Here is a 144,179-nt window from a genome sequence, read left to right on the forward strand (position 1 = left end):
ACTGATAATATATTAGATTTAGGTTTGTATGCCCATGGAGCAACTTTGCGCTTGTTTAATTCTCTCTTCTCTTTGATTCCCCTAGAGGCTTTCTATTTGGTTTTCCATAAATTGAAAATAACTCACGGCAGTGCATTCTTTGCAGAGAAACCAGCACCATAAAGCTCTAATGCTGGCTGGAAGTTCTGGTTGCTTCTGGGGCAGGAATAATACAAAGCATCAAACCTAGTTATTAAAGGAGCCATTTCTTTTGTCATGTGGTGGCACAAGGCATCACAGTGAGGCGTGAGGCCAAGCTTTGTTTGCAGCCTGAGGTCAGAGGCTGCGAGTTGGCCACGGCACTGGAGGATATTTTAGCACAAGGCTTTTGCTTGGCGGGCACTAAGGAACTTGTCGCTTACTTTGGCTGTCCCATGCTGCCAGATAACAGGATTTTTTCCTAGCCTGTTGTTTGCTGCTGCTCTGCTGTGTGCATCTCTGTCCTGCCTGGTAACAGCTTCTTCTATTCTGGTCCATTTTTTTCTGCCAGCAACCACTTCTGGGTGGTTTTCTGTAAATGGAGAAACCCTTACAGTATTCGCTAGTTAAAGAATGCAAGTTTTTTGTCATTAGTAACTTAAACCCCCCATTTGGAGTCTTGGCTTCAGCAACAAAAATGTTGTGGATTAACCACTTTCACCAGCAAGAGGCTTTCTGATGTGCTGTGGGAAGAAGTGTATGCTTGGTGGTAGGTCTACAGTAAACAGCTGGAATTTGCATGTGGTGAATTAGCACCAAATAAAACCCCCATTTTTTTTCCTTAATTATCTTTGCATACTCAAATGGACCTATTAAACATTTGTGCAATAGGAATTGGTAAAACCACACATTTACAGTAAGTGGATCTTGGTTGGGCTCAGGCTGACATTTCTGTGCTCTGTTGGTGGCAGGACCTGTGTAAGTAACGTATAATCCAAGGAAGGGACCGCTCTGATCCCTGACTCCTTGGCATGCAGTGGTGCCCTGACTTGGATTGGAACACTGCAGTCATTGGAAGAAAGCCCTTGCTTCAACTCAGAATTTTCACCTACTTTACATTAACTTTGTTTGAGACCTGCTGCTTTGACTCCCACACAGCCACAAGCATAAGCAGGTGTAAGATACACTGCATCTGTATTTCACAGGCTTTTCAGTTGTTAGTTTTCTCTAAAGGGGTTGTAAAAGGTAAACTGTTTCTGACAACTGCTTTATTTCTCTGAATATGTCAAGAGGGCTAATGGGTTCCTTACAGCTGATGTTGCAATTCTTTTTTCATTGCAGTTTAGGGTGAAATTTCTAAAAGCCTTTTATTTCAGTTGGAAGTCTAGTGATGTTTTCCAGAATGCCTAAACAGATGAGGCATCTAGCTTCCTATGATTTCTTCTCAGCACTGAAATCCCTCTCAGAACTTTAAGAAAGTATTTATTGAAGAGCCTAATTTTGGGGGCCCTAGTTTACTTTTAAATCTTGAACCTAATTTCCAAAATAATGGGGAATATTAGAAAAGAGCTGGCATGGACTTTGATGGCAAGTTCTCCCACCTCCTTTCAGTTCTTGAGACAATGTGAAAGAAAACAGCAACTTTCATACTTTTCTTCCTCTGTTTCCTCTTTGTCTACTTTCTCAAACACAATTCCTTGCAGGAACAAAATTCTGCTCTTGCTAACTAGTAACTTCAGACAGTAGCAATCAGACTGTGCTTCTGAGGGTTGGAAAAAAGTACTGCCTCCTGATTTCTTCACCCTGCTTTTTCTTCCTTTTGAGTCAGAGGGTTATCCCATCTGCTTATGTATGGATTTCTGAGTGCTTCTGTGACATCAGTGTCAGACAGTGAGCAGGGGACACCCCAATAATGTTTTAAGTGCCTAAAGAGACGTCTGTGAGTCCTTTGAGGAGGAGCATGGGTGAAATAGAGTGCAGGGAAGTAGTTTATTGAGAGGGAGCTGATTTGAATGAGGCTGTGGGTTCTCAAACCAGTCAGGGTGCTTTTAGGAACACGGCAGTGTGTGTGAAGTGTGAGATTGAGAATGGCCATTTAAATAGCGTACTTTAAAGTAAGAGACAGAAGAGATACTTGCACAATTTAATTAATTTAGTACTAGAGATATGAGGGTTTTAAAATGTTTTTTTTTTCTTTTAATAGGAGAGAATATGGAGGGACAGGGAGAAGATGCTATGAATTTCACATAAATGGTTTTCCTGATACCATTTTTTAATTGCTTTAAATAAAAACATTACTTAAAACTGAGGAAGAAGTCTTTCTCTTTCTTAGGGACTTTTATTTTTGGCAAAGACTGAAAGCTATTGTTGCCTAAGCTGACGCTTAACTGGCAAATCTATGAACTGAAGCCAGTATTGTTACTTGGATCTAAATTTGTAAGGACATTTGGTTGTCATAGATCAAAAGATGAACATATAGTTACCTCAAAGACAGAGTCATATTCAAAATACTATTTGCACATGTTTACAGCTGAAATCATTGCTTAGCCTATTGACATGTGATATTTGAAGCAGAGGTGGAAGGGGAGAATAATGGCAAACAGTGATGAGTATGTCAAATGATTGTACAATTGGCACTATCTTTACCCACAGACTCATTGCTTTCTAGCAAAGACCAGAGCTTTTCCACAGTGGTGGACATTTCTGACATTACAAGGAGGAAAGTTGCTAGTGAAAACTATTACTTTGAAAAATTGCTTTTATTGTGTTTTTAGGGAATGAACTGTTTCAGTGACAGATAAGACTACTCTTAGCTATTGCTGATATCAGTTTGACTCAGAATTTTGTGTCATTCATATTATGAGAGTAGTGCTAATCCACAGGCACATAGCTCAACTTGCAACAGATTTATATATAAATTGGGAAATCAAACTAAAATGAGTGCCATATTCTCTACCCTCTGCAGGCAAGGAAGTGGCTTTGGAGAACTTGCTGAATCTGCTGGGGAATGGAGAGAGAAGTAACAAAGTTTGATATTTGGCAGCTGGAAATCCAGCATGTGTTTTGAGGATTTTAGATACCCTTGACTAGAAGTGATTTCAAGATTTGAGTTAGCAAGGACATCCTTCAACCCCAACTCCTGTATGCTGTGAAGAATGTGGCAGACTTTTCTGTCCTGGTTAGGAGTTGTCTTCTGCTTTATTTAATTAAGTATTGGCCACAATGTCTAAAATAAACGGTATGAAATCTGGTAAAGGGACAGGTGAGAAAGTCTTACCTAGTCTTCATTGTTCAGTTGAGAGTGATGTGTTGGCAGTGGTTGGAAGTGGTGTTTGCACTTTTCCATCTTTTCTGTGAGATGCTGCTTCTATTTTGTTACACCCTCAGCCTAAGCATGGGTCTCCACACTTCCCTGGGGCCATGGCAGTGTAAATGCTACAGTAGCAGTAGTGCCCAATAGAAAGTAGTTCAGGTGAAACTCTTAAATCCTGGCCCATCAGCTTTCTCTGTGCTTTGTTTTTTTCTGTTCTTGTCTAGGTTTCCTTGCCATTGCCTCTGAGCTAACTCCCACCCAAAAATGGCAAAGGGTTAAGATAGTGAGACAACTGCTGGAGTAAGGTGATCTGAAGAATTCTTTGAATTGTGGTTGATAAATACAGTATATTTCATATTTATATAATTGTGTGGTAGCTGTTATGACAACTGTACCTGTAGTGTAGCTATATGCATCTCATTTAATATATCTCTTAATTCTTCTCTCTGTGGTTTACATGAGTTACATATAATTGTATCTGATCCTGACAACATACCTGGGAGCTAAGGAGGTACCTACCATCCTTCAAATGTGCTTGGGGAACACATATGCAGGGAAATTCTTCCTTTACTTGCCTAGAAAATAGTCTTTCTCCCCTTTCTTCCTTCAAATTGTATTTATTTCCAAACTGGACAGAATGAAAATACAGTGTAAGTGTTAGACCTGTGCTAGATTTAAGTCAAATTTTTTTAGGTTCATAGGAAATCCAGCATTAGGTCATTGGAAAGGGGGGACTGCTTCTGAGTGGGCAAGAGCAGTTAGCAGAGCTGTTCAATCAGCAGGGAACTCCTGCCAATGAGGGCAGGGCAAGAGCAGAGGAGTCAGTCAAACACTGGAGAGAAGGGGGAGAAGGGAAGAGACCTAGAGTAGAAGTAAAATCATAAGGACTAGAGGAAGAAGGGAATAAACCACTTGAATATTGAGAAATGGCTTGCAATTTGCTTCAGTATGTAATTTCAGTAAATTCACATTTACTAAACAATTAAATATTAGTACCAGTATAGGCAGAATTAGACTGCTCAGTGATTAACTCAGTGCTGTGAGTGGTTTGATTTCTGGGTCATGCAGTTATACCAGTCCCACTCAAAGGGAAAATTTGACTATACATGAAATCTGCCTTATAAAATTTGAATTTTCAAACAGTGGCTAAAACCATTCATGGTTAAATTTGTTGAGGGTTATTAGATGAGGATGTTTTGATTGTGAATTCTTTCAGGTTATTGTCATAAAAAGTTGAGTACAGTTTGAAGCTATCAGGTCTTTACAGGAAAAAAGCAGTAGCTGTTCTGTCATGATTTTTTGCAAATATGATTACAACATATTAATTTGGCATTAATAGACTGTAGAATGAAAGAAATTGTTGCTGCTGCTGTTAATCATGACACAATTAAACATTTCACAGAGAAGAGTAATTAGGAAACATATTTCAGGGTAGCAAAAGCAATGACTAGAATGTGAGAGTCTTGTCCATCTTGGGCTTTTTTCAGTCAAGGGATGTAGTCACTGCCATGTTGTGCTGTGTGCTGTTTCCTCTTCTGTTACCCAGCACTTTGCTTTCACAAGCAGGTGCCCAGAAGAACTAATCCTTGTATAGAATTCTGCTTTGTCAAGATCTGAGTCCTTGTTTCTGTGCCTTTTTCTCTGTCTTAAAAGACAGCTGTCCTAACTCAGCCAAACAGATATCCCGTTGGACTTTTTTAGCCACTTTTCTTAGCTGTAGGAAATTTATACAAATTCAAAGAATGGCCTGTCCAAATAACTCTTCTGACTATCATTAAGTTTTGGAGTATGTTATTTTTCTTATTCTGCTGAAGATTTTATTATGTCAGTTACCTTTTCTCAGCACAGTGAACAGACCACTTCTTGGGTGAGTTGCTCTTCTAGTATGAAGCAGAAATTCTTCTCCTAGCTCTGTTGGTTTATGCTGATTTTCCGTAGCTGGCAAGTTAATGAACCTGTTGCTTATTTGCATTTGTTGGGTTTCTGGAAGGTGGGATGGGTGAGTTTATCAAAATGTGGTTTGTAGAACAGTGTTCACAGGAAGAAAACCTTGGTTTTTTAAGGTTCCCAGACCAGGTATGCAGTGACTGTTATCTCAGCCAAGCAGACATCTGTGATTCAGGGAGGGCATGGTTGTTGCAGGAGGAGTGTCCAAAGAGAAGCCATCATTTAAAATCCAGGCCTGAAGGCATGACTGTTTATCTAGGAGGATGGGGAGTCCTTATTTTGACCTGGCCAAAACCTGGTGATTAAGAGGTTCATTTCCCCTATTTCTGGCACATATGTTCCTTTTCCTCGGCAGATACCCATTTGCTTGCTTGGCTTTCTAAACTTGAGCTTCATATCTATGAGGAGACTCAAAGGGTAAATTCATACACTAATCCAGAGTTTCTCTTCCTGATGTGTCATGGAGAAGTGAATGTGTTTGGGCATACTTTCTAGGTTTTTGGTTTCATCTTGGAATGTGTTTATAGCCAACCATTTTCCTGTTACAGCTTCTCCTTTTGCCTTCCTTTTTAGCCCAGTAGTTTTTCACTGACCTGACTTAGGAGAAAGGTATTCATAGCGGACAGACTTCTGGCTATTTATGGACTTACTTATTTCCCCTCTACTGTTCTACTTTGTGTTAGGTCCTTGTTCTGAAGGAGAGGCTTCCCTTGCATGTTAGTCCCCTTGCAAATGAAGGGAAAAACCTGCAGCTGCCTTATGGGAGAGGTTACAGGGCATTTCTTAAGTCTCAGTAGTGTCCTTCATTTTCTGCCAGTCTTGCTTTAGCCTGATTAGCTGCCACATAGATGAGAGCAGGAGGCCACCAGGAAACAGAATGGTTGCTTCAAAACCTTGTGCACTGCAGTGGTTTCAAAGGAGTGCAGACAAATGCTGTGGATTCTGCTGTCCTAGAGCCTGGAGCAAGCATTGGGTCCTTAAGGTCCTACATTTTGCAAAATTGACCCAGCCATCAAACTGACTGCCTTTTCTGTTGCCTAATCCAAAGTGGAAACTACAACAGAAGATAATTCAGTAGAGCTGGTGAGTCCCTATAAGCACAACTAGTGAATCTGTCATCACTTGCTACATAAGAAGCCAAAGTTAGCTGAAGCATTGTTCTTTTATGTAACACAGGGAAAATGGCTCTGGTCCAGGCGATGCAGAAGCCCGAGGAGCCAGACCATCCTGTGAGGTTGGCCTGGTTAGCTGTAAATAATCCTGGCTCAACTCCCCTCTTCTGTATCTGCTGGTTTTGGTGAGAGGAGGGGGAAGGCTGTGCGCTTCCTAGGCTCTGTGTTTATGAACTAGACTACCCATGCTGTGATCCATGCAAGAACTGCTTTTAGTGCATGCACAGAACCAAGTGTGGGGGCAGAGAGTGGTTTGTGAGTGCTTGTACAGAAGTGTCTGGATAATTAACTCAGCCTTTAGGTAGGAACATTTAAATCCTTGAAGATGTTTTCTGTGGGAAATACATGATAATCATCTCCTCAGGCACCCAAAAGAGACAAGGTTAGATTCTGATGTCTGCCTAAATTGCACATCAGGAATTTAGGTGCTGGTTTTGATTCTCACCTGGAATAATTTGTTCCATGTCACAAGGATTTAAACCTAGTCTTACTGCCAGGGTAGCACCATCATCCTTGGCCATCTTTACTAGCTCATGTGTCTCCACTGACAGCTGGCACAGTGCAATGAGGGCTCTCTCAGTCCCACAGGAACAAATGCCAATTAGCAGGGAGTGGACACAGACCCAAGTCACAGGGGTATTCCAGGATAGCAGTGTTACTCTGTTTCAGGTGCTCTCATGGCAGAATCCTAAGCCTTGCATATAAGTTAACATTTCCCATAGCTGCTGTGTGTGAAAGGTCTTTGATCTATGAATGAGCCCAACACATGGTGCTTGTTCACTGTATGTTAACAGCAGAGGTATTATTTTTAGCTCCCAAATTCTTTTTCTTCACTATTAGAGCTGAAAAACCTTTCGTCCTTAAGGCAGGCAACTGTTCACAACAGTGTACTGGGGACAATGTGCCACATGAAGCTGACACTTCCATTTGGAACAATTTTTTTCAGAATGGATAAATGGCTCTTTAAATAGCCATTACAAAATCTAAACAGTAGTCATGTTTTATAAAGTTCTAAAGAGAACTGTTGTCTTTGGAACATGTAATTTGCAGATCTCACTGCAGTAATCTTTGATTTAGAACAATTACAGCACTAAGTACTTGCCTTTTTCCCCTTTAAAAAACAAAACCAAACCCCAAACCAAAAGCCAGACAGGTTTCCAGCAAAGGCTGGGATAATTGAATGGAAACATAGCCAAGTCTTGCAAAACTCCAGTATACAGTTGCTATTCTCTCATGAGATATTTTCTCCTGCCATCTGAGAGCCTGGTCACTTGTTTTTCTTTTTTTTTTTTTTTTTTAACGTAATCACCAGTTGCTAGAAATAAATATTGCAAGAACTAATATGCTAGTTACAGCCTTAAAACTGGGCATGTGTGCAGTGCACACTGGTTGAAGAGGAAGTTGTTTTATAACATTTTTAATTATGAAATTTCTTATGCAACTGAGTTAAAGGGTCATTTATAAACAATTCAATTCCAAAGCTTCCTTAGGCAGTAACTGACCTATGTCATTTCTTGTAGCTTAAGCTTGACTCAGTCCAGTCTCATGCCAAACAAGATTTGGGAACTGGAATATAAAGAATGCTGATTCAACGTACAGTTCATAATATTTCTTTCCCACTCAAAAACAGGTGGAGTAGTTCCACCTGTGGCTCCAGTGTCTGGTTTTTTTACATCCCTTAGTAGAGGTGAGGCAGCTGTGCTGCTTGCTATGGCAGGAACATCTCCCAGGCACCACTGGCAGTAGGCAGGCCATGCTGACTCTGGATCTCAGACCATGAAACCAGGCCTTGAACAGCTGATTGTGCAGCCAGCTTCAGTCCCTGACTGAGGAATTATTTATACAGCTACAACAAATTTAACTGCAAGCCTCTACCTCTTGTGTGGGCATGGAGCGCATCCAGAAAGAAGCAAATCCTTATTTGTAATCATCAGCTTAAAACCACTTCCCTTCCCTAAGATTTTGCTAGGAAAATGATGATGGAGGGATCCTTAATACTTCCGCTTAGGCCAAAGCTAACTGAGAGCACAAGGGACCATCCCCATTCCTTATTCTTGCTATGGATCTGAGACTTCTCACTTTTCAAAGAAAAAGTCATTTTCCAAAATCACTTCAGGTGAGCAAACAGCCAGACACACTGTATTTCCTACAACAGAAGACTGAGCCAAAAGTCTTCAGCCTTACAAGTGACTGTGCCTTCCTGAGCTTGCTTCTACCAAAACCCATTTTTGGTTGTTTTTTTAATCCAATTTTAAAGACAGTTAAATTCCATTTTATTACAAAGCTTTTATTAAAAAACAAATGCTCAGCACATTAACTCAAACTGGAATGACAAAAAAAAATTGGTTGACAGTATTTTTGGCAAAGGCTGTGCCTTACTATTTTAAAAAATGGGTACATCAATGCTCATTTCAACAACTGGCATAAAATCCCACTAACAGGCTAACAAAAACAGATACAAATACAGAACAATTGAAGTAATAATTCAAGTGCTGGGCTTTTTACAAGGAGAAGGGGAATGGGTGAGAAGGAGAACTCACTGCAGTCAGATTTGCTGAATGTATTGCTTATGTTTACAGAGTAGATGATGCAAGACTAACATGTCTACTGACCAGCTGACTGTTGTTACATTTATTTAGTTCTATAGGACACTGTATTATATAGACTGAGAGGCCACTATTTGTTACAAATAGTTTAACAAAACAGCCACCTTTTTTCCATACAGATTTTTCCTCTGGAAGAAAAAAAAAAAAAAAAGAAAACCTCCTTTTACTTAAAAAGTATTTCAGATTTTTGACACTTGTTTAAGCTCATACCTAGTAAAATATACACCAAAGAAATTACAAACTAAAAGTTAAAATATAAAAGCATTCAAGTTTCTTAAAAAAAGCTAAAACCAAAATTGATCCTGTCGCACCATTAAATAAAAAGGTTGAGCGCGTCATCCTGGTCCAGGCAAATTCCATCCCTTGATGTGCTGTGTGGGGCAGCTGTGGTGTACGGAATTCTGCTGGCTGAAGCAGGCACAGACAGCCATGCTACTGTGTTTGCTGACTCAATATGGACACAGATGAGATGGGGGCTTAAGAGTGCAAGGCAGAGGTGAAGACAAAAGCTGCTCTGCTGACCCAGGAGCTCATTTGCTCTATTTATATCAGGGCTGGACCTCGTGATAGTGAAGGATTTTGGCAGTGATTGTCTTTATGATTCAGTGTCTCTAGCAGTGACATCAGGGTGGATGACATCCTAGACAGACTCCTTGGGGTGGTCTGTGTGGATGAAGGACACACCTAGGGTTTAACAAGCTTCCATCTCCAGAAGGGGTCCTGGTGTCGCCGCCTTTGCTTTGCAAGTTGAGAAAGCATTTCTTTTCCCACCTACAGCAAAGGGGAGGAAAGAGAGAGAGAGTGTGTGATAAAGACTATCTGGAGCCTTTAAAAAAAAATAAATTCTTCAAACAAGCTGGTGATGGGTCACTGTAACTCTTACAGCTCTATTAGTGGAATGTGCATTACAATGTCAAAGTTAAATGCAGAATTTATTACTACTTGCTTTTGCTTGAAGTTTGCAACTATATTTATGGAAAGTACTTTGCATTGTAAAGAGATACCAACTAGAAAGGTGGGGTTTCAAACATCCAGCATATTACAGAATTTCTTCCCTTTAGTAGTGGATTTCATTTATCTACAACATTTGACCCAGATACCATTACAAAATTAGACATCCTCAGGCTTTAGTACTGCAGTGCAGTGGTTGAGGTCAATTAAACCTCTATTTCAGAGCCTCAGGCTCTACTCCCTGCACACATGAAAAAATGCTGTCTTCTGCAAGCAGTTTGGTAGAGGAATGTGGTGGATGAGGCTTGTGTGAACACTGATTCTACCATCCATCCTCATGACTGGGGAGGATTTATTCTGCTCTTCAGTGGAGTAGGGAACATCTTCCAGCTGTGTAAGATCCATGGGCCTCCTCCCTAGCAGTAAAGTTCACTAGATCTTGGAAGAGATTTATATTCTTCAAGCATGTGAAATGGCCCACAGTACAGGCCTAATAGGAATTGCTGATCCAGAGGAGCACAGTCTAGGTTACATCAGCTGATTTATGAAATTGCCAACTCAACCGTCACCCTTGCCATTCTGATCCAGACAAGTGAGTTATAAGAGGGTCTCCACCCAAAATCTTTCTAACAAGTCAGACATTATTCCACACATGGACACATGCTCTCCAGTTACTGTTTGGGGATTATTGGTATTTCAGAAAAATCAACATTAACCTCTAGGTCTCCATGTACTGCTCAATTGCCTAACAAATAGAAGGTTTGGTGAGCAAAGCTTTTGAGAGTGATCAAAATTAGCACAAGAATGCAGTTCAGTGGAGAAGGTAAACGAATTTTCACCAGAAGAAAGACAAAATGCTTAGTCACATAAAGATACACTGCCAGCACCTTGAGTCAGACAAGGCAAGACAGAACAAGTTTATGAAGAAATGGTTTAAACCACAAGTTAAGCTTCTCTTAGACTAATCATGATAGATAGACTGCTTAAGCCTGCAAGAGCTACAAGCTGAGTTAATCAGCAAAATTTACATTACATTACATTTCAGCAGTATTTAACCAGGGCCATTTATAACTAAGCACCCACCTCCCATCTGCTGCAGCTTCCCTGTAAACCATTGCCACACAAAGTGTTTCACTCATAGTGGCTGACGAGTGTGGCAGCTCCTGAGTAAGGAGCTACACTGCCTCATGTAGTCCAGGCTAGAAAGCCTCTAAAACTGATTTTGTACCCTTTGAATTTAATCAGCATAAGCTGAGGTCCCAAAATCTTATTAAACAAGTTGACTCCTTATCAGAGGTCACCCATGTGGCTATTATTACAGCAGAAAGGAAAGTTGAGGACACTTAACTTTAGCTGCAGACTAAGGTAGAAAAGACCAGCATGTATTGATAGCAAACTGCTCTGTATAGCTTAGATTTAATGCAGACTCCCTTGTTGCCTACGTAGTGCCATCCCCGATACACAAGAAATAGCTCACACCTGCTGCTGGTAGCCACAAAAGGACATTTAAAGCCACTGAGGCCTCTTGAACAGCTAAAAGTCCACTGGCAAACCAGCAGTTTTAACAGAGGTGGTCTGTATTGACTAATTCAATTCCTATTTCCTCATAAAACCAGCCCATGTCCCAACTAAAAAAAGCCTCCTGAGCTTCCTGCCTTTTTTTACTTTTTTATAAAGTAGCACAGTGCTCCGTAACACGTGCGGATCAAAGAGCTACGAAGGGCTCTACCTTTCCAAGGAGCACGAAAGAGGCCAAGCAAACAGCAGAGCAACACTGGGGAGAGCACCCTGCAGCTTTATATTTATTTTGTGCCTTTTCATCCCAGATTTTCAAAGGTTTGGTCCAGGTTGCTCTTCCTGGGAAGGTTTTCCTCTCAGTCTTACATGAAAACATTCAGCTTCCTGTTGAGGAATGGCCTTGAGGCGCCAGGCCAGTAGTTCACAGCAGTCTGATACAAGCGCTGTGATTCAGAGCAACTCCCCATTAGCAGCCAGGAATGTCTACTTCACTGAAGGAAATGAAATGCTCTTCTGTTGAGATGGTTCCCTGCCTCCTCCCCCCTTCCCTTACCAGCAAGCTGTCTTTGAAGTCAGGAGGTTAAAATAGCGACCGTGGCCTTGCTCTGGCCCTCAGCTTTTTCCAAGAGCAGCCATTGCTTCTTTCTCAATCCAGAGGCAGCACTGCAGCGCCTGCCTCCTTTCCATAGCTCCTAACTATGCCCAGCTCCTCCAGAGAGGCTGCAGACACCACGGTGATTCTGGAAGGGGACAGGCACAGGGAAGCCCCACGTATTTTTATTTCCAAGCAGTTCAGCAAATTATAGAGTAGCTATCCTGAAAACAGCATCTAGAACCCAGCCTTTCCCTGGCTGCACATTAAGGCTACACGCTGGAAATTGCTTCTACTGCTGATAAACCAAATAATACCTAAAAAATACGAGTGATGATGGTGTTGCCTTACAGATATAAAACAGGTCAAATCAGGATTCTTTTCAAGAAACCACAGGCATGTGCTAAGGAGACTGAAGACTTCCCACATCTAAGGCTTCACTGGGGGGCTGCAGCTGAAGTCTCGCCAGGCGAGGCATGCCCTAGCAAAGCCCAATCCACAAGCGAAGTCGGCACAAATCAAAGACTGCAATTACAGCTCCCTGGCTGTGGTTAGGCTTCAAAGAAAGTGCTGCAAGTCACATTTTACATATGTGAAGTCTTGAGCCTGAGCCACAATAGGAGGCACTGTCTGTGCCATTTGCAGTGTACATCTGACTGCAGGAGGAAAGGGGAAAAAGAAAAAGAAAACAACACCTCGAGTAAGAAACAGACATAAGATTCAAGAATAATGAAGTGCAAAAAGAAAAGCCTTACTATTGAAGTGATAAAACTAATTCAGGAATTGCTACAGTAAAACTAAATTCTCCTAGCAAGCCTGGGCTCAGTGGCTAAGGGGATCACAAGGGGATCTGAAGTCCTCCCCATGCTTCAGAATGAGATGGATGAAGGCTGGGTCTGTAAAAGTTTTGTTCTCCTCCTCTGATCTTTTAACTTTTCTAGAACAAGGGAGAGAATTATGCAGCTTCATCCAGGTCATGCTAATCAGAAAAGGTTATTGAAGAAAGTCAGGAACGTCCGGATCAATACAGGAATAAGTACCGAGTAAAAGAGATACCTAACTCTTCACAGAGGGCAAGGGATATTAAACATTTTAAACGAAGTACTTTTTTCCCTACACCTTTTCCTATCACATTGTTTGGATACAGTTCTAAGGAGAGACAAGACTACATACAACAGGAAGTTCCATGTATTTTTTTTTTAAAGAAAAAAGTTCATATCCAAACCTGTCTTTTAATACAGTGCTTCAAACAACATGGCACATTCAGGGACCCAAAAGCTGAAACTGTCATTTTCTTTGTAAGTCCAAAACAGATATGTTCGACTTACTGCCAGCCATGGTTTATTCAATACTCCAGAAAGCCAGCTATGCAAAACCAGGTCATTATTTATCAGGGCAGTTCGTGGTGTTTGTGAAGTCCCTCTGTATTTTCTTTAACAGCAGAGTTGGAGAGGGTTTCAGGCACAAGCAGATAGAAGCCGGCGCTGCCGTCTGCTCCTCTTCCTGCCCAGCTGTGCCATGGTTTGTGGGTTTAGCCCAAACTAGATCCTTGAGATGTTCAGGGCAAACACAAACAAACACTCCACAACCCTTGTTGTTTCTAAACAAAAAAAGCACCTCCCAACAAAACCCCAGTCATTTAAGTAATCCAATTTGCTGCAGGGTCCCACAAGCTGTTACAAAACATGGATGGAGAGACCTACAGGAGATAGGAAAAAGCCCTCTCTGTAAGAGCTGGATACCAGCAGGCAGCAGAGAAAACTTTTTAAGCTGCCTTTGTATCCAAAGAAATGACACAAAATTGTACCATAAAACTGTAACAGATGCTGCCATGTTGAGACTATGTTAGTTAGTATCAAGTTCTTCTTGGTCTGTCTAACCCCTCTATCCTCCTTGCTACTTTTAACCTCAGTCCATTGCTGCTAACTGAACGGAAACTCCAACAGCAAATTATTCACTGTTGTTTTAAATGCCCTGAATTAGCTGCCCCTAAAATACCTCCTCATTGACTACAGGTGGAGCCTGGAGTCCTAACTTCTGTCCTCACAGTTTGACCTCAGCTAGATGCATTAAGTGAGCAGCAGGAATATTCCTCCCCCACCTTCCCAAGCCAGAGGCCTCTTCCAGAGCAGATTAGTTTCAACACAGAAAACGCCCAGGTATTTTAGGGTTCCCGTTTTGTGCAGCTGACGGCAATGGTGCCAAGCAGGTGTGGCTCTTATCAAAGGCCCCCAGTGTAGGCAGCACAAAACTACCAGCTTTATCACTTAGCTAGAATCTTTTAAATTATCTTACTGGAAGACCCAAGACATGCTTTTCCTGTTGGGTGTGGGAGGGGAGAGAGGCACCATGTTTATAATAAAAACCAGATTGCCTCTAGACAGCTGTCTCTAGCAGCTTCTTAAAGAGGAACAGTATCCTAAAGGCGAGGAAGAGGGAGGAAGAAACAGGCTTGTCTCCTTTCTGTATATTTATGGCATATAATAAATATTCAGGAGACTATTTTTAAAATTATTTGTTTTCTAGACTGAGAGCTAGGAGCACTGAAATTGCTACTTCAGTTTTCACCTGCTGTAACAAAGAACATGAGGTATTGGTAAAGAAATAAGTGAAGATTCTTTCAGAAGAAAGAAATAACGCGGGTACAGTTTCCTCTTTAGATCTCTTTTGTCTGCCACAATTAAACATAGGTTAGAATTTACAGTACTTGGAAAGACTATCTCAACAGTTAAATCTTCTGATATATGGAATAATTTAAGTAGTTGCTTTCATGAAACCAAAGGCAAGTCAGATGTAACCTGAATAACTTCTTGAGCTTCCATCAACTCTTCTACGCACAGGCACCCACAGAGCAACACTAAAAGCATAAGACAGCAGTACACAGAAACCACCACAGAATTCAAACATACCACCTTCACTTGGATGCACTTATCATAAAATCTCTTCTGGTCCAAAACACACAACAGGAAGTTTGGGTACCTCAAAAGACCCACATATGTGAAGAAAACCAACTATTCACCAAAATGCAGTCCCATCTAGTGTGTGCATTTGCCTTTACACCATAGAAACCAATTCTGTGTAGTTATTTTGGGAATAATATTTTACCACGTGCAATTTCAGGTATCCCTGAGATGAAGGATAGATACAAGGCTCTCATAACTCCTGAGTTTAACTCTGATACAACTTAATATTAATGAGGGAACACATATCCTGTGACTTTCGCAAGGAGGAAGCAACTCCAGAAATTATGTCTCTCTGCTCACTTAAGCCTACTTAACTCTCTTTAAGGCCTGATCCCACTGTACTGATGCCTGTGGCAAGAACAGCAATTCAGAGATGGTTGCTGGTACCATTTTCCTCAGTTGCCTCTAACCCTTCTCACACATTACACCCCAGTGCCAGTGACACCTTCACTGCACAAATGCTTCCAACATTTGCTCCTACCCTTGGAAGGAGGAGCTGAAAGCTCTTGTTCTGAAAGCTCTCACTAAAGCCCATAACATCTCACTGACTCACCAGGCTCATGTTTTAACTGGCCAGACAATGGTGCTTCAGCTGGCCATGCTATGAGCTTCCTTCCTTGTACACAGCTTTCCAATCTGCAAGCTTTCAAAACTGTCTGCATGGTGCAATCTTAACACGCAGGTAAAGGGTCAGAGATTTAAAAGATGACTTGCATAAAAAAATTCATAAAATAGGGGATTAAGGAACTGACTGGTATGAGAAGGTTTGATCTGTTAGCAGTGACTTTTGCAATATCACGGTTAATACTCTTTGGTTTTGTTCTGTTCTTTTAGTTAGTTTTGTCTTCAGGATGGCTAGGTTTGCATTCACGTATATCAGAAGAACTCTTTAATCATAATCTCTAAAATCAGAGGCAAATGGAAGCAAAACTCAGTGTTAGGGTATGTTAGGGTATGCTAAGCTTTGATAGAACTACATTTTAATACAATTCTGTTGAAATTACAAGACAGATTTCACCCAAGCTTAGTCTCTAGAAACAAAGGGGAAAGACTTTGACAGTGCCATAAAAACTTGCTTTCTAGCTCATCAGGAACACAGTATCAAAAACTCATTTTGAAATTTTTCATGTAAATACACTAAAAAAAGTGAAACTGCAATGCAGACTTGAGAAAACCACTAAAATTCTATAGTTTGCTTCCAATTGGAAATGAAACAACATTTCAAAACCTTACATCTTATTTATGAAACAGTTTGTTTCTACAGAGTTTTTCTCATGACCTTAGACTTCTCAGTCTGGTGGTCAGTTTACTAAATCCACCAAAATATACCGTTGTTATCCAGAGAAGAATGGTGCACCAGCAGTCAACTCCCTGTCCCCACCCTATCCCACAGGAAGAGTTAGAACAATAGTTGTTCCACTGCTCTCCTTCATTCTAGCCCAAGCCACCTACTGCTAACACCTCAGAAGTGAAACAATAAGGGGTTTTTTAATCACTTGTAAAAGTGGTTAAGTTCAAACTTCATTCAGCATCTCTAATTTCACAGTAGGTTCTGCAACTTGAGTATCTCCAACAAAACAAACATATACATCGACCTCCTGAATTACCTATTTTTTCCATTTGTCAGTGTCAATTTAAAGTATGAAAAGCTTCATAACTGACTGCACTGTGCTTATTTTGCAAAAATCCTTAACATTTTTTCTTATTTCTCTAATCCCATATCTATGCTCATTATCTAGTCGAAAGTGTTCTGTGTTCTTTAATTTGTAAAACCTATGCTTTGCTACTACCCTCACTTATGCCTCCCACAGCGTGATTGCACTGAAAATAGCTCTTCCTTCCTTCCTGCCTTCCTTCCTTCCTTCCCTTCACAAGGGCCCTCCACCAGGATGATAATGGGAAGCAGGGACCTGGGTCTGCTCTGATGACCTCTCCCAGCAGGTGTCAGTGCCCCTCTGTACCTGCCACCTGCATGGTCAGAAGAGTAAAGCCATGGCTTCTCTTCAGGTTTGCTCTTCTGACCTTTTCCTTGATGTCAGACAGTCTGAAAGAGAGGAGGGCTTCTGTCTTTCACCCCAGCAAGATCGATGTCAGATCAGAATTAAGTTGCTGGAGGGACACACAGAAGGGACAGAATGCCATCCAGAGGGACATGGGCAGGCTTGAGAGGTGAGCTGTGCAAACCTCATAAGGTTTGACAAGTGCCAGGTCCAGCAACTGGGTCAAAGCAATCCCAAGCACAAATACAGGCTGGGTGGAGGATGGACTGAGAGCAGGTGGAGGTGTTGGTGGAAGAAACCCAGCCATGTGCACTCACAGCCCAGAAACTCAGTTGTATCCTGGGCTGTATCCAGAGCACCTTGGCCATCAGGGCAAGGGAGGGGATTCTGCCCCTCTGCTCTGCTCTGGTGAGACCCCACCTGCAGTGCTACATCCAGCTCTGGGGTCCCCAACAGTAAAAGCACATGGACTCGTTGGACTGATCCCAAAGAAGGGCACAAAGATGCTCAGAGGGCTGGAGCAGCTCTCCTCTGCAGACAGGCTAAGAGAGTTGCGCTTCTTCAGCCTGGAGAAAGTTCCAGTGAAACCTTACAACAGTCTTCCAGTTCCTAAAGGGGGCCTACAGAAAAGCTGGAGAGGGACTTCTTTCAGTGCCATGTGGTGATAGGACAAGGGAGAGTGGCTTTAAACTGACAGAGGATAGGTTTAGATTGGATATTAGGAAGAAAATTCTTTAATGTGAGGGTGGTGAGGCCCAGGGAAGTTGCCCCATCTCTGGAAGTGTTCAAGGCCAGATTTGATGAGGCTTTGAATAACCTGGTCTAGTGGAAGGTGTACCTGGCCATGGTCGGGAGGCATTGGAACTAGATGATCTTTAAGATCCCTTTCAATCCTAGCCAGGATCTGTCTGAGGGCTATACTCATTTTCTATGGAAATTTTATACCTATCTGAAATAATACAAATATCTTGATGCAGAAATTTTTTTTTCTGCTCATTCTGTCCCTCCTGCCTGTGCTGAAGGCCACTATTCATAGACAACTGGGGAATAGGGAAATATGGGTCACACAGGAAGCAATTTTTAAAGCAAATCAGGACAAATCTCTGCACCACCATCACCACACACATTCTCACAGAGACTAACTTTTGTGCAAGTTCTCCAAGCTCTGTTTAAAGCTTCTGAGCAGTCAAGAGCTATGGGAAGGGGGAAGGGGTGGAGCATTTGTTTCAATTTTAACTACTCCAGCAGCAATTTCAAGAGCACCGGACAACCCAGGTTTGCAAACATGCCTCAGAAAGGAAGGTACCACATCCTCTTTGCATCTCCTTTCTCAGATGCTGGCCAGAAACCCATGGTCAACCACAACCACAGTCATCAGACATTTCTTTTCCACACTATTCTGGCTGTGGACTGGTCCACTTTATAGTCTGCTTTCACAGCCTCACTCCAGTTTATTTTTACGTAATAGGGAAAACATAATCCAGTCATAAACTACTGCTCAAGAATCACTTCTGTGCTGAAATTTGGCTCAAATTTCCACATAGGAAGTTTGAAATGTTAAGATAATTCATTCTTCAAAGTTAAATGGTCTTAATCTGATCCTTTTAAGTACTTCTGATTGCAAATCAGTATTAGTCAAGTTTTCTTGGTTTTGAAAGCTTTGCTAATGTAGATGCTAATTGTCATGGAATTTTGCAAGCCACAAATAAACTTCTCACGGGTTTTCAGATGTCTATTAAGCTTCTCTATCACTCTTTTTAGCCCTTGAAGATATGCCAAAACACAATGTTAAATTATGTAGTTTCCCAATTGCATCCTGCCATATGTTGAATGATGAGCCTTTTAGAGTTCTGTACAGAGCAAGTCATAAGAAGTTAAGTATTTCCATGCTGCAGAACAATGAGGAATTTTTCTTAGTACCCTTCTATTTCCTTGCTGATTTCAAAATACTCATGAAATGCTAAAAATCACTGGGTTTTTTCTTCCAAAAGTCAGACTGGATAGGAAACTAGAAATCTCCACTTCCAAGACAGAATTGGTTCTATTTACAAATCCCCTAGAAAGCTGTGCTTAAAGTAAAAAAAACACCACTCATCTTTCAGAAAGGTGCTCAACAGGTGATCTCTATATTGTCCTTTATCTTAGCTTTCCTCATTTCCCCTTCCCTCCCTGGCCTCACCTCAATTTATTTTTTAGCATTATCAGGTTTAATTCCACTCTTGGTTGATTTCAAAAGAAGAGAATAAATAACACTTATTTCTTCAATAAATCAAAGTTATTTCAAACAGTTTGTTGGGCCACATCAACTGCAAAAAAAATCCTTCCTGGGACAGTTCCACAACTCTTGAAGGACACACTTTAGAGTAACCCAGGATAATATAGCAAAAACCGGTACAGAATGTCACAGTATTTCTAGTGCATTCTGAAGTGTTTTACAAACTGGCCATTCAGTAGGCTGGAGTTCACAGAACTTAGTTCAATCCTAAGCAGTGAAGCCATAAGATGCCTCCCCTTGGAAAGGGGGCAACTTAATGCTACCACCTTGACTTTACCACTCTAATCATGTTCAAGTCATAAAGCAAGATTAGAGGTCCACCTTAAAAATCAGTTACTTGCGGAATGTTCATGGACAAAAAAAAAAAAAAAAAAAAAACAACAAAAACCCCACACCCAAAACTTTCACAGTATCTTAAATCACGTCTGTTTGCATGTCTCTTCCGTTACTTTCCTCTGAACATCCCACCACACAACCCTCCCACCATTTCATCCTTCTCACTTACATCACTGTAATTACAGCCCTGGCTGATCTCCTTTGTGCTGATCTTGAGATTCTTTCTTTGGTCTTGCCACCTACTCATTTCTGATTCTTCTCAGATAACAGAACGCTTGTCTCCTTCCCAGACCTCCCACCCTCCTTCTCCCTCTTCCTTACACCATCCATACGAGTAAGAAAGCTATTCTCAAACTTATTATCTCCATCCAGTAAAGACTACAACAGCTCTGCTGTGGGCCTGGTAAGATATTATGCTTGTGGGCAAAACATTCTTTGGATTAGGCTTGCAGAGGGCAAGAGCCTTAACCTTCAGAAGTTTACTTTGAAGTCTGGTTGATTCAGGTTCCCTAAATCATTCTGTGCATCTACTTCCAGCAAGAGCACATCTGCACATCTCCAGTGCAGATCATTCACTCAGCATGAAACACTTAGAGAGGCTGTCTTCACATGCACATATGGAGTCAACAGCACACTTCCCCTTCCCTGAAGAACATACTACTGTTCTCAGACTCTGTGTTACAAATTGCCTGAAGACAGAGAGACAGATATTGTCAACAGTTTTGACACTGTTACAAAGTCAAAGAGGACTCAGGAAGGCAGCAATGTAAAGGTCAAAGGGAGAGAAAAAGCCTCCACATTCAGAACATTCAACCTGTAATACAGAAAATGCAGAGAAACTCCAACAAAAGTAGGTCAGCATAGGCAAGACTGTAAGGCATCCAAGAAACCAAATATTTCCTGTTTTTACTCTGTCACTTGAACCTTAGTTGTATTCCAATCCCAATCAAATACTCTGCATGAGTTCAGATAAAATTATGGGTATTTTGCCTACTGGTACTGTGTTAAGATCAAAGTGAAAAATGTTCACAAGAGTCATGGATGTGGGCAACTAAGCTGAAATATCAATTATAAAACTCAAGGTTAAAGCACTTTATTTTTCAGTAGGTATAATGCTCTAAGTAACAATATTTCACAGCTACATTTGTTGTATAGGCTACAGAACCCCAACACTGCAATCCACATCATCTCAAAGCAGCATGACTCAGGCACATTGCAAAGGGTAAGGCTGCCTTGCCTGAAAAACTTCAGCTTATTAGGAAGAAAAAAAGAGCACACATTTTGTCTTTTCACTTCAGCTTAAAAAAACCCAAGAAACAAACCACCAAAGTCTGAAGTTTAGACTAACCAACATAATGGCATAACTTCAGAAGAGGCTTGAATCATGCTGACTGACACACTGCACACAGCAAAGTGAAGTTGGCTTTCTCAGGCCTAGAAAGTCAGAGCAGAGCAGAAGGCCAACAGGAGCCTGCTTTGCTGACTGCTCTGGAGCACCACAGGGAACCCGTGGCCAAACAAGGCAGAGGAAGAGGACAGAGCCCATTTCTCATACAGCACGTAGGTGATTTGGAAAAGTCGGGGTTTTGTTGGTTTTTTTGCATGATTCCTGGAATTCCTGGGGATCTCCCAGGTGCAATATAGGTTAGTAGCTTAGAAGCTACTATTACTTCAAATTAATGCCATTCCTACTAGAAAACACATCATGCTGAGAGGAAGAGAAGGACCAGCCTTCCAACAAAGACACTGAGAAATTAGAATCTCACTGTGGTACTGTGTGCACTCACAAGCTGACTAGATGGTGTTATTGCACATGTGTAATCACTACGCATTCCACCCTTAGTGCAGGTAATATGATATAAAGAAAGAAAACACATGCTGGAAATACAACGACCACAAAAAACCCCAACCTGCACCACAAATGAAATACCACTGTTACAGCTGTGGGAAAATTTCTTGAAACAACTGAAATACAGTCCCATTTTCTTAGCAGGTGTTTTGTTAGTATACAGGTGAATAAATTGTTTTTAAAAGGTGTACCCAGCCAGCCAGAATCTTGTTGATGTCAGGACATAAAATGTGCTTCAAAGCCAGTGTCTACCCTGCTCTTATATGAGCTGTGACAGTCTGGGAGGGCTTGCACCACTTAATAAACCCATCCCTGGTTCACAGGCAGACTTGCATTGAGTCAGTGAGGTGTGATCAATTTGAAAATGTTATGGTTAAGCAGTGAAATGGTGAACACCTAATAGATAGCCGGTATAAAAACCATCAGTAATCAAAGTAACATTAGCTTTGGGATATGGTAGTTCTGCAATTTTTGCTAAATCCATATTATTGCATAAAATTTATAAGAAGCCATATTTTACAATTCAGTTTTATCAGCAGGAAAGCTTTAGAGATGTTCTTACCATGCTTCAGATGTAGGCAGCTGTCATTCTGGGGCCTGTACCTGTAGAAGATTGTTTTCCTTTAACAAATTTCTGTTACAGAGTTTTTGCACATTCCAAGTAAGTTTGTTTGCTACAGTGTTACATGGAATTTTTTTGTGTGTAATTTTTGGTTTTGTTGTTTGGGGTTTTTTTTATGGTTCTTATACCAGCCATTTTTTGTTGGGGAAAACAGGGTGTTTCTTAATACATATTTTAAAGACAAAGAGGAGACCTCACTGATGCTTTTAGCCAACCTACTAGGCAGCTGTTAGTGTACAAAGAAATGTAAAATACAGTGAGATAAAATACAGCTACTACAGAAGGTCTGTGTAAAGCTTCCAGTGTCCAAAAATACCACACAGTATTTGAGCCACAGTTAAGTCTAAAGATGATACAACACGGATTGAGGAGAAAAGCAAAGGTAAAACAGGACAGGGTTTGCAGCAATGCGTAAGTTCAGCCAAAAATGTTGATGCCATCAGGACTGCTGCTCAGAAAGGTGTAAGGGAAAGCAGGCATGGGTTGTGTGCATGTTCACAAGCTTACATTCCAAGTGAAATATCTTAAAACATCCATCAGAAGCAAGTGTTAGACAAAAGCTCGTAAAAATTAAATAGCGCAAGCCCTGGTTTCTAAAATATACCTGAGGTAAATGGCAAGTAAGAGGTGGTCATGGCCTACCTGATGCTGATTCCTGTAACTTTTCTCTCTTCCTCTTCTTTTTCTTCCCCTGAAAAATAGGAAATTTTATCGTGCCATTACATTCATAGAACTATTTTGTCACTTACCTCACAGCAAAAGTCATCTGGACACTGAAAATGTTAGGGAAAAGCCCAATTATTTTCAGGGTAGCTTTTCTATCCCAATTTTAATGAGTTCAATGGTAACAAAGTTTGCTCTGAGCATCTAAGGAGAAATATGCACATCAGCAATACATATATTTACATCCACATGGAATTACAATTTCTGGCAGTTTTTCAACTACCACTGGCAGCCGCAAGCACCAAAAAGCCTTCTCACGCTCAATAGTCTGATGACACGTATGTTGATACCATAATTTATGGCTCTTACAAGAACTCTTCACACATTCAGATACTTACACTGTCACACATGGTAGGAGCAGACAGGGTGTTGAAAGTACCTAGGACGACCATCACTTGTCCCCAGGGCGCAAACCAGCCCACAAAAGCTGTTCTGATAATGCTGGTACCTGAACAAAAGCCAAGTCTGGTGTGGCTGTGCCCGGAGAGCACGCTCTGCAATAACCAAACAGCAGAGACTGTACAGCAGAGCACCCTTAGCATGGCTGAAGTGCAGAACACAAATAAATGCCTGGCAGCTGTCTTTCTGAGAGACCACACTGGCCACAGCCTGCCAACCTACACACTCAGCCTTCTCATGCACCCCTTCTATGGAAATGGTCACAGCTCCTGCTTCACACAGTCTCTGTCAATTGAAACAAAAGGTCAGCTTAGACCCACAATTTTAAACCTCAGTCATCTTGCATCACCCTAACCACCACTGATATTCCTCCATATGTCTTGTCTTTACTGCCCTCTATAATCAGTGAAAGCTTTTTGTGTGTGTTTTAAGAAAAAAATCATATCCATTTATGTTTTAAAGAAGCCTCCAGACAGGCTGCAACAGATGAGCTCTGGCAAAGGCTGATGCAGTTGCTGTGAGCAGGGCTGCAGCCTGCTGCCCATCCTCTGGCCCCCACTCTCATGGCTGGCAGCTGCATGTCCCAGCACAGAGCATGCCACACACACAGTGGCCTCAGAGGGGAAGGGCTGAGGAGCTGGGACACATCTTTCCACACACTGGCTCTGCAAAGTACTGGGATGGACAGCAGGTGATGTGAGAAACCACCTCAAACCCCTGCAATGCTCACTGATTGATAGGACAGCAAGGAGGACTCCAAATACAGGCTGTGGTGAAGCTCCAGCACATGAACTTAAGTAGCCTCCACTCTGCTCTGACAGTCTGGGCCTGCCTGACTTTCAAGCTCCTGTCCTTATTTATCCCAAGGCTGGCAATTGGGCTGGCCAATGCCTTGTGAGCAAGATCCCAAAGTCAGGACCAAGACTATAAGTTGGAAAACACATTTCAAGGGCTCTGGGGAGCTCCCAGCAATATGCTTTATCACTTAGGCACCAAGGCAATGCTTTTTTGAGAGGAAAGTGCATTACTGCAGATGTTAACATGGAAAAGTCTTGGGAGGAAGGTTTGTTTTGCTCTCTATATGTCAGGCTGACTTCAAGTGCTAAAACATAAACTGAAAGCTGATCTGAGATCTACCTATGAGATAGCACAAGTGAACAAATAGAAGGCTGGGCTGAAAACTAGTTGTCAGCATTCCCAAGTAAGATAGTTTCTGACAACTGCAGCACACATCGACCCTCACATTGTGGAAACATTGTGCTTCTCATGTCTATCACACAATTTTGCATGACTGCTTTGGGTATCAGTAATAAAAAGATATGGAAAAGATAGTTTCAACTGTTGAATAACAATGTTTAACATTTTCTTCGAATTCCTAAAATCAGGCAAAATTCCTAAAACCGGGCAAACCAAAATAAAAGAACTAAAACCAAGCAGTACACTTTTTTCACTTGTACTGTTTTGTGAAACAGAAGAACCATCCCTAAGTAACTTCCAACCCTCAAAACACTACAGTAATACCTGTGATAAGTAATTAAAATTTCACTTTTTGACTGCCTAAGTTAGGAAAACCAAAGAGAAAAAAAAAAAGATACTATATATCTGAAAAGGTTTCAGTGATACAGTGTGCTCTCCTATGATCACTGTCTGACCACCACTGCAGAGCGTGTGCATTCCCTGAGAGGCAGAGGGGAGGGCAGCAGGAGGAAGCCAGCAGAGTTCTTCATTGTAACATACAGGACTGGAGTATGTCAGAGCTATACTTCCACACAGGATGTAGGCTGGAAGCACATCAAAGAGATAACTCATACGTGCCACCTCACACTCTGCAAATGTCTGTCAAGGCGTTTCAGAAAGCGCAGGTCTGCTGCTCGTGCTGTGTGGCACAGGCTGGGGCAGAGCACAGCTTCTCAAGGCCACATGGTCAAACAGCACAGGACCATGCTGAAGCCTGATGGCCAGTAAGCACGAGCTGACAAGACTCCAAAGTGATGTGATTTTCCAGCAAGTCAATCTGAGACAAGCTAAACTCCCTTGTTTCCAGGGAATCTTCCCTAAGACCCTGTTTGTTCCCAGCTGTATTTCAAGGCAGTTCTGTTGACATGGTCTGGCTACTGGAAATAAACCCTACCTGTGTAGTGGCAGGACAGTTTATTGGCTGTATAGAAAGGACAGAAAGAAGCTGCTAGGGCTTTCAGTTGTGGCTGTGCTTACAAAACTGGGCATGCATGTCAGCAAGACCAGGGCATTTCCTTCGGAGATAATCACATAGTTTCTGTGTCAATGCATTCTCTGCTAGTTTCTACAGTTTCTGTTAACACTGTGTTTAGGTACCTCAATCCTCAATGTCCAAAGACATCAGAAGTAGAGAAAAACTGCTGTCCCCCTAATGCAGAAGGAAAATTGAGCCAGATATATCATGTACATTTCCTATCCCAGTAGATGGTGTCACATCTAATGGAGGGACAGAAAGCAGCTCAGAGCTCAGGTTAGGATCAGTCTCTCAGGACTGCAGCATCTGAGTTTGATATCATCACATTTGGCTACACTGACAGCTCACTGTAGGCACCAGAGTGCAACCATGCAGCACAGCCTATTGGATATTTAATTATAAAACAAGAATAATTGTAAGAAAACTTCTTAACGTATACATATATATATGTATATGAGCCTATAGACATATATACATATATATATATATATATATGTATAGAGCCTATAACAGTAGGCGCTATCATGAAGGTTACTTATACAAGATTTCCATATGGACCATTCTGAATTAATTTCATCTGAAGTTTAGTCTGCCTTGAGACCCCTGGGCTTGCAGTTCTCCTGAAAATAAAACATCCCTTTTTTTCTCAGGCCTAAGAAAGATTTCTGGGTAATAACTTATCAGATAGAAAATGAGGGAAAATTCAGAGCTCTGCAGTACAACATGAGCTTCCAGACAGTACTGGCCATTGTCTTAGGAAAAAAAAAAACTTTCCATGCTATTTTTTCCCCTCAAAAACTGTGAATTTTGTAAGAAGCATCTCAACAACAAAATACCAAGGTTTCTGGGTGCTTGAAGTGAAAACAAATTTTTGTTTTCACTTTTGTTTTGGTTTATGTTATATGTATGTTCACCATCTCTTCATCCAGAACTTTCCACAAGTTATAGAGGAAAATAAGAAACAATAATAATTTTAGAAATTACAAAAAGAAAGTGAATTTTAAAAAAAAACCTTCAAGTGAGTGACTTACATAGTTGTCTCTTGCAGACCAGCCTGGATAAAGCTGCATGTGTAGCTGCCTTTCTTTACGAGCTAGTTCATAATATTTTGCTTGTTCTTCACGGGAGAGAGCATGCCACTGCAAACAAAATAAACACACCTTTAGACTAGGAACTCACTTATACCTAGGCAACAGATGACTTGAGCAAGTGTTTTAGTGACTTTGATTCAGTCCTTCCCCACTGCAAAAATGAAATTCATTAGCAATTACAAGCACCTGTGTTTATTAACGACTTTCAGGCATTTGTCAGCTCTGCAACTGCCAAGTGCCTTGAGCAAGACAAAATTATTTATGGAAACAGGGCTCACCAAATAATCTGCTCACAGAACCGTTCTCTCCCAACACTACTTAAAAAAACCAACAACAAACAAACAAAAGCAAACCCCAACAAGAAAACAGCAACAAAAAACAGCCTTTAGCTCCTGACAGAACTGAGGAGGTTTGTGCTGCTTTTCAAGGGCAGCAATCTCCCCTTGACAGAAGGGTCTGCTGTCTTGGTTTCAAGCAGCCCCCCCTGGATACAAGTTTTCAATGCCAACACAGAAGGCTTTCCGTGCACCAGCAACCCTATTCCAAAATCAACTTCTAAGTATTGAAATTTAAGGTACCTGCTTTCTGATTGAAAAAGGAAATGACAACTGCAAAAGTTTCAAAGATAAAGAAATTACAAATTATATGAGTTGACCTTTGTAACCAAGCAGGAATAAATCTCCTGGTTTCATGTACTTAAAAGTAACCCCCCCCCCCCAAAAAAAAGGCAAACAAAAATAACTCACAACCTGCACATTTGGAAAGGTACCAGCTACATTAGTATCTAATAATTCTGTTCTTGTTGAAACACCTATCAGAGACCTGAACGAGAAGGAGTAAAGGAGTAAGGGCCTTTTATTTAGAATTAAGTTCCACTGCTGCAGCATTAGATGCATCTTCTTGTTTGACAACATCCATGGGGAAGTAAGGGGAGAAAAAGTTATTCAAAAATCTAAAAACCAGACAATCATTAAGAAATCATTAAGACTTTCATACAAGACTGACATACAGAACTAAGATTTCAGATCACATCACTTTTGTATGATTTAATATGTTGTTTGGTTACACAGCAGAGGATGGCTCTTGTCTGCCTTGACTTGGCAAGTTGGATGTGTTGTTGAGAGCCCAGGAGCTCAGCCTGTCTGCAACTCTCAAACTCTGCGGGCACATTCAAAAACTGGAAGGTGGTAAACACAATGCTGGAGCCCAGCAGCATGCAAAGTGTCAGCTCAAGAGAACAGAGGTGGCTCCTCCTCTGGGACAGCAGGGTAAAAAATGACCAGGATGATTGAACACAAAATATTTGACAATAATTAATGCCCAAGCAATTGGATAACTCATGCCCCGTTTGCACCACAGGAGAAGTGGAATTTGAGGTACTTTCATGGAGAACAGTAACTTGAAAAGAGGAGTCCAAGCTGCAGAAAAAGCACACAAGACTGAGGCTGATTCCTTACCAAAACAGAGATAAATAAGCCACTGCCCTGGTTCAGGCCAAGAAAACAAGGCTGACACACTAAGCAACTAAGATCAGTCCTCTGGGACTGCCATCACCTGTAAGGGTAATTCACAGATCACAGAATACTCTGAGTTGAAAGGGACTCTCAAGGATCATCAAGTCCAACTCTTAGCAAATGGCTAATACATGATCCTAGAGACTTGCATGAAAGCATGGAAAAGGCAAGCGCCAAGATGTCCTTTAAGGGGAGTAACAACAACAGAAAGCAGAAGACTGCATGAACTGGGACAAGTACCATTAGATTTCAGCTCTGTTTGGAGGGGGAAGTCTTCCAACTGTAATATAAAAGGAGCACTTTAAGGTCATGTAGAGATTTCCCACTTAAAAGTACAGGGTTTTCAGAGAGTCACAGTGCCTCTCAATACTGCCTTGATCAGTGATCAAAAGGAGGTATTCATGGGGAATTTGAATAATCCCTACTCAAACTCAGATCAATACAGAAAGTCATCCCTTTCCTCATTTCTGGGAGTCAATTGCAAAATGGGCATTTACCTCTGCTGCCTTCCCTTGGATGAACAACACTGGCAGAGAGCACAAAGGCTGTCTGTGAGTTGGCCTGCATAGGGTTTTCTGTGAGCCTGGAATGTACAAAACACACCTACCATGCCACAGAAGCATCCAGCACTCAGCATGGCTCTGCTACATGAACTGGCACATCAGTACACAGCTGATGGCTTCAGAGACATTCAAAACTTGGCTGGGAAGGTTCCTGAGCAACCTGATGTAACTGGACCTGCTTTGTGCAGATGTTGGACTACATGACCAACCTGCATGGCTACTACTGGACCATGTTATATTCACTTTTGAGTTTCATCTCCAGTGGCATCCAGTGTTCATCTCTGAACGATCCCTTCCTGCCCTGATGGACACTATCCTAAGGAGGGACCAGAATGTGATTAGAATGCTCCTTCTATGTGTGACTGAGGGTATTTAATGTCTGGGATTCTGACACCATAACGTGAGTGGAACAAACACAAATTTGATGATGTTGCTAATGCTGAAAAAAGAAAGTCAAGATACTGTTTTTATTTTTGTTTCATGGTTTATCTTCTGTAGCTAACTTGATAGTTGCACATCAGTTATCACCTCAAGCAGAAAGCCAGCCTTCACACCCAGCTAAGGGAAACGCAAATTAGCAGCACACGTGAGCGCTCACAAACCCTGCTGTACATACCCTTCTGCCAAGGATCTGGTTGATAGCTGCACTTTCTTTCAGAGTACACTCTGCTACAACGTTTGCTCTCATTTCTTTCATGTACAACATGAAAGCATTCAGAGGTTTCTTAATATGAGGTCTTTTTGGCTCTTGTTCTTTTCTCTGTTCATGCTGAGGCTTCCTAAAACGTGGTTGGGAAAGGGAAAGGAAAGGAAAAAAAGCATTAATTTGCCTTCAACCTAAAAAGATCCAATGGAAAATTACTAACTTATGGTTACAGTAGCACTTAAGTACTAGGAATGAGAATTGCAGTGGTCATGTCCCATCCACTTTCCTATCTTTTAGTTTAATACTCAGAAAGGACATCAGGTTGACATTCTCTAGCAAGTAACATTTAATCTGTGAATCTGCTCCAAAGTTGTCTCAATTCTCTTTTTGAAAGACTATCCATGGTACCCTAAAAGACCACTGCCACAGGCAGGAGAATAGCTTCTCATCCCCTTCTTTCCTGGGTCTTTTGCCTTGAGTACTAAGCAATGACACTGCTTTTTACTAGTGAATTTTGCAGGTAAGAACTTTTCCAGCAGAAGTTCATGAGTTCCCACTCAAGCACCAGTCACAACTGGACAGGTTCATGATTATGGTTGAATGGAGATGGCTGTTGCCAACAGCTTGAAAGTGCTGGACTGGAATGAAAAATGGCTTCGCATTACCCTTATCAAACACCAGCCCTCAGTCCCTGTTTTAGTTATAGGAGAAGAGTTAAAATTCAAAGAGATCATGAAAGGCACTTTTTTAAAGCATCCTTGACTCTTCTTCAGATGGAGTTAGTTCTCAAACATTTATTCATCAAGGGCTAGAGCAGAAAGGCAGACTCACACATGCATTAGCTCACTGTCGTTGTGCAGATGTTCTTGTTTTACTTGAGGTGTTACAATAGCTGGGTGAGGGATTCCAGTTGTGTGAGGGCCTGGAGGACCAGGAATCATGTGATGTGAAAACCTAAAAGAGAAAACAAGGCAAGGTCTGTAACCCCACTGAAGACAGCATCAAACATGTATGACAGCAGCAGGACACTCCAAGAATGCAAATGCTGTGGAGCTTGCAATTAAGACAACTCTTAAAAAGCACACCAAAGATATTTGGCTAAGATTTGTGCATTGTAGCCCAATTATTCAAGAAAAACAAACAAAAAAGTGAGTCAACATTTTGGTTGTAAAGAAGTTGTTTTATTACCTTTCGGACAGAAATATTTAATATTTGTACTGTTGCACTGTCTAGCAATAAAAATACACATTTCTTAACCAAAAAAATGTATTTCCACACCAAGATATAAACATCCTTGAAATATCCACCACCAGCCAATGCAAAGGAGGAAACTGCCATGCAGAAAAAAATAAAATGAAAGAAGAGTCTTTTCAAGAAGTCCCTGATGGCTTTCTTTACTTTTCCAGGTACTTAAGGTAAAAGATTTTAACATAATTTCATCTGAACCTACTATTCTTACCTCGAATGCTTAAAATAAACTTTGAAAATCCTGCATCCTGGATGACGGATGGGAGCAGGGAGAGATTTTTTTGTCCTAATTAAAGCTTCCTTTCATTTGTACAAGAAGGAAAATGAAAAATAAAACCAAAATACTGCTAACTGAATAATCCCACCTTACTAACTCAGGTAGTTCTCAAGGACAGCTGAGAAAGATCTTGAAGGTGCTAAGCATTGCAAACTCAGGTGCAGCAGAAAACTTGCATGCTGCATTTTAAACTAGTGGAAAAGCTCATGCTCTCAAGTTTTGCTGAAGGAGTGATGGCTAAGGAATGCCATCCAGCCTTCCACCATTCCCTAGTCTCCTTGCTGCCCTTTTCCTTCATGTGATCAAAATAAAGGAAACACAAAGCCCTGTAACCAAATCAAGTGATTTTATCATGGAGAAAGAATGTGTTTTCTTCCCAATCACCCTGACAGGCACATGCTTATCATTCCCCTGTAAAGAAGTGAAGGGACAGTGATAATCCAAAGGAGCCCACACACGAAGAGGTAAGAGGACCTACCACTTATCAAGTGGCCTGCCTTAAATCCCTGTGCAGGAGGATGTCTCTCTACAGATGACAGGAAAAAACCCCAAGAATTGTATTTTGCAACCTCTTGTACACCAAGCACAGGATGCAGAAGCTGTCTTTAGAATGCAAAAGCAGAGCATAGGAGGTCTGGAGTGTGTCATGGCCAAGTCTCAATTAGCATTGCTTGCTTGCACTTAGACATAAAGACACAGTGCCTGAGTCACACACCAGTACAGTTACTGTGCTGGCATCCCCTGCCATTAGTGGCTTTGGGCTATGAAACACCTACTTGTGAGCAAGATTCCACACAGCATTACCTATGTGATTCAAGACTAATTACCAACAACTTTGAAATTGGGACTAGAGAATGCAGACTAGAGTGACAATCCACCTGGCTGCATACTGACATGAGCAAAACCCAAGGATGCTATGCACAACACCATGTGTTGCATCTAGAAATGAACTAATGACTCATTTCAGATGAAACAGCTCAATTAATTGTTGACAATTCACTGGGTGCTCCTCATTGCAACACTTCAGAGACTGACAATAAAATGCTGAATGAGACCAGTGTGGGATCCAGGCAAACTGCATATACACACAAAAGTTAAATAAAAATGTATGCATAAGGGTTTAGCTGACTGAAAAGCAAGCAAAGGCAGACCAAGATGCAAGCAGAAGAGCAACTTGCCCTCTAATGCCAGCAGTTACTCCCCAGTCAGTCATTCACCTCCTACACCTACCTGGACATGGAAGGGTCGACTGAGAGTGAGGATGGATAGGGCTGCCTGAATCCACTCGAGATGGGATATACAGGCTGACCTTGCCTGAGGTCACAGAAGAAAGGAACCCATCAATCATATGATATGGTATTCAATCGTTATTCTAGAGTTACAAGCTCTTGATGGGAACTCAGTACTAGTCACAAATAAATAGTAAGAGCTAACACTTTCAAGAGTTCTGCTAATGAAACTAATGAATGCTTAAATGCTTTGAACTTTCTCCCTTGCTATTGAAAGGTTCCCAATCTAAGTTTCCACTGGGAAGGAAAACAAAACAACCAGCCTTCCTCCCCCCCAAGGCACACATACTCATGCACACTTCTCTATCTCCATCCCTCTCTCACCCAGTTTTAGAAGCACTGGAATCAGATTTGTCAAACAAGCTCTTAGGAAAAAAGCATCTTATTCCAAATAGTTCTACTGTAGATCAGCGTGAGAACACCAGATGGTGAATTATTAAGCTAAAAAGCCTTTTGAACAGTTTTATTAAGTCTTTGAAAACTTATGACTCTCTCCATTAGCATATGCTATAGTGAAGTACAAGTGGACAGCTTTTCTAAGTAGAAACTGATTCCATAAAAAAAACCCAACCACATAAAAGCCCACAGTGACACAAGCCTATCTTACTACTTAAAGATCAAACTTTGCAGTCCAGTAAGAGAAGCTTGCGTGAAGTTTTTGTCTCCTTTGCACTTTAACCTATACAGAATATTTTGCCACCAGTCCATCACTTGAGGTCTTTAATTTTTATCATCATCACTATGTTTTGATTACTTGATGACTACAATGAACCCCCTGAAGTAGCACGCGATGGCTGCATGAGCAAATACCAGCCCAAACACCTCTACCAGCCAGAGGGACACCACACACATCAATCCTTTTTGAACAATTGCTTATCGACTGGTCAATCAGCTCTCAGATGAGAAAAAATGGAACCTGGCCTCTGTAAGGTTCCAAGAGTGAAATCTGTAAGGACACAGATTTCAGTCTTGGAGCATATTACTGGAAATGAACAGTGCTTAAAGGAAAGAGGAAATGAAAAAAAAAAAAAAAAAGTTGAAGGAAGTGTCAACAGTGCTGCCACACAGCAGGGAGCCATAGCATAAGGGACAGCTGAGTATGTCCCACTGTTGGTGAGTGCTGCTGAACACATCCCTGAGCCTTGTAAGGTTGCATCTTGTCTCTCCTCTTCTTTCTCTTTTCCCTCTTCCCTCCCCCCAGTTTCTGCACTGAGAAACCATTCAGAAGAAATGACTGACCACATCTGGAAAATGCATGCTAGCAACTGCCTGGCGGCAGTGGAAGTGAGGAGTCAGCTAAGCAGCAGAATGGGGAAAGGAGGGCTGAAAGATTTAAAAAATAGATGGTCAGATACTTCCATATTTTAGTTTGATATCTACTAATTATTTGTTCCAAAAAGGCATGTGGCCTTTCCTGAAAGATATGCCAGCAATACAACATTTCACCATCTTCTGCTCTCTACTTTCTCTGCCTGTTGTCATCTGGATCATGCTTCCCTCCCATGGAGACATCAAAAAATAAAAAAGTCTGTATCCCTCATTGAATGGGCACAGACTAGTCACAACATAGATTCTAAAGCACTGAAATTGTGGCTGAGTTGCCTTATTCCTTGCTCCAAGAGAACTGAAGGCAAGTACATATCTAACCCAAGCAGACATGAAGCACCCTGCCAAATCTATCTCTCTGAAAATACCACATTTCCTCCAAAAGGAAAATGACACCCTGAGTGGCAGCAAGAGATCATGAGAGCATTAGCAAGAGCGGCAAGATCTCCCAGTGACAGAGGCTTCTCTCTGTACAGAAACTGTAAAAAGCAGCAGGTTACAAAAGTTTGTTCTCCATCTGGGGCAGTTTCAAGATTTAACCCCCCCCCCTCCACTTCAAAGTTCTTTCTTACCTCCCATCTCCTCAGTAATTGAAATTTTGTTTATTAAAAATTACATTTAATTACTTGAGAACTGTTTGCTGCTATCTTTCTGAAAACTAAGAGCCACAAATCTGAGCCATAAGAAACATACAGACTTCAAAGTGAAGTCTACACACTTCAATTCCTGTATGTGTTCAAAAAACAGATTAATTTCATTTCAAAGATCAACTTTTTTTCATCTTTTCAACTAAAATAAAGTAGCAATTTCTTACTGGAATGACATTATTATTATTTTGCTGCAATTGTGATTGCTGCAATTGATTCAACAGCAAATGGTGTGAACATGCACCTGTCTGAAAAGAAGCTAAAAAATCTTACCAGCCAAGAGGTGGTGTTATCTGTCCAACCCCCCCTGGAGACAAGGGATAGAAGGTAGGGAGATCAGGAGCTGGAGGATGCCTGGACATGCCTGTTGAAAAGCACAGAAGAACAAGTGAGCTTCCTCTCAAAATACTGCATATATGACCTACAGTTCCCAGCTGATACTACAGTGGAACTAGTGCTGTGGATAAGGAATAACGACCTTCTTGGTTAGTGTTAAAAGCAAAAGGCTCCACGGGCCACCTTTAAAACAGTTTGCACACAATACTGCAATTCAAAGGGAGATGTCATAAAAAATAACATGGAAGGAGGAAATAAATGTATGGGGAAGGACCTGTGCAAGTTTAGATCTCCTGTGAAGTGTATTAGGTGCTACTGTCCTCTCAATGGTCTCACCAAACCCAACAGGATCCTGAGGACCTCTTCTAACACATCATGAAACAAGGGGAAAATAAAGCATTGTCAAAGAGGCAGAACAGCAGAGCTATTAGATTAGGTAAATTGCTACTTTTATATTTTCACGGGTTCCCTTATGGATTCACAGATTTTGGAAACTTGCTACGACAGAGGATCAGCGGTTAATTAAGAATCATTTTCAGGCCTGTAATGGTCACACTTGATATGATTCATTTGGCTTCCAATTGTCACTCCAGTTCCAACTAAGCTCTTCATCAAGTTGACTCCTGTGGGCTCCAAGGTCAATCTGTTTTGCAATGGTAGTATTTCATGGAAAAATAAGAGTCCCATCAGGAATGATCCATCAGCTCACATTCCCCAGAACACAGAGTCCTACAACTGCAAGAATCACCTCAAGATTAAAGCTAATCCTTATCCCAAAAGGGTCTGTGGTCTCCATTCTTCACCTAAACCTTGTGCCCCCAGGAGACATGGAATTACAGTTGCAGAGGCCACAAAGACATTGGTTTATTTAAATGTGTTTGGGGAAGAGGGGGTGAAGCAGAAGGAATTGTTAAGTCTACTTCACATGTTAAATCAGCTGCTTTAAAAGGGTATTAAATATTTATATGGTGACACTCCGAAGGTCCAAGACTGAGCATGTGCTACCTTGAGACTTAGTTTATAGATTGATATTACTGATTTATTCCCCTGCTCAGTTTGTACTTAAATCTTCTGAATTTAATTACAAGATTTGAAGAATATCTGTTAGGACCGTGTACAGGAAAGCATAGAAAATAATACCAGCGGTGTCATTGTCTCAAAAAAACTGGATTTTCAGACTTGGAACCACAACATACGTGAGAATCGAATTTCTGGCCAGCTGTCTTTTCAAAGGTGTAAAACAGCTGGTAGCTGACAGGAAAGGAAACACTTTACATATCCCAGGGCTTTTACATGAGAGGGAGCACTCTTTCCGAGTGGTTGAAAGAAAAGAAAACCAAACAAGGTGTAAAAGAAGCCCAGTCTCATCTCTCACATCTCTGATGATGACTGATGCTCCTGGAAGTGATGACATGACCTTGCCCCAGCCAGACCAGGTTCTGCACACGAAGCTGGGCCACTCCTTCCCCAGGATCTGCAGTTCTGACCCATGGAGACAACACTGCTCCCTCTGAACTAATGCACATTTGCTATGGCTGTTCCAAAACTTCTGGCCCATTATGGAGGGCTACCAGCACCTAGCACCCTCAGAAGCACACAGAGCTACCACATGGCCAGTGCCCTCCAAAGCAAGTTCTCTTGAGAGGGTTAAGAAAAAACTTAAAATTAAATAAAAATTAAAATAAAAAAATAAAGAAGTGACTGCCTTTAGGAAGGCGGTGCTGTGTGTCCATCCCAAAGTGCCTTGGGTACAAGAGGCAGTCCTGAGGGCAAGCTGCTGTGGACCCCCTTGTTGGAGGATTTTGGTGGGAGGAGGGCACCAGAGCTAGGGCGCCAGGGCAGTGCCTTGTTCCAGACCCACAGTGGGAGGCGAGGACAGAAACAATGGTTGGAGGCGTTTGGCAGAGGACCTGAGGAAAAAAAAAATCCTCTCTTTGCAGCAACTGCATGGGCTACTTCACTGCGGCTGCTCCCACACGCCGGTGGCGCCGAAAGCGGGAGTATGGACGGAAGGACCACACACATCAAGGAGACCATCCCAGACAAAACCAGTAGTCTCCAGCCTGCATTATCCACATCATCCATCTCCAACTTTGCCAGACACTGAGCAAAGGGATCAAGAGCTTGTTCAGGAACTCCAGAGGGCAATGAGCTTTGTGCCTCCTGGCAGAGGCCCTCAGCAGGCTTGCACTCGTGACTGGTGGGATGCTGGACAGGGGAGAGGGTAGAGAAGAAGCAGAAGAGAGGATGTGCAGCAAAAACAAAAAACCAACAAACCAGATGTTGTTCAGATGGGGTCTGCTGTACAGGAATATAAAAATAAATTGGGGTAAAGGCAAAAAGATGGGGCACAGAAGGGCAAACTCAGCATGCAGTACGCAGAAACATCTTAAGCTCACAAACTGCAGCAGCGGGTTGTGCCCCAGCTGTCACAGCCAGCTTCTGCAAGAGGTGGAAATCCCATTCTCTTATCGCATGGCACCCCTGGGATTTCAAGGAATGAGTGTGAATATCCTTCTCCTGGGCACTGATGCAAAGGAGGAAGACAAATGAGGACAGGAGGTCTCCATTTGCTTCTTCCAAGTCTGAAACAGATATTGTATACGTATTTACAGGCCAGGCTTTCCAGGCAGAGGGCTTTTTGTATTCCCCCTCTCTAGAAAAAAACAGAAACCTAACTAACAAACAGCAAAAACCACACAGAGCCACCAGGCCATAGCATTTTCTGGATGTAGCCCATGTTATTATCTCCATAGCACAGCCAAAATAAAACCTAGGCATTCAGGGAAAGACAGAACAAAAAAAAGTCTCTCTCCCTGAGCAATGACTAAAAGCCTCTTCAGATAAATGGGACAACTGTGCATATGGATGTGAGCCCAGGTAAAGCAGAGCTTCAGGACTTTGTCAAATGGGTGCCATAACACATGGTGGGACGTGCAAGCGCAGAGAGAAGCAGGGAGAGGCACCCTCCTGGACCAGTTGTGGCACTGACAGGCTTCCTGCCCATGCAGAGATGCACAGACTACAGTGAATGCCTTTGTAAAGCCTCTGCTCTCTCTCCTTCCCTCCTCACCACCAGCTCTCCCATGTAGGCTTTTTGTGCTCAGGTTCTTATCAAACCCTGGGTCAGACCCATGATGGCCATGGCCATCCCCTTCCACCTCCCCAGCTTCCATCACATCCCTCCCCAGCTCCTGCAACCCATTGCAAGCAAGCAGACCCTTCCCAGGAATCCCTTGTGTTCTCCTGGGTATAGGGCATCAACTCTTGGCACAGGCTGGGACTGACACCTTGGAGACTGTCCCCTCTTCCCTGGGGGCCTGCAGACTGAGCCTGAGCAGGGCTGGTCTGACATTCCCACATGTGCATCTAGGAGGCTTTTGTGTTTGCCTTAAGGGGTCCTAGAAATGCAGAGAAAACTGACATCCATGACTCAGACATCTAAAAAGATGCTTTCTGTAGAAGGCACCTCCCAGAAGAAGGTTAAAAAATGTTGGATTTGTAAAGCTTTTACTTGCACAGGTTCAAAACTAGTTTTATGGGCCATGCTTTGATTATGCTAACTGACATATGGACAGCCAGAATACAAGGACATAAAGTGAAAGAAAAGCTTTCAGTAACACCACTACTTAAGCACTTGTCCCCTGTTTTCGAGATGGTTGTCCTTTCTGTATTTGCATGCTGCAAGCCTTGGGCACCACAGGAGATGGTGAAGACTGGCTGCTATTTACTGAGATTTTGAAAGACTTTGATGAGAAAAGCAAGCCCAAATTATCACATTAGATGGAACATAAAAATTTTAGCAGCCACGTTAAGCATCAGCATCACGACAGAATGACCATGTCTGAAAGTGGGCATATGCACATGGAAGCCTCCCTCTAAAATATTACCAATTGGTAATATTGGTTCTGTCAGCAGCACAAAGGGCACCAGGGCTACTCTGCATCCCCACTGTGCTGGAAAGGATGGGCTCACCTTGTTTGGAGCTGACATCAGAGGGGACGTGAGACGGGTGTGACCCCGGGGAAAAGTGCTCATCGCTGTAGGTGATAAGAGGGGTGAGGGGGTGAACCGCATGAGAAGGCTGTACCACGGGCACCTTGTTGGACTGCAAGAGAAGAACAAAAATTAAATTGTGTTAGTGAGAGGAGGCTTCTGCTTTGAAAAAAAACCCAACCACCCAACATTTCCAAAATGCTATTTTTAAATATTTGCATGACTAAAGCGGGGGAAACAGATGGACAGACATGACATTGGGGCTAGTGGATGGAAAGCAGGTTTGCTGCCAGAATCGGCATCCTCAAACCACTGGCACCCAAAGAGGGATGCAGATATTGAGGAAATGCAGGGAAATGGGTGGGGGCCGGGAGCAGGAAGAAAGGCATTTGGGAGCCATTGAGACGGGCTGCGGAAATGGCAAACGGAGAGCTGCAGGGCAGAAGGAGCAACGTGCTGGGCAGGCAGGCACTGTGCACCAAGGACAGCAGAGTCAGCAGCAGGGCTGGAGAAACCCTTTGGTTACAGGAACAGCATTAAAAAAGAAGGCTTAAAGTGCAGGTTTGCCATATCTCCAGCCTTAAAAGCTTCATCAGCTTTTCTCTTCCTTCCCACTGCTCTTCCTGCATAGCCATGGCGTGGCACAGCTGGGACAAACCGCTGCCATCACCAGAGGAATGGCAAGTTTGTCCCTTACAGTTTTACAAAGTCTGGTTGAAAACTCTTGTCTGTCTAGTGGGTAACTAAAGGGTCACCCTTAGAAGGCTGATTTCATATAGGAGCAGTTGGCAGTGACCTCTCAAGAGGGTCAGTTAGAGGGGAGGCACAGGAGCGCAAGGAACAGCTGGGAGGCTGCTGACTCTATCAAGGAGAACTCAAAGCGCTACAAACGCCCACAAGGGTCCTGAAAGGGGTGCCATAAGGTGATGTCCTTGCAGGGCAAGATGCACACTTCCCACCAGCACTTCCCAGAGCTCAGAGGCACATGGGAGGAGGCAGGCAACATGACAGAAGGATGCTGTCCAAAATTACTCCCTAAGGTCAAGGTTGCAAGACAACAGAACTCCTCAATCCCAATGAAATCCTGCATTATTAATGCTGCTTAAAACTCAAGTTGCTTTTTCCACGGTGAGACGAGCCACAGTGATGATGCCAGCATGTAACAGGAGCTCCTCATTTGTGCCCTGCCACTCTACCTTGCCCCTTAGCACAAAAAAATTATAGAACAAACAGGCTTTTAATAAAATCCCCCCCAAAAAATAAAGCTATCCTTCAGACAGACACACTGACAGCAAGGACAGCCTGTCAAACATAAGGAATTAAAAAAGAAAAAGAATTTAAGAGGCGAATGAAATTAATTTTCATTGAGTTCACTATTGAAATTCTGGCACAAAGCAGACATTAAGACATAGCTCCATGCACAAGTCCATGATTTTTCTGGACTTCTGGAAGCAGATGGGTTATTAAATGGACAACTCAATTTATTGTTAAGGCTGGTAGGAGTAGAGGAAAGGAAGCAAACGGGAACCAGTGCAGCATTTTCTCTTTTCCTTGTTTCCAGAGCACCACCTTAAGGAACTTGCATTAGCAGGCAGTATCTTCTTAATGTCTGACCTATCCCTCCAGTCATATAGCTCAGAATCTGGTGCCATGAATTTTTGCTAAATTATGCTATCCTTGCTCTCCTCTTAATTTTACGGTTTTCAACACAGATTTGCTTTCCTGTGGGAAAGAGATAAGAACCTGAGGATTTTAATTTAAGCTTCGGCCTTGTCTTATATTTTGCAAGATGGAGAGAGAAAGCAGCGCTAGTAGGTGTTTTAAAGCCAACAAGCATTAGGTCCATTTTTGTGACCAAATAATAAAAGCAATATGAATTCTCAATAATATCTATGAGTTAAGTTGTAAAGGGGATAGCTCAGACTGCTATTCATCTTCCCCATCCGTATAAATTCCACAAAAAACAGATGCCAACAAATTTCAGACGATTTACAAATCGGGCCTCAGTCTTTAGCTATGAGAGTCATGGGCCAGCCCACCATTCAGCCATTACTTTATCAACAATAAACTGTATATTATGAATAAAGATAAGCAATAGATGTATTTAGGTCACACACACACACAGCTGCTAATCAGCATTAATTTCTCAAAATTTAGTAATTAACATTTTGTATTGTACTGGATGTAATTGTCATGCATGCCCCTGGTATCAGGGTTCCTTGCTTTCAGAAATCACCCATTTATACTTGGAGCATGCCAATCCCTGTACCCCCTCGCTCTCCAGCATCCTGCAGATTTTATTTTATTTTCTAATTCTCGGCACCTTATCCCCTAAGCCCATGGCAGCGGCTTTCAACGGGCGAAGGAACCGTGAGAAGTCAGGAGAAAAGCAAACCGCTTGTCAGCGGGCTTAAAATTAACATATAAACGGGCCATATCTCCATTAAGAGCATTTGGGGGTCTGCAGAGCCAGAAATTGGGAGGGAAAAAAAAGAACAATAAAAATAGCAATAATGCAAAGCTTCCAGCCTGCCTGCCCCACACTGCTTTGGGAAGACCCAGGGATCTCTGGCAGCTAAATCCTGCTGGTCACCCCAGCAAGACAATAGACGGGGGCTCACTGGGCACAGGCTGAGCCTCTCTGAGATGGCCACAGTGACCAACAGCAGGAGGACACACAGGGTGACACATGCACGATGAAACCAGGAGGAGAAAGGCCTGATGACGTATTTTCCAAAAGCTCTATGGACTTGAAATGGTTCTGCCATGGCACCTGCCCTACAAGGCAACCCAGACAGGTTATGTGGGCCTTCCTCACAGAGAGGGTTCAGGGCAGGAGACCAAGACCTCATATGCAGACCCCTGAATGCCCCTCTTGCCACCCTCTCAACCCTCCTATCCCCTGCAGTAAGGGATTGGCCCCAGGCACCCCATCCAGGCCATGGACACTGCCCTGCACCCTTTCCCCTGGGGACACCTGGACTGGGGATGTTGCCAAAGCCCCTTCCACCATCTACTGCTCCCAGTGGGCACTACTGCTTTCCAGGGCTGTGAATCACGGCCAAATCCTACCTCACACTGAGGTACAAAATTGTGCTGATGAGGCTGCTTCTACTGCTTCCCAGTCTTTACCCAGGCTGCCTCTTCCCACAAACATGGCATCCCTACTACATATGTCTCCCCAAGTCCTCCAAAGACAATGCACACAGCTGCAGAAACACTTGAGAGACTGACAGAGATTCAGTCTTGGGCAACAGACCTCCATGCAGGGGGAACTCCATTCCCCATGGCTTGCTGAGCACCTGCTGACCAAGCCCACAACCAGCTCTCCCTGGCACACTGGTGACATTTATATCTAATTCGGTCATGGTCCATAGAGTATCTTTTCTTTTCTCCTCAGCACAGCCTGAAAATCTGCAAAACCCAATCAGTCCACATGCCTTCAACGAGACAATTACATAATTATGCACTGTCCTACATGAGGTTCTTCGGTATTTCAGTACAGAAATTATACTTCATCCACCCATCAAAACATAGCATTTTGGTGCAAATAGGTACTCAAGCAGCTTCTAAAACCACAATAAAGGGAATGAGGATTAAATTTCCATTTCTATTCTCATTTCCAAGACAATCTGGAGAAGCTGAACGTTTGTTGAAGCTGCCCCTAGCACAGCTCTAATGCCACATAAATGGTGCATTACCACACCAGTGAAGTTCCATTCTCTTTGCCTAAGGCTCTTCACACGACCTGAAAGTAAGGGAAATGGGACATACAGCACAGCACAAGATATGCTGTTTGGAAAAAGTAAATTCCAAAAAATGAGCACCTGTTTTTTACAGCCTGAAGACCTCCTGTTCTGGTTTAGGACACCTTATCATGCATGTGTTACCTGTTACAAACACTAAAGGCTAATGGCAAAGGGACAGCCTATTTCTGTTAGCCTAGGGACACACAGCACTCAGCTCAAAGGAACACTCCTGAGTGACTCAGCCTCAGTGGTCTCCTTCTCAAAGACCACATGGCTACCAGGGATCCAGTCCCAGAGCACAGTCTTGCAGCACAGACCACACCAGCATCTTTTGGGAGCTGGCCTCTGTGCAGCCCTCCATGGGGCACTTTTCCTCATCAGCTTGGCCTTCCCAGTCAGTATCTTTTATTTCTCCTAAGCATGTGCTCTCAGGCTGAACTGAGGCAGTGCAGGCAGGGGACAGTCCCCTGAAGGACACAACTGTACTGGAAACAGCAGGAACCAAATTATTTGGCCAGTTAGGGCTAAGATGAAACTGCTATTCAGTTTTATGACTGACCCGAAATAAAACCCCAAAATCCCCAGTACAATGTTGGTGGGCAAAGGGAAGAGGGCTTGCAGGGAAGAGGGCCCTGACCCAGCAGTCAGCACTATCCCAGCAGGAGCTTTGCTATGCACCAGACACCTGTTTAAAGCTATTGCTGAGTTAAAGTAACTCAGGAACAGGTCAGCACAACAGCAAGCACTTTCCTTGCAAACAGCAATCACAGTCTGCAAGTGGTAAAGCTTGAACTTAACTCAGGAATTTTGGCCAGGGCAAGGAGCAGAGTGAGAAATCCCCTGGCTGCGACACTGGCACAGCTGCTGCCACATGGTTGGGTGACCCCTGTGAGTGCCCCGCACTGGCAGTGCTGCACCTGCACTCACAGAGCCACTCACCATTTCAGACATGTGCCTGCCCTCTCATCCAAGGAGCACACTGTGAGACAGTTTAGTGAGATCTCTGGTGAGTTCACGGTGAAATGCTGTGGCACAAATTCAGTCTGAACCCAGTGAGTTTTCCCTCATTTTTGAAATGCTTCTGAAGAAAAGCAAGAGTCCAGAAAAAAACAAACCTCAAGCCCTGCCCAAACAGCCAGATAATGTTTCACTGAAGGCCCACACCTGTAAGGTATCTTATATGCAACAAGTGTGCAAAAACTATAAAAAGCCTGAGACAGCTACGGCAAAAATGCCTGTAGGTCAGCGCTGGGCGAGGCGGGCAGCTGAGAGCTCCTGCTGGAGCTGGGGCCACCATTTGTTCCAGCTGCTGCACAGAGAAAGATATTAAATTAATGACCCTTCAAAGGACACACATCTACAAAGGAGGTCGCAGGCAGGCAGGGAGCTTGCAGAGAACCATGAGGCAAGCAAGGCTCTGCACACAAGACCCGAGCGTCCCTTGTCAACATCCAAAGAGGTGCTGGGTTGGTTTTTATTTTTCCTCTTTTCTTTAAACATGAAGTTGCTCCTAAAAAGCCAAAAAAAAGGCCCCAGCCTGTCTACTCTTCCTATTCTGTCAGTAAGTTATGCACTAGTTACAGATACTAGCAGATGGTCTTCTCAATTAAGACTAAAATAAGTCAACAAAAAACACCACAAAAAACAAACCAACTTAAGGATGAATAAATGCATGCATTCCCTTTCACTTCTGAAAGAGAGGGTCATTTGAAGAAACAGCTTCAACTTTTTGACAACAAGCATTAAGTTTAGGGGAAAAACACAACAGATAGCTCCTTAAAAAAGAAACCCACCACCAAAACCTTCCACTACTGCTACTGCAGTACCTCAAAACAAAAGGACTAAATGGTCCTGTTATTGTGAGAGAATTTGAGGCTACCTTGATCTAAAGAGACAGGAAAAAAAATCATCCCTTTTTTACCCTATTCTCATTTCTGGAGCCCTAAAATCCTTTGGCTGAAGGTTTCAGCAAACCCAGAAGACAGCAGTTTCAGCTGTCTGGTCAAAATACCAACAGCATTTTAATGGCTAAACTAACTCTGTATTTATGCCTTTGCCCACCAGCTGTTGCAATAAAAATGCAAGAGCAAGAAGAATGTTATTTTGGAGCAATGTCAAAACCAGGCCCACGTCTGGGTTCATCATGGACAGGCTGCAGCAAACTACCAGTGGTGGAAAAGGAGGAGGTAACTAGTTACTGGCCAAAACTAGTTACCAGTAGAGGAAACAAGCTCATCAGCACCAGAAGTAATAGCGATCACAATCTGCCACCTCCCTGGGAGCAATTGTACAATCCCTTTTCATTGACAACTTCTCAGAGATGCAGCAAGGTCAATATATAGAGAGCTCAGGTTACTCCCCTGTCCCTAAACCATTGTTCAGAGAAAAGAGTTTTATGTCCAAAGCCAGCTTCTTTCTAGGCTCTTGACAGCAGAGATAATTTTATGCTTAATTTTCAAAACCTTCTCCAATCCTTGGACAGTGCAGTTGGGAAAATGCCAGAATAGCTATGGTGGGGGGTGGCTTGCAGCATTGCTTTTAGTCTCACCTGGAGCTAAAAGGAACAGGGATAGGAAAGCATGCCTGCAGGAACACACTGCTCACAGGAAACAGGGGCTTAGGAATACTGTGATTTATGAAAGACAAATAAAAAAGGTGCAGTCTTTTAACCCTGCTTCACAACTGGGCAGCAGGAGGCCATTTATCTCGCTGACCTTTCATGCTTACCAACAGCAGGGGGAACACCCCAGGGACTCGCCATTTTAAGGAGGTGCAGTGAAAAGCTGCCATCGATGCTGATGTGAAACTTTCAGCTTCACAACTGCTAACACTTACTCAGAACAAAACTAAAATCAAAACCACACATTTCAGGGGGCAGACTGATGGCTTGACGAGGTCAGAAAAAAAGACCTCCTTTTCCTCATGTACTCTATTCAACTCTTCACCATGGAACTAAGTTGCACTTAGTGCCGGGAGTCAGGAAAGGGGTGAACAAAAAAGTTACCTAAATCAGTTATTGAAAGTTTCCCCATCTCCCAAGGACACACTTCATCATGAACCCAGAGCCAGAGCGTGCCAGGAGCCCTCAGAAGTTGGAGAGAAGTTGCGAGTACATCAGCAGCAGGTAAAGGAGGTGCCCAGGATGCTTGCTAGAGCTTCCCATGGTTATCTGGGAGCAGGAAAAGTTTGTGACCTTCTTCCAGTTGCTCACACCACTTTCCTTTTTGGGAAGCCCAGGAGCTGTGTCTGCAATGCACAGGAAAGGCAGCTTCATGGCCAACAGGACCATGGCACAGTCCACAGGCACAAGGATCAGCACCTGAAGCAAAGGGGCGTCATGGCTGAAAGTGCAGGAAGCACTCAAGGATGGGCAAGAGGAACTGGAGAAAACTGCTCTGCCTGAAGGCCAAAGGGTTGATGTGCAAGAAAAAATTCAGTGCAATAGCCAGGGGAGCATTGCACAAGAAAGTGTAAATGTGATTTGACAAAGCCTAGAATAAGGATCTAGATGGATAGATGGATTATAATCAGTCACTAAATTCAGGTTAATTGCAACACTACTGGCTTGTCTACATTTTTGTCTTTTTCCAACTTTTTCATCCCTCCCTCCCCTTCAGTCTTGGAAATTAATATAGCACAACTGTGATTTTTTTTTTTTCTGAAAAGTTGTAATAAGCATTTGAGTTCCCTCAAGACAGCTTTAAAAACACGGGTGTTGAATATCTGACAGAAACGTGCTTTATTTCAAGTGTTCATTAAGCACTGCCATTAAGTAAGTGATTAAAGCACACCCAGTATTAAAATAGCTTGATTAGAAATCCCCTGCTATCTCCATTTGCTTCTCTCCCATGACTTCTTAATTTGTTTGTTCTTGCCTGCTCAGGAAGGCTGTCAGGAGACCTGGAGTGCTGGTGAACCGTGTGGGGAGCCAGGCAGGTCTTGTAAGGCTCTGATCAGGGGAGGACAAGCCAGCTCAATTTCTGCACTGTGAGTTCACATATAGAGAGATTACACCCAGCTTTACACAGCCCATTGGTTTGGGAAATATCACTGATAGGGCATTTAATTAGCAGAAAAGCCACAGGCTCACAGAAAAGACTTTTCCTGTTACAATATTTTGCAATGTCTTATTTCGCTCTCTAAACTCAGCAATGAGTTCTCTTAGATGGAGATCAGCTGCCAGCAAACACTCCACAATTTGACAGCCAATGCTTGTTTTAAGCTCTGATTACTTTTAAGCAAGAAGGTCCTTTAACTTTGGCCATCCTGAACAGCCCATCTTTTTCCTAATGTAAAGACAAGCCCCACACCCAACAAGCAGGAACCTGTATCATCAAATCACACACTCAACCCCAGGAGTCTCTCAGCACCCCAAAAACCTGGTAAATGGGACTGCTGCCATGGCAAATGCTCTGGATGGTGACGCAGCCATGGGCCTTTACCCCACACAGTATCCCTTCTTTAGCCTAGTGCATCTTTGTCACATACAAGCAATTCCATCAGCTGGAAGGATGTTTTCCCCATTGTTTCCAGACCTGTCCAGAACACTAGAACACTTTCAGTTCATTAGTGGCTAAAGAGAACAGAGGCCCAGCAATGTTTTAACAAACCCAAGCTTGAGCCCCTGGGTTGCAGAGTTCTGACTTATTACTTGCTTGGACAATAAGGACAATTGTCCTAAGCCACCAGAGAAAGCCCACTGGACATCAGAGGAGCCAGTGCCCAGAGCCCAGCAGCTTGCCAGGGGGGAACAGTGGAATGTGACCAGGGACCCCCAGGGGTTCTGAGTGGGGGGAAGGGGGCTGGAGTCTATCCTGGTGTCACCTCTTGTGCCATCTTCAGCTGTTTCCTGGGGACAAAGCTGCTCTGGTTTCTGTCACCAGAGCTGTCTGCTGAGTTAAGACAAAGACATTAGTTTGTTTTGCTTGCCTCGAGGTTATCAGGATCCCTGCTCACAACAACTTTGGCATTTTCTCCGGCGTACCCAGGCCCACAAGATCATGTGCTTCTCTCACAGGCAGAGGGATGTGCTTCAAACCTTCTTCAATGTGTTCAAACCTTGGAAATGGCTCAGTAAAACTCCATCTGCCACATAAGCACACGAGTGCTGTGTGAAAGCAGGTTGTCCCACAACAACCTCTGAAGCCCAGCATTTCTGTTGTGGCAGACAATGTGCGTCACAGGATGGGATGACTTTTCCTCATCAGCCTCCTCAAGTCCCACAGGATACAGACCCAGGCTCCTGGGGGGAACCAAGAAAAAAATCCATCCTGCACCCTGGTGACAGGAAGATGCCTTTCGGCACTGCACACACAGTGGATCAAAAGTGCTTGAAATAGGACCTCTCTTAAATGTATTTACATTAAGTCTATGTTACAGCCTATCCAACAACATGTGTCATAACAAAGACTATCAGAGGCCCAGAAAACTGAGAAATGGGTCAACTTCTCTCTGAGCTGCAGCTTTCAAGGTGCACTGAATAGAGATGTTCTCGATTGAGAAAATGCAAGAGTATGACATGTATTGGGAAAACATCTTAGCTCTGTCACATAGGAGGTAAGGACGAGGGCTCGACACCTATCCAAGCACCTGGCACACCTTTACATTTTCAAAACCTCTGTCTACCGTGGCTAAGTCTGCAACTTAGAGGTTGACCAGGCAGCATCTTCTTACTTCTAGCAAAACAGAGATCACACTGGGCTGGTCAAGCTGACTGATGTTTTTGGAAGTGCCTTTGCCTCATCCACCCTCTAAAAAACTGGGGACAAAAAGAAAAAAATATAGGAATGGATATGATGGTAGAGGAGTGACAAACTTGATGACATCAGTGACTCCTCTCAGCTGGACTTTGCTCCTGGCAAGCCCTGTTCCCCACCACACTGATGCTGCTTGAAGACTCCTGCAGGGAAACCAGTGCCGAGGCCAAACCCCCTCTGGCTCCAAGGTGGCTGCACCAATTAGCCATGAGGTGAGGAGATCCTGCTGCTGGGATTTTAGCTCCTTCAGGGGGCTTTTCTGGCAGCACTGGAGCAGACGTGAGCCCAACATGAAGCGCAGTGCTGACAGCTGAGGCTGCATGCACAGCACTACAGGTGGTGGGGGCAGGCAATGCTGGTGGGATGGATGCAGGGGCTGCTGCATCCCTGCCCTCAGAAGGGGCATCTTCTCCAAATTCGAGGCTCTCAGGCATCACTGACCCTGAGTATGTACTGTAAAAAGTTTTCAAGTAACTTCCTTGAGTCCGGCTAAACCGTATTAACAGATTTATCCAATAACATGCAAATTCAGATTTTAATGAAAAGTCTTAAGTCCCAGCTCTAAGTGATTTGGACTTTTCTGCTAATGGCATCGGCTAATGACCAAAGATTTAATGCATCAAGTCTTAGCATACATCAGTGCAAACAATATAACCATTTAGTGGAGGCAAAAAGTCATCTCATTAGACATCCATCACTGGATGCGGGCAAGATGGTCCAAAGGCTTAAAATAAAATATTCATTTTTAACTAAAAAAAAAAAATCCCTAAAAATGTACAAATGATTAGGCCAAAAGAAGCAGTCTGCTAAAGCTTCACTGGGATTGAAAATGCAAACTGCAACGTTTATCTGGAGGTAAAAAGCATTTGCAAGTACTTAATTTCGGCAGCACTGTTCCACAGAAGACAAAACCAATTTTAACAGGAATTAAAGCAATAGGGCCCTCCAGAAACAGGATGTCTCTTAGACAGGTTATTTGAACCATCAGTAGAAGGTCACAACAGGAATTATTTCTCTACCACATTGTGCAAGATGATTTCAGTACAAACAAAAGTGTTGAAAAGCTACTAACTTAATTTTATAGATCATTCCCACGAGGGTTTGTCACATCAATGAGACACAAAAACATGCCCTAAAATTACATTTTTATGTCGCTAAAAATACAAAAATCACAGCAGACAGCTAAGGACGAGCAACAAATGACCCAAACAAGGCATGGGCTCAAAGAAGCAGGGCTGGAAACACTTTTTTTGGCCCAAACCATTGATGCTGAATGTTTCATTTGGACTCTTGAAATAAGGAGGAGCAATAAACCTACCACATAACACAGCTGGATACTGAGCCACTGACATAAATACTAAATGCTCATTATTTTTAGTCTTGTTTGCCAAATGGCATCTTAAAAGACATAAAAAAATCCAGACTGATGCCTCCCAGCTATGGGCTGATGGTGGGAGATGACTGAGATAAGGGGAGGACTGTAATTACAATAGACCTGTACAAGCTGCCTGTTTGCAGGCGGAGTGAAAAAAGGATATCCAGATAAGATAGAGCACCCCACTTCTGTGCCCATGCGCATCTCTCCCAGGGCAGCTTAGGAAATGCTTTTCTTCCACTCCCCAAAAAGCAGATGGCAACCTCACAGCAGGCCCTGCCTCCAGACACAGAGGGAAACCAACAAAGGAGCCCCGGAGAGATGCTCCTACATCAGCTTTGGAATTAGATCATCCCCTAACAGCTGCCTATCCCCACTGAAACACACACTTGTGACCCAGGGAGTCCTCAGGACCCTAAGCAAAGCTGTGTCAGGGGAAGTTTAGGTTGGGTTTCAGGAAAAGGTTTTCCACCCAGAGGGTGACTGGGCACTGGGACAGGCTCCCCAGAGAAGTGGTCACAGCAGCAGCCTGACAAGAGTTCAAGAAGTGTTTGGACACAAACTCAGGCGTGGTGTGACTCTTGGGGTGTCCTGTGCAGGGCCAGGACTTGGGCTTCGATGATCCTTGTGGGTCCCTTCCAGCTGAGGATATTTTATCATTCTAAGAAAATGCATCTTTCCCTGTGTTGGTGGCATTGGCTATCCTCCAACTCTTCACCAGCCCTGTGCACCACCCATCCCTGCCTCTGCTCCACTGTCCTGTACTCACCCCTGGGAAGCTTCCTGGGCCTCCTGGCCGTGCTTGGCTCATTTAACTGCACAGCACCCTCAGGCTTCCCAAAACCAGGCATTTCCTTCAGCTTTCAGGCCTTACCCATGCAGGTGCATGGCTGTCCTGGGCACTGACCTGCAGACACTCTGGTGGCTGGGCTGGCAGCCCATGAGATGGGGGAGACAGGAAGAAACCTGGGGCTCACCTACTCCCTCTTCGCACCCCACTCAACCTGGTCTGTTACAACTAAGCTTCTTCACCCACTTGGCCAGAGGGCTTAAAAAGGGTTGCTGGTATGCACAAGACACGTGATGCCTTTTAAATCCTGCACAGGATATTTCTGCCTGCTGCTAGACTTGATTTTTTTTTTTTTTTAATTCAAGAGCTGCCTTTAAAATTTAAAAATTACTCTTAAAAACAAAAATAATACACCCAGCCCACAACCGAAGTTCTGTGCAGCAGGCATGTATGTATGTCCTCATAAAAGCCCTGGGCTGTGCTTTATAACATGGGTAGAAGTCTAAACATCGTAAAAAAGAGCCTAAATTGCCAGATTGCCCAAGCCTCCAGTAAATCACCCTTCCAGATGGGCTTAGAGCTGCACATAGAGCCCCACTAGTAATAATGGGTCACCCTGCAATTATATTTCAATCCTACTAAACTCAAACAACATTATATGAGAGTTATGCTCGACTGCCTTAAAGAGACACTTCCAAAGTTTACCATCACCCTGTCATTACCAACAGTTTGATTTTTCATTCAATTAGTCTTCCCCCGTGCAATTAACTCCCCCCTCAAAGCATGGCAGGGGCCGGGATGGACAATTTCATATCATAACTACATCCCTCCTTGCTAGTTTTCACTGCGATAAAGGCTGTGCTTGGGAGAAACACAGTGTGTTAAGAGTCTGCAAAACACCACTAAACAATTTATCAGGCAAAAAAATAGCTCATGCCAGGAGAGCTTGGGGAAGCACTCAGGCCCTCACCCCCCTCCACTGCTGACAGGGCAAATGGTCAAGAGTGCCACAGATGCCCCAATGCAACTTTAATCCTTTTCTTTTTGGTGTGGACATACAAGGGATCTGCATGAGACCTGCCCATCCTACAGCGGCTGCCGTGGGGCAGCAAACCCTGGAGCTGCTGCAGTGCCCAGTCTGGCTTGGCACTGGGGCTGGGCAAGCTCTGCCAGCAATGCTCCCAGCCAGCAACCCCTCCAGCTGCCACCCAGCAGCAACGTGGGCAAGGCTGGCAAACACATACTGGAGACAATTTTTTATTTGGGTTTCTCTTCCCCCTGCTCCTACCAGACCAGGCAGACTCCTTCCCCATTGTCATCGTTTCAGAGTCAAGGACCAGACCCTCACCTCTCCCCTGCAGAGGGAGCAGAGTTTTTAGCTGGATGATCTGAGGGTCATCTGGCAGTCAGGCAGGAGACACAGGCACTCATGCTGCAGGCCCCATAGATGCTGCACACAGACATTTTGAGTTTGCTCCAGAGGCCACATGTCCACAGCCGGCCACACAGTTTACCACGTTTATCTGCAGATGAGGCAAATTTTTACTGCCCCCTTTTTCAAGAAACAGGCTGGGAGACAGATTAAGGGACATTCATTTAAGCCTTTTAATTAAGGAATCAAGTGCTCTGCTCTAAAAAATTAAATTTTTTTCCTATTTATGGCAAAAGTACCTTTTCTGATGGAGAAAAATTATGGTCCCTCTTACTTCTACCCTCTTACCCTACCCTACTAGAATAAGGACACCTTATCCTCATCTGAAACTGAAAATTACCCCCAATTTCAGGCAGTTAACATAATTCCACCATCTCACTACTCACACTATGAAACAGGCAGAGTCCCCCTTGCCTTTCTCAGAGTTTCAGCATCCATGCCTGAAGACAAAGATGCCAAATACCCTCTGCCAACCAACAAGGACAAGGACAGTCAGCCTCCAGACAGCCAGAGACAGGACCATGAGCCATGGGGTGAATCCCTGTCACCCTTACTCAGGGGATGTACTTCTCCCATGCCACTGAACTAGGACAGATGCAACACTACAGCATTTCGTGTGCAGAAGCAGAGACAGACAGGATTTGCCCATCTCAAACACCTCTTCCTTCCCTTCGCCCTCCCAAACCTCCCTGTCCACGCACAAGCAGCTTGTGGGGGAACAACAGCTCAAAGTGAGAAACTGAACGCCCGCCTATCAAACAGAGTCCATCAAAAGTCTATGAAATCAGTGAGAAAACAATATCCTCTCACTGGAAGACACTAGATGATTTCTCATCTGCCCAGGATTTTGGCACTCACCGTTGCTACCAACTGCACAGAACTGGGAGCTGAGAACATGAGGAGAGCAGCCCCTCGGTGCAGCACAGACAGAGCACAGCTTTTATCGGCATTAACTCTCTCGCACTAAGTCAGAGGAAGGAAATGCCGCCTCCCCCACAATATTATTTTTTTTAAAAACAACCACCTTTCCTCTTCAGAAGGCCCAGGCCAGGTGTTACATGCTCTCCACATCAAGCTAAGGCTGGGCTGGCTAATCTGTAGGTTCACTCGTTAACAAGATAAAGGACTTCAGTTCGGTGCCACGGCCGGGCTGTGGGAGCTGTGGGCTGGAGCAGCGCTGCCGGCAGGCAGCTGAGTGTCACTCCTGGAGGAATGCCTGACCTTTCCCGGGGCTTTGATCATGCTGGCTCGCAGCGTGAGATAACCAGCCCTTTGCAGAATCCGGAGGTAATAAAAAAAGCAGCTTTGAGGCCTCGTGTTTTTGCAGGGAAATACTTACCTGTGTTCCCAGCACAATGCCCAGTCCCCACCACCGTCCTCCCCAGATTTCAGCCACTTTACAGCCAAACCCCACTGCTGTCAACTAAGGGAATCATGTAAAGCCCTCAGATGAGAGTTTTTAGCCTTGTTTAATTTCTCTTAATTGAAGAGGGTACTTGTGCACTGTTCTTAGGGAAGATACAGAGACTCAAAAAAGAGCAGAGCAATGGAAGTAAGGTCCCCAATTAGTATGTGATTAAGTTGTAAGTAGGATAATAGGAGGAGAAATTCTGTATCTTATACAAACAAGATAGCAAAAGAGATAGATAAAAGCATGGAAGGGGAATAAAGCTTTATCCCCAGTTCCCCTCTCAACACTCAAGCCATACAGAAAGGAGTGGATTTGCTGAGGGTTTTTTGTTCGCTTGTAATTCTTTTAAAGGTGGCTGTCTTTCTCAGGATAGTTCATGGTGGGCAATTTAAACAAGCCAGTGTAGCACCAGGTTAGTAAGGCATGAAATACTTGGAACCCTGGGCTGAATGTGCTGAATCTGTAAGCAATAATTAGATCAGTCTTGAATACTTCCCTTAATGAGTCTACACAAGCACCTCACCCACCCAGTCTGCTTTTGGTTACCAACCTAGAGAAGCTGAATGAGAATGATTTTCTCAGGCTGGGGTGGTTTTTTGTTTTGCTCTGTTTGGGACAGGGCAGCACAGTCTCTGAAGTGGGAGCTACAATTCCTTGATGCTCTCTGCAGGCTGTAGATGAGGCACAGGGCTTGCGCTGCAGCACTCCTCAGCTGCAAGCAGGCTGATGCCAAACCGAGCAGACCTGGATAAGTTACCCCTCTGGGGGGGAAAAAAGTTGTACTCAGCTACACTGTCTTCCTCACGGGGTTAACTATGTAGATTTCTGATGCAAATTTTACTTTAGGGCAGGCTTTATGGTATTAAGAGTCTCTTTTTCAGCCTTCTGAAATTTCATATGTATACATGCTAGAGCTCTCTCATCTCTCTTAATTGGGTTTTGTGGAATTTCAAGGCCTGGGGGCCAAGAGGGGAGGGCTGCTGATTAAAGCACGCCATGCAAAAGTGGATGCAGAAGTGTTGCACAGTAACAGGAGGAAAACAATTCCTCTGAGCTACCTGCCTCCACGTGCAAACCCCATCTGCCACTCAGGAGGAATCCCATCTTTTGTCCTGGTCTTCCTGAAGGTGCAAGGATGGCTCCTGCCCTCTGCAATGGGCACTGGAGGAAGGATGTTCAGCCCTGCTTCGCTGGATGTGCAAATCAATTTCAGAGGTTTAGAGGCAGCTACATTTGTTTATTTCACTGGAAATAAACCTGTGTGCCTGTGTTCCTCACTGCAGACCCAAATGGGCCTTCTTCCCACAGCCCTAACCATGACTTACACACTTCAGGACCATTAAGGAGGAATTAAAGGGTATTTAATCTCCCTTTATCCCTTTTCATAACCCAGCATATACATGTATGTCAGAATTTGTTAGGTTGTGAGGTCTGAACTGATGAGATGACATGTGTCTGTGTGTCCCCACAATGAGGGCACAGAAAACACCCGTTCCTGCATTTGGCCAAACTGTATTTCTCCACATACAGGGATTCAGTCCAGGAGCCTGCTTGCAGCAGCTAAATACAGATATTCACACACCCATTATAAATGCAGTCTAGTTTCATTTTTAACCCACAGGAGGGTGTGGAGGGAGAAGACATCAAAGCATGGACACAGGCTACCCTGGCATTCTGGATGTGCAATTTTATCTTCCCCTCATTTCCCTCCTCTCCAAACCAGCTGCTACAACTATCATGATGCTTGCCCTCCGGCCAGTAGGCTGGAAAACTGGCTTCCAAGGCAGTCATTAATCTCTCCCCGTTGCCCAGCTGGCACAGGATTTAGCTTAGATGGGAGAAGAGTCAGCCCCGTGCCCTGTGGAGCACCAGTGGCAGCTCCTGCAGCCGTGCGTGCCAGGCACCCGCTGCCCACCCCGGCACAGCCTGGCACCGCTCCCCTGCCGTGGCACAGGGGTCACCACGCACCGAGTGAGAAGGGTAAAACTCAAGCACAGGCTCTGCAGAGCACTGAAAGAGGAACTCTGCATTATATAACCCCCTCCTGTCAGCAGTGACGGCGAGAAGAAGCGCTGTGCATCTTTGGGGGAAGATGTCTTGGCTCAGAGCTAAGTTTAGAGGCTGACTTGTGGCATAGCAATAGCAGCAGAGAGTAGCCCCTACATATGCAAGTTATGCAAGTGAAATGAAGATGCACATAAACCTTCAGCAGGAGAGCACAGCTCAGCAATGCTATGCCTTTCATTCGGCCAGCAGGGTTCAGCCCGTCTGAGGTAACGGGGCTGGAAATACACAGAGGTGTTTGCTGAGCACCAGCAAGGGCTGCTCCAGCGCAGCCAAGCCGAAACGAGAGTAAAACAGGCTCACAAAGTACCCCGTGCACCACTGCAAGTTTGTCAGGGAGATAAAGTAACAAGAAGTGCGTTTCATGTGGTTATAGTCTGAAACATAGCCATTTTACTGTCCCCCACCATGCACTGCACTGCCCCAGCAACTTCTGAGGCCACATTTGACCATCTACATGAGTCAAAAAACATCTTTTCAGATAATACTTCTTTCCTGTGTTGATGGGGTGATTCATAAACTTGTCATATCCTCTCAGTAATGTCATTAATTTGCCATTTTCAGAGAGGGAAAATGGGGCCCACCAAGGCCCCATGAATACACACCTAAAGCTGCATTTGATCTGTCTGTAGTACTGTAGGCTTCCCAAAGAAGAAGAAACATGCAGGCAACTTTTTGATCTTCCTTAAAGCACCGCTTATCTCAGCTTTTGTTTGTTTTCTGTTTTTCAGGTGTGGGGTAGTGTCTGATGTGAATGCCACCCACTGTAAGCTATCTAGGCAATGAAACAACCATCATAAACCACCATTGGAACAAAAATAGCAGCACCTTTCTCTCCCCTGCCTCCCCCAGGCACAGGCCACATGCAGGACAGTGCTGACAGCATGTGCAGCTACAAGCACACTTTGCAGAGCACAAACTCAGAGGTGCTAAGCATGGGTCTCCCCTCGTGTATCTTCCAGTCACTTGTTAGGGAACCACCGAGTCCTTCTGGATGGCTACCAGAAAAGGCAGCTGTTCATAACAGCTGTGGAGCAGAGAGGGGTAGTCCCTCAAGGCTGCTTGTGGGTTCAAACCCCTGCTCGGCCTAAGGAAAGCCAGCACCTGCAGTACAACCAGATGAGTGAGCACTTACAGCAGCACAGTTCACACACAAGAAGCCTACACCACAGTGAGCTGAGCCCTCTCCCACTGCCCAGGCTTTCCTTTTCTCACCCCCTCCTCTGCTGTGCCAGTCCACAGCTAGATGTAGGACAGGGTGCAACAGCAATGGTACTAACTAAAAATCCTAACTTTGAATGGGGAGACACATCTGAAAGGGATTTACATGAGGCTGTAGATAAACCAATATTCATCCACACTTATGGCTCAGTCCCTTTTACCTCTAGAGCAGGCTGGCCAACCGCAGCCACACCTGAGCTTGGAGGTTTCCAAGTGGCTACTATGCTCCTACCAGCTTTGGGAGAGAAGAGAAAGGACAGAACAACCCAGCAGCCAGGTAGAGGAAGCGGCTCTTCCTGAGCAGGAGGCAGCAATCAGCCGCTGCACCGCCTGCTCTGCAGCAGCCGGCCGGGTGAGCATGCGGCACACGGGGCCACTGATGCGCACCACATGAGCTCTCCATCCCCAGCACATCCTTCCTCACTGGGAAAGGACAGAAACCCCCGGGACATCCAGATGTGGGGTCGGCTGCTGAAATCCTGCAGGGCTTCTGCTGAAAAAGGCACTTCAAACTCAACTAAAAATAGAGCCTGCACTGATGCTATATTTAGCAGGAGGGTGCATGCTTTCAGAAAAAGGCTGTCGCCCCCTCCAGCAGCAGAGGGAAGGCAGCCAGGCATGCCCCTGGGATGGTCCTGCATTCCAGCCCTGCTGCTGCAGCAGCACGTGCTGGCACCCCAGCATGAGTGCCTCAGGAGAGCTGCCTTTTCCTTTGGAAAGGTGAAGACGGGGTGCACAAAACCATTTGCGAGTTCACTGGATAGAGGCTCCTGTTCCACAGAGGCCAAGTGGGATGCAGGACCTTGGACCTCCCTGGGAGCTGTGCTGCTGGCCAGTCCCAAAACTGGATTCCTGCCCTGTGCTGGGGTTTTTCTAAGTGCAATAATGAGCATTAGGTTTTTCATAAAGCACTTACAGATACCTTGTTTCATCCAGGAGAGCCAGGCATGGCCACTGAAAACTTGTCAGCTAGTGAAAACACAAAACCTCGCGCTTTGCCTGTCAAGCCAAGTATCTGGCAAAACCTTTGACTAACTGTCTTTCAAGTAAAGGGCAAAATGCTCATTCCCTGGCTGGACTACTTAGGCTGTGGGGACAGATCCAGAGCTGATGCAACACAGGTACCAGTGTCTGCGCTGGCAAGACCAAAGGGGCAGGTTTGTACTTTCAACAGTTTGTGCTTGCTTCCTCTCCCACAGAGCAAAGCTGTGGGGAGGTGCAGCACAAGAGCATGCCCCTTGGTCCACGCAGATGCTGCATGGGAAAAAGTGGCACCTTCTCCCCTTGACTCGCTGAGACCTGTGGGGTGGCAAGATGTGGCAGGGGGCATCCCACCTCCAGGGCCCAGGAGGAGCCACTGAAAGCCAAGCTTCTAATTAAGACCACAGCTTTGGTTAATTGAGTCCAATTCACCTGTGACATGAAGAGTCCCAATCCCATCAACAATAATGGAACTGCATCGGCTTACACCAGTAATGACTTCAAATCAGTGGCATAATAAAGCTAATTCAATACTTGTCCAGGTCCGGCTGAGGAGGCTGCCAAGAGAGAGCAGGAGACAGCCTTCCTCCCTTAGCACCAACACCTGCTCGAGGGCAATGTGATCAGCCCAAGGCTTGGAAAGACAGGAAATGTAAAAAATAAACTATGTTTCCAACAAGACCAAGGCTTAGTTTCAACACTGAATTACTCCTGCAGGTGACCCTGTGCAAGTGCTGATGACAGAGCAGCATTCCCCACACCTACATTCCAGGAGGAGGAACTCTGAAAGGCAGCCACAGGTCCCCAACCTGCTGTGTGCTGCTGAGCCACCCCACCAAGCTGAACCCACCAGCTTGGGGCACCGGCAACAGGACTTGTGTCACAAGCTGGTAGCACCTGCCAGGGCATGGGAAGGAGCTCCTGAGAGACAGCCACGTGCTGTCAGGCCCGGGGAGGAATGTGGATGAACATGGAAGTTGCCCGATGTAGGCAGACATGCAAATCAGCAGCTGCAGGGCCACACCGACAGCCTCCTAATTGCCTCGGCAACCTCCTAATTGCCACGGCACCCCCAGCGCTCTCGGGGCAGGGACCGGCAATAGCCAGGAGGAGCGGGAAGGAGCGAAACCCTCCCACGGCAGCAGGGGCTGTGCTGCCAGGTCGGTGCCGCCCTGGGACGGCCCCAGTGCCCCGAGGGATGGGAATGGCCCGGCTTGGCCCCCGGCCGCCCCACACAGGCCACTGCCTTGCGCACACAAATTTGTCTCTGCCTCGAGCCAAAAAAAACTAAGCCGACGCTCTTTAGAAGAGACGTGCATTATTTTAGAGCAGTCAAGTTATGACTGGTCTGATTTCCATAATACACGCTCTGCAAACATCTGCCTGTTATTTAAGGCTTGTCTCCACTGGGACAGAACTTAACAGGGCAGACCTCTGAGCCGGTGTCTGTGGAGGGCTCCTTGGTGCCAGAGATATCCCGGAGCAGCAGTGTGCCCGGCCGGTCACTCCCCACTCCCACAGCCACAACCAGCTTCTCATTTCTGAGCCTCTCCCCATGCACCCACTGCTGGTCCCGTCCCCTCCTCTACCAGAAGTGTCTGCTCGTGCCAGTGAGCCGGTGTCACCCCTCTGAGGGCCCAGTGACGTCTCTCATCGTGGGTACCTGGCACCTTCAGGCTGCCTGCCATTTTTGCAGGCCGACTGCTGAAAGCTGAGTGTCCCAATTAGATGAAGTTAAATGCTGCCCTGAACAACAAGAGTTGCTGGCAAGAAAGTTATCCCAGCGTTATTAGACTGCTCCCTTCCTATGAAGAGACCGCAAATTGGTGTTTACTTCAGAGGCCAAGTAGGCCAGCTTTGAGAAAGCATGCCTGCCCCGCCATCCCACAGGTTTCCCATGGGCTCCTGGTTCCTCAGCACACACCTCCACGCCATGGCCATGCTCTGCCTTTAGCCCGGGCTCCAACCTGGCCTGACACAGCATTCAGCCACCGGGTTTATCCCCTGCGTGCTGTACTGGGAGAGCTGAAACAACCCAGTCTCTGTGCTGCAGTCAGTTGACACAGGCTAAGTCAATTAGCTGCTATTGCTGCGATGCTCAGCTAGGCCAGATCAAAAGACAAAGAAAGAAAAGCCTCACACTGAGAGGAACCAGGTCCAATCAACACATTTGTCTTCGATACTTCAATCAAAATATTTGAAATGGGAAAGGGAGATGGCAAATGCTTCCCAAAGCAACTAGGTACAAGCTTGCTTTCCTAGGGCAGGAGGGGCAGAGGGGCCAGGCAGAGCATTGCAGTTCCCATGCACCTCTGCTCCAACCTTTGCTTCCATTCAACAAATCCTTCAAATAAACACACAAAAACCAAAATATATTCGGTAAGTTCCAGCTAAGGCACTTTCCCTTTCAGAGTGGGCTACTCAAGCCCTGTAAATCTCATCCTGACTCAAACCAACACTCTTTACAGCTTGTGCATAGCATTCTTCAGGAGGGACACAAAAGATCAAAATGCACCACAGGCCTCGCATGTGGGCAGGATTATTATTTTGCAGGTCTCTGCTCTGTATCAGCCATCCCAAGGACCACTGGTCTTCTCACTGGCTTTTGCAAAACTACATTAGTCAGCAGGCATTATATCCAATACCAAGCATTGTGAGTACCAAGCCCATTTTTGCCTCCAAAAACATTAATTTTTCTTTTGAGAGGTTGACAGTTACTGATGACAAGGCTTCACCTACAGCTGAACTGAAGGAAATCAGAACTGGTAAATGACAAAAGCAGGTCCACAACACCGAGCTGCAGCTGGGCAGCCTTCAGCTTCAGCTCAGCTCCTTGTGCAGCCGCTGCTGTTGTATCATGCCACGCTGCTCCTCACTTCAAAGAGGACAACCATAAGGAGAACTATTAAAGCAATTAAAAAAATATTATCTTTAGGATGTAATCTACCCAGAGATGAATGGGAATAATTATCTAGCTGCAGATTTTTATGTGGTTTTTTTGAGGCAATAACTGGCTGAACATTCATTCTAAGTAGTTACCTACACTAACTTCCACCTTATTGAAACAAGAGACTAAAGATACCATTTTTTTTCACAGCGTGGGCCACGTATTCCATACCATATTTCACAGTAACATCTATACTCACTAACCCTTTTTCCATTCAGTTCACAATCCCATAAACACCTCTGTAGCAGCTCATGCAACTGTTCACGTAGAAAAGGGTGCCTTCTGTTTTTCTCAAAGCAGCAAAGGCAGCAGTTCAACAGCCTGAAGTGAGAAGATCCAGCTCCAGTTTACCAGGCAGCAGTCTGAAATCGCCCCCTCAAATTCTCACTGAAGAGCAAGACCTAACATCAATAGCCTTGGCTTAGCATTCTTTAATCTGCATACCTTGAACCCTTTATTCTTTCTCTTCTGCTCTGTTGCCCCACCTCTGAAATGGATATTATGCCATACTGTAGACAGGGAAACAGGCCCTGAGACACCAGCTACTGAGCTGAAGTTGTGCATCAACAAGACTTCCCAAAATCCTTTGACTATCTGTTCACTCCAGGTATTTTTTGAAGGCAATGTACAACCTGGGTCTGTTATTCACTTTTGCTTGGATAGGTATGTTTTCTCTAGCTATTGCTTGAAGCATTACCATCTCCTCTCTGCCTCTTATGTGTCCATGGCCAGGCACCAGCACCAGCTGTTCTGATGCCAAGGGACACTTGAGCTCCTCCCAACAGTACACAAACACGTGCTCACCCCTATTATAAACACGCCAAAATATACAAGAAAGCAGAAAAAGGTCAAAGCCAACAGATTTCTTTTCAAAAAAAAAAAAGCTTTTTTTGGCTTGATTAGACCCCTAAGATGTCAGCCCTGAAGAGACAAACAGAGGGATTTGGGTCGCATATCACAACACTGAGGTGCAATGCTTTCCTCTTTATAGGTTAAGGCTTAAGCCACACACTTGATTCAATAAAGGCAGTTAACTGACATAGAAATTTTCATGAAAGAGCTATGAAAAAATGTTAAAGAACTCCAATTTTAAAAAATCTATTTTAAAAATTCCTTTGTAATTTAAATTTACTGGGAGGCGGGGTGGGGGGGAATAACCCCAGAAGGAAACAGTTTTACTTCTTTTTAGATTATGCATCTTTCACCAAATACTGAAAAAGAAATCTCAGCTCACATTTGTAATAACAAGAGATTATTAGAGTCCTCGATTTACTGTTGAAGTCTGCAGTAAAGTTTCATACCTTGAGTGAGGTGCAGCCTAATCCCTGCATGTGATTACATTTAGGAGTGAGAGGGAGGTATGCGGGGGGTAGGGAGAAGCAATTTTTATTGAAGACAACGCTTCAGGCAGCCCTGGAGCAGAGTGGATCCAGTTTGAAAAGAATTGGCAACCCTAAAACTTTTTGATAAGATAAAAATTCATTGATGTTGGCTCACACTAGGCCCACTTCAACTCTGCACTTGTCCTCTGTGTTTCCTTGGCATATCTGTTCCTTTCCTCTATCTGCTTTAGCATAACTTTATTTTTCTCTTTTATCTTTAGCTAACTGCACCCAGGGACTGGAGGGATTGATTTTTTGTTTTGACTTATTGTTTGAAGATCTGTAACTCAAAGCAGCTTCTTGCGCCTCTGATGTCTAAGCCCAAGCAGTATAAAAGGTAAAGCTCATCCTGTGTACCAAAGTGAGCAGGGATACCATTTTATAATCAGTCATCTGTGTTTTATTTTGCCTTTTGGGGAGGAAAACTATTTTGAGACTTTATAAGCAATAATATTTTAAATAAACATTCTCATGGCAGATACTGCACATGCCAGTTCCCTTTTTAAAGACAGACAGCTAGTGCTTACCACTGAGTGCTTACCACTCAGGGGAAGAAAAAAAAAAGTTCTTAATTAAAGGAGGCCATCATACATCAGAAGATATTTTGAGCATCACGTCACACTACCAACAGCCTATTGCAGCCAAAATGTTACCATGCAAATGTAGAAATGCTCTCGCTCAGAGATGCGCTGCCATGAGGCCAGTGAAAATCCCCGCTGGGAGGGGAGGGCAGGAGACAGAGCCGCCATAAACAGCCATCGCTCATTGCCACGTTAATGCCACCCCATCCCGAGACACCAAGCAATGGAGATGGAGTTCTGCTTGCTTCCTCTGCCTTCTGAGGGCCAAACTCTGGAGATTTCTCCTTTTCCCAGGCAATCCTTCCCTCCCCCCACCCCCCCCGGACAAAAATGCCTCCGGGCTCTTTTAAACAAGCAGCTCCTTGGGACGTGGCACAGGGGTTTCTCACTGCACATGCACATTTCTGTATCGTGGAAAGCCAATAGTCATGGCACACACGGACTTTGTTTACGATCGCCACTCTCTGCTATTCCCTGAAGTTGCCCAGCTTGCTGAAATATGGTTACATATGCAAACATTATCTCCCAATTGTAACCTCATTTTCTGCTCTGCTGGACAGCGTGACCAGCATTTGTCATCTTGCCGCCCCCGCCCGCCACATCATTCATGTGTCTATAATTGTCATCAAGATGTGGCATGTCAGCAGGACTCCCGCGTCCGCTGCTCCCCATCTCCACGCAGTCACTCAGGTAACAAACCCATAATCTCACCCTGTTTTCATGATGGTTGAATTACACATAATTGTTTCTGCACAGTGATTGATTTCTGCCTGAATAGAGACCTCTGCCTTTTTTCAATGCGAGCGAGTGGCAGCCAAGTCTCTCCATCTAGGAGGAGGCAGCAGCCTTTGAAGAGATCAAAGCCAAGGCCGCGAGCAGTTGTGCGCCCTGGGAATATGGAAAGCCTTTATGCTCTCAACCCCATTTCCAACATCATGTTGGATTGCAGCTGCATTACATTCTGCCAGCATTCTTAATGCTTTTAGTATTGACTCTGACATCACCGATAGCTGTTTTAAAGTAACAAAAGCTGAAGGATGACTTATTTTCACAACTCCATAATTGGAACATGCAAAGTTAGGGGAAGGGAGCATTTGTTTTTAATCTGAGATACAAAAGAAAGCACAGAAAATTATATAAGTTCCCCAAAATTAAAAACACGTTTTTCATATGGAAAGAACAGAGGGGGCATTTTTATAGCCTAGACCACACAAAATGAACTGATTATGCACATGCTTTTTCAAGCCTAAAGGCTGAAGTAAAAATACGATTGGGCAAGCGAGTCAAATCGGGAAAAAATATTGTGACTCACAGTACATTTAGTGACTTTTAGCACCTGATGCAGGGAAAATAATGCAGATGCCCAGTCTATTGTCTCCCCTCTGCAGCTCCTTGTAGCAAACTGACAGTAGTTCACCTACCTTAAACCAGACACACAGCACATGGCAAACACTAAATCTCCATTAACTAGCCTAAATAACGACCTAAAACGATAAAATACTGCAAAGCTTCATTCAAGCATTTCTCTCCTCCAGTTATGCAGACAATTCTTGGGCTGCCTTAAAACTACTCTTGCCACAATATGGTTTTCAGGGGCATCAAATGCTCCCACGCTCCTTCTCTCTCTTCAACTGGCTTTGCTGGTGAAAATAAAAGTAAATTTCTATCAAGAAAAGACTGTCCTGAATTTTAATTAAATGTACATCCACATTACCCTGAAAAAATATTTCCAGGAAACTTTAAAAAGCTATCAGCAGAAAGGAGGGAGGATAAGGAGGATGTGAAAAGCAAGAGCCCAGGAGTGCACAGGAGCTGAACCATTCTGTGTGCATGTGCTGCCCAGTCTGAGCACCAGGGCAACTTTGACAAATATTTTTATTCATGGTAAAACCACTGAACAGGAGCCTTTAAGAGCAGTAATTTTGAACTACGGTCCTGCCGCTACTGTGCGGAGTGCTCAGGAAGGAAGAATGTGCAAATAAAGCATAAGCTGTAAAGAATTAAACATTACGAGCACTCATGTATTAGCAATAAAAATAATTTCCTCTTAGCTGTATCGTTTTTGTTCTGCTGTACTAACACCCCTTTCCTCCCTGTAGTCATTAAAACCCCGACTCAAAGACAACAGCAAAGGGATCTGGCCTCCCTCCCTATGGACTCAGAGCTTACGTCCCTGTCATTTCAAGGCTGGGAAACTGTCTCATTTTCACTTTGACTGTTCCTTTACACACTAACCATACTGAGGCTGAAATTAGAGTCAAACCTAGCAAGCTCTTTTCCAAGATGTAAAAGCTTATCATTTTTTTAGTATCAAGACAGAAGTCTTTTCTGATGTAATCCAAGGTTTTGGAGTTTTTCCTCCCTCTACTCTCCTGCCATCCCTAACAAATTTACTGCTTCCTCTGCACAGCCTGCTTTTTAAAATCAGGACTAATTCTTTGTGGCTCTGGTGTTCATTCTGATAAGCAGAGGGATGCTCATAAAGAAACACAGAGGAAAGGGTGGAAAGATACAGGGAGCTGCAGCCATCACTGTAAACAGAGGGATCTGCTGCCATTATCTGCAGGACAGCTAAATCAACTTCTGCCTATCCCACAAGCAGTGTCAAGTATCTGGAAACGAATGCCAGCCTCCAAAAACTGAGCAAGTAACATGCATAGCATTGCAAAGGTCTCCAAAACACTCACTACTATGAAGACACAGCAGAAAAATAACTTTTACATGATGCTGCAACCCTACCTTTCAACATCAAACCATTACTACGATGAAAAAGTATGTTTTACTGTAATTACTGCTAATTTTTCCCTTCCGGGGACTTTTGTGTTCGTTTACAGAGGATTCACTTGCTACTTGATACTTTTTCTCGAAAGCTTGCTCCTATTTTGTAGCTATTCAGTGAAATTCAAGAGACACTATTTAGCCCAGAAGAGGCACCTGAAGGCTGTCTGCCAGGTTTTCACCCCGTGCAGCCCACTCCATAACCTGCACAGGCGGCATTCCGTGCCCAGGCAGAGGCACAGCTTCTCCTCATGCAGGATCCTTTGCTAACCGCATTAGTGAGAGCCAGCGGCCCTGACAACCAACCTCACCCGCTCCTGAAATCAGGAACTGAAATCCCTTCAAAGTGACTACCTGCAGGACCACAACAAACTGAGTTTTAAGCGTGGCTGTGGTGCTGGGGACCGTGCAGCCACCCGCTGTGGCCACAGTGTTTATCAGCTGTGGCTACAGAGGTGTGAAGAAACAAAAGAAAACGCCACAGATGACCTGGCTAACCCTGGTAGGGCAATGGCACTGGGGCACACCGCTCAGGGAGCACAGCTAGGAAACTGAGAGCTGTGCTCCAGTGAACACAGCCTGGCTGCACTGTAGTGTATTAAAATAGAAGATATTTCAGGATGTCCAGGAAAAAGTTTAAAGCTTCCAGCTGCAAATGAGCCGGCACCTCCTCACAAACCATTCTTCCCACCAGAGGTTGCCGAGGCACAGGGCTCGGACATCACTGAGGCCATGGCTGGTGCCCACCACGGCTGGAAGAGGAAGACAGGTGCCATTGCTGCCGAGCTGCCATCCCAAAAAGCTGCTCTGAGATCTTCCCATCCCTACAGTAAACAACAAAAGTCCCATCAGGCCGGTGCCAGGGCAGCTGACAGAAAAACCTGGCTGGTCATTCCCAGCACATTGTGCGCAAGGGCTGTGAATCAATGGCAGGTTCCCAGGAGAGGGAGCGCACCGTGCTCGTTATCTAATTGTGTTTGCACTGAACTTCTGAGAGGGAAGGAGACAAAAGTGGGGGATGAAAATAATGATGCTGAGGGCAAACAGCCTGCTCCCCTGCAGGGGAAAGAGCAAACAGAAAACCAAGCGAGAAGATATGGGTACTATTGTGTGGCAGGGAGGTAAAATGAGAAAAAACAAAATTTGTTTTTTGACAAAACATTTTTTGGGCTAATTTTCTTAGGCCACTTCTTGCTTTTATTTAGAAACTTCAGTAGATTGTTTGCTTCTCCATTCAAAGGCTAGGTATGAAACACAGCCACAGCTAGCACTGACACAAACTTTCTTCCTATCTGCACTGGCTTCAATCGTCTTATTTTCCCTCCCTCCACCGCACATATCTCAGTTTTTACTTTCTCAGACTTCTCATTTGCTTTCATTAAAAAACCTAAGACCAAAACCAACCTAAGAACCATATGTTTAGAAGTGAGCTGTCTTTCAGGTGAATTCCCAAAGTGAACTCAGGAAATACGGATTTTATTCCCACCTCTGCCATCACCTTCCTCTAAGGCTCCGAACAAATGTTGCTTTTTCAGGTCCTCATTTGCAGAAGTCTCCTCCCAGACTGTGCCTTTGCTTTTGGGAGTGGAGTGGGGGGAAGCAGAAGACATCCACACACACAAACACACACATAACCCCAGTGCCAGCATGGGCACCAGGGATACTTCCCAGGAATCTGCCAGCAGTCACTGACACACCGCAATTTCCACGGGTCACGTCCTTGTGCTACACTCTAGGCTGGGCAATTATACACAGAATTTACCTATTTCATGCTTAATTGCACAGGCACAAACTTTTCCTCCAGCCCCAAAATAGCTATAACTTACCAGCAGCACTTATGTTACCACAGGCACCTCTGCCATTCCTGGCTTAACCTCCGAGGATCAAATCTCAGCCACTGGCTTAACCAGCCAAAACCCCTCCTGGGAGAACCCAGCAGAGGAGAGAGAGGAAGCACAGGTAACACAACAAAGGCCAACATCAGCTAGGGGCTCCTGGGCTGTGACATGCCACCTCCAGAAGAAAAATGAAACACCCACCTGTAGGCTCTTCTGCTGACTGAACCTGAAAAATAATTTGTCCACTAGATGCTGGCCAGAGAGATTCATTTGATGGAGGAGGGCATGTTTGTGCAGTAAGCACTACTGTGTAATTTTCTGACTGTATTTACTTGGAGTCCTGGAAGACAAGCTTCACAAACCCACCGCTGAGATCTCCTTCTCCTAGGAAGTCTGCCTGTGCCCCAAACACGGCGTTTCTGAACTGGCTTTGATTCAACCACGTTTCCCTACTGAACATTTATTGTTCTGCCCCATTAGCCTGCATTATTCTCACTTACACACATATCCTTGGAAAGAAAAAGCAATAAAAGGGAGGATTTAAAGTGTCAGAAAAAAGAGGAAAGCTCCCTACACAAGTTGTTTTGGAAGCACCCTTGAACTAAAAAATGTTTCAAGACAGTGTTTGACCAGCTCTTCTACAGTCTCTTAATATTTCCTTATTACAAAGTATGAAGTCATCCTCTTACAGGTCACTCTGATAAGAAGATTATATTTGCCAGTTATAAAAAAAAAAAAGTGTTTGCAATATTGCTGTCAAACTGTCTAGGGAGTCACCTAATAAATTAGCATTTCTTGTGGTTCTCCTATTCCAATCTTTCCTTCTGAAGATTTACATCTAAAACAGGATCACTGCGCTATTACCTTAGAAATATTCTCAAAATACTGAGATAGGAAAAAGAAGTCTCAACAAAACCTGAAAAATCCAAACACTTAAGAGTTAAGCTTTTTAAAGTTTTATTTCTTTTCTTTTGCCTTTAAATCCACCACAGCTTCCTTTTCTTCCTATAACAAGAGTATTTAAGACACAAAATAAAGTGCAAGAGGGAAGGGTTTGAGTAACATTTTTTTCAAATCAAATATGTTCATCGGAAACTTTTTTTTTCAAGTTGAATTTAGTTGTGTGCAGGAGGTAATTGGGCAGTAAAAACCAGACAAAATACAGCCCAGCATGCTACTGTCAGAAGGCAGCCAAACAAGGGGAATCCTAAGGGAGTAAACTATTTTAATCGTTTGAGTTTTCAAAAATGTATTCCAATATGTTCGATGTATGGCTTAATTCCTCAAGATCCTCACTGGCTCTCCCAGTGCCAGCTGGGTGAGCTCATTGCTCCTTCCCATAGTGATCTCCAGCAGTCTGGAGGGGACTTGGGCCTGCCCCATCACCCTGGGCTCCCACCCTGACCCTCACTCACCTGTGAGCTCCTGCCCCACTCCCAAAAGCTCCCCAAGAGGCTGAACCTGCATATACATTTGAATTTGAGAAAGGAGGACCTGGATGTGAGCACATGGACAGTTTTTACACTTGGCAGGGTCTAATTCAGGGGAGATATCAGCCTCCCCCATTTTGGAGGAGTCCCTGCACTGGGTCAAGCCCAGCTATTCTCCAGCTTCACCTCAACTTCTCTGTACACAAGCGTTTCATCAGTTTAAGATACAGAAGTGCTGCTGATCAGACCACAACGATGGAACAAGCTGCCACAAAGCCTAAATTGAGGAGAGAGCACAGATGTGAGAATGAAACCAGCCTGTAAAAACTAATTGAAGAAGATATACAATGGAATTTTGCAGCGTGGGACAGAACACGGTTTGGTGGCAAGAACCTTGCTCACTGCGAGGGCACAAGGGAATGATACAGAACTGCAATGAAGGAAATACAGGACTGGCAGGGAGCAAAGTAAAGAGCAAGGAAAAACACAATGACCACTCATAACTGCAGCTTCCTGAACCCAATACAGCAGCACTCAAACTTCAGAAAGGAGAGACCCTCAACGAATCCCTGGATTGTGGCATTTAAACAAAGCAAACACATTTGCATTGCCGGACACGGTTTAACTGCGTTTTAGCACATCGGCAGGCAAAAGGCCTTCTCCCAGCCCGTGGTCTGTGTTTGACAAGCGTTGACACCTGTAATCATCACCTCCACGTTGTACTTTTTTTATGCTAGACAAAGCTTGCCAATGCAAGACTTGATAGGGATGAAGAAAGATCAAGGCAAAAAGATACGCCAGAACTGTGGAGAGACAACAGACGGCCACAAAGATAAACCTCTGAGACAGTTTTGAAACACAGAAAAAGACAGAAAATTGAAGAAACAGGGCCTTATAGCATAGCTAAATGACCAGTTACAGAGAGAGAGCTCTGAGCAGCCAGTGTCACTAGGATGCCTACTCAGAAATATAGAGCCTACAGGGACAGCATTTTAGAGCTCATCGCTCTCCACCTCTGAGCCAAAAAAACTGCCCAACCAAAGTCCAATGATCCCTTTCCCTGTTTTTTGAACATACATCATGAATCAAACAATTTCCAGACTGGTTTTCTTTGGATAATGACTGCAACTCCATCCACACCTCTGTTCAACTCCCTCAGGTGAAGCTGAGCTGTCATCAGTATCCACAGGATTTCAGCATCATGCCTTGCAATTCTGTGCAGTCTCACTCCTTGTACTGACACTGTGAGGTTCGTTGCAGCTCACACACTTTCCAAGTTTCTCAGAGCAGGGCTGCTGGTTATACGCAAAGCCTGGCACTGTGCTGGATGTGCAGCACCAGCCTGTTTCAAACTACTTTAAAGCTTCCCCACTCAAAAAACAAGGAGGGGAAAAGAAAAAAAAAAGGTCACGCAAGCAACTTTCTGCTGCTCTTTGCCAAAGCAGCATTACCAGGGCTGCCTCACACCATGAGCACATGCCCATGTACCCTGCTCCTTGGCAAACACTTGCATGAAGTCCCCTGCTCCCAAGGGACACCCTCCCCTGCCCCAGTCTGGGTGAAGCAGACCTGCCCGCTGACTCGTGCGGCACTGTTTGAAGTACAGGGCTGGAGTACTGAAAGTGCTTGGATAGACAGGTGCTTTTGGGAATTAACTGCTCTCCGGCTTGCTTAATAACTCCTAGCCAAAGCAATTCTCTGGTTTATGTGTTACAGCTGGTGACAGCACTACACTCACTTTTTAAGTTGTGCTGCCCATTTTATAAATATTCAATCAAAGCCCCGTAACTTTACACTTGTTATTTTTGCTGACTAAACTCATCCCATTGATTTTATGCCTCAACCTTACCTATATCCACAGCCATTTAAAGAAAATAAACAATCATTGAGTCAACCTTTCAGCTCTGTTAAAATGCTCTTCTGCACAAGGGATTTGGTAACTTTGAAGATCACAGGTGAAGATATTCCAGTTCCTTCATCCTCCATCTGAAGCCCCAGCAAGCAACATCACCACCAGAAGCCACGGAAGGCCAGCCATTTTTCCTTGGGCAGTTCAGACCCCTTTTCTTCCCCTTTAGGAGAGCAAGCAATCCCTGACTGATTAGCACAGTTGGTGTACATGTTAACTCCCTATTGCACTTTTAGTTCAATCCCGAAGATTCAATGAATACATTTTTATTTAAGCGCTCAATCACTTTCTTGCTGAGAGGACAGATTCCTTTGAAGTGGGAATCCCAAACTAAATAAACATATCCACAAGATCCAAGTCTCAAATAGAAGCCACTGGGTTGCTAGATTAAGTTATTCTGAGTGCAATTTTCTTAAGTGAATCTAATGCTTATGAAGGGCTGAAGCAACAGAGACACTAATCCCCAAGTCTGGGGCAGGAGCAGCATGCCAGTGTCCTGCAGAAAGGGACCAAACCCAAGAGCCAGACGAGAAGTGTCCTCACCCCAAACATATCTGACAACCAAAACCAGCTTGGAGAGAAATGTCTGCCATCCTGGACAGGGCAGTTTGGGGTAAATGGGAGCCACATCCGCACAGTTGGAGCATCACAGCACATGGCTTCCCTGCAGCAGCGGGACGGACACAAACAGAGGACAACCTGACTCGACCAGGGCAAGGACAGACTGCCTGGCTCCCAGCAGTGCTTCCCTTGAACCAGAGAGACACTGGGTCAGGGTCCATCCATGTGAGAGCAGCACAGGAGATTACAGCAGGACACACACACACACAGTGTTCGGTGTCTGTATTAAAATGGACTCTTGCACGTTTGTCTCTTTGTCTTCCTGAAAGACATGATGTTTTACCACTAGCAAAAAAGAAAAAAAAGCACATGCCTCTGATAGGACTTCAGAAATATTAAGCAGCAGTAAAATGCTTTTGTGTGGGTTATTTCCTTCCCATATCAGGAGGCATTTTCGCTAACTATAAACAGAAGTTAAGTACTCCAGAGAAGCCAGGCCTGCGGTACCCAGGCTTTTCAATGCCTGCAGGCATGCAGCGCGGCAACTATCTGGAAAAAGCCTTTTCCTCTTTTGATGCCTGAACCTGTGGAGCTTCAGGCTTTCTTCTTGAGCCATATCCTCCTTGGCACTTGCAGCCCATAACAAGCTATTCTTATTAACATTTTTTCTGGGCTGGGATTAAGTTGGAAAAGAGACAGGAATGACATTTTGCTTAAACCACTTTAAAAAGTAAGCAGCAGCTCTACCATTTAAAGTTTATATTGAATCAGCTCCTAAATGTTTGGGGAAAAAAAGGGATATTTAGGATGTAAACACAGACATGTATTGCTATACAAAAGCTCCAACTTTGATGATTTGCAATGGGTGGGGTTTTTGATAATGCCTCTGCTCAAGCCACACACACACACAATTACTGCCTCTGCACTGACACATCAGGAGAACATTTTGTTTTCCCCTTACCAATCCACAATTACATAGATTTGTTAATTGCATCAATGTGACAAGGAGGAAGCAACAAAAGCTGAAAAGGTGTTCTCTTCACTAGCTTGTGCCAAAGATCACAGTAACAATGAACTATATACCTAAGACTCAGCCTGGAGCTCTGATTAGGAGCAGCCAGACCAAACTTCAGATAAGGACAACCTAGAGCTAGTGTGTTAACTTCTTCTGCCCCTTTTCCGAATGGAGGATTCATTACGTGGGAGAAAGAAAACACCACCAAAACTCATCCCATGACCATTCACGGCATGGGTTTATGTTTCACAGCAGCCTGACTGCCTTAGACTGATCAGCTGTGATTGCTTGAGTCAGAGCAGCTGAGAGACACGTTTGTTTGTAGCAATGAGGTGCCACTATTGGGGCTGAGCAGATTCCTCTTCTTTCCTGCTGCCATTTGGCAGGACTCACTGAGCTACTCAGAAAACAATGCTAAAATTCCTCCCTGGGCGAATGCTAATACACTCCATCAAGTTCCGCTTCCATACAGCCAGGAAGCTCTGTGCTCCTGTGTGCTTGATTTCAAAGTTATTTAAGGAGTTAATCGGCACCATTCAGCTGCACGGGGTGAAGCTGCAGAGCGTTGGTGTTGGATAAGCAGCTCTGGCCTGTGGAGCCCCTCACAAAGCTGCCCATTTCCTCAGGCACGGGCCTGGGGTTGCGGAGGGAAGAGAGACATCTGTGGCAGGGCCACAGCTGCCTGAAGCCCCAGAGCATCCTGCTCCAATGGCAGCTTGGGAAGCAGAGCAAAGGTTTCTGCTGGGTGACACGGGAGCAGGAGCCGAGCCACAACTTCTGCACTGTGAAAGCCTATTTCATTTTGGGCCAGGGAGGTTTCAGCTGGCCACAGCTCCCAGCAATTCCCTACAACTGCACAGTGAGAAGAAGCAAATTCTCAGGAAAAAACAACAGTGAAAAATCAGGTTTGTATCCTTCTGCAGCTCCCATACATTCCCCTTGGGGCTCCAAAATTTCCCCACAAGGGAATGAATCAGGCTGCTTTCAGAGGAACAGAAGATAAAGCCAGGGAAACAAAACCTTCACTGAGGCTCCACAGCCTCTCATTTTTGCTATTTCTACCCTCATCCTTCCTTCTGCCCATATTATCCTCTAAATCTCCTGGGACATCAGCTCTTCAAGATGGGAACTACCTCCATACCCCCTGCCATGCAGAAACACACAAGGAATATCCAAAATTTGGGCTAGTCCTGCGTTGTTCCTAGCAATCCAACTCTCTTGAAAGAATTCCTCGTCATTTTCAGATATGCTGCATTGTGCAAGTTGCCATAACATGCTTATACATTGTATCCTCCGACCTATTTAACACATCCAGCTGCTACAGAGAGGCAGGAAGAAAGAAACCCGGACCCCAAGAACACAGACAAAAAGTCGGTTGCAGAAATCCCCTATCTTTCCATAGGAAGTTTAACTCATGGGGAATGAGAAATAAATCCAAAATTATCTTCTGGATGAATTTAAAACATGGAGAAATGATCTTTCTTCAGTCACTTCCTCTGTTCCCACGTTCCCATCAAACAGTCAAGAAAGCTTCGCCACCCCAAAACTAGTCTTGTTAACCAAAGGGAAAAACCCCCACATGATAGAAAACAAACAGCTGCCTTCATCTCCCATCTTCAGCGCCCTGCGAGGCTCAGAAACCACCGAGAGCTATCTCAGCACACAGGATGCACATTCACCAGGTGCTCCTGCGGTCTGGCACCCTCACCTGCCACTGCTCCTGCAGCCACCAACCCACTGCTGCTTCTCCACTCACCCACCCATCTGATAAGAACACGAACTGCGGCACCAGGCTCCGACCTGAACTTGCAATTCACACTCTCCTGCTCCCACTAATACAACTTGGAAATAAATAGCAAATCGGCTGCCGGTAAAATAAGAAAATTTAAAAAAAAATTGAGGAAGAGAATGGGGAAGACGAGAACTCTCTAACAACAGCAGAATTTGGAAGATTTTGAATCCTTGTCAAACATTCTCTTCCTTCCAAAAGCTGCACTGAAATTAGACTTCTATTTTTTTTTTTATTATGGTTTATTAGGCAAGCTGTGTCCGACTACAGATTTCTACTTTTAATTGTACAAAGCAAGCTTTTAAAGCATGTGCCTTTTTAAAAAAAAAAAAAAGGAAAGGCTTTTTTTTCCTCCCTCTCTACATATGGTGATGAAAGTAACTTTTTTCCCTTTCCAGGAAAGCTTTGCTCTCCCTTCTCATAGATGGTCCTTGCCCTGCGTCTGGACGCAGTTCCCCAGGGGTGCATCCCCGGGGCAGTTTGCAGCCAGCAGGTCCTTCCAAGGTGGAAAAAAAGATTCAGCGCCCCAGGGCGCCTTTTTAATCCCGGCTAACACCTCCAGGCAACAGATGCATCAACAAGAAGCTTCTTTGTCATGCAAATAGCAGGGCGCAGGTACACACCAGGCACAAATGGCTGGGGACCAGTGACACCCCAGGCGAGAGCTCTGCCTCCGGTGCTTGCTGCTCAGCTGCCGCTTGCCCTGGGAAGGGGAGGCAGAGCAAGGCAGCGGCCGGAGCCCGCGGAGGTGAGCGCGGCGCCGGAGCCGCGGACCGGCACGGGGACAGCGAGCGTGTCACCTCCGCGATGCCGCGTTCTGATCCTGCGCGCTTTAAAACCCAACTGTCAGCACCGAGCCTAGCAAAGATTACAGTTCAATTAAACAAAAAAATTATTTAATAACTCAAGCGTGTAGCCTTGTGGTTAAACTGAAAGAACTCCGGGCTTATGTCAACATTGCAGCCCTGCAACAGCACTGTTTTATTGAAACAGCGGTGCTGCTGTAACATGCAAGAGCAGCGCCGAACTAAATTAGCCCCTCAGATGTTCAGCAGGCAGCTCTGCAATTAAAAACAAGACGCGTTTTCCCCCCTTCCTCCCCTCCACCACACCCACAAAGGGCAGTTCCTCAAGAGCCTCTGCAAGATGATATTCTGAGGGCACTGATGCCAGATCCGTACAGAGTGGCAGCCCCACGGTATGCATATATGGAGAAAATCCTCGGTGAATAATTAAATTAGATTTTGTTGTTCTAAGCCACACACCAGCACTCGGGACTTTCTTAGGAAGGTAGAAGGCAAAGAGGGGGTAAAAAAAAAAGTCTGAAGTTTCCTAGTCCCCCAAAGGGTAGGTTTGAGTCTCGATCCCCTCTTGAAAAGCAGCATGCTTTTCCCTATGATACATCCAAAAGGAAGTTTTATGTAGAACAACGTTTACAACAACAAATATCAACAGACTGTGATCATCACGCTTCACCCTAAATGGCTGTAGGCCTCTGAACTGGAATTTATACACAAAAAACCCCCACAGCTATAGAAAGCGATATATTGCATGAGTTTTTGCATCTTTTAAATGCAGATCCATGTGTTTTGCAGTGCCAAAGCACCCTGTCACTCTGACTCCAAATATACACTAATTTAACATGTTTCGCTGCTGTCAAATTACCAGCACAGATCAGGCCCCTTTCTTTTTGTTTTTGAAGTCGAATGCCACAGTCCTGAATAAAAATCAAGAATGTCAGAGCGCAAAACAATGCCATGACAGAGTGGCATGACAGAGACCTCCAAGAAAAAAATCTAGGAGCCAGTAAGAGGGAAAACTGCTTTATCACAGGCAAGTAACAGCATCCAACTCCTCCTCTCACAGCACGCACAACGGCGGCGGCATTTTTCCAGCACGATGCCTACAAGCAAATCGTTTCCCGCTCCTCTCAGGTTCTACTAATATAATTTCCACAGATCATTTTAACACTGCCTCTCCATTGCTCTGTATGCCTCTTACAAAAATAAATGGGGATTGACTACCCAGAATTAAAAGTACATTTAAATCCATTAAACATGAATCTACACCAATGGAAACAGAGGGACCAACCTGGAAGAATCAGTGGTCGCCACAATGTAAGGGAAAGCTGTAACTACTGCATCATGGTTGGTATTAATTTCTAAACGACCATTTCACAATTTCTGGCTGAAGATACAGAGTATGTTTCAAAGCAATGCTGCCAGATAGATAAAGCCTTCTCGCAGACCAACTGATGGTGGAAATAAAATATCAATCAGCAAAGAGCAATGCCACATCTGAAGCAAAAAAAAAAAAAAAAATCCAATCTTCTCATCTTACTGTCATGTAACTTTAGCAGTTCTGCTTCCAGCCCTTGATTTTCCTCAACAAACAAAGAGTTAAAGCCAGAAAATTCACATCTGTCCCAGTCACTACAAAGACAGCATTTACATCATTCTGCCATACATTATCCTACAGTAGTAAACCAGAGCTCCCTCCCCAAAGCCCCCAGCCCTGTTCACAGACATTAATCTCAGCTTTTCCACTGTGATCATGACCAACACCTCTAAGAGATCTCAAACTCCACTGGACAGAGGCTCTGAACAGCAGAAGCTCAACCTTCACTGTCACTGAAGCTAGCCAAAAGACCCCATTGTAAACAGGCTCTGCAGACCAAACAGGAGGAAACCCAGCTTGCCAAAACCAGCCTTTGGAAGAGATAACTCACTGTTCTGGGGATGGGTGGCGACAGAGATCCATTAGGCATGTATGGGTCGTTATTCATATTTGGCATCATGATATACCCAGAATAACCAGAGTACGATGGTCCCTTGCTGTATAAGCCATTGTCTGGATGCTTTCCTATGGAAGATGAAACAATGATTACATTATTCCCCGTGTATGCATTTCTCACGATTTAGAGCACTCAAACAGGTACTGCGCATATATAAAAATGCTCTACATGCAAATGTTTCCTTACTCATGGAAATTACTGCTGACAGAAAAATGATACAAAGTAACTTGTAAAAACATTTTTTTAGGAAGCATAAACTGTTAAAATAGCGAGTATTCTCAGTGAGGAGTTTATGTTTAAAATACAGAATAGCCTCAAAATAAGCAATTTTGCTAGTACTCACTGAAATCAAAGTAGACGCATCAGCAATGACATCACATTTCTCAAGTAGCAGTTTTCCCCAATTTTATACATGCCTCTAGGATTTGTCAGTTCAGAATTATTGCCAGTATGGGTTTCCAACATCATTGTTAGGAAAGGCTGTGATAACTAGATATAGTAATTTCCTTCTCTTGCTGAGACAGTGTGTGCAGCAAACAATTCATTCTGACTATGCCCATTGGGAACAATTAAAGGGCAGGGGGTGCTTGGAAGGAGATCCTAACAATTTGGGAGGGAGGCTGTTAAGCACACATGGTACTACAGCCAAGAGGGAAGCCCCGTGAGGGAGGCTATCTGGTAGGGAAAAAAGGTATTTGGATCCAGATCCTGCAAATAGGGTGAACAGGTCTCCCACCTACATGCCCACAAGGACACTACTTGAAAGTGAGGTTTCAAGAAGATGCAGAGCTGAAAACTATCCAGAGCTGAACACCTCCTCCTCACTGCCCAAATGCAATGAGCATGGACATCATTGCTTTTAGGCTATTTAATTACAAATTTGGAGGAAGATGGCCACAGAGTCCTGGAAAGCACCAGGACTGGACTCTGTCTGTCTTTATATGGAATTTATAATCTGGTTTAGTTTGAGATGATAAGCTTTTGATTTTAAACATAATCTCCCACCCTTCACAGCACACATTCTTTGCATGCGTGTCCAGCTTCCTAAATGATATTTGATGAACTTTGCTACTTCCTCTGTGTTCCTCAATCGAAATTAACCATTTGAGACATTTAAAAAAATGCACAAGATCTGCCCATACTTAGATTTGAAAAAGGAGATTTAAGTGACAGACTTTGGCTATGGGGAAAAGCAGAGGAGGGCGACAACTGTACACTGAAGAAATACACTGTATTTCTTCACAGTATGAGTGAAGAAATAATGTATTTAAGGTGACATCCTAAAAATAGTTACTTCTTCAGTGAATATCCATTTGGCCTACTTATCAGTTTCTAAACAACTGGAATACCATTTGGTCACTCAAGATAAATGCACTGCACGTTCATCTGCTTTTTAAACGCACTTCGAAAACACTTTGGTATCCCTCCCCCCCCAAAAAGATATAAAATTTATGTTTTCCAAATAAACCAAGTTCCAGTTTGAGGACTGTGTGGCGGGTCACAGAGGGACAAAACTGCAAGACAGGACTGTGCGAGTCTCACCTTCCTCGGGGTGTTGTTCTCTGCCTTTATCATGGTAGGAATCCTGTGCTTGAGTCTGCCTGGAAACCTGACCACAAGGAATCCACCATCAGAAAAGAAGAAAAAGAAGAAAAGTCATTGTATGGATGCTCGTTTATCAAACACGCTGCTACAGTTTCTTGAAGGAAGAGAGGATTTCAGAGCACAAGATTAACATCTTTCTTTTTCCTCCTAAGTGGCTTGGAAGGCAACTGTTCCAGTATCATTGGTGTAAACTATTGTTTTATGACAACGTGAATAACTACAGGGCTTTGCAAACCATTTCTAGCAGAAGCACCCTGCATTTAATGGAAGTGGATCATTTATGGAAAATATTTGGCGCTCTGGCGGTCAAAACGCTCCTGGTAAAAAGATACCAAAAATAATAATGAAAATCAGGTTGCCCTCCTTAGCAGATGTTTAGGGGGAAAAAAGAAAGAAAATAAAAAAAAAAAAAAAAAAAGAAAAAGAAAAAAATTAAACAAAATTTTTTAAAAGGCAGGCTCCCCGCTCGCCCCGAAGTTATTTTAGAGTCGGGAATTTCTTCCCTAACAGTTTTATGCAAATCCCTTAAAGAGTTTACAGCTAACGCTCCGACCCCGCTGATTTTACTGAGGAAATTTCATGGCTGCTTGAGGTCTAATACCACCGCACCGTCGGGGAACTCGCGGCAACTTTCTCATCCCGGGCCGAAGCGCGGAAGGAGCTCTGCCCGGCGCACCTCTGGAGACAGGATTCGGGGTAGAACGATCTCTGTTCCCATGGGAAACGTTTCCCCGGTGCCCCTCCGCAGCTCCCTCCCGCCGGCACCCCGCGCCCCGCGGAGCCCCCGCGGCCGCGCACCTCGTGCCCGTTGGCGCCGGGGGCGATCTCGGACTCGTTGACGAGGGAGGACTTGATGTCGGCCAGGTCGCCCTCCTCCTCGGGGTGGCTGATCTCGGCGAAGATCTTCTCTTTCTGGGGGTCCCCCTCGTCCTTGAAGGGGATCATCTCGTCGGTGGCGCAGAGCTCCGGGTCCCCCCCGCCGCCCCCGGCCCCCGGCAGCTGCGGCATCCTCACGGCAGCGCGGCGTCTGCTGCGGCCGCCGGCCCGCCGCGGGAAGGGGAGCGGGCGGAGCAGCGGGGGGAGGAGGAGGAGGAGGAGGGCGGAGGAGGAGGAGAGAGGAGGAGAAGGAGGAGAGAAGAAGGAAAAATCCCGTGAACTCCTCGGGGTTGCTCTCGGCAGCCGGAGACCCCCGCCCGCCCGTCCGCCCGCCCCCTCGGGGCCGAGGTACCCCGTCTTCCGCACGACACCGACGTCCCGGGGACCCTCGCCCCGACGCGCCGCACGGCCGGAATAGGTCGAAATACGCTCGCCCGTGTCCCGACCGCGCCAGGGACCGCCCCCCAGGAGACCCGACCCCCCTCCATCCCCCCGGGACCCGGGCTCACCCCGGGGCCGAGGAGCCGCGGAGGGGAGCGGAGCCCGCCCGCGTTTCGCCTCCGAGCGAAGTTGCCACCAGCCCGGCGGGACCGAGTTAAAATGGCAGGGGGGAGGCGGGCAGGGGGAGGGGGCGTCCCGGGGGAAGGGGCCGGCGCTGCCCGTGCCGCGCACCCACCGGGCCTTTGTCCGCCGCTTCGTCCGCGGCTCCGGGCACGGCTCGGCTCGGCGGCACCGCGAGGGGCGGGGGGCCGGGGAAGAAACAGCCCCGGGAGGGAGGGAGGGCAGGAGGGGAGGGATGGAGCGGGCGGGGAGGTGACCCCCCCCCCGCTTCCCTCCGCGCCCGCGGGCAGGGGAAAAAGTTGCCGGCACGGCGCCCCCGGCCGCCTCCGCGCTCAGCGCCCGGCGCGGGGCCTCCTCCTGCCGCAGCCGGCGGGCGCGGCGCCCCACGGGGGGCGGCGGTGGGGCGCGGGGCGGCGGCGGCAGCGCAACTTCAGCATCGCTCCCGCCCTCCCGCCCTGCGCCGTCGGGGCGGGGCGGGGCGGGGGCGGCGGAGATGAAAGGGACCGCCGCCGTGACTGACACCGTGTCCGGGCCGGGAGGGCCGAGCGGCGGGGGCGGGGAGAGGAGGGGGCTGGGGCAGCGCCAGCGCCAGCGGGGAGGGAGGAGGGGGCGGGAGGGAGCGGGTGCGGGACTGCCCCCGGGCAAACTTTGCTCTGGCTGCGCGGAGTGGCCTCTGTGTCCGCGTGGGTACCTACACGCACACGTGTGCGTCTGTGTGTGCGTGTCCGCGTCGCGGCGGTGCGCCGGGCACTGCCGCTCCTCTCCCTTCCCAGCCAGGAGCCCGCCGAGGAGGGCACGGGCACTGGCTGCATCCCCGGGAAGGGCGGACAGACCTGCTTTTTTAGGGCTGCTTTGTTGAGCCTTCCCCATCGCCACATGGCGCTGCTCCGGTGTGGGAAGTGTGCGAGGGGTTGACCAGCCTCGCCCGCGCCCGCATCGGACGAAGGGCAGAATTAAGACATCCCCATTGAATCCAGCAAGTGCCCGGCAGAAACGAGTGGTAGCCCCCGAGAGACGGGGAGAAACCCGCCGGGGCGAGCTCGTCCCAGTTGCGGAGCGGTAAATGGAGCCAGAGCAGTAAGGGAGATTCATCTCTCCATCCTGTCCCGTTCCTCCAGCACCGCGCTGCCCCGTTAGCTCCCGGCTGATCCGGCATCACCCGGCGACAGGGCACGGGTGCAGTAAAAAAAAATCATCCACACAAAAGCAGGCGCTGCGCTTGGGGAGCGTCAGGATCCACAACTTTTATTTTGCGAACACGATGGGCGCACATTTTGCAGGAAACAACTTCCCAGTATTTTGGCATCGGAAAAGTGCGCTTTGTGCTTTGCACATGCCCCGTCAGGTTGCTAAACCTTCAAGCGCCGGGAACCGGAGGAACGGGAACATGTGGATGCTCAATCCGTTTTCGGCAGATGCTGGGCTCGGCACGGCGGCACTGCCGGCCGGGACACGGGCGGGCTGAGCCCGCTGCCCACGCCGCCGCCCGCGGTTCTCCGTAATCGTCCTCGAACGGGTAATTAAAATCCAGCTGAGAAATTAGACCCTCCAAACCCCGAGAAGGGGAGCAAGGTAGCGGGAAACGGGGGCGGGGTGGACTTGCCAAGTCGAACAAGTGCGTGAAATAAATGATCGAGAAAGGAAGAAATTAGAAATGTAACTTCTGGGAAAGGGCTTAATTGTGCAGTGCTCCCCAGATGCGAGGAGACCCTCTCTCTCCCGGAGACGGCTGCAGAGAGGCGATGGGGAAGCGGTTGTTTGGAAAACGACAGACAGCTCGGGGATGGTTCCTGAACGGAGACGCGCATCTCCGCATCCCTCCCGCCCCTCTTCCCTTTCCTGGCGCTCGGCGGGCACCGGACACCCGGGCCGGGCAAAGCTGCCCCGGGACGCTCCCGTTCTGAAAAAAAGACCTTTAAGGAGAGGCTGAGGTTTGGAACCCGCTCACCCGACGGGACGGGGCGGCCCGGGAGCAGGCAGGGACCCCGCCGGAGCAGCCGGCAGCGCGGCCACTCCTCCGTTTCGTTACCGTGTCCCCCTGGAAAAGCAGCCTCCCCCCGCCCCTCCGCCGTGCCTCTACGTGGGCTGGAGTCTTTCCCGGATCGGTTTTTTGGTGGAAGGATTTGAAAGGCAAAAAAGGGCCGGGGTGGGGGCGGCGGGACCGGGGCGGGGGAATGTGTGTGTGGAAACCGTAATGATTTACGACAAAAAGATAAACTCAGGAAACGTCAACTCCAACGACAGATTTGACTGGAGACAGCACAAAGCTGTCGCTTTACTCGCAGTCCTTGGGGCACGGCCGGAGGCGGGGGGCAAGGCCGGGGTACGGGGACGCCCCACGCTGGCCCCGCTCTCGCCCCCGGCGGGACCCGCCGCCCTCCCCGGGCCACCGAGAGCGCGCCCGCCGCCGTGCCCGGCTCCGCCGCGGCTACCGCGCCGTTCGGCGCTTTCGTAGCGCTGATTTTTGCGCTTTAGGCGTTTCTTATTTTTTTCTCTTTTGCTTTAAGCGTGAGTTTGTATTTTCCTGTGGTTTTGTTTTTGTTTTTTCTTTGTTTGTTGTTTAAATTTGGGCAGGTTTTGCTGGGTCGTTTGTTTTGGTCGTTTGAGTGGGTTTTAACATTTCAGAGTGAGTTGAGGAGTTTCTGTTTGGTGGGTCTTTTTGCATTTTCAGCGTTGAAGGGACCCGCACTTGGAGCACTCCCCGACGGCCAGCCCGGCTTGCCCGGGCTCAGGGCAGGGCGGGGGGCGCGACCGGGGAGGGCAAACCCGGTCCGGGGCGGGCTGGGCTCCAGCGCTCGGGCAGCGGGACGAGCCCCTGGAGCTTCAGGGGGGCTGCGAGGGGGGGACCCGCGGTGCCGCTGCCAACCCCTCCGGGGGCAGTGAGCGGGCGGGGACACACAGGACACTCTGGCGTGCGAAGCGGCGTCCGCCGGCGGCGCCCCCTATATAGGGGAAGGGCGGGAGCGGGGCGGGGCGGCGGCGCCTTTGATGTCCCGCCGGCGGCCCCTTTCATCCTGCCCGGCTCCCCCCCCGAGCTCTTTGTGTGACTAAATTTGGCAGGAGCATGGAGGCGCGCCAGGGCGCCCACGTGTGCGCCGAGCTCCCAGCTGAGAGAGCCGGGGTTTTCTTCCGGGTAAGGAGACAGCGGGGGAGATCAAAGAGTTTGGGGAGCTGGAGCCGAAATGTGCAGTGGAAATAAAGTGAAATAAAATAAATAAATAAATAAATAATAGAAAAGGGGGAAAAAAATAATGTGCAGTGGAAATAAAGTGAAATTAAATAAATAAATAATAGAAAAGGGGAAAAAAATTAATTTCTCCGTCCTGGACGCGTGCCAGTCAGAGGCAAGGGGAAGCAGGGGGAGCACATAGTGGTCGGGGGCACCGGCGGGAGGGGAAAAAATATTCTCGGAAAAGGAGTTTTTGATGAAAAGACAAAAAAAAAAAAAAAAAAAGAATAAAAAACAACCAACGAACCAGCAGACCGAGCCTTTTGTTTAAAGCCGCCGGGCTGTGGAGCCGAGCGGGCTCCGCCGGGAGGAGCCGTCCAGGAGCGCGGCCGGGCCAGGGCTGCGCGGCCGCGGGGCAAAACTCCCTCGTAGAGCCCGAGAAACGCCGCGCAACCAGCGGAAAGCATCCCCTTCTCCCGCCCGCGAGGCCGGTTCCGAGGCTCCGAGCGAGTCCTTGCGGGCAAACCCCCGCGGTTTTTCCTCCCCCTCGGAAGCGATGCCGAGGGTGGTCCCCGAGGGGAGCGTGCCCCGGGGCCAGGCGCCCTTTGCGGCAGCCCCCGCTGCTCCCCGCGGCTCCCGGCGGGCACGGCGCTGCCCAGGGACAGCGGCGCTGCCCTCCGGGCTGCGCTGGCACAGCCGGGCTGCGCCACGGGAACCCCGGGGCCCGCTGCCCCCCCCCGGGCCTGCGGGATGGTCACCCGGCCCTCGCTGCTCCCTCAGGACTGCAAAGCACAACAAAGAATGTTAGGTTTTAAAATTTCTCCAATCGAGCCTTCTCGGTGCCTTTTCAAGGCAATGTGACTGAATTATGCGTGTTCCCCGGGTCTGCGTTCGCCACCCCGTTTAGATAGCACCCGTGATTTATGTGCAAGTTGAATATATAGGCTGAATTCCCAAATTCCTTCTGAAGCAAATAAATCCTCCTCCTTCAGGACGTGGGGTGAGCAGGGCCAGAGCAGGGATGTGATGATTAGCCCTGGCTCTGCAGAGTTATCGCTGGTGTCCTGCACATCCCGCTGCTGCACAGCATCACTGGGGAGCCAGCCCCGGACTGCCTCAGCTTGCATGGATGTGTTTGCAAATATGGACCTGTCCTGTGCCTCTAAAACAAGGATAATACCTCAAAGGCATTTTCTACCCTGTGAGAATAAGTGCATTGTTGTGTTTAAAGAGACTCTTCTGATGAACGCCGTCGGGAAAGCTGTAAATAACAGATTGGGATTTTTTTGGGGGGGAAAACCCAGTGTCCTCTCTCACTCTTGTGTTGTACCAGGCACAGTCCCTTTGGTGATGCAGTCCCTTTTACAAGCACAGTGTCCAGATATCTGGCATACCTTTGGATGTGGGTCCATGTTTGGATTGCAGGCACTGTGGCTCACACTCCAAGGCTATGCCCAGCTGTTTATTGGGGTGGGTCACCTGCCGTGGCCTCCAGATGATGCTGATGCCAGTTCCTGGTAGCCTTGAGGGAACTTGGGTGTGGTGTGGAGGGGATTTCTCATTGCACTTAGGATCATTCCTGTCATGGTGGCTGAAAGAGATTCTTTCCAATAGTCAAGTCAAGAGGATTCTGCAGCATGAAGGGAACAATTCTGTATTTGGTGCAGATTTATATTTTAAATGGAGAAAAAAACCAAAATGGGAATAATATGTTCTGGTTTTGAAGACTCATTTATTATGAGCCTTTATGAAATACGAACTCATTTTTCAAATTTATAACAAAGGGCATCCTGGCTATGTTTCTAGCAGCTATATCAAAGAGTAACTGCACTTCTCATTTAAAGCTACTTTGAAAGAGATCACATGTAATAGGTATTAGGATATTAAGAGTGTATATGTGCTTTTTGCTTTTTAATTTACACATCCAGCTTTCCAGTTTTGGGATGCCATTAATGTTCTTAAACCAGAATTACTCTATTTAAAGAGCTAGGTTTTCTTAGCTCTTGCAACAACATAGGCTTTATGAGATTTGAGTGGGAAAATCTTACCAGTGTTACCAGTGCATTTTTACTCTAAGAGCTTTTGTTTAGAGGAAGGCATTGGTGGCTCAGATCTCATGAATATGTTATCTTATTTTGAGATTAAAATAGCTAGTAGTTAGTGAACGCTCCCCCTTTTTTTTTTTTTTTTTTTTTTTTAGTTGAAGATAAAATACAGGGCAAGTGGCATGTTTTATTGAAATAAGTGATGACACAAAGTAGCTTGCAAAGTAACCCTTACATTGAGCAGTGCCGTTGCAGGATTATTTCTGATGACTCATCAGATCAGATAATCCACAGCATGTGGATAAAAGGGGACGCAGGACTCAGAACTAAACCCAGAAAGCCACGCTTGGAAAAATGCAAAATCTGAGGTTAATGTTGTATTAAAGGTAAGACCTGAAAAGAGCACGGCAATGTGCTGCCCCCCAGCAGGGATTTTTAGCCTGGCATTTTTGAAAGGACCAAAGAGATGTTCAAAGGGAGCGGAGTAAAATATCCCTGAAGGGGCCTTTGAAAATCCAAACTTTAGTAGTTTTGTGGGACGCCACATTAATGTGAGATTCTAGCTGAAGAAATGTGTTTTAATTTCAGAGTAGCAGTTTTGCCCATTTGCGTCAACATTTCCTACTTTTTTGGAGGGGGAAGTTCAGCTCCTGAATAAATAAATGTTATACGTGTCCCAGAACAGATGAGATTTTCTCCATCCCTGGAGCCAGGATGCCACACCCAGGGGCAGTGTCTGTGGGCAGGCTTTCAAAGGCCCCTCCAGCCGAGTCCTGCTCCTGCACCTCTAGCTTGGACTCAGAAGGGCTGGTGAGTGTCTCACACTGCAGCTTCTTGGATGCGCCAGGGAAAGCCCCCGAGGGCCTTTTGCTGGGGTTTTGTGCTCGTGTCATTGGAAGCCTTATGCTGAAAATGTTTATTTCTATTTGTACTTGGTTTCACAGTGCAAAATTAGTATTTGGAGCTCCATAAGTACATGAGGTGTTTTGTAAAGCAGTCACCCTTTTACAATAGCCCTTGGCTTGGCTCTGGCTAGACCTGTTTTGGAATTCAGCATACACCAATTGATATATTCTGCCCAATACATAATGACCATGCAGAGCTGACTGTGCACCAGTGTTTCCTTGTGGCTTTTGAAATGGCGATCGCTCCCTTTCTGTGCTCCCAACGAAATCAAAGCATCTTGTAATCCTTTGCTTGTTTTTAAGTGACAGTAGTCCTCTGTTCCCTGACAAATATTGCCAGCAGAAGCCTGGTAGCTCCAGACAAGGTCCTTTGAAAGAGGTGGGAGGGGAGAGAGGCTCTGCAGGCAACTTTCCAGCAGCAGCTGTGCACTAACAGCATGGGAGTGTGGGAGGCTACTCCCGGGTTGGGAAGACAGTTCAGCAATGCAGTGAATGTGTGCTCATAGTACATGACTCCTATTTACTTTTTTTGAATTCCCTGACCTTTGTCTGACCAAATCCATCGCCAAAATGCAGCTGGATGGGGAGGGGGAGCAGCAGCCAGGCTGTACCAAGGACCCTGCTGCGCTTGGTGGAACACGCGGCACTCCCCCAGGGAAATGTTTAAGGACAGTGATGAGGTGGGGAGTTTTCCTTCTTGCTGAGAAAGTTACTTGGAGTTGGGTCTTATTTTACTGTACCATCTCTCACTTTCCATGGAAGCAAGTGCCATCAATTTGCCTGGCAGAGGTATTAAACTGTAACAGCTGAATGCCAGTCAAAGGCAGCGCTGTTTGATAGGGAAGTGCCAGAGAAAGAGGACTTTGCAGGAGTCTGGGGTATTGTTCAGAGTCTTGTGATCTCAGCTTCATCACAGCTTCACAGTTTCAGGTCTAGTAATGATCTGAAAATACAAGTCCTCATGGTGACTGGAAGGCAGAGAGGCACAACCTATAGGGTCAGCAGTTAGGGCTCACCTTTTGATGAAGAGCAAGATCAGTCTGAGTTGCAGCTGGCCATTTCACCTTCAGCTCCATTTTCCTTCGAGTGGGTCTCATGGACCCCTTGTGTCCATGTCTAGGGGAAACAGACAGTTTTGGCTTGGAATTAAGAATTTCAGAAAGACTCTCTAACACCGAGGGAAGTAAATAAATGTGAGCAAAAGTTCTGCAAGTTGTCGAAGGAGAACATCGCATGCAAGGAGATTTCAGTCAAATCCTGCAGAACCTGACTCATAATTGTGCTGGAGCAAGGACCTACAGATGAGACCCCATGCTGAGAAAGAGCTGATGGGGGTGACACTGAGGACAGTGTGGGGTAGAGGAGAAAATTGTAAGTGAATGGTGTCACATAAAATTCCGAAATTCCCTGTGTGGTGCTGTTCTGAGTCTCCCAGACCGCTTGTGGTTACTGCTGAGCTCAGCCAGAGCATGGATGCTCAGGCTGTCTCCAAGTAAGCCCTGCCTGAGGAGGAGAATGGTTTCTGCCCTGCTGGAGAAGGGTAATGGGAGACGGGGACCCTTTAGGCTGGCAGGGCTATTGCAGAGGGTGGAAGCAAGGGTTTGGATTGTGGCCCTTGTTGCTCATCTGCCAGGTTACACCATGATTGATCAGCCAGCTTCGGGTCTGCACATCTCCACAGAAAGCTGTGCTTTCTCTCCTGTTTCTACCTTGCCTCCTCTGCTGCTTTGTGCTGGTCAGAAGGAAGGAGCAGCTGCAGAACTTGCACGTCTGGGTGAGCCTCAGTCGTCAGCTGAGCCGCCAGCCCTTGCCCACGCAGCAAGGCTTTTCAACAAAACCAGAGACTCCGGATGAAAATACTCTTCCTGCCTAAAAGACTTTAATAACTTTTACTAACTTCAGCACCGTTTAAAACAATGTGTAATTAAATTATGAAGTTTCTTGCTGCAAGATGTTATGGAGTCTGACAGGATGAATGGATTCAGAAAAGGATTAAGCAAATTCATTTTGTCTATGAAACAACGGGTTGGATACAACTTCCAGCCTAAAAACTCCCTGAACCTCCAACTGCAGGCAGTCATTCTGGTCACATGAAGGTGATGCAGCACAGGAGTGCAGATTGGAAAAGCAAACACTGCAGAAAATTACTCAAATGCATGCTGTGATGGAAAAGTCAGAATCTGAATTTGCAGCATGCCATCAGTCACTGGCCTGAAGCTATAACCAAGATTGATACCAGCTGATGTATGCATGCTGCTACTTATGTTGATAATGAAATAAAACTTTCCCTGCTTTATTTGTCTGTCCCTTGAGGAATTCAGTTTTTCAGACCTCTCTCACAGCCAAGACTACTTTTTATTACATCTATTTGTGTTTGCTGGCTGTGAAGCATCTAAATAGTGTTTCATTAAAAAAAATCTTTATACGAGAAAGATCAGAAGCGTTCCATGGTATTTATTTTCCTTTAAAGAGGGTATCTTTGGCATGCAGACAGGCTGTGGCTAACTTAACCATTAAGAGTTAGCAAAGGATCATCCATGAGATATTCGCCATAACCAGAATAACATTAGATAATTAGAAAAAGCAGCTTTTAAAGGGATTTAATTTCATGTAAAATATATTATTTTGAATTTCAGTAAAGTTTTTCCTTGAATGCAAACAAACACCTTGTTATTTTGAGTTCTCTTCCTCTTAAGCACTGTGCATTTAGCCCTGATATGGGCATAGGATTCACCAGATTATTTTGCATTAGAAGAGTGCTATCTTTAGTGAGAGCAATTAAGGCAAAGGGGCTGCAGGCCAAAGCACTGGAGCTGTATAAGGATAGCAGAAGCTGTAGATTAATATGTATATTAATTACTTGGTTCCCTACTTGGAGCTATGAATAGTGAATTCTTTAATTAATGTTCCATTTTTAAGGTAGTTTATGGTTCACTAAAACCCAAAGCATTGGGAGGTTTTGCAGGTAGATGTTAAAATGGTGAAGCTACTACGGATGTTTTGGAAAAAACAGTTGAAGCAGACTGCAGAGGTGGATCCAGAGGGAGAGCATTTGGAGATGTCCAGGTACATTGCTTTATGCAAGCTCTTGCACAGGGCTGCAATAAGATGGGTTTCCTTCATCCATACCCTGAGCTGGGCTCTGGATTTGATGTTGTGTGACTGAATGTCTGGTTTGGGCAGGAAGGTCTCCCCTCTTGCTCCCCTCCATGGTTTATGGAGCTGCCCACACAGCCCCTGTTACACATGGTATGCTCTCCAAATTAACAGGTCTCTGCCCCAGAGAAGCTTATGCTCTGAAGGAAGTTCATATCTTTGAACTTATCTGAATTATCCTCATCTGGGGAAATGAATTCCTTCAGCTCATTCTCATCCCTCAGAAGCTCCTTGTCCCCTCAGTCACACTTTAGTCTCCCTCGTTACCGCTGCACATCCTCCCTGTGGACTCCTCCCACAGCTGGGCAAGCCTGCAAGATCCCCCGGGGCTGCTCCAGGGCAGCTGCCCAGTGCCCGAGCAGGGGAGGAGACCCTCCTAATGTGACTTTGTTCAGTTGATCTGGGGCTTGGCAAACATATGTGCCTTCAAAAGTCCTGGCTCTGACCTGGGAAACAGGTGGCACCTTATTAGCCTTTTCAAAGGGAGCTCTCCTGATCTGCTGTGTAATTTGGGCTCCTGTGTTAAATATAACTCAGTGTGCAGCGGTGCCTGTAACCATCGTGCTTGGGCCAGTGCCTGCCTGTCAGCTCCGTGGGGCTCTGCACAAGTGCAAGAGCTCCCACTGGGCATCCTCCCTCCAGGCTGAGGGTCTCTGCCTGTGGTGGCTGTCATCTGTCATGCAAGGAAAGGATCCTTTGTGCCCTACTCCCATCAAAAGCACTCCTCTATATGGTAGAGGAGGAAATGGCAGCAGCAGCAACACTCTTGACACTGATTCTGAGATCCATCCCTACCACAGAGCCACAGAATCAATGACATTGGAAAAGACCTCTGAAGTCATTGAGTCCAACCTATGACTGAACACCACCATGTCAACTAAGCCATGCCACCAAGTGCCACGTCCAATCTTTCCTTAAACACCCCCAGGGACAGTGACTCCTCCACCTCCACACATAGCCTATTCCAGTATCCAAATTCCCTGATGATAGACATCAGTGTAATGTAACTTAGGAAGTGTGTAATAGTTAACATTTTACTTCTCTGCCCCTTTTCCTCTGTCAGGAGCCTAAATGCCAGCCATCATCTGGGTGATGTGGACAATGCATGGCTTGAGATTGACCCAAGGGCTGAGCTTCCTTCAAAACTGCTGTGTGGCAGGAGGATCCCAGAGAGAGACATGGTTGCCATCAGGCCAAGGAAGAAAGAGTCCTTGCCCAACAGGACTGTTGGAAGTGGTTTCCACAATCTCTCCCTGGAAAGGCAAGAGGCAGCCAAACCAGGACCTTTTATTTGTTGTTGCCTGCTTGCCCTGCCTGAGTTCAGACCACGTAGCTGTAGGACATGTGAGCACACCTAGCTGAGCTGGTGTGGTGGCTGCACTTTCCATCAGCAATGAAAGGTTTTCTACTGTGCAACTTACTGAGCTGGGCTGTGCCAGTAACCAAAGTGCTTATCCCAGGAGGGATGAAGAGTTCACCATCTCTGTAAACAGTCCACCATCTCTTTTGTAAAGGTGAGTAGGTCTGGCCAACCAGTATAACCAGAAGGTGTTATCAGTAGGCATTTTTCAGGAATACTGATTTATTTAATTGACATAGAAACTATAAGGACAGCTCTCTAAGTTTGTAAGGCTTTAAAAGCTTAGACCAATTGAAATGGTTAGAAGAGCACAAACCTGCTCATTCAACTCTGTCAGCCCAGCTCCTCTCTCAGAACCCACCTCTGCTGGATGCAGCCTAGAAACATGTGATTTACAGTCCATGATGAGCCTTTGCTGATGCTGTCCTGGGAAAGGTGAGAAGAACTCTCCATAAAGCTGAAGGAGCCTCACAATAGCTACAGTACCCTGGAGCCCTTGCTCCTTCAAATTTCATAGCATCTGGCACAAGCAGCTCTCAGGTGTGATGGCTATGGAGTAGTGCATGCAGAAAAGCTGTGAGCCATTTGGAGCAAAGAAAAAGTAAGACACCTGAGAGTATGATGTCACATGGAAATTAGGGGCATTCAATAGTAATTGCACCTGCATGTTATTTATCAGCCACATTTTGGGGTTGTGTTGGCCTTTTTCTTAATGTGCATGAGGATCTGCCCCACTTCTCCATTGCTACCAAATTCTTAAGTTGTTTGACAGGATTTGGTCAAGTACACCATCCCATCAAGTTTGTGTGGGTTTTTCTGTGTTTCAACTTAGAAGTATTTTTTTTTCAGCAAAATTTTGGAGCAGGATTTATTTTCAGTTTCTTTGAGGCAGTTTGGAGCCAGAAAGGAACAAAAAAGCCTCCAAACACCAAAGGAAATGGTGCCACTGAACAAAGGGTATCTTGTTTGTAAACTTCCATTTTAAAGTGTTGGTGCATATTCTATCGGAACAGTTTTTCATTTTTCACTTACACAGTCCAATGTTTTAAATACTAACCTATTCAACAGTCGAGTACTTTTTAGGGCCCTTTGGAGTGTCTTTCCAGCGCTGCGTCTGTTTCTGAGAAAGCTGAGCTGTCTTCACTCCTGTGTATCGATCCTCCTAGATAATGTATCCAGAGAGAAAAAGGAGAGAGTGTTTCAGTTTGCAGAGAAGCACAACTGAGGAGAGGGAGCTGAATCTGTCCTATAATCTGTCAGCTGCAGAGCCTTCATCACTGAATGATCCTCACCTCGTGTTTCTTGCAGCACAAGAGCAAGACTCTATTTCAGAAAAATAACAACCCAGGAACAAAATAAATTAAAAAAACTCCCAACACTCCCTTGCTCCCCCCTCAATTTTCCTTTGAATCAAGACATGGTTTAACCAGGAGAACTTTTTTTCTCTGCACTTTTACCTCAATATTTCTGTCTACCTTTCTGTGCCTCTCTCTGCTGCCAAAGCTAAGTGTTTGCTGAATTAAATAAACCATGCTGCATTGACAGAGCTCGTGAATGCTGCTATTGTCACCAGAATCCCTCTTGCTGGTCTGACCCCAAATCCTAATGCCAACTGTGGTGCAGTCACAGTGAACAAGAATTGATCATGCTGACGGGACTAAGAGACTCTCCAAAAGGTGATTTTGTAGGCTGGTTTTGTCAGCATGTGACAAAACTTTGGATATGTTACATCTGGTCTTGTTTGGAATCACTCCTGTCAGAAAAGGTTTTTTAAAAAAGTAAATGCTCAACACATTCAAGAAAAGCTCTTGTCATATGGCTAAAAGCCCCCAGGTAATCATTTCAGTTACAGGGTCGTTAATGATATTGGATTTAATGGATTTCCAGTGTTTGCATAATGCAATAGGGGATCCACAAGGAAATGGATTCTTCCTATCTGTATTGTGGGGAAGAACTTAGGGCTGATGCAATATAAAGTCTCTAAGATGAAAAATTAGAGTAATTTGACACAAGATAGTTTCTTAAGTCCTGAACAGGAGAGGTCTGAATTTTCAAAGCAAAACTGTAATAATTAAAATCTCCTAATTTTGCATATCTTAAATGCCTACATGCTGTTGTATATTCTAGAACCCCATACTACTGAGAAGTTAATATAAAATATTAGGTCTACTCTTTTTTTGTGTGAGGTCTAGAGGCAAACATGTCCAACTTAGAATCCAGTTTGTCTTTGTCAAACTATCCAGGAAAAGAACATCCCACCTCAAATCCTCTGCCATTATGTCCTCTGGCTCCTGTTGTTACTTCTCCTTGTGGACATGCTGAGCAGCAGCTGCAGCAGAAGATTTGCCTTTGGTAGCTCTGGTGAGGAGCTGATAGCTCAGACCAGTATTGGAGTTCCAAAAGAGGCATTCACCTGTGGGTTTCAATTTCTCTTCCAACACATTTGCATGAGGCAGCATTAGAACCCTTTTCAGCAAGGTTTTCCTCTTCACTTTGTCTTCCTTTCTGACAATCAGCACAAACCCCTCGATGTGGTTGTACAGAGCGCTGCTGCATGAATGACCTGAGCTGAATGCAGGCACTGTGTTCCACTGACACACATCCTCACCTGAGAAAACCTGAGAACCAGGGTTTCTCCCAGAATGGGCACTCCCTGTGTGAGCTTTACAGAAATAAGGGGAATTGTCTTCTTCCACCTTAAGGCATGAGGAGAAGTGTCCTAGTCTGTAATAGTTTTAGGTTTGTTAGCAGAAGCTCTGGCCATCAGGGCTTGCTCTGTTCAGGCTCTGGTGTCCCGGAGGATTGCAGGAGCACCAGCTCTCCTGAGCTTTGGAGGCAATGCAAGAGCGTGGCAGGAGGAAATCCCTTCCTTCCTCAGCCAGGGGAGACGGAGACCTGCACATTTACAGAATCTCTTGTTCAAACAGCGATGTCAACCTTGCCATGGCAGTGATCAGCAGAACCCAGGTTACCATTTGACTCCTGCTATGCAAGCAGAGGCTAGCACGAGCCAAACTGATAATTCACATCCCCCAGAATTCAGATTGCACCTCAGAAGTGACTCTTTAAAAGCTTTGGAATAATTATTTCACCTGTAGTTGGAATTTTTTTTTCTCCAGGCTCAACTTACAGTTTATAAATATGTGAGACAGGCGATTGGTAATTCAGTTTATAGTTTGTATGAACCCTGAAGCTTATGTCAATGCTGTTATCTATTATAGAAATGCAAACATGCTCTTTGATGTGTTATTCTCAGTGACTTGGGAGGATAAAGACGGAATACTCTATGGGCATTTGTAAAAGAAATTCAGAAATTGCAAGTCTACTAGAGCCTAACAACATATTTTCATTTATTTTTTTTCTCCTTTGCAATATGCTTGATTACAGTAACTGAAAAACAAGAGAAATATTACTTCCATCTAGATTTCTGCATTGGGAGAGCCCAAACTGGCTCCCCTGCTATGCCAAAAGCTCTTTTTGGAGTACACCAAACGTGTTTTGTATTACTGTAGAAGGGAAATTTGGTGCCACAGATGTGGATTTATTCTGTTGGACAGATTTCCTTGCTATAGGAGCACCTCCTGCTGGCTCTGCACTGCGCTGCCCTTGCACTGCCCGTGTTTCCCAGACTTGGGAATAAAAAATGGAGCCATGGGAGGGTTCTGGAGATAGAGGAGAGCGGTCAAGTCATGGTGGGACCAGTTCTGCGGCTGTGAAGGGTGAGAGGGAAGGCTCCAGAGACTGACACTTCCCAGTCTGATACAGATTCATATTTCTACAGTCCCTAGTGAGGTGTTGGTACTCCACTAACTCAGTTTGGGGGAAACACACTGTCTGCTCCCACGTGCCTGCAGTGACCCAGGCAGCTGGGAGTCCACAGAACAGCTGGGAGTAAAACTTGATAATAGTAGGTGACAGAGAGCAAACAGACATTGTGTTTGTCCCTGATAGCTTCAGTTTCTCCATGAAAAATAGCTCAGAATGCTTTTCCACACAAAATGCATTTTTTTTTCCTTTAAAGAAGAATGTATAGTGGCTTTGTGGTCATGTTAGTGAATTTTTTTTGAAAATATAAAAGCAAGATATTAATATGTCCTTTTTGATTTCAGTGGCTTTTTTTCCAAACAATTTCTTCCTTTAAGGTTTTTTGGGGGTTTTTTGTGTCTTTTGGGTGGTTTTTTTTTTGTTTGTTTCTTTGTTTTGTTGTTGTTGTTTGGGTTTTTTTAGGAGGCAGTTACAAAATAGTTTTTAAAAAATAAATAAAGTCAGCCTACAAATGAAACGTTAAAGCTAAGTGAAATAAGCTATCCTGACCAGAGTGCTTTTCTTCCTTGGAAAACTAAACCAGTTGAAAACACTTGCTGTCATTCTGATGCACAAGAAAAATAAGTCCAAAATATCAACATTTTCCCCAGAATGAGAACAGTGCCAGCTCTGACATGTTTCCTTTGGTGATCAAAGCTCTTGGGATGGCTGGAGATGACATGAAGAAAACGTGGTTTGTTCGTTTAAATGCAGTGGGTGGGGAGCATGAGAGAGCAGAGTGTTGTAGGGAGCAGGACTCAAGCGCAAAATGAGCAGCGAAGATCTGCTCAGCAACGCCTTCTCCTCGCACTAAGCACTAGCACTGCAGTAAGGAGCACCTAAAGGCTCCTGTTGTTGTTATTCCTATGGTCTAGAAAGGGGCTGCTGAAGCACCAGTGAAGAAGCACGAGGAGACACAGACCTTGTCTCTACAGCAGTTAAACTTCTGGTCTACAAAGGGATGACCCATGGTTTATTAAAAAAGCATTTTCTTCTTTACCGCCCTGTGTTACTATTGTGACACACCCTGGAGAAAGCCCAGCAGGCCACTGCAGTGCCGTGCCCTGGTATCAGGCACTGTCTGTCTGTCTGTCTGTCCGTCTGTGCCCTCCGGCTGTCCCTGCAGCCCTCCCTCGGTCACTTGTCCCTTGGGGCTCCTGGGGACGGTGCCACCAGGGTGAGCAGCAGGGATCGGGTGACAGCCACTGCAAGTGCTCAGCCGGGACAGTGCCCTCCGTCCTGCATCCTGCAGGGCACACATTTTACAGGAAGAAAAATAGGGGAAAAAATTCAGAAATGCTGTAGAAAATGGTTTAAAACTTCTCTGGAACTACTTTGGTAAATCTTGCTGCTTGTAAAGCCAGACTCCTTTTATCTCATAGGAACTGAAAGGCAGAAGAAAATTATGACTAACATATTTTTAAGAATTAGAAAAAAATCACCTAACCCCACATATTTGGAATATCAGAATATTACCATTTAAGGCTGCGATTTTCAAAAGAGCTTATGGGATTGTGGCACCCAGACCCACTCCTGCCCCCATGGAAATGCATATTAATTTGCTATCAACTTCCATGTGAGGGATCAAAACTCTTCAACTCTCACTGCATTTCCCTGGGAGGTTGGTGAGTGTTGCAAAAATCCCAGCTCAAACCTCCTCACTGTCACTCTCTTTTCAGAGGAAATTCAGTGACTATTGCAAAAATCCCAGGCTGAACAGCCCAATAGCTCCTGGCTTTCAGGGCAGGAAGCAAACTCTGTGCATCCCACCCAAAACCAGCAGCAATCTCTCTTCTCCAGTTCAGAGGGGTTTGACACTTTTTGCCTTTTACATCCCTCATGCTGGACAATCAATGAGCTGATTATTGAGCCTGATGGTGATCAGGTTGTGATGGGTTTCTGTTATTTGGGCACTGAGAAGAATCCATGTCTGGGCAAAAGAAAGCAATCCTTGATCTGGATGTAGGGACCCATTTCTATTAAGTAGTTACTGTTTGAAAGGTGTCCAAAACCAGGAGGTCTCATGAGCTGGGCTGGGGCTGGGGCTGTGGTGCCTTCAGGGCCCCCCATGGCAGGAAGGAAATTATGAATCTGAGTCCATGCTCTTAGAAGGCTAATTTATTATTATATCATATCATATCATATCATATCATATCATATCATATCATATCATATCATATCATATTATGCTATACTAAAACGATACTAAAGAATAGAGAAAGGATACTTACAGAAGGCTTAACAAGATACTAATTAAAAACTCATTACTCTCTCCAGAGTCCCAACACAGCTGGACAATGATTGGTCATTAAGTAAGAACAATTCACATGTTGGATAAACAATCTCCAACCACATTCCAAAGCAGCAGAACACAGGAGAAGCAAATGAGATAATATTGTTTTCCTTTTTCTCTGAGGCTTCTCTGCTTCCCAGGAGAAGAATCCTGTGCAAGGGGGTTTTTCAGAAAATGACAGAGACACTGGGGCAGTCATAAACACACATTCCCAGCCCATTCCAGCTGTACCAGTCCATTTTACGATTTAACTCTGTGTGTGTGTGTGTGTGTGTGTGTGTGTGTGTGAGGGTGCTGGCATGGGGCTGCACATCCTGCTGCATGTCACACATGCAGTTTCTTCTGCTCACAGAAGAAACAAATCTGCTTTACACCAACAGCTCTGGGTCTCTGCTTGTTAGACAAAAACACCACTTACAAACACATAAACCAGCCGTGCTTGCCTGTGCTCTCAGAGCAATGGTAATTACATTGATTTTTGGCCAGTCCTGTCATATTTACTCCACCAAATTGATTAACCTATGTAATGAGTACAGGACTGTGACCAATACTGACCCCACATCAAAGCCTGATCTTGCTGCAGTGTGCTGACCTGAATTTTAATTGTTCAGTAGGTTTTGTAATTAAACCGTAAATGTGCTAAAGAAGAGATTAGGCATTTCAGCTAGTAGTGAGTGTATTTTTTCCCAGGTGTGCCAATTGTGTACATTATAAAATGTCCAATGCCTGCCTCAATACACGAAGATCTAACAACAATGCCATTTCACAGATGACTAAAGCTTCTTCTATTATTTTTTTTGCTTCATATATTAAAATATGGAAAAAACGTAATTTGTATCCTAAAATTTTCTATATACAATATTGTGTGGCACTAAAACTCTTGCATGTAAATGTATGTAAATAAATCAACAATGAATAAATTAGGACTTCAAGTCTTTGTGAAGTTCCCACAGGCTTGTACACTTGGTCCTCAGAGTCCAAAGGAACTACTGCAGACAGATGTGTTTTTGTTCTTCAGGATCATCAGTGTGGCACATCTGTTGCTTCAGCCAGTGGCTATGCCAGACTTGAGAGAAGACACGTTGCTCATTAAATGAAGACAACTATCATAAATAAACTAGAACATTTGGAAAACTACCCATGCCTCACTTTTGTTTGAAAGAAACTTCCCTTTTGGAAGTTCTCACAACATAAAAGAGAGGAACTGCACTGCCTCATTCCACATGAGTCTTTCCTCTTTAATTTTTCTGGAGAAAAACACGTGTTTCAACATCTGGGCTTCCAGCAAATGTTGCCTCCTACCTCATGTGCCTGCTCCTTTGGCAGGGAGGAATCCAGTGTCTCTGTTGGTGCAGCTCCCTGCTTTATTTTCGACCACACAGTGGAGATGGTGCTAGAAGGAGGTGGGTTAATCTGGAATTGGGTGGGTTGTGCTAGAAGGGAGCAACTGGGAAGAAGATCCATCTTTCATTCATAAAATTTAGTTTGAAACACATGGGGAGAATTAGGAGCTACATTTTCATCTTCATGAGCTGGGATTTGGGAGCCTGCCTTGAGATTTATTCAAGACCATGAATCTGGTTTGAAACTGTTCTTCGTTGGTGTGCTTGTGCTTCTTCCATCTCCCTGTGATTTAGTCCATCTTCCTGTGATGGGTCTCACCAGAACTCAGAAAAGGTGATTGACTCTGGGTTTCATTGTGAGTAGAGAGCTTGGCTGAAGGAAGAGCAAGACCAGGTTTCTTTCCTAGAGGAAGGCTGTTCTGCATAAAGAATAATGAGGGCAAGATGATAAAATGTGTCATGTTTGGGGAGTAGCAGTCTGAGACACAGGCTATTTGTCTCATAGATTTGGTAGCCAGAGTTCATCTAGAATTGGCAAAAAAAAAAAAAAAAGAAAAGTAGTCATCTATTGATACTTGGAAAAAAAAAATTGAATGTAGATATGTAATTTACTGGAATGGTGAGACAGTCCTCATCTTATCTTTTTGATTAAAAAAAATCACCCTGCAGACTACAGAGTACCCACCTAGCACTGAATAGTGTCCTGTAGGCACTGATCTTTACATAATAATGACAACTTATTCTCCAATAAGAGACAATCTCTGCCTTGCTTTTCTTTCCTGTGCTCGGCCCAGAAATCCGAAAGGCAGCTCTGGGGAGATTTTTCTTTCAATGGGGAAGTGTTTTGTTCAGCCACGTAGTCGAGTTCACCAGCTGGATGTGTTTTTCCCTTTGCATTGTGCTCCAGGATGCCTTGGTCCGTGATGAGAGCCTCAGAATCCAGCTGAGCATTGCTTGTGTGTGAACTTCCCTGCCTGCTTCCCTGCACAGGTTCCTCAGGCACAAGACTCTGCAGGCTATTTTGGTTGGTCCTGCCATGAAGGTATTTTCTGCATGCTGGAGTTTTTAAGAGTGTTGATTTATGTCATTTTGACAGCAACATGCTGAATTTTTCTACCATTTTGCAACTGTTTTTCATCCATTTAAGCATGTGACCAGCCTTGATAAATCAGTGAGGACTCTTAAATGCTGACTGTGGGAATCTGTGAAGAGTGATGCCTTCATTATCACACTTGAATATGCACTGAACCTTGCTTCCCTGTCCAGAGGCACCGTCTCCTCCACAGAATACACCCTACCTGCCATGCCTGACTTTCTTGGAAGTATTTGCAAGAACTGTGCTTTAAGTAAAACACCTGTGACCTAAATAAAACAATGTAGCCCCTCTAAAAACACCAATGCATTGTATTCTTTAAGAGTGAATGCATACACCTGTAAGAGCAGATTTTAGATTGCTAACAAGACCTCCACATTTTCCAGCTGTGACAAAAGACCTTGCAGTGCATAACCATGAGTCCAAACAAAACTATGTAAATATGCCAGATAAATAAAAGTTTTTGCTTGCAAGAGATGTCAAGCTCTATGAAATAGGTTTGGGCTCTTAAATTGAGACAACAGTTTTCAAATAAAATTAAATGAGGTAACCAAAGACTGAAACCCTAATATAAGAATTAAGAGGCAAGAAAAGTCATAAACAAATTACTGATATATAATTTTAAGGTAAATATGTTAATTTAAAATAAGTTTGCATACCCATTTGAAAGATGTAATTTCAAGAGAGAATAACCAGTTTAAAATTAATATAATTTATTAACAATTAAAAATTATAACACAAGCTGAGCGAGGTTGGAGGTGAAATATTGAGTTTCCTTTGATAGGTAGAGTAATTATGAAGTATGCTTTTGAAGTTCAAGAAGAGAGCCTTAGGACACAACATTTTTTAAAGTAAAAATTGGCTTGCACTCTGTTCAAGTGATTTATTTTGCACTAAGAAATGGGTGTGAGACATGATGTGATTTAAAATGTCATCCCTTGATGGAACTGCTTGAGGGTGACATCATTTTTTTTCTTTTTTTTCCTCTACTTTTATTTATGTATTTGGCTGCTTTATTTCTAAAGTTTTCTATCTTAGGGAATCTAATGAAATCACGTAGATATTTAAAAAAAACCCAAGCCATCAACACCTTTGCCATCCCCCAAATAAAGCTTTCCCCTAAAGTTCAGGGAGCTGAAAGCTGGACTCTGGAGGGAGCCCCTGGGAAGGAGCAGAGTTTTCAGCTGCACTATGTCATCTGTGTTGTGGCCAGCTTTGAGGAATTCCACATGGAACAAAGGCTGCAGGAGTGCTGCTTCAAGGAGTCTTCCAGACCAGGCTGTCCCACACTTCCCTGGACAGGGAGAGCTGCTCCTCCTCTGCCCTCTCCTGCTTTTTCTGCAGGGACCCGGACATTGCTCCCCCTCTTACAGGTTTTCTCTGAGGCAGAGCGCTGTGCAATACACGTGGCAGCCAACACCATGGCTTTTGGGACACCTTTGCTTGCACTGGGCCTCCCTGCCAGGGGCAGGCAAAGCTGGCTCTTGTGGAGCAGGCCCAGAGGACAGAGGCTGTGCTGTGGCCAAAAGACACCCTTGCCTTGCAGACCTGCCTCTTGAGAAGCTTTTGCTTAACCTCAATGGTGTTTTTGTATGCCTGGGGATTTTTATCATAGATCTCACAAATTTTGTTGAAAGCCCTAGCTGTTGGAGACAGAGGATTTACGTGAGAATGTCATAAATTTAACTTAAATGTGAGTCCCATGATGTTTTGCCTACTGGTAGCTGAATAGTTCTTCAGAGTCCTGGCTGGGACAAGATTCTGGACACACAGAGTGCAGTTGGGTAGCTGTAGGGCAGATCCACCCATGCTTGTTATATACAGAAATATAAAAAAAAATAACCCAAACAAACAAAGCAACACCACCACCCCTCCCAAACACCCCCTCCCCATCCCCCAAAAACAACTCCCCTAGGAAAAAAAAACCAAACTGGACAACAAACCCTTCAAGTTTCATACAGATGTGTTCTGGAAAGCCATAGGATATGGATGGTCTCTCTCTGAGCTCTGCAGGCTGAATGACTGAGAACAAGGGCACTGTGTCTTGTCACCAGCATGAAAACGTTATAACCTAACACACACAGGCACAGATCTGCTGAGTAAGAGAAGCCACTTTTTTCCTCGTCATTTTTTCAGCTGAAATTGCCATCTAATCTAAAACATGGCAGTCTTGCTGAAAGTCTGTGAATTCTCTTTGTATGAGGAGCTGTAGCAAAGTTCATAGCCAGACTTGTTATGAAAAGACAGAAGTTAAAAATAGCTGCACAGTCAGGGAGCAGGATCCAGCTCTAAATGGGTGGCCCAGTTTGCTCTCACAGTCGAGTATCATAAACAAAAGCCAACCCTTTTGTTTTTAGGCTGCTGCTGATAGCCTTTTCTTTTCCATGGGGAAATGATGGTGCTTTCCTATAATTTGACAACTTTCAACTCTTTTCGTGGTCTTTGTGAAAGGTCTGTGCCAGCAAAGTGCCAGGGCCCTTTCGTCTGCAAGCAGGACTTCTTTGGGAAGGTATTATTCATGGAGGAGAGGGAGTAGCTGTTTATCTTTTTTACTGAAGAATGTTGGAAAGATTTCTGCAGGAACTTTGCAAGGAGCTCGCAACACTTTTCTTCTGGGCCTGCTGCAGAAGTTGCTGCCCTGGTTAGCAGACAGAATTGCTGCTGCAGTGGGAGATGGATTGGCTCCTTTTCTGCTCTGACAGCCACGAGGCTGCATGAATTCCACAGCCTGGTGATCTGGGTGGAGCAGTTCTGGAGGATTCATCCCAGCTGGGTCTCACACCAGGTGGCAAAACAAACCATAAAGGGCTGAGGGGCTGGGGGAGTGGGTTCCCTTCTTTCCTGCTGTGCTGTGGGCAGGGATTGCTGTGGGTGATGCTGCCCTCCTCGACGCACAAGGGAGAAAGCTGAGCCTTTGAAAAAGGAGGAGAGGGTAAGCAATATCTAAACTGGCATAACTCTGTCATAACTGGAAGTTTGGGGCTTTTAAAAAATGCTTGCTTGAGGAACTGAGTCAGTTCTGTGTTTTTTAAATTGTGTTGATCCCCAGCCTGGATGAAGCCTGTGTTTTATTACTTTGCAGGCTGTGTATATTAAATATAGCACAGAGAGGTCTCTCTAGCCATTTATGAAATGGGAGAATAATATTTATTGATATTACAAGTTTTTTTTTTCCCCTGAGGTAATTTTTTCTTCTGTTTTTAACTGTAAACCTTCTGAGGCTTGGTTCTTGTCTTGTGTGACTGCTTGGTGCCAAGCAGAGATGGTGTTAAAGGCAGACTGTAAAAAGTGCCATAAAATCCGTGGATGCATGGGCTAAAGAGTGAAAAGTCATTCCTTTATTTTAGCTACTTAAAATGGTGACAGTCCATGGAAAGCTGTAGGCATGTTCTCCATTACTAACTCATATTTTAATATGTGGTCTTGTGGGAGCAAAAACATCTGCTGTTTTCCTAAAGCTGGTATTCCTAATACTTTATACCTCTGATGCAGTGTGAGGGATAAAGTCAAAATATGTATCTGTTGCCCAAGATATGTTTGATGATATTGTAGCCTGTGATGTCCTATTGCTGAATCAGCTCTTGCAGAAGAAGTCTGGAAATCTGTTACAAAGCTGGGAAACACACGGCTAATCCGTAAAACCTTAAATATATGTAAAGCAATGTGCAAATGACACCTACTAACTGGAAATTGCTACAGACAAAAGAGATCTGGCAGCTGAATCACAAAAATATTATTCAAAGTAAATACTTACACCAAATTAATAGCCTAGGAACAGTTCCACCACTCAGACAGCCTTCAGAAGTATCAACTGGTTTGAAAGAGTGGGCTGCTGTTAAAGTAATAATGAATCCAGCCTTGTCCTTGCTCCTTGGTATTCTCCAGGCTTTCTCTGGCTGGGTGTTTTGACTGCTGTGAGGATTTAAAAGAACTTTCTTATCACTGATAAATATCAAAGCTGGTGAGACTGCTGTGTGTGGCAGAGGGTTTGCAATATGAGACCATTAAATACTGATGCTATACTTGATGCTGTAACAATTTCTGCTACTTCAGCAAAAAATATCCAGGAAAGGTCTCTAGCCCTTTCCCAGAGGGGAGTGGGCACATTAAAATGAATAACTAAGAATGTGACGTGTTGTTGGCATAATGCATTTGCATATTTGGCTAATGAATATCTACTTGTTTCCGTTTTGGTGAGGCTTGTGTTGTCCTGCAAGTGTGGTGTCTTGCTTGGCAGCTCAGGAGCTATTGCCCATGCAGTGTGAGGGTGCTCCTTCCCTCTGGGTCAAGCCAAAATGATGTTCTAGACTTTAGGGTGGTGACCTAGGGCATGGCAGCTTTATGTTCACCACTCTGCTCCCTACCTATACAGTGCTAGGCTTTGCTTCCCCGTTGAAAATAGTGAGGATACAGGGGTGGTGTCAGATTGCTAAAGGTTGCTTTTTGATAGTACAGTGGTGTTACAGGTCTCACATCTACTTGCAGAGGAATATAATCTACCTTGTGTATATTAATGTATAGAAAGCTTGGCACTGGGTTGAACAAAAGCTGCTCCTACCATTCTGGAGAAAAAGTAACAAGAATGTCACTTTAGGTTGTTTTGTTTTTGGTTAAGTACTTCTGATGTTGTAATTTGAATAAAATTATCTAAGTTCTGCTTATTTTGGGTCTCTTCCAGTGTTGATAGAGAGGTCATCTGCTGAGCTTGATGCTGCCTAGTCTGGGCTACTTCCCTGGGAGGTGATTTGCTGAAGGCTGGGTATCTGTTCTGCAGTGCAGGGTGCACATTCCTTCAGTGTGTGATTTCCAAAGCACCTCTCCCTCACATAGGGCAGATATTCCTGGGTGGATGCTATTGCTTCACAGGCTCAGGTTCAGGTGTGCAACTTACAGATTTGGCATGAGACATGTAAAAGAGTATTAGATAGTGCCTTCTGAATTCCATGCTCATAAACTCTGTGAAAGGCCACTGATGTCTCACAGATTCCTAAGTTGCATATTCCTCAAGCATTTCTTCCATTACGTGGATCCAGTGCTCAGCATCTCTAAGGACCCGGTTAAAAGTTAAAACTCCAAATTTCTTAGGCTAAAAACCTCGTTATTACTATTTGACCTCATTATTTATTGAAGAACACTGTCAAATCTTAAAAAGAAGAAAATAGCCCGTATCATACCTGTCAGGAGTAGAGGAGATACATGCTGGCACATCCATGGGTATGTGAGCTGGTGGCTCAGCTCCTCTGGAGGAGGGCTGAGGAGCCCCATGGTGTCTCTGGGCGCTGGATTTTGTGCTTGGAGCTGTGCACTGACACCCCCATGGAGTGGCAGCTCGCTGTTGGATGCACATCTGAAGCACTGCAAGGGTGCAAATCATTCCAGTGAGGGCCTGCTCTAAATTACACGTGGTAAATTGCCTCCAGACAAATCTGGCTTGGACTCTGGGATGTGAGGAGCTCGTGTGGTGTGCTAAGGCCTCCTGTTTCTTGCTCAGAGCCTGCCTTTTTGCAGGGAGCTGCCATGGCAGGCCCAGAAATACAGATCCTGAGTCTGGCAGGTTTGGGATGGCCAAATCCTCCTGGATCATGTTTTGCACAAAGGCTGCTATCAGCCTCCTGGGCTTATCACTTAACTGGGATGCAGGCAGTGGGATCTAAGTGCTGATCAGATACTTCATTTAGCTGTAGCAAGTTGTGTTTAAGTGCCAGATTCATCTTGATCTGAATACATGCAGGCTGAGATTATGGAAGAGGTAGATATGGTATAGTTGTTCAAACCTCAAAATACGTTTTAAATAATTGATTTCCATGCATCTAAAGTAAAGATCAGTTATTCAAAACATATTTATACTTGCAAAAAAAAGGCAAAACCAAACAATATGACAAAACAAATACTTATAAATAATTTAAAACATATTTTGAGGCTTTTAATGTTGCAAAATATGTGTCTCCAACAGTGGTAAAACCTCAATAAATATGATTTAACAATTCTTTGTATTTAATACATAATTGTGCTACTGAATGGAAGAAAAAATTAGGTTCAATAAAAAGTTTGACAAAGTGGTGGATGAGGTAGAAAAGCCAGCCTTTAAATTGACACCTGTTTAGTGAAAGGCATGCACAATTAACAGTAAATGGGAGGAAACTGGTGTTTATTAAGAATTCCTAATTATTGATCCAGTGCTGGGTGCAAACAGTGCTTTATAATCTGATAAAGCTGTGTTGGGAGGCTTCAGGCTTAACATTAGGAAGCTCAGAGGGTGGCCAGATGCTGTAATCGGCTTTCCAGAGAGGTGATTTGTGTCCCAAGCCTGCCAGTGATAAGGGGGGTTTGCACAATGCTCTCAATGTGTGTTAACTTTTGGTCAGGCAGTTGGGCTGGGGGATCATGGTTCATCCATTCCAGCTAAATTTTCTGTATCAAAGGATAAATGTTCAGTGAAGTTCTGCAGGCTGTTGAGATCAAGAAGTGCAAAGGGAAATTTAAAATGGCTGGTGGTTTCTAGAAGACACTTTATCTCAACTGCTGAGGTTTTGACTGGTTGCATCCCTTTGCCCCAGGGAATTTCAGTTCTATGCCTGAATCTTCTGTACTGATGCAAACAAAAGGTGAGGTACAGATCTTGTTTTATGATACTAGAGGCAGGCTGGCTGCCCTTCCTTGGGCAGAGCTTCTACTGGCCTTACTGGCTGCTTTCTTGGAATAAAGAAAGCAGAGCATGCACCAAAACAACATTTAGGTACTAAACAGTGGGCTTCAGTATCACTTGTAATGTAATCAAGTTACCTGCCTGTAATTCCCTTTCCTTTTGTAAAATAGCTTGTTTGAAATCCACTTCAGATACTGATGTTCCCTTACTATAGTAAAACCAGTTCTGGCAAAAGTAAAGGCAGACACAGGAGTTGTGCAGTTTGTAGATTTTGAGCTGGCTTTGACTGTGTGCCATCATATGTTGTCATAATGCAGCTGGCTTCTTTGTGAGGAGTTGCTGGTCTCAGTAAGTTGTAGGCTTGCCTACATGAAGTGTGTTTAATAACTGAGTTAGAGTGTGAATGAAACTGCACTACCTTTTCTTCATGTCTCTATGTGGATACTCTTTATCAGGCCACCTTAATAAAACTGGGCTAATCCACACCCAAAGTTACTTAGCACAATGATCTGTTCTATGCTAACTTTTCCTGGGCTTGGCAGGCTCATCAATCACCTGTCTCTCTCCTTGCTTTCATTCACCCCCATTGTAACCAGTGTGGTTATGTACTCAGTGTTTCTGAAGTGTTCTCAGCCTGGTGCTCCCCAGTTAGAAGCTAAAGGTTTCATGTTGTGCTCTCTGTGAGATGATGGGGGTGCCCACAAACACCTGGAGCTCCTGGAGTTCAGGTGAGCACCCATCTCCCATTCCGCCCAATGCTGTTCCGTGTGCTTTTATGGAGAGGGTAACGCAGCACAGAGTGCTGTACATGGGTTCTTCCAGCTCTGAATTAGTCTCTTTTATCTGTCTCTGACCACAACAGATGTTGGCAGCCTTTCTGTTCCATATCCTTAAGTCAGACTAAGAATATAAGTTCCGCTTAGAGAAGCTGTTAGGGAAAAAATTAACCCTTTCAGGAGGCTTTTTACTGTGTTTTTTCTTGAGTGTTCTTGACTTAATTTAAAGGGGAAAAAAGATCAGCAAATGTACAGATTGACACAGTCTTTGAGGCATACTCAGATTATATTCCATAGAAGTGCTCATTGGTCTCTCTTGACTTCCCTCTTGCTGGTCAGGGTAAAAAGAACACAGTAAATATTTCTAACACAGTTTGCACAAGAATTTGCAAAAGAATGGTAGCAGTTCTGTAAAAGGCTTGTGAACATAATCTTTAGCAGAGAGACACCAGAGACAGTACTGGCCATATCTAAGGAAAATTAGTCCATCTGACCTTCTCAAGCAATCAATCAGTTCGCTCTATTGCATTTATTATGGTATGAAACATCATTTTAAAAGTTTGAAGTTTACCTTTTCCCTGTAGGTGGAATTAACAAAAGCTTCACATGCCTAGATCCTCTTCCGGATAACCTTGGGCTGTTTGCTTTCATCTTAAAACAAATAAAATCAAATAAAAATAAATCTATAATTTAAAACAATCACAAATGTGCAGGTATTTTATTCCTATGGCTTACTGGGAAAAAAGCTCATTAGATTCATAATTATAAGCAAGCACTTTCTCTCTCTCTCTCTCTATATATATGTATTTATACCATAATAATTTGAGAAGTGCCCATTATATGTCCAAAGAGCCCTTGCAGGCTGTTCACTGCTGCTCTCCAAGATGACCAGCTGTTGGAAAGACCTTGGCAAGGGCAGAACCAAGCCAGCATTCTTCTTCCCTGCCTCACTCACTGTGCCTCTCACAGAGACCTGTACAGCCTGGGGTGTAGCTGGTTACTTGTTTTTGAGGAGGGGATGTAAGGATCTAATTTTCCTGACTGACATGGGCTGCAGAAACATACACAGCTTGCTCATATCCTTTGTGGAGTTGGAAGTGGAGTCACCTTTTTTTCTTTTTTCCTTTAATTTTTTTTTCCACCACACAGAGACGCCATCGCATATGTTCAGAGGCTGATGAGCTGAAAAGATCTGGGAGCCACATGTGACCAGCAGAACCAGCATCAGCCTAGAGTGGAGTTTCAGTGGGAGATGGCTTTTGGGAAAGTTCCCACAGAAATACCATGGTAGCATTTCTGTCCTTGCTCAGCCTGGTTTCATTTATTCTGAGGCTACTTTACATGTCCCTGGCACCACAGAAATACCATTAATCAGGCATAAGGAGCCCTTGAGATCCCGTCAGTGCTCTCTGGCATCACCAGAAGGGTGCCAAAGGGCTGTCTGTGTCAAGGTGGAGACCTGGCCCAGTGTGTTTATTGGCATAGGAGCTTGTGCTGAGTCACAGTGCCTGCCCCAGAGCCAGGAAAAGGAAGGGCTTGTTCTCATTGGGGGACAGAGTATGGCGGGCAGAATGTGCCGAGGGAGGGTCACAGAAGCCTTTTTGGAATGCCAAAGGAGGAACAAGTTACTGTTGTCAGTGGTAGAGTTGGAAGGCTGATATTTTCAATAACACAGCACAACAGTCTGTCCTTTAGGTCCTTTCAGGTTTGATCTGTCAAGATTATTGAGTCATTATTGAATCTGTTTGATTCAATGATACAGCACAACAGTCTTTCCTTAAGGTTTGATCCCCCAAGTGTAGAAAGGGGAGTGTGATCCCTCTCCTCTCCCATGAGAAGAGAAGCAGAGGGCCTCAGGAGACTGGGGTGACCACACAAAAGCAGGAGAGTACCCAGCCAGCTCACTTGTTAAAGTGTGGGCATCACCTTCTTCAGGGGAGGCCTGCAGGCCCCCTGCCCTCAGTTTGCCTCCAAATTAGCTGCCCCTTCAGAGAAGGGAGCACCAAAAGCAGGCTGGAGGAAATGTAGAGGGAAATGTATTTTTCCCAGGTTAGGAATTTTTGATATCCTAAGTAAAGTTTGTTATCCAGCTTATTGAGTAGACAGCTTGTATGGCAGGAGGAAGGGGTGGTTGGGGTGGTGTTTGGGGGTAAGTGCTAAGAGGAGGGCTGCTCTCAAAGGGTTGATTTTGTTCATCTTGTTTGGTGTAGGAGATGGTGCAGATAGGAATTTCATTCTACAGTTCCTGCCCTGCTAGATGGGGGCAGGAGGAGTCAAGAAGACAAGCAAGGGTACTCCTCAGTCCTCCTTCCTGATGCTAATAGAATGTAGTGATGTCTAGAATTGAGAGTTTCTATCTCTGGGTGAACTGAGGGAAAATATCAGATTCCACAGATTACTTCTGCTCTCTAAGTATTTTATATGTGGAACTTGTAATTTGGGGAAGGCTGCAAGCTAAGAATTTCAGAGGCAGCCACTCCCACCACTGTGAGACTGCTAAGGCAGAGCTGTTCTCTGCTTCTATGAAGTTGTTCCTGTATTGGAGTGTGAGTACCCTCCAGCAGCACCTTCCTGGGTGTCCATCTCCTGGAGCACCAGGGGGGCACCAGGGGCTTCCAAGCTGTCCTAGTGCTGTGTACATGATGAGTATTTATCCATTCATTCATTCATTCTCAGACAGAGAAGGTCTGGGACAGGCTGAGTGCTCTATCTGTTTTTAAGGAAGCGGGACATGCAGTGGGAATGCCTTCTGCAGCTCTGTGCATCTGGCCCTTTTCTTCACTTGATTCTCCTCCAAGCGAAATTGAGAACATTTTGTGCCCAATGGCTTGCTTTCACTGTTGTAAGAAAAATGCAAGTTTCAGAGGGGTTGCAGCCAAGACCCTCCCCTGCCCCCCCTGTTTTGTTGCCAACCCAAAAATGAGCTATTCCTATAATGTGGGTACTAGGCTAATGCCATGTGTAAGGGACATCTTCTGAAATGTCTTATTGTGCTGAGGGCTTTGGAGCTTCTCTCAGGAGACACTTCTTTCTGGGAGCTGTTCTCTCATGCTTAATGTGTGTTTTAAACAGCAACATATCCTGCAACTACTATAAAATAATGTTAAATTATTTTAGAGCATGCCAGGTCTGTTGGTAAATGTTTTCTAACAATTGATTGTTGGAGTGTTTCTTAGTTGCTTGAGGCAGTGTGGTCTTCCTCTTTGCAGGATTATTGGTCTTTTAAGTGGGACCCAACCACTTTCCCCAAAAGAGTGGAATTCTAGATTCAGCTAGGAAACACTTTGAAATTATATTTAACCTAAGGCTGCCAGTGTTACACAACACGAAGGGATAATATTCTTTCTCTCTTCTGCAAATTTGCATGCACATGATTAATTGCATTATTTATCCATGACTAAATACTGTATAAAGCTCTATCTTTATCAATCTCCATTGCAATTCAGAAGTGATATATTTATAGATGCTATGTATGGTCTCTGCTAAGTGTTGATTTTTCTGTTTCATTAATGTGTACTTTTGCATATTTTGCATATACATGGAATTCTAATATACTGGAAGTCTAATAACTATTCCTTTAATGCTTGATGAACCTGTAATACCATTTGAGGAATATGGGCAAAAAATGGGATATGAGCCAAATGGCACAACTGGGAGTACTACATTGGCTTCCTGATCTCTTGCTCTGTGTTTGTGGGATGACTTTCATTAAAGGATTCCTAAAAGCATCTGAAGCTGCTTCTACCTGCCCAAGAACATGGAGAAGTCTCATTGACTCCAGGTTTGCTTACACTGGTGTGTGGGACACACAGGCTAGAGATTAGCTCTAAATAAGATGCATTAAATTCCAGAAGTGCAGGAGACAGTCTTGGAGACTGAAAATTGGTCAAAAAATAACACTTAGAGATAGGAAGGGTGTAAAAGAATGAATTAGGTACTCAAAGATCTCTTGTCTCTGTTAGTGCACTGTTGTCTGTGGCCCAGTCCAGTGTAAACCTAGATGTGATGTAATTCTTCGATTTTTTTTATCATCTTTTACTAATTAGGGCCAGTCCATTTCTGTGAAGTAGGTTATGGTGTCAGGTAGACAGGCCTTCAAGGCTGCTCTCCTCCAGAGGTCTGTGAACCTGGAAAAAAGGCTGGTCTATCATCCAACAGGTGGAGATTGGAAAAGTACTCAAACAAGTCGTGTTAAATTCCTTGAGCACTTGTGTAGTGTTGGAAGAACTGGGTCTGAAGCTGCTGAATATTGGTTATCTGCCTGCAGGCTGATTTTGGGGCTGAAGAATTCTATCAATACTGGTGCATGTTCACATGAGATTTTGAGACATATTGCAATCACACAACATATTGCATCCTCTAAAAAGGCTGTGAGTGAAATATACAAAATCAGATTTTCTGCTCTCCAGGTTCCTCTGTCTTGGTCATTTGAACCAATTTTTCTTGTAAAACAGTCCCTCAGTTGAAGTCTTACTAACCCCCTGTGGCAGTTTCATGAACTGAGACCCTTATGGAAAAAAATCTGCACTAGTTGACTCAGAGCAGGCTCATTTTTGTAAAATCATGATCCTCAGGGATATGGGACTTGCAAACAGTGTTGCAGTTTAGTGGGCTTTTCTCTCCTGCATAATATGCCTTTCTTGTCTGCATATTTTTATTCTGGGATGCGTCTTATATTACAATATATTTTGCCTCAAACAATGACTTCTGTTGTTGTCAAATGTAGCTTTTCTGATATTTGACTTTCAAGAAGTGTCCAAGAATAGGATGTAGAGAATCCCTGAGTCTGTCCATCTATGATCTTCAGCAACCTTTGGCCACCTGAATCTGTGGATAGGAATTTCATTCTGCCATGGTCATCTTTTCTTTTATCTCATGCCTTGAACATTGCCTCCATCTTGTTGAAAAAATAAGCATGGAAGAGGAGATCCTTTTTCATTGCCATCTGATGTTTTGGCTGCAGATGGTGGCTGACTAATGATGAACATCCTGTTCCCTTGTGCTGCAGGAAGCCCACACAGGAGAGGTAAGAGCACAGATGCAAGGGGAGCCTGCTGGGCTCCCCACCCTTCAGAATCTGCAAGTGGCAGCACTGTGCTGAGCTTCCAGAAAGTGGGAATGACACAAGAGATTGCCATGTAACTCCTGATGCTTTGTGGGTAATTGGAATGGTGATGCACCCCACTGTTTTTTAACTAATTGCTGCAGTTTTCTGAAGTTGGCCATTTCAACCCATGGTCTGAAAATTTTATGGGTTTTTTTTGAGAAAAACAGGTCCCTTGTGACCATATCTCTGCTCAAATGTGATTTTTACTGTGAGTAAAAATACAGTGGATATTCAAAGCAACACAATTCTTCAACCTGGAGAAGAAATCCCTGCAGATTTCAACTCCCAAGTACTGCTATGCCTTGTCTGGGTGGATGGAATAAAGAAATAAGGAGACTCTGAAATGCTAAGCTCAGCTGCAGCAAACTCACCAGCTTTTGCCTGACCAGATACTGCTTCTTGAGCTGTACAGTGAGCATGAGTTATTTAGTCTCCCTTGAGACAGGAAAGCTCTGAACCTTCCAGATAAATCCGTACTTTAATCCAGTCCTGGAGTAATTGCAAGGGCCCTGAGGAGAACTTGAAGTTGTCCGGGCTGGATATGCTGAGCTCCTCTTCACTCCTTCTGTCTGGGCACCTTGGAAACCTGGGTGTCCAGTTTCAGGAATACTGATCCTCACAAGTGATGGAGCCTTAATGCTTAGGTCATGTCAGAAAAGGTGTACAAGGGTTATGCTCATCCTAGCACAAGGGTTGTTCATTGACTAGTTGCCAGTTAGTATTATTTAATGTATAGGAAAAGATACTAAATTTGCAGGCTAAGTAATTTCTCTGTTTTAATGCTCCATGGATTCCAGTGTTTGGCATAATAAACTTCATGTGGTAAATTACACTTAGGTTTCTTTTCACTTTTTTTGCTTTTGCAATTGCATTAATGAAGTCTCCAAAACTTACCTGTAAAATCTTAAGGAAAAGAACCCAAATATCTAGCTGAGAAATTGTAGCCTGAGTGATTTCTTCTTTATCCTACCTACTCCTCTACTACAAATGCCTGATGTTGGAACAGAAAAAAAATTAAGGATAAACTGAAACTAGTTTTAGGAAGCTATATGTCACAAGCAGGTAGATCTAAAAATAGGGTGTATCTGCTATTAGTGATAGCTTTTCTAAGCCTCCCAAAGCAGGCTAAGAACTCCTTAAGGCTTCAAGGAGCAAGATGATGGATGTTAGAGTACCATCATTTTTAGGCATTTTTCAAAATAAGTGGCTATTTTTCTTGCCATTTGGTGCCACAGAGCAGTAGTAATGGTAACTAATGCAGTGCAGGTTTAGACAAAAAGTAGTCACAGCAAAGCAATTTTAAAAGTCTCTCCAACATTATCCGATACTGTAAATAAATAGGAACACATGATCACATGGCCTGATTCATTGGCATGACTCTGGGATACTCATGTTGCCTTCAAGTAGCATATAATTTAAAGTAATTTAAAGAAAAAGATTTTCCAATGTCCATTCTCAAGTATTCTGTATGTGCTGCCTTTCAGTGTTTTGCTAGATACTGTGCAGTTTTACAAGTCCAGTTTTTCTGGTGAAGTTCATCAAGAGTCAGATGTTTTACAAGTATCTGGTGGTTTGTGATCCTTCTGATATATTAATCTTACTCAAGGTCACAGGGGAACCATTGTTTCTATGCCTTGGGAAAAGGCTGTAAACCTTATAGTAGGATTGCTTTATAAAGTATTTGCAGCTGTTGATTTTTATCCAGCCCCCTTTTCTTCTGTTTTTTGACACTTTCTTCAAAAGGTTAGTAATTTTCAAGAAACATCATAATTCTACGATACATTTAGCTTGTGAGGTTAAATTTGGCAATCGTAACTTCAAGTAACTCCTTTCCCTACAAAGAGGGAAAATAGAAGAAAGAAATGATTGAAAGAAATGTACTAGGCAAAAATTTGCAAATAAGATTATTGAGAAATAGTGCCATTATTGATTTAGAAAATAGAGCTATTAAACAAACAGTGAAGCAATTATCATTGTGGGGCAGCTATTCTGTGAGAGTTGCAAAAATGAGGATGAGGGTCCACACTCAGGGAGGGAAGGGGAGCACAGACAGAGCATGTTAAGTTGCAAGTCAGGAGAATAATGACACTTCAGCATGTCTAATTGTCTAACTCTGCAGCATGTATAAACTAGGGCAAGCTGTATATTATAAAATTTAAAAGCCAAGGCTGACAACTTTTTCTCTGAGTTCTGCTCTGATGGAGTTGGCTTTGGTGGGAGTCGTGTTTTCTGCCTTGCTTGCTGCTTGGCTCTCTCAATGTGGAAGTGGGGATATCGTTCAGGCAGTTTTGGAAGATGCAGTTGCAGCAGCACGGTATTGCTGTTAAAATTGTCTTTGAATTATCTCCAACAATCCCTCTGCCTTGCCCTCAGAGATTTAAGCTGGCAAGTGCTCAGCATTGCTCCAAGCCACGTCTTTGGATGTGAACTGAGAGTCTTCCTTGTGACCTTCCAAGCTGGTGTGTAGAGCGCTGCGCGCAGGATGCACCAAAGAGAACAGGAGCTGTGCTGGAGCTCCTGGGAGCCTTTGCATCATCTGGCTTCAGGCTCTGGAATTGTGTTGACTAGAAGCTTAATCTCCCTTGTAGTGAATGCAGAGACAGACTCCTCAAAGGAGAGACTCAGAGTCTACGCTAGAAGCCGATCTCTTGCAAATTTTTTTGAGTTTTGGAATACGCCATTTGGAACAACCTTCCTAAATATATTAAGACCTGGAAAACTCCTGTTTGTGAAACTGCCGAAAGAGATGGGAGCTGGCACTGAGAGAAATAATGGAAGCTAGTAAAGTGTAAAAGATTGGAAATGTCAAGGAATAGTTAGCTTGGGAATTTCTGTTTTCCCTGTGTCACATCATTCTGCCTTCCAAACTCACTATGCTATACCACAAAAACTTTTCCTCTGTTGCCTTCATGGGTGTTTATGTCTATTAATCATCACTGTCTGCTTTTTCCTTTGAATCTATCTTTTAATCATCTTGTTAAAGATCTTAATTTAATCTGTATATTGTATTTGGTAGTAAAAGCTGGCTAATGAAGAAGTTAAACTGAACTGATTTTTCTGCAGTGGGAAGGGCTTGTTGTTTGTCTCATCATGTTTTCTTGGACTGGGTCATTCAGAGTCTAGCTCTGTTCCAAGCTTTTCCTAGATTAGGGTGCTGTCAGCTGCTCTTGTGGTATGCTAGTGAGCCTCATGCAACTCAAGAGCTGAACCTATTTTGGCTCTAGTCTTAGCAAATATTATTTAATCTTTTTTCCATTGTAACTTAAACCTGTGCAAAAATTAATGTAAATTAACAGGCTACTTAATGTGAAAGAAAATTACTTAATATGGCATCTACTTATGGAACAGAAAAAATAGAAGCAATTTGGCAGGGTAACTTTAACTGGGTGCAGAAGCATGGAAGCAGTAGTGTTTCCATATAGGCAGCCATCCTCACAAAAGATGTTAAAATATCAGGTAAATAATTTAATCTCTCAAAAGCCAAGCCAAGTTCAGATTTTGGGTACCCTGCTGAAAACTAAGTAGTTGCTGCCCAGGTATTACTGTAAAAACCAATACCTCAGAGAGATATGAACATGGACACTGTAGAGGGATTTGCAAGACTCTTATGCTTGAACAAGGATTAAAACACTGCCTCTGCTCCCAGCCACAACAGAACTGAGTTTATCTGTGTTTCTAATCTTTATAGTGTCAGGCTCTTTTTGGTTCTCTTTGGGACTGGATGTGTGAATGGGAAAATGCTGAAACCTATGAGAAGGCCTTAACCCAAGGGGTTGCCTGGTTCAGGCTGAAGGCTCACCAGACAGAGGTTATTAAGCCATCAAATTGCAGAGTATTTATCAGGAGTAAGCAGGCTTCTGAGCTGCTGGAAGTTGTTCTGTGAGGAGCTGAAGGTCACAGGTCAGATCCTTCATCAGCTTTCCCTGCAACAAGCTTTCCAAGGTGAGAGACAGCACTTTGCAAACTGCCAACATAAACATCTTCTTTCACATAATGCTGGCAGGTGTCTAGGTATGCAGATGTATGCTTATGTCTCCAATTACTAAAAAACCTTACAGAGTCAGAGTAAAGAGAAAGCCACAAATCTGTATTTTTAAACACCTTGATACAAACCCATGGATCTCAGCACACATGAAAACCTTATATGGATTTGGTTGAAAACCTTATATGGATTTGGATTTTGTCTATAGCACATCTCTACTCAAGTTCAGTGTGCTCATGCCTTTTAGTAGTTATGCAAGAAAATACCCAGAGACAGATTTCTGTAATTAAAATCCTGATTACTGAGTAGATCAGCATGTGATGAGGCAAGAAATGGTGGCTAATATCTGATGCTATCTTGCAAAAAAGAGAGCCCTAAGCTTGAATTTGTTTAATGCTCATTTGGCTTCCCATATACAAAGATAATGATCATCTTTTGACAAGAACAGCTGTGATAATGGGTGAGAGCAGGAGCGTTGCTTGCTTTGGTTTGTGTTGTGAGCGTGGCATTTAAAAGCAGGGAAAGGCATTTGTTTTTAAGCCTTTCAAGGAGCATTTTCAGAGTCAAGCTTCACCTTCTCACTTCTGTGCACTAGGTGCTCACAGAGCTGAGCAAGAGTGGCCCAGCATCACCACCTGGCTGCAGGCACCTCCTCTGCTGCTGCAGGACACCTCTGCAGCTGGCACTGGTTTCAGTACAAAGCTGTGAAAAATGTAGAACTATGTGTTTGACTTCAGGAGCAAGGGACTAGATTTAATGACCTGAAAAACCATCTGAGAACAAGATACACTTGTATATAGTCAGCATTTCTTGTGAATTGGGAGTTTTGCAAGACGACGACCAAAATTACTTTATTCCCTCTGAAATTTCTGTGCTTCTGAAAATCACATCCATAGAGAGCTATAGTTAGACACTGACAAAGAATCCTTGCCTTTAATTAAATTGTAAGTATTTCTGGGTAGTGATTACAGTTATTTTAATTATTTCCTCTAAGTACAATACTACTGGCTCACACTGGAGCTTTTCAAAATACATCTCTCTACCTTGAAGGACAAATCATATGCTCTGATCAGTGAACTCACGTGATTTGGAGATGCTGTAGTTAACAGGGATTAGTGTTTCTATGATTTTAAAGATTTAGCTGTCATCTTCCATTTACTTTTAAATCTCACTTTTCTTCTTTTTATCCTGAGGGTATTACAGAAGGAGTTTCTTGCTAAATTTATCTTGGAGTTATGAAACTGAGAAAATTAAAGAGGACTCATAGTTCCCACAAAAGGTGTAGAGATTATTCAGCTTTATTGGGGGGTGGGAAAAAAGGCAACAGAAGAATGAAGCAGATAAAGAATTCTACCATGTAGATCAAGAGGGCATCCCATCATCAAGAATATTGTGTAGAGTGGAAAAATCATCCTGGTGCCTGTGGGGTGGTGGGTATGACTTACTGGAGCTCCCTGTTGAGCAGTCCCCTGGTCATGCTTATCTATTCCCTGTTGCCCCTTTAGAACTGTGCAAATCCCTTTGTGTCACAAGATCAGGGGGATCTGCTCCTGCTTTTTGAACAGGATGATAGGAGTGCTCAAATGAGGAGCACGTGTGGTGCCATATAATGGAACAAGTTTTTCTGTGATAGGTTGTCTGATCTGAATTGCCTGGCAGTCCTTACAGTCACTGCCTAGGGAATGATTGAGGAGGGACCCAGGGAATATCTCTAACTGGGTAGTACCTCTGATCACATCCTAAGGGATGTGTCATGCTCTAGACCCCATAAATATGATGGCCAATGAGTATCAACAAATTATCCACTTTGAATATAGTTTTGCCACTAAATTCAGTATTTATATGCTAATGCTGAATTATTTTTGTTATTTATTCCATGGAGAGAAAAATCACAGTGCAAATTTACAAATGCAAACTAAAAATCATTGCAAGAAACCAACCCCTGTGGAATGCCACTAGTCACTGCTCTCCACTTGGACCTTGAGCCATTGATCACAGCTGCCATACAGCCAATTTCTTATCCATTGGGTGGTCCATCTGTTAAATCCATGTGTCTCCAGTTTAGTGACAAGGATGTCTTGTGTGCCACTGACAAAATTTTAACATCTATTTAACACCTGATGTAGTAATTCCCTAACATGAGGAACTGGAAATTCCTAGAGCTGGTTGCAGGTAATGGAGGTACCACAAGGCACCATGAAGCATAGTAGATGGAGCAAAGTTCCCCAGAGAGAGAAAGAAGGGGTTTCTTCTTCAGAGAAAAGACTTGTGGAAGAGTCCTATTTCAGTTTGTATTAGCTCCTCTAATGTCCAGTGAAGTACTGATTCAGTGAGTATGGTGTTCTCTCTGAGGATTGGTCACCAGTATTAATTCCTGTTATTTTTTTCTCAATGTCTGAAATTAAAGTAATTTTTAAGTGCTCTACTGGGTGACAATTCCTATAATCACTTGTTCTTGTATGTTTTAAAATTAGTGTATCTGTGTTTTCTTCCTGATATTTTTGTACTTCCCAAGGGGTCTTTTAATGTGCTTCTCAGAGGTTGTCTAATTGTCCCTGTGTCATAATCCCCCAAACCATTTATTTATGAAAAGAAATGTCACCCTAGCTTTTAACACTTCCATATGTAGCCTTGCCTGTAAAATAACTGAACAGAAATCAAATACCACTTCCCACTTATGCAAAGTTTGTTTCTCATTAGAGCATTTCAAAAAGACATCTATTATGGTAATAATTTTAGCTATTCATATCAACTTACTCTCAAAATTTGTGCTTCACCTCTTTCAAAGACTTGCTGAAACCTTTATTCTAACTCTCCTCCAACTCTTATCTTTACTCCTTTTGATTTCTTTATAGTTTGGTGGGGTTTTTTTTTTTGTTTTTTTTTTTTTCACCTTGCAAACCTTAACTGGTTCTGCCTTCTCATTTAGTTTCTTCCTCCTCCTCTATTTTCAATACAGATTATTCTTTGTCCTTGGAGCTTTGAGTGGTCCCAAGTGAACACTCATCCATTGTTACTGCTGCTTTGCTGACATGAGTGTTGCAGTGTGCAAAACAGGAGAGTCAGCAATGCTTGGACCTTGATTAGGAGAGGACCCTCCCCCTGCTACTTAAAACCTCCCTTGCAAACACTGGAGGGGAGGGGAAACACATGGTGGAGCTGATATATTAATACACATACAATAACGCCAATTGCCTGCAGGAGTAAAAAACCCTGAACACCTAACTTGAGAACAAAATTAATTTTAAAATGTAGGTCATATGCTAATACAGCTCCCAGTGTAACCTGTGTAGCACCACCAAGCATAACACAGGAATTGATTGTGCCTTTCTTCTCTTGCTTGTTCTTTTTGCCACTTCCTGCATGTTTACAACTAAATTAGCTGTCAGACTCAATGGCCGCATTAAAGAGAGGATTTTTTCATCTAATGATCAATAACAAAATGCTTTGCATAATTCTTGTGGGTGGGTTGAGAGTATTCCTCCTTCATGAATGGTGAGCGAAGAGAGACAAGTAAGGATTTCTCCCATGACCACAGTGATCCATCCCAGTGTGCAGGCTGTGCTGTGCTGCTGTGCCACTTGCCTGGTGCTCTGCAGCAGCTGTGCCCAGATGTTCTGGCTGGGGCTGATGAGCTCTGACCTGTAGCCAGCAGCTGGTGGTGCTTTGTGGCTGCTTTCTGTGCGGGGTGAGCAGGGTATGACTCGATTTACACGCACAGAGTAGACCCAGTGAAGCTGGACTTCCCCTTTCCTGCCTGCCCCTCAGTTTGTCTCTGACTGTTGGCTGGCTATTCAGGTCCATCAAGATGGATTTTCTGCTGCTGTTGAGGTCCTGTCTTTATGACACAGTTCAGACTTTGCAAAGTTCAAGTCATTTCGACAAAGGCAGTCACAGATTTGGAGCTGCACAATAAAAAGTTATGAATGCCATATGCTGACCTGGGTTATTGGGCTGTTTACTGCATAATGATATTTTTTAATTCAATACAGAGGGATGGAGAGAAATAGGTGATAGAAAAAAAAGCAGTAAGGGGCAATGCCAAAAGAAGAAAGAGGCAGAGCTCCTCAAAAACAAGCAAGCAAATGCAACAGTGGAATTTGAGGTAAAACAGCCCAGCATCTCAAGACAGAGGGGGGGCTGGTTCTTTGAGCCCCTGGAGTAGCTATCTGGATAAAGACTGAATGTCAGTGTCTGAACAAATTGAGCTTGCCTATGTTAGTGTCTGCAGGAAATGAGCATGTAGGCAGATAGTGAACAAATCAGCTCTGCAGGGCTGAGTGTACCTCGCAGTGTGCATTAAAATGGGTGTTCAATGATGCCAATTAATACTGTAGGAGTTTATTGTTGTCTTGTTTGGCTGTTTAAAACTATTTGTAAAAGAATGTTTTCTTCTAAGACCATTTTAAAACATTGTATCAAAAGGCTTAAGAAAGAGTAAGTCAAGCAAGACATTTTTTCAGGCAATTTTTTTTTATTTGCCTTGCTTTTCACTTCAGTAATAAAAATAAGGGGATTTATGCAGAGCAAGGTCTCTTGGTTCTTCTAGCAAACAAGCAGTTTGTACAGCTGTTAATAGTTGGTTTAGTACTTTGGAAGCTGCCTCCTCAAAAAGCTACCACAGATTCTTTAATAAAAGACTGTCAGACTGATCACTGGCTAGGTGTGGTCTGACTTTGATGGAAGAGCTGGGACCTGGACCTGCTAAATGAGAGCAGAGGTTTTAATGGGGGCTTTCAGTCAGTACAGCAAGTGCACCAGAATAAGGCATGTTCCCCACGCTGCCAGCACTGGGCTGCCTGATATCCCAGGAGCTGTGGCCCCTGCTGTGCACATAAAAGTGGGATTTCTTGGCAGACCTGCAGCAGCCCACCTCGATCTCCATGCGTTTGGATCTGGAGTAGTTTGGTATTAGTGCCAGTGTGTCATAGCTGGCACAGCTGGGCTGGGGGAGGCACTGCTGAAAGCAGCAGAATTGAGAAATATTGCCCTGAACAGATATAAACAAGACCCTTGGAAAAAGAGCAGAGAAGAGGGTGGCTTAGCTTTCTAGAGTCACAACAGAAGTTTCAGTTAGAGGAAGGACTCCTTACATTTTGTGATTCAAGGGCTGATAGCCATTGTGTTGGGCTCTTCCTAGTGAAGGTGAGCATGTGGCTCCTGGCACGGAGCATGTGAGCAGTGTGTGAGAGTTCTAGTACTTCATTTTTGCTACTGCAACAAGCAGTTGTTGCTCTTAATTTGTGGAAGTGGCTGGATAAGGAAGTTTTGAGAAATGGCTCAGGTGTTGTACACCCAAATGTCCACCCTTCTGAATAAGCTACTGCCCATTTAAATGTTTGCTCAATTATGGTGGCGCCAGCTTGTCCCGTGTTCGTAACAATGTGCCAGCATTTTTGCAATAAACCTTCATTATCTGAATTTTATATTTGTCCATAAAATCTTGCTCTAGGCAGGTATGTGATGTATAAGATAGGAAGAAGGAAAAATGTAAATACCCATTACAAGTTAAGCTAAAAGTGGGCATCATGATTTTGAGGAAAACATTGTGGCTTGGCCCTACCTAGTGGACAGGAAAGAAATGTATGCCTGCTGTTGAGATGGGCTGGAACCCTTGTTCTCCTGGCTGAGTGGGAAGCTGAGGGTCTTTCACCTTGCTGGTGACTGGGGTAAGGGGTTGTGTGATGCTCACACTGGCTGTCCTGGACAGAAGGACAGCTGGCAGTAGCACCCTGTGTGTTGGTGTGTTAGCTGGGCTGTGCTTGACACATCTGCTGTGATACAGCCCTCTGACCAAGTCATTTCATGTCGCCACTGCACTGCCCTACCCTCAGCTCTTGCCTGAGGTGACATGACGCATTTTCCATCCCCTTTAGCTTCTTTTGTCTTTTCCCTCTGCTTTTATAGTTTGTTTTTTACTTTGGTTTTCTTTTTCCAAAGTAGGCAAAACAAGAATTGTTTTATGATGTTTCTCATCATCACAAGAAGGCACAAATGAAGTATTCAACAAACCAGAGTTACCAATTCCCACACACCTCTGTGTTTCTCTGTAGCTCTCAGCTCTTTTTCTTAGAGGCACAGCTTTATGTGCTCAGTCCTGAGAAAGAAGTAATTCAGAAAGAGAAGCTCTTTCCCTGGTTGTCATCTGCTTGACTCTCTTGCCTCTAACTCAGCTGTCCAGGTGCTTCTGGAGTCCCCTAAACCCAGGTTTGACTGGCTTACATCTGTTGAAGGGCCTGCTTCTTTACAGCCCTATGGGGACATGGACCCATTTATTTGACTGAAGAGAGCCCAGGTGAGGTGCAATGACCTGCTCAAGGGACAGCAGCACAGACAGCAAATGACTGTCATAAGGGAAAGGCAACTTTCCTTCTCTTCTCTGTTACTCATTGTTTTTAAAGAAAAGATTGAACAAGATATATTCTAAAAAGCACTCAATGTTGTGAGAATACCATGTCATACTTGAGTTTATAATCCTACCAGTGGTGTTTTAGGTGCAGTTTAAAAGCGTGTTGTCAGTTTTACTCACTCATTTTTTACACCTCCTGCAAGTGTTCACATTGGTGTAAATCAGACATTTAAATGTCAACACCCCCAATACAATGATGTCTTTGGTCCATCTTCTCCATGAGGAGGTAACTACAGGGGCCTCTGATTATTAGGTAATGGGAATTAGCAAGACAAATGTAAACATTTGTTCAAAGGGGTTGTATTTGGAGACCTTAATTAGAGGGCATGGAGCCATTAAAGGGTAAAAGCCGGCTGGCCTGGGGCTGGTGGGGAAGGCTGACCTTCACAGCTATAAGCCCGGCCAGTTTCTCCACACTCTGCCATTTTATTTGTTTTTACAGAGACACAGCTGGAATATTCTGGTTTTTTCACAGTTAAGGCTCAGACCCTTCTTTTCACTTCATACCCAATTGATTACCTTGTGCAATGTTTGCTTTCAGCTGTGACCTAGAAATACATCCATGTGCTTCTTTCTGCCACTTAGTCTGCCTGGCACTGAGATGCAAATTTTGTAAAACTTTTTTCATTCCTTTGTTTTATTTACCTGCATGAATTTTAACAAAAGCCCTGGAAATTTTTAATTGCGTTGGAATAGCACTGAACTTCAGTGGCTGGTGACTTCTCTATTTTAAAATACACATCCTAAGGAATGTTAAACAGAATATCTTACATGTCTTTTTCTTGATTTTAAAGAGCACAAAAAAGGGGGAAGAAAAAAAAGTCATATGTTTTGCAGGTTGAAAAATACCCAAGCCGCAAACAACAAATCTCCAAACAACATTACAAAAATCCTCCTCAAAACCCAGTAAATAAATTCCAAATGAAATGAAGAGGAACTCTGCTGTTAGTATAATGCAAATGTTACTTTTGTGGTTAAAAAGGATGTTTATTGGGCCTGGATGGTCTAGAGTTAGGTGGCTTTGTAGAAGATTGTGTGGGGCTATGTTTTGGATCCATGAGCTCTTGGTCATCATAACAATTCTTTCTGCCTTGTGTTTTCTTCTGCTTCCTTGTTACAAGAACTAATATGCGACAAAGGCTATGATCTGATTATTTTATTTATTTAATTAAAACACAGAAATCACTCCTGTTAGGGTTCCTATGGGATAAAGACTGAATCCTTCATTAGGGTCTGACCAATAAAGCTGTTAGCCTGATCCAAAAAGTTTACTCTGGTAACATTTGCAGGTCTAAGTGCTGGTGCTGGATGAGGGGGGCTGTCTGGGCAGCAGTGTTACTGACAATGCTCCATGAGGGCAGTCCTGGGGGGACTGTGTCTAAAACACACAGTGGGATGAATTATGGCACTTGACTGAATGGAATGAGTTGGGTAACGCTACTTTGATGGCAAAATGACTTCAAGTGCAGGCTGCCTTCCTGCTCCAAAGGTTTCTGCACATCTGGTGTGTGAGCTGTGATGATCCACACCCATACCCTGCAGGGCCATTTGTCCACCTTGTTGCTTGGTGGGAGAATATTCCCTGCAAAGTTTCCTTTCAGGTGTCCTTGCAGTATCGCGTGTTAGAGATTCACGAGGAAAATCCAGCAAGTGCTGCTTGAGATTTTCAAATGACAGGCAGATAGCTATTAGCATTAATCCTCTTTCTGTATTCTCCAAAGAGCTCTTTGACAAGGGTGTGTGCAGGACAGGAAACACTTGACAGGATTCAGCTTCCACTCAAATCCCTGCATTAAAAATGAAGAAAACAGAGACCCTTTCCATCATCATTCCTGGCACTGGTGCAGACAGCCTGCCCTGGAAGGCAATCTCTCCACAGGGATAAGTGATGGGGGATGTTCTCCAGCATCTGCCTAAAAGGCCACCCAGTAGTTGTGTAGGATTGAAGAGCAATAGGCACTGAAAGTTTTGGTTAAGAGCCCCTGGAACACGACTGAGATGAGCACTGAGTGATGTGAACTCTGTGACACCAGTCTCCAACTTTCCCTCTTCCCTTCCCTTGGGGATCACCCTTCTTTTAGTAGTGGCAGAAGCACCTCCTGTGATGGAGGAGGTGCTTCTGCCACTGCTAAAAGAAGGGTGATCCCCACTCAGTCAGGAGGGCCCCACCAAGCTCCACAGGGTCTACCCAGAGCTGTTGGCTCCCTGAGGAAAAGGGGAACCTCAGGGCAAGGGTTCTCTTGGCTTGAGAGGTTCTGCACCTTTGGCCTGAGGGGAGTGTGGCTCAGTGTTAGTTCAGGAGGACTGACTAGGTGCTCCTGCTGAAGTTTTGTAAGTGGCTTCTAAAGAAGCATAAAGTTATGCATTCTCTTTAAAATGTATATTGCTTCTAATCTCTACCTCTTCTAGCTAGAAAAGGGAAGAAGTTTGCCTAATGGGTTGGTTGTGGTGAAAATAGCCAGTGTTGCAAGTGTATAGCCAAGTGTGCTGTGGACATGAGCAACTAGAGGAGTCTGGTTGTAGTCCAGCTTGTGTCAGTGAAGCTACAGATTATAAAAAAAATCAGAATTTGTCTCGCTATGGTCTTCTTTGAATCCACACTTCCTTGATCCATAGGTGTAGCTGATTTGCAGTTAGTCAGTGACTTTACAATTCCAGACTTTTCTGCTAAAACTCATCAGCCTTCCCCATGCAGATCTAAGCTTTTCTTTGGGAAGGAAATAATTTAGTTAATTTGCTGAATAAGTATGTGGTAGAGTTTTGTGGGAAAGCCTAAGGGAGAAGATTAAAATCACAAAACACATTTGAACATCAGCTGGCTGTATGAAATACAAGACAACAAAAGTCAAGACAATGACAACAGCAATTTAGTAGTTTTCTTAGAAATCTGTAGCATTTTGCTACAAAACTGCATATTGATCAAGGTTCTGAAACACATGTGTGTATGATGAGGTACAATAGCACATCCTATAGGAAGGTAATACAACAAAATTAGCAACTGGAAGAGCACTAATTTGTAGGAAGTCTGAGGATGCTCTTCCCTCCTTTGCTATCTAATGATCAGCCTAGCTATTGCCACATTTGAACTCTTAATATTACATCACCTCAAGGAAATCTGCACTCAAAATTTGCATTAAAGGATCACTTTTAAACAAATTCTTGCATTAACAATGTGATAAATTTTCCAAAAGCTTGATTGTTGTCTGCTTCTGACTGCCCCACTGGCATTGTATCTCTCTTAGGACACTCAAAGTGTGGTTTCAAAAACAAAAATTTGGCTACAAAAATGTCACCAGACAGTGTAGCTGACTTGAGCAGGTTTCACCATCCCTTGCAGGAAATTCCAATCTGAGAAACAAGATTGGAAGAGGCAAGAGAGTTCAGGTTCTCCAGGGGGAAGGAATATTGTGAGACCACCCTATTATGTACACTGCACGGGATTAAAAAAAAAAACCTAAGCAGAAAATTTCTGGATAAGATGCAGCTAGTTACATTAATGTTACTTCATGAAGATCCAGTAAGTGGTTTTGGCCATGCAGTGATTGTCAGCACAGAAGCAAGGCTGAAGTTTAAAGATCAAACAGCCAGGTCCCAGGAGCCTGAAGATGCATCTTGTTTTCATGACATTGCTTTTTGGGTGTACTTCAAAAACAGTGATGCAGTCTTATCCCTGCAGATGGACACTGTCTATTTGGCTTTACCTTGCTCATATTCCCAGACCCTTCTGCGAAATATCTCAATCTCAGCCTCAAGGATGCTACAAAAATCAAAAGCACTTTTTTGGGTAGTCTAGGAAAACTAGCACTTCTACAGAGGGAAATGAACTTCCCCTGCTTGTAAAATTAAAAAGGTGAAGGAAATGGGGCTTTGAAGGGCTTCAAGAACAGGATTTTTTGTATTTGGCCTACTGAGGATAGGTGACTCTCTGACAAACTGGAAGCATTCTTCATGTTATCCTAGTAGATAAGTTTTGGATTTGCAATGTTTAGGCCTGTTAAAACATGAATTGAAGTTGTGACCAAGACTTTTCTTGAAATTGCTAGCAATAACAATGCTTCTCCTTTTATGGGGTCTGTTTAAAGGAGGATGTTGAAAGGGGAAAAAAAACCTAAACACTCGGATGATGTGATTTTTAATACTTGCACATATCTCAAGTTTATCACAAAAAAATGACAGGTAAAGTAAAAAATAGCTAGAAGACTTGGTTTGATTAAAGGATCTCAAAACTACTTCTCCTGTATGTGGTATTGTAATCTGTGTTCAAAGCAAGTCAAGCTCTTAGTTCATAGATAATTGGCCACCTCTCTAGCCCTCCTGTCATTCAAGGCTCATGGCATCACACTTTACAACAAAGGAACACTGAAACCTTTCTTAGTTGGGAGGTCCTTTATAGAATCTTGTAACTTCGGAGAAAACCATAAGAAACTTTATGTGCAGGACTTGAGATAAGATAATTTTGCAGTACTATTGTATTATATCCTACCCTGTGGCCAAAACAAGGCAGATATATTTCTTCTGCCTGTGACAGAGAAGCTGAGACAAGGCATAGTTGTGTTGTTCCTCTCAAGATCACAGTATGGGGACAAACCTCACTATTCCTCACCCTGACCCTGTTGCATTGGCCACTGAACTAAAGGATCTGCTGTTCTTAGCTAAATGATGCTTTTAGTTACCTGCTGATGCAGATAGAAATCTCTTTGGTGTTTTATCTTGGTTCTTTTGGTGCTTATTGTGGTTTACACTATCAAGATTCAGAGTGCGTGCAAGTGGCACTTTGTAACTGAAAGGTGTTTTCCATTTGCATTTCCATTTTGTTCATAGCCCTTGAATTAAGTCACCATGGAAAAATGCCAAATAATACACTCTTTTTTGGCAAATAAATGTAAAAAACTTGATGCCTCAAGCATATTACATGCTTTGCAGGAAATTCCCAGCCTCTTACAACAAAGAGACAGCCAGGCACCGTATCAGCTCTTCAGAGCAGATCAAAATTGCAGTTACTTGCAGAGTTTTGGGGCTGAATGTCAGAACTCGCCTCTCTGAGCACCACTTACATGCACCCCTTTCCAGGGGCCTGGTATCCAGGATGAATTCTGTGGCCCCTGCTTGTCTTTAAGGGGCATCATTAAATGAACCAAATATTCATGACGCTTTCAGAAAGCTAAGAAGAAAAATAGCAGGTATTTGTCAGTTGTCTCAAAGTGCAGACCCCAAGCATACAGCAAGTTACCAAGGTACTACAGTGCACATATTTCACTAGTAATAAGAGAACTCTTTGTACTGGAATACTTGAATGTGTTTGGGGTCAATAGGTAGCTTCAATCTCACCACAAGGGACCTAGGAGTTGGACACCCTGTTATACAAGCATTATTTGATCTCTATCTGTGCAGTATATGCTGATAAAGCTGACTGCATTTTGGTGAAAAATGGCTTATGTGGGATGAGACTGTGTAAAGCAGAACTGCCCAACACAAAGGGCTGAACCTAGAAGACACTTTATTGATAAAGTCACTTGTGCTGCAGCAGAAGGATGTAAATTACTCAATCCATGTTCTCTTTCTGTTACATCAGCTTCTACTGCTTGTTTTTGGTATGACAGTAAAAATGTGGGGAAGCTGAGCTCCCATATGGAGGCAGTTCAAGACACAGCAAGGACTGAGCAGTTTGCATATGTCCAACCTCAAAAGACATGGCTTGTCTCAATTCTCTCCTGATTTCCTGTGTATTACAGTCTGAAGGATGGGATTCTCCCTAGGGAGATGGGAGGCATTTGTGGTGTACCAGGACTGAGCCCCTCTAAACAAAATTAGAGTCCATGTCTGAACAGCTCTGATTTTTGGGAAAAAGTATTCAGAGCCAAATCTGGACTTTGCAATTCAGGACCTTAGGACAGCTTAGAACAAAGGCTGTGTTTGCACTGTGACTCATGTTTGGGGTGTGGGTGGATGACGCCCTGTGACAGAAGAGCAAAGAAAAGCCAGGGGCAGGACTCCTGACCTCATCCTGCCATTTCATTCCCAGAGAGCAAAATCCTGTTCAGAGGCTCAGTTAGGCTGATGCAAAGGAACCAGTGGGCTTCAACTCCTGCCACAGCTGCAGTCCCACTGCATATTGCTCTGGATCAGTGAGGCTCATCCCCAAATGTCACCTTTGTTTAACACCAGGGAAAAAATTTGGATAAAGCTGATCAAAGGGAAAACTTGATTTGCGCATTCCACAAATTTCTCAAAACTAATTTCTGTAAATTTTGTTTTGCTGTTATGCCCTCTTGAGTTACTAGCGTAAGTTTTTTCTTGCATTATGGGTAAAACAGGTGTCTGGACACTGCAGAATTTTTATTTTCCCCCAATCAAACTTTTTGTTCAAGATGGAATGAACTCATTTTGCTCTTCCTCTTCACCTGAGCCTAATTTCATGTGATTGGGCACTGAGGTAGCACAAGTGATGCAGGTCAGTAACTGACTTTCTCCTCCTTAGGATCTCCATGCTTTTTTTGTGTACTTGGACTACAATCCCTTGCTTCAGTTTATTTTCCCCTGCCACCACTCTTTGAAGACCCTGGTAAAATTCGGACTTTTAGTAGTTTCTGTAAGGTAATATATCATTTTATCAGATAAATGTGGATATCCTATAGAGCCTAATGATGTAAAGGAAGGTGCCAAGAGGTGCCAGTGTGTGAATATTAGTAGCTGTAATGACAGAGTTCATGGTGCCAACTGCTGTGAGAGTCCTGTGTCACTTAGACACGACACCTCTCTGGCAGTAATTAACTTTGACTTCTGCAGAACCAGGACTTGCAGTTTTAGTTTCATAAAGGAGTTGAGAGCTGAGTTACTGATATATATCCATATGATCATAAACTTACATTTATATCTCAAACACTTAATTGGAAATGTGGAAAAAATGCTCGCGAAGGCTGTGAAAAACTTTTCTTTTCCCTCACCTTTTATTCTTATTTACTTGATAGCCTATGGAATAGTGTCTCTCAGTTGTCCATCTAGGAATGCCTAAAACTTTGAGCCTTCTTCTTAGATTTAAAATTTGCAAAGCATTGTATGGCTCCAAAGTCAGATTTTACTGTTACTTAATATTTGAGTGGAGACATAGGTGATTTGCATGGCCTCTGGCCCAAAGACATTGCAATCTAAATGAAACTCTACAATACAAGGTGCTCAGAGAGATAACAGCAAGCAAGGAGATAGAGGAGGGGTCTACTGGACAGGTTTATTGGCTCTTTGGGATACATCCTTACACAGCATGTCAAAAACTTTGCATTTCCAAAAGTAGGGCAGTGATTAGCCTGCTATTATGTGGAACAGCGTGGTGGATTATGGAGCTATAGGAAATAGTCTTAAGGAAGGGGTTGCATGAAGCCTGTGGGAGCAGATCCATAATAATCAGACTGTGTGCTGCAGAAATAAATATCCTATTGGACTAGGAAGCCTAATTTTTTTTTCTGTACTGAAATGGGCAGTGCACTGCTCAGGAGCATTTGAATCTAAAATGAACTTGTGAAGCATCTAATACACTTGGATTTTCTCTTCTAGTTGCTTTTGGATTTCCTTGCCTGGTTGCTTTTGAATTAACCATTAGCTCAATAAAAACCCTGCTTTCTCCTGTCCCACAAGCATCAGCTCATACTCAAAATAATTATTTCTGTAGGTTAAAAAACTGGACCATTTTATTGTGTATTTTTAGTATTTATTATGTTTCCTTTACTAATTTTGATTTCTGAAAAATCTTCTGATTTTTGAAAGACTTGTTTTCTCTGAACCCTTTGTTGTCTTGCTTCTTTATTTTGTATATCAGTTTTTTTTTTTCCTACATCAGCTTTTTTTCCTATATCAGCTCCAACTATTGGTGGCAATTACAGGCATTTTTTCTCCCATGCTTTTTGGACTGATGTCCTTGAGAGCTCCAACCCCTCTAAATATTTTTCCTAAAAGAACCTCCCAATTTTGTGCTCCTTGCTCAGTTAGAATATAAAGAATTATCTGCACTGTGCTGACAGTCTTGGTTGCAAGGCAAGATGAGTCTTTTAAATGCCCTCATAGTGTTCAATTTTAATGTTTTGTGACTATCTGGAATTGATAAAATATCTTGATAATATAGAAATGTACATAAAAAGCATACATGTTCTTACTTTATCAAGAATTTATCATGCCTTGTAATCCTGAATGCTTACAAAGTATCAGTTTTCAGACAGGGAAAAAACTTGGGTATTGTTAAATTAAAACAATTACCTTTTTAATCTGAAAAAGATGGTACATATAGAAATAAACAAAAATCAATTAGTATTAAAGATACAGCTCTAACCTGGGAATGACAATGTCCTGGTCAAATTGCACTTATAATCAAATCCAAAGAGATTTCCTAAAGCACTGAGCATTTTAATTCTCTCACAGATGACTGAGTTAACTCCTTCTCTGCTATTTACCCTTATTTGTTCTGACATCTTTTAATATGTCTCTTACTCCAGAGTGCTTAGCTGTAGCATGACCTATGATATTCCCAACAGTCTGACCTCCTAACAAGGGCATAAGGTCTGCAAGTTAAGTAGGAATTCAGGATAGTTTATCTACCTTGTTCTCACATCTAGCCAAGGCTTTGATTTTCAACAGGAAATTCTGCTGGAAGGAATATCTTACCTACCAGTCATGTAAAAATTCAAAATGCGAGAAACTTCCTTCCTTATTTTGATGACAAAAGCAAAGTTTATTGCTGATTTGCAATGGCAGCTTTCTGTTACCCCAAAGTAAGTATCAGCATAATACTCTGAAATAATTTTCTGGTTCAGGCAAGTTGCCTTTCCATTATTTACTGGATGATATCGCTATTCTTATTCACTGTTAAATCCAATTTGGGCTTCTGGGCTGAGGGTGCCAATTTTAACTAATCTGACACATTCATTTCACTGTACTGCAAAATGCACTAAAAAAGCATGCCCCTGGCCACCCTGCTAGTGCTGGACTCCATCAGAGGTCCTGCAGAACCAGGCTGGCTCTCCTGGGGCTGCAGCCCAGGGAAGGGGAAGGGAAAGGCAGGTAGGGGGGGATAAAGGTGGTTATTGAAAGGAGCTTCATGCCTTCTGTTTGCCAGCTGCTCCTGCCGGTTTTGTGGTATTTCTTGATGCTTTGTGTCCCAGTGAGCTGGCCCAGAGTAGTCATTGGGAGCATGTTCTGTGGCTTTGTTTCTGCCCCTGCAGCCTGTGATGTGTGTTTGTGCTGGGGCTTCAGGGGAGCTCACACATGCACAACTTGTGGCTGTGCTGTGCAGGGCTCCTTCAAGGGAGTCTGCACTACCAAACATTGCCCTCCCTGCCTTACCTCTGGGAAGAGCTCAGTCATCTACATTGGCAAAGTTTAGACAAAATTTGGACTAAAAATCAAGTCCTCTGATGTAGGTTTTTGTCGAAATTGCATTTCTTGAAGGATGCAGACCCAGCTGCTCTCAGCTTTGCTGCTCTCCTAGGTGTGTGGGTGACAGTGAGCATTCAAGGTCTCACACCAAACCTTCAGTTTTTGGAGTGTGCAGTAAATTGCCAAGGGCCATTCAATGTCACAGGTTGCCTGTGTGCCTCTATGTGTGCGGACAGCAAGCTCTGTGCTGGGCTGCAGGTCAGAGCACGGGCCCACCACAGCTCCATCACTGCCCTTCACCTGGGTTTCCTTTTGACAGAATGCAGGAGGTGTCAGGTGGACACTGCACTTGAGTCTCATCAGCATCCAAGGGAAAATGTGAATCTGAAGTGGGAAGTACCCCTAGGGTTCCCTGAGAGCAGCCAGACCCACTGAGACCAGTGTTTGGTTGGCTTAATTATGCCACCCTCAGCAGAGACTTGTAAATGTAGGAAGGAACCACTCACTGATTAGGGAGCATGAAATATGAGCACAGCCAGGGGTTTTTCTCTTCCTACTGCTGCTGCTTGGAGCCAAAGCAACATTGTCCTAAATTTTAATTTATGGCTGTTCTTTACAGCAGCAACAACAACAAAAATAGGGAAGAAGCTTTCTGGCACTATTTGCTGAAGTACTCTTTCTCTTGGCACAGTCAAACGATTCATAATTAGAAAGAGTAGTGTACTTTACTCACTCTTTTCTGATTATACAGAAACTCATTAAGCACCATGCATCCAAGTGCACTGTTTTATGTAAACAAGACCTCTCAGAGAGATATAGATGTCTGATAAAGATGAAAAGAAAAAGAGACTAATACCAGGCCACATTAATAATGGCCATGTCATGTTCTTAGAAAACAAAAGTCATCTGCTGTGCAATTATTGCACATTTCACAGCAGGATGGGGGCAAGGTAAAGACCAGAGATGTATAAGGAAAAGACAGCTATGGATTTCAGATCCAAATTATTTAGCTGTAGCTAGGTTTGAAATTTTACATGATTTTTGTTCTGTGATGAAATGGGACAATTTCTGTTGTGCTTCCATGTGCTTGAGACTGGTATTTTGTGGATGTTCTGAGACCTTCAGTTGTAACTCATACTGAATTCACCTACCCTTCAGCAGTTAAAGCTGACAGCATTTCTCTTGTTATGTCTAGGTAAGGTTTAGGTTCTTGATGCATTTAGCAGTGGCCTATGCTTTTAATAATGTATTTAAACTAATTGGATGGTTCAAGCTTAAAGCTGTTCCTCTGGCTGTGTTCCCTGGTGCTGTGTGGACTGAGCTCTCTGAATAAGTTTAGCTTTTTCCATAAGAGGCACAGGCTTTGACCACAAGAGCTTCACAGCACTGCCATGTTCTCTGTGGTTTATGGACGGGGCAGCTCTTCCAAGCTGAAGCCAAAATTTGCTCTGCTACCTTCAGCTTTTCTTTGGTTACACCCTGATTCTTCCTTTTGGAATACAGAAAGCAGAAAAACTACATGAGAAAAATGCAGGTTGAGATGGCATGGGAAGGCTTTCAACCCAGTTTTATGGAATTGAGAGAATGAGATTTTCCCTGTGTAATGAGTTCTTGGATTTGCTTAAATATTGACAAACACAAGTCAGGCCCCCAAGCTCCACAACCTGTGGAAGATCATCCAGCTTGCCTAACTCAAAGTAGCAATATCTCAAAACCATGAACACCTCTAAAATATATAGGTATGCATGCAAAGTTTAATATATAAAAATAGTTACATTATACAAAAATAGATGCATATGAAGATGCACTTAACAAGCAGTATGCTGCTCTCTAGTAAAAGGCAGGAATTTAGGCATGACTAGTGTGAAAAGATGTAGTATGTAGCTTCCACCATATGGTTTGCTCCATTCCAAAACAAGCAGAATTTAACTTTAAATGTGTCATTAACAGCAGATTGCGTTATCCACTTTAAGCAACATAAAGGTCAGGCACTTCCACTGAGACTAGATAAACATGCCAGAAGTATAATTGCTTGCATTTCAACTGAGATATTACAAGCACAGTTTACATAAATATTTGTACTAGTGTACTTTTATGAACAGAGCCATCTTAACTTCTTCCACAGATAATCATATAAACTCAGTAAACCCTGGGCTGTAGGCACTTATGCCATGCCTTTCACTGACAACAGTGCTCCTGTGTAGCATAATAGGCCTGATTGCCACCAGCACTGAAGGAAATGCTTCAGCCTCTTTGAGTCTCTTTACAACTCTCCAAGATGTTGTGCGAGTAAACTGCTAGTTTCTTTGTTCCCTGTTCCACACACTTAGTGCTGTGGCTGATGCTATGTGTTCATGATCAAGAGCTCCCAGAGCTCAGATTCTGTGATCACAACATTTCTCCCAAATGATAATAAAACCTCATAGGGCAAGAGGGTGTTAAAATAAAGGCCAGATGAATATGAACATAATTGCTAGATTTTGGCTTTTTTGTATAAATTGCCTGCTCTTCAAAGTAATTTGATGAGTTTAGTTGAGGGTTTTGGGTTTTTTTCCCCTCTTCTGGGGGAATGGCGTGAAGTTGTGGCATGAGAAGGTTTAGGTTGGATATCAGAAAAAGGTTCTGCACCCAGAGGATGCTTGGGCACTGGAACAGGCTCCCCAGGGAAGTGGTCACAGCACCAAGTCTAAAGAGCTCAAGATGGATTTGGCTAATGCTCTCAGGCACATGGTGTGATTCTTGGGGATGGTCCTTGCAGGGCCAGGAGCTGGAGTCAATGGTCCTCGTGAGACCATCCCAACACCTCATGTTTTGTTGGTTCTGTGATTCTTCATATTGGTTTTCAGCTCTTTTTCTACCTATTAAATTTCTGGTGGTGTCTAGAAGTGACCACAGTGCTCTTGTCTACAGAAACATCATCTGTTGAAGGTATTTGCCACTCTTTCTACATCTCTGTGGTCAGAGGTGACAAGCAATTCTCAATAAAACTGAGTGTCTGCTTTTGCCCTGGACCCAGGGCAGAGAGAAGGGTCCAAGTTCCTGAAACAAAAATGCAGTTTCAAGGAGTTTTCCCTCAAGGAGTTTGGGACTCAAAATAGGTGTTTGCAAGAATTGCAGCACGACCCAACTGGGGATGGGAATCGTAGCACAAGGCATATCTGTATCCTGTGTATTTTTTACTATTGAAGATGCATAAGCAGTAGATTCTCAGGGGTTATACAAATGCTTCCTTGAAAAACCAGTAGTTCTCCAGTGCTGCCTCTGAAGGACACTCAAGGAGAGAGCTGAGATATTGCTGGGGTGTTAACTTGAATGGGTTGAGCAATGATAAGATAATATTTGCTAGGTAGGAGAAGTACTGTGCTGGTGCTAAACAAGTAGTGGACAGTTTTACTTTTCATAAAATGAGTCCCTCAGTTTGTACTTGCTCAGCTTACATGTAAAATTGCATTTTCCTGCTATCAGATGTCAAATGACACTCCTGCTGTCATTCTCAAGAACTCTGACTGAATGGAGATATGCACCAGGTGAGTGTACTTAAAAAAAATGAAGTAACTTTCCTCTCCTGATGAACTGCATATCAAATTTATCAAGTGGCTGAGAGCCATCCATCCTGTGTCTTGGAGACCCAAGCAAGGGGAAGCAGTGGGTGCAGTTCACCAGATGACCATGATTGTGAGCTCACTGCAAAAACAGGAATGGAGGGCATAAAACCTCATGTCAGAGAAACTTGGCAATACTGGCCTGTGCTCTCCCTGCTGACTGATGGCCCAGTCCAAATGCCATTTTGGACTGGCACAGGATTTATGATGGCCCAGTGGTGTCCCTGGACATAGGATTCATCCTCAGCCTGAGGGAGTGTTTGAGCTGCCTGCAAACTGCACATACTCAAAAGGCCAAGCCCAACAATCCTTACATTAACCTGGGTCTGTCCTTATGAGACTCATGACACAGAGTCCCCTCAATGAGGCAAATCAAATCAATGCTGAGTGTGTTTCAACATTCTCCCTAGTCTTCAGTGTATTGACTTTCCACTGCTCCAAGATGTAGCTAACACAGAAACACTTCTATGGCTTCCTCCCCACCTTTTATTTTTGTTGTTTTTATCATTCTTCTCTCCATGTGTTTCTATCATTATGCTGATTGAGCATCAATGGCATAGAGTTTTGGGCCTAAGCTTGAGAAGTTGCATCCTGAGTATTTGTCTTGCTTATTGAATATCTGTGATTCATGTTTTTGGGAGAAATCTACTGATAAATTAGGCACGATAAAGTATTACAGATTATGGGTAGTGTTACTTCAATGCAATGATATTATGGAGCATGACACTAAAAGTATAATTTTCCCCTGTTGAATACTTGCAGACATAGTCAGGTGGGTTACTGGAAAGATTGTGAATGAAGTACTGAAGTGGTCAAATTTGAAATGGAAACCGTCAAAAGTTGATTGGTCATTGGTTTTGTTAATTGTTTGCAAAGATTGGGGTTGATTGAAGCAACCAAAGTGCCAATGTTTTCTCTTGGAAGAATTGAAGTAGGCCAAGTGCCTTTCATAAGTATCTCCAGAGGATTTATTTCAATCACAAATCAAACATAACTAAAAGTAAGAAATGCTGCATGCCCATAAGATCCAACCACAATGGAGTTAACAATGAATTGATTTTGTGCCAAACTGTGTTACATCCCAAACCAGCAGCAGAATTCAAACCCACTGCCACACTGGGAAACAATGCAGCTGCCTGAATAGGATTCTTCCTCCCTCCATGGTTGCAGCATAGTGTACGTTTCGAAAGACAGGGGCTCTCTTTTGCCAAACTGTCATTTTTCTTTGCAAGTTTAAAGGCCAGAAAAATCAATTAAGAAAAAAAAGCAAACAGGTCATGCAGAGGTAGCAGAATGGCCTTTCATACATACTGGAAAGCACCTGGCACAAATCAGAGCAGCAGAAATGCACTGGTGACAGCTTTTAGGGTAGCCCTTGTTCCCTGTCCCGGCACCTCTCCTCCGTGTTGTGTTGGGTAGGGTCTTGTGAAACACTGACTTTTTCATACAGTGTGCTGAAATCCAAACACCCTGGCATGTTTGACAGGTATGTTGCTAATCTTACAGATTTGAAAGTGAAAAAGTGAAAGCAGAGGATAATTGGTCAATTTGTAGCCAGGAGGTGGTACTTGTTTGAGACACATGCAGATTGTGCTGTTCTGTATCAGTGCAGAAATCCCAACAAATGATCTGAAGGAAGAGCTGGCGCTGGGTGAGGATGTGTGTGTGGTGTGCCTGGTAGGGTTTTTTACCCGCTCTCGCAAAGCACAGGCCTTAATGAGTTCCAGGGGGACAGTGGCTTGTCAATCACAATATACTTTTCAAGTAATAGTCATCTCTGCCCCATCACAGAACCACAAGGCATGAAATAATTAGAAAGCCCAGAGTAACTGCTCTGTTTTACAAGAGCAAAATCCTTGTGTGGATCATTTACATAAACTTGTCACTTCCCATTACGGTTCTAATGCAAGCTGGGTAATAATCATGGGACCAGGAGAGGGGAGGTCAAGGTATGATGCTCCTCCATGTTTGAAGCACAAGGTACGCATGTGCCCAGCTTTCCATCCCCCACTGAATTAATGTAAAGTATCTTTTATTTTCCATTAAATAAGAACTATTCACGCTGCTATGGTAGCAGACCATGTGCAGCCTTCTCTTCTTAAGAGAGAAAAAAGGCTTTTGCGTCAAGCCATTGTTAGGGGAGAATTCACTTTGAGGAGCATTTCAAAGCTGATCCGATTGGGGAAGGAATAATGTTAAATATTTGGTATGAAATATTTATAAGATGCACACATGAGCATCTGACAAAGTAGCCTGGAAAATACACATTCTCATCTTTGACAATTTTAGCTCTTTCCCTGTGAATGAGAGGGTGGAGAAAAGGAGTGTGCAGAGGGAGAATTTTTTGTGTGTGTGTGTATAAATGCATCTAAACACTCGCACACATACACACTCAGGGCAGACACACTTGCATACGAACGCCTGAATGGGTTGATGGGATTTAAGGCAATCTGCATCTGAATACTGCTCTCCAAAGATGGTGGCAATAAGGGCTTGCCGAAGTCTGTTTTAATCATTGTGAAGGAGGAAGCTCTGTACTAATGCCTATCATGAGGGGCATCCACAGAGTGATGGAGGTGATGGCTGCTGTTGTTGCTACTGCTGTTTTCCAGCAACCATTTTGTTGGTGTTCTTCACAACTGTTGTCAGGCACATTTTCCTCACATGAAAACAAGTCTCTTCTTTTTGCACAGATTGACTTTCCCCACCTGCATCCATGCATGGCTGTTTCATTTCACTTTTATTTTAAAAAAGGTGTGTAAAGAGCAGATTTACTTATAGGCAACCAGTATTGTCGGGAGTTTTTTTACATTTTCATCTCTTTCAGATAAAACAAGGCAAAAATTTTGGGGTTTTTTTTTCCCAAGGGTCTGGAAAGGTTTCAGAAAAATGGGTTATCACCTCATTCTCAGTCCTTATGACAAGGGATAAAGAGAGAATGTAATGACTCACTCCTTATGGCAGTCACAGAGAAATGCACAGGGATGGCATATATTAAATAACCAGGATAAAGGCAACCATGTGATCTGCTCTCCTTGTAAGGGGATCTAATAGCTCTCTTTTAGAAACCTTATTTCCTTTTCCTTTTTTTTCCCCCTTGTCTCTTCTTTGCCTACCCCACTTGTATCAGCTATAGGATGTTGTTATTCTCTGATGTAAATGCCTGCTTGGTTTAGGCTGTAAACAGGTTAGAGCAAGACCTTTGTGTCTGTAAATATCCTTTTTACACATCAGTGCTAAACACATATTAATAGCAATGGTCTTGATGAACTACTGTGTATTTCTCTTCCTACAGGCTTGGGGATTTATTCTTTCCTTAAAATTTGCTAGATCAAATGCTCTGGGCAGGCTCCACGCATTGTACAACATGTTTTTATGTGAGCAGGCGGCTCAATAGCAAGGCAGCATCGTTTGCCCTCATCTGCCAGCTTTTGTCTTTGAGTGGAAGTGTGGGGCCTGGTGAGAGGTAGGATATGAACTGTGTCCAGACTCTGTTCCTTATCTCTGAGATCACCAAGAGGGAGGGCATTGTTGATGGATTTAAATCAGCTTTTTCTCCCCTTGTGCACAACAAAAGTCTAAATCCCTTTTCAGGCCAGATTGCTCCATTTCGCTGCATGGGCTAGGCAGATTGGAAACATGTTTGTCACTCAGCTTTTCTCCCAACCTAATCAGTAGACACTGGGATGGTGGGATTTTGGTGCTCAGTGTATCACCCTTTAATCTATGGAGTTGGCCTTTAAAAGCTGCTGATGCTGTTGCTGCTATGTGTGAGCTGCTGCAGTCTTTCATTTCTGAAGACAGATATAAAAATAATGTTAGCCACGAGCAGAGGCAGAGGCTTTAGCAGGGATTTGAATCTAAAATGTGATACTTAACACTGACCAACTTGATTTGGTCCAGCAGAGCAGAACCCCTTATTCTGTTATAATAAAGTGTGTTGTATGTGGAGATGATGGCAGTGGGATTTACTGTGTGTGTATTTTAGTTCTGCTGATGAATGGGCTGAAATGGGGACTAACCATAGGCCACAGGAACACAAGGCTGGAAAAAGGTGGCTTGGCAGATTTGCCTTTGGGTTTCAAAGACAAATCTGATAAACCTACAAGCTCACCAGTGTCTTTGCACTTCTGATCTCCATGGCATACCATCCTCATCTGTGCCTGGCACCACAGTCCTAGAGGGACAAATTGCCACAACACACAGGTATGAAGAAGCAGGCCAGCTCTTGGGAGTTGGCAGAGGTCAGAAGGATGCTAAGAGGGAGAGTTATGTGATAGGTGTGATGAAGGATGTTAAAAGCACTGAAACAATGTAGGCTCTTTGGGGCAGAGGCTGCAGCTCTGTTTATACACAAACAAGTCTGAATCTGCTTGCACACACACTGCTTGTTGTGCTAAGCACAGCCTGAATCAGATATTGACTGAGGTCTCTAGACAAACACAAGATGATTCCTTCCAAGAAAAGATATCATTCATTGACTAGGTGTGCAATAACATTTCTAATTCTTTTTCTGCCACTAAAATACTATGCATGAGCTACCTTGCATCCTCTGGAGCCACATTTGTACTGTAAAGTACAGGTAGCATGCAGAATTGCATCTACCAGTCCCAGGCGGTGCCTTGTTTGGCCATGAGAGCCAGCTGCAGAAGGAATGTAGAACTCTGCATTTGTGAAGCAAGGATGGTTCAACAATTCAGCCCAAATGTTCAAATGTAACATTTTGCTGTGAGGACAGGCTGGGTCCTGTTCAAGAACCATTTTGTTCACTGATAGATGGGGAGGAAGGCTTGCTCCTGCCAGTCTGGCATCCCAGATTCCCAACATCTTGCCCCTGGTGGTGTCAGGTCCCTCTCTGGAACTCTGACCAACCTGAAAGAGTAGGAAACTTTTAAATTTCTTCTTTCTCTTTTCATCATTTAAAATACAAAAGAGTTTTTGAATGGAAGTTCCATTTTCAGCAAGCTTGAGTTCCTTCTTTTTAGTGGTTGTGAACTATGCCAATTGTTTTGTTTAAATGCTGAATAACTCAGTTTAGTTTTGGCTTCCCAAGGACAGCAAGAAAAATACCAGTCCTCTTTCCGAAACCCTCCTTTGTTTTTGGGAAAGAACACAATTTTTCCAAGACTTTCCAGATTCTCTTTACCCATAGTAGAGGAGAGGGAATATAAAACACATAAAAAGGCAAATTTCCCCAGATATTTCTACTGGTATAGATTGTCCCAGCCCTTATTCCCTCTTGACTTAATAACTGGGAATGTTTTTAGCAACTTCCAGTATCCAAGTACAAAATTTCCAATGAAGTGGACAATGTCAATATCTACAGTAAGAGCCTGTGGTCTTATTGTGGATTAATAATGATCTTTCTGAAGATGCCATTCCAGTGGGTAACTCCAGGAGTGGGAGCTGAGGCCCTGGATCTTAAAGGCCTTTTCCAGTCTGGAAGGGTTTATGATTTCCATGTCTTGCTGATGGGTCAGAGGACAATTGAGGCAGATCCCAGGTAGGGTCTCTGAGGAGGTGAGAGGCCACAATGAAAGTGCTAACAATGAGAGAAAAAATGTGAAGGGGTGTAACCCACATCTCTTGAAAAAAGGAACTTTCCTGCTGGACATGGTATAGTTAATGGTACAAGCCCAGCTGGCTGGTGGCAGAGGTTTTTAACCCACTTCCCTGGTGAAACAAGTGTCAGCAGTCCATACAGGGATTGGACAATAATGCAAGTCTGATTCCAGCAATGGGAAGCAGGGAAAGCAGGTAGGCTCCTAGCTGATCTCTCTTTTGAAGCAACATGTAGATATGTAATTATATATTTCTAGCCAATTAATTAAGCAAAATTCCTTACAAGTTGAGACTGCAGAAGACAAGATTCACTCAATAACTTCCTTTTTTTTTTTTTTTTTTCAATTCCCATGTTCAAACGAACTCCCTAAGAAAGGAGGGCTGGATATTCCACACAGAAAAGTGTTAGTTTTTCAAACAGGTTGTTTACAGAAGATTTTAGTTAAATCTTCTCATTGATTAACAACAATTTGATCTCTGCCTATGTGAATTTCCAGTTGGGCTGGCAGTTAAATGAGGAAGAATTAGGAAAGAAATTCAGCTCAGGTCAACTGAAAACTTAAAAGTTTTACTTCTGCAGAATAATTTTTTTTTCAACTAGGATGTAAATGGATTTTACATATTCAGGACAAGATAGTGTCAAATGTTACATTTTGTTTAACGGCCCTTTCAAGGAGAGGAAATGACAAAGTAAATGTAATCTTTCATCCAAGAACTTGGTGATTAGGACCCTTATTTTGTGTGTGGGAGGCTAGGATTACATTTTTTCCTCACCTTGAGGACATTTGAATTGATATCACTCATATATAAGGGTATTATTTAAGCGGAGGAGAGAGTTCTTAACTCCTCTTATTGCTGTAATTTTATTGGGAAAACACTTGAAATATTTTTGAGGCCATGGAAAGAATAATTTTGGGGCTTAGTGCACTCACCTGGGAGGAATAAGATCTGTGCTCCTGGCTGCATTACACCAACTACTTAATTTAGGAGTGTAAATGTCTCCTGGAGCAGGGACTGAAATCCTTTTCTTCTTTTTCACCTTGACTCATCTAACTTTTTAGTGGTGAAGTTGTTTTGCTCACTGGGCCCTGAAGAGGGTTTTATTCTATGTAGAACACAGATTGAGCAGGAGGGACTGTGACTGTGTGAGCACAGAGAGGCAGCCTGGCAGGTAAGTTAATTCCTGCAGAATGTGGCTCCAACTCTGTCCAGGCAAAGGAGAAATGGTACCCAGGTGTGCCAAGTGACAGCTCTGCAGCTACCCTGGAAGACTTACAAATGCAGAAAAAACTTTTTATTTCCCTTTTATATTTTATTTTCACTAGACAAAGGTAAAAATACTGATCTGTTGTTCAAAATAGCTGTGGGAAGACAAGAAACCACAGTTAGCAAAAAAAAACTTTGCCTGGTTCTTTTTTTGACATCCTAGTCACAACTGCAACTTGAAAAAGATAATTAATAGTTACCTTGATTTCTTGGTTGTGTGCTTTAGAAAGGAAAACTGAACTTCAGTAAGACTCTAGACTTCTTGTCAGATCAGACAGTGTATGAAAAAGACATTGGGACTATAAAATTAATGCAGAAAACAAAAGGTAAAAGAGCTTTCCACTTACAGGAGGACACCTGTATTTATTTTCCTTGTTTCTTGTGTTTGGGGCTGAATCTTGTGGGACAGCTAGAAGAGTCAATGCAAGTAGCATGGTTAAAAATGCTTCCATTGCTAATATCAGAGATGTATCTCAGTGATAGCACCAATAAATTGTCACTGTTTCCTTCCCCTTGAAGTCTGAAGGGAAGGAGGGACAAAACACCTGAATTGTGGGAAGAGCAACCCTGTGTGGTCAAAGGGATTATCTAGATGAAAAGGACTTTGTTGCAACTTTAAACTGTTTTATTCTCCTTCTTGCATTCTTATTGTCTCTAAATGAAAAACACTGAGTCAGGTCAATTTTATCATTTTTCCCTGCTGTTGCACTCTAAGACTTTCTTCTGCTCTCCTGTTAGTGCTTCCCCTGCTCTCTTCCACAGCACAGGTCCTTTCCAGAGTAACTGCAATCAAAAGATTCCCTAGCTGAGAAGGATGCCAAAATAAACTGCTTGAGGTCCCACCTCCCAAGACTTTCAGGAATCCTAGCAGAGACTGATGAGTTAGATTTGGCACCAATTTCGTATTTTAAATATATTATTTTTCCCCTCTAGGTCATGGATATTTAGACAGATGTGTTCAGTGATTTGCAAAAATTAAGGAAATGACAAGGTTAATTTTGTGTTGTGTAAGTAACCAAAAACCCCAGTCATTACCACAGCAAGTGAGGAACTTATCAAGGCTCAGCTATTCTAGGCTGTGATGGAGTTTTTCTATTTTCTGATAGTGACAGCTCTGTTCAACAGAGGTGTTAAGACCCTTATGACCCGAATTCTTGCCAGTGTCATTCCTTTATAACAACTCATTATACCTTTGTATTACCTGAGTTGCTAAAGCGTTTGCTTAGGCCTCATGAGAGACTGAACTGGGCATCTGGCACCATCAGTGAAAATCCCACCTGTGATGCCTTCACCTCTGCACTTCTGCTGGAAGCAAAGCCCTTTTGCTAAGCAGAGGTGTGATTCCAACTGCTGTGGCTTCAGAGGAGGAAAGCCTTTTAATCAAAGAGTTACACCTGAACGACTGTTATCCCCGCAGGAAAAAGAAATGGAACCCCTCTCGTGGGACCAACAAATAACTCACGAGTCTTTCTACAGAGGAGCAGCAAGACAAGTATGTCACCTTGTCTTGTTTGGCTTGGCAGAGCCAGCGTGCTCACAAGAGGTGGAGCTGCTGGGACTTGCCTCCCTGCTCCCAGAGCCACGCAGCCTGGGCTGCCAGAAGCGCTCTTGCTCTGCCGTCTTGCCGAGTGACAAAACACAGAGCTGCTGACGAGCAGCTGAGGGTGGGGTGGGGATTCCACACAGAGACAAATCTATGTCCCTCAGGAGATCTGGTGCAATCCCATCCGTATAAGAAGTATTTCGCTGCTAATTAAGTTTTGATCCTTTGGCTTCACTTAAAACAGTTTGAGAGTATATCAAGTTGGAGAGCAGGTGCTGACTGGCTTGAAAGCACTGGTCCATCAAATCAGGTAAGGGTTTTATATTCAGAAACTCCCCTAGAAGGGAGACTGTAACTTGCTAAGTGATAGATATAGCCAGAGACCCTTTCAAGTATAATGCATCATTGACAGAGTTATAATGCTTGTGACTTTTACTCCCCCAAAAGCATTGCAAAATTCCCCTCTGCTCTCAAAGAGCCTCCTCTTTCTCATGTTCTGTCCTCTTCATTTGTGTGTGTGGAATGAATGCCGAAGGAGATAAATAGCCAGGTGCAGCTTGGAAATCCCAGGAGCAGTTGCTTCTGGTCTTCCTGCCTTGATTTGGAATCCAAATTCGAACAGGAAATTCTGATTTTAGAGGACATGCCGCCTCTGTTCCACTGTCTTCAAAAATTCCAAAGGTTGAGAGCAAAAGAATGTTGGATTCATAATATGTCTTCTCCCTTGGTGCCAGAATATTTACAGGAGTGGTCACCTTTTATTGGTAGCTCTTAGTTGTTCTTGACTGATCAGAGTAAAGGAAGGCCCAGCAAATGTACAACTGAAAAATAATTAGCTGCATATGCAGGGGGGAACTGAGATAGAGGTCATTAAAAATTTGGGTTATGTTTTTCTGTATCTGAAAAACTTCTTAATGATCTCTGTGCTACAGAGAACAACAAAGCAGATTAGAATAAATAAAGGCTGTACCGTGCCTCCCTACTGATACAGCTGCCTGAGGACTGAATACAGAATGGTATATACTTACAGCAGGTTGCACTATGACCAGCTCCAATTGTTCCAAATTATAAGTTGCCTTAGAATCATGGTCTAAAGGTTTTTTTGGTGGAATTTTTGTTGTTGTTGTTGTTTGGTTGGGGGGTTTTTTTGGGTTTTTTGTTTGTTTGTTTGTTTTTGTTTTTGTTTTGTTTTGTTTTTGTAGTTTGCTCCCTTAAATTTGGGTCTCTAATGCTCACTTTTTGAAAAAAGAAAAATTTCCAGTTTCATCCTACTTCATTTCTGGGCCATTTCTCTTCATGCACCTCATCAGTTGAACGAAAGGCAAATTTAAGAGACAGAGAAATATTTGCAGTTACAAAAGTAATTCTTTTACTATTCCCCATTGCATAGTTAGTGAACTGGAAGTAAATAAGCATTTGTTAGAATTTCTGGTATGCCTTCAAATTTATGCTGTTGACACTGAGAATAGTAGTGTGCTGGTGATCAATAATGGTAGATGGATTTCCTTTATCATAGTAAGGTTTTGAGTAGGGTCTTTCCTCAA

The 144,179-nt window shown here is 44.0% G+C and overlaps 1 protein-coding gene and 1 long non-coding RNA gene across 5 annotated transcripts; one reads left to right on the top strand and one right to left on the bottom strand.

Annotated features, from left to right (window-relative positions):
• Positions 1-8,656: 8,656 nt before the first annotated feature.
• On the bottom strand, positions 8,657-78,788 carry LEF1 (lymphoid enhancer binding factor 1). 4 transcript variants are annotated; one of them, XM_063156463.1, is made up of 12 exons: positions 78,576-78,788; positions 77,715-77,781; positions 76,107-76,240; positions 38,349-38,481; positions 34,311-34,401; positions 32,006-32,089; positions 30,082-30,204; positions 29,221-29,383; positions 26,468-26,575; positions 22,745-22,793; positions 22,043-22,083; positions 8,657-9,767 (listed from the first exon to the last, which is right to left on the bottom strand). In XM_063156463.1, the coding sequence occupies exons 1-11, from the start codon at positions 78,783-78,785 to the stop codon at positions 22,049-22,051; spliced, it is 1,197 nt and encodes a 398-aa protein (XP_063012533.1). In that variant the 5' UTR covers positions 78,786-78,788; the 3' UTR covers positions 8,657-9,767; positions 22,043-22,048. The 4 variants fall into 4 exon arrangements, with proteins under 4 accessions (XP_063012533.1, XP_063012535.1, XP_063012532.1 ...); XM_063156465.1 differs by lacking the exon at positions 32,006-32,089; XM_063156462.1 differs by lacking the exon at positions 22,043-22,083.
• A 1,922-nt stretch (positions 78,789-80,710) lies between these two features.
• On the top strand, positions 80,711-97,217 carry LOC134418992 (uncharacterized). The gene is made up of 3 exons (XR_010027922.1): positions 80,711-80,786; positions 89,553-90,003; positions 96,965-97,217. It is a non-coding gene; the product is annotated as an uncharacterized LOC134418992 (long non-coding RNA).
• The last annotated feature ends 46,962 nt before the right edge of the window (positions 97,218-144,179 follow it).

Source organism: Melospiza melodia, chromosome 5 (genome assembly GCF_035770615.1).
Source record: "Melospiza melodia melodia isolate bMelMel2 chromosome 5, bMelMel2.pri, whole genome shotgun sequence".
In the NCBI taxonomy this organism is placed as follows: Eukaryota; Metazoa; Chordata; class Aves; order Passeriformes; family Passerellidae; genus Melospiza; species Melospiza melodia.

Excerpts from the sequence above, each read along its gene's own strand:
- LEF1 (XM_063156462.1), bottom strand. The coding sequence starts at position 78,785 with ATGCCGCAGCTGCCGGGGGCCGGGGGCGGCGGGGGGGACCCGGAGCTC. Across the intron at positions 32,090-34,310 it reads ATAACACCACCTCTTGGCTG|GCAAGGTCAGCCTGTATATC; the intron begins GTAAGATTTTTT and ends CTGTGACCTCAG. Across the intron at positions 26,576-29,220 it reads ACCAGATCCTTGGCAGAAGG|TGGCATGCTCTCTCCCGTGA; the intron begins GTATGTACAGCA and ends TTTTGTTTGCAG.